Below are 142954 nucleotides of genomic sequence, written 5' to 3'. Positions count from 1 at the left end.
CCAAGGTGCAGGGAGCCCACGGGCCTGGCCCGGGCTGCTGGGCGGCAGAGCTGGGCTCCACCCAAGCAGTGACTCCGGAGTCTGAGTCTGTCTGCACACACGTCCGCCACCCCCACCCCCCGACACCAACGGCAGCACCACAGCGGAGCCACACGAAAGGGCTGTGGTGCCCGGCGTCCACGTCCCCATCAGCCTGTGAGCTCCCTGCAGTCACTCAGAGCAGACTCGGCGTCTTAGCACCACCCACAGGGATCTTCGGCCGTCCCCCCACGCCGCTGCTTCCTTTCCCGTGTTCTCGTGCTCTCCTTGGAGCTTGGCCTTACTGTGCAGCTCTGTGTCTGGCCCTCTGTCTCTGTCTCCCTCTCCATCTCTTTGTCTCCCTCTGCGTGTCTGGGCGTCTCCATCTCTCTGCCTTTCACCTCATCTCTCTCCACCGCCCCTGTTTCTGTCCCTCCGTGCGTATTTCTCCGTGTCCCTCTGTCCCTCTCTATTCCTCCATGCCCGGCACTGTGTCCACCTGTCTGTGTGTCTCTCCAGCACTGTGTCTGTCTGTCCTGCGTCATCTTCCCACTCAGCCTCCATCTCTGGTCTCCACGCACGTTTCTGCGTGTCTCTCTCCACCCCGGCCCCAGCCTGCATCGTCCCACGGAGGGAACAGGCTGCCAGTGCCCTGTACAGAGTCCGTGGACGTCTTTTGAAGCTCCCTGTGGAAATGCAGTGTCCGCGGTCCTCTCGGGTCCCCTTCAATATGCACCACGTCCAGGGCCTTGGTGGAGGACAAGGGGGCCCAGTGAGGCCCCAGGGACACAGGCTGGAGTGTCCCGACCCGAGACTCTGCTGCAGGGCTCAGCCCACCCGCTTCCAGCTTCCCTGCTCCCTCCCCGGCTTCCAGGAGGCCACCTCCACCATCGCCTCTGTGACCCCCCCTCTGTGGAAGCCCCATCCTTCCTTTCAGGCAACGGGGAGTAAGGGGCAAAAGGAGACTTGGAATCAAAGATCATAAAATCCTGCCCTGGAATTTGCTGGAAGCAGAAAAGCCCCCCATAAAAGTCTTCCAGTCCCTCCTATTCGGTTTCACGAGCCAGTCGTCTGGGTAATTGCCATGAGCAACCCGGCATCAAAGCAGCAGCCCCCAGGGCCCCGCCCCACCCTGGAGGGTGGTCAGCAGGGGGACAGCCAGGGCAGAGGGCGAGTTTCCTCTGCCTGTGGATGCCAGGCACTGAGCGACAACGTGCCGTCCACCATTACTATCAGCGGGAGGGTGGCCCTCTCTGCCGGGTCCCCGTGAGTGACCTGGGAAACAGGAGGGCAGAGACTTAGGACCTCTGCTAACTGTGACCCTCCACCACAGACCCCAAGGCCCTCGTCAAGCTCGGTCAGCACACTGGTCTGGGCTGCACCCCTCATTTCCCCCCACCAAATCCCTCCCACTCTGGGTTCCCTCACCAGAATAAAAGTCCGTTCTGCTCAAATGAAGTGGCAGCTCCTGACGGGCTTGAGGGTGCGATGGGCCGGCAGACCCAATTTTGCCCCCAAGACCCAATTTTCACCCTGTCATCCCCTGCATGAGGCAGCCCCTTGCCGCTCACCGTGTGGTCCAGGACCAGCAGCGTCAGCAGACTTGTGGGAATTATGGAAGCCCAGGTCTGGCCCCATTGCTGGGGCCACGTCTGGCATCAGACTGCATTGTAACAGGATCCGTGGTTCGCGTGCCCATCGCAGCTTGGGAAGCACGCCGGCTGTACCATTTCGCTTGCATCTTTGGACCCCAGTCCCTCGACTCAGAGCCTGCCACGGGGACGCTCCATATAAGTGCGTTTTCTCTCTCAGTTATCTTCCCCCACCTCCTCTGCCTCTCGCAACCCCGGCTTCTCTAACAAAGGAATGGCTGGAGGAAGCCCCAAAGTCTCGGAGAGGGCAAGACCAGAGGCCCAGAGGTACGCCTCATCTTCAGCCTGCAGCGCCCGCCCTCAGGCCGGGTTCAGAAACGCGTCCTCACGAAAAATGGGCACCCGGTCCTTTCCACGTGCAAATTATGGGCACCTATTTTTTCCTTAGAACCAATTTTACAGAAAAGGCAAATCTTGGTCTCTCTCCTTTTCTTCGCTGTTCATCCTACAACATGGATGAATGAACCTTGAAAACATTATGTTAAGTGAAAGAAGACAGATCCAGCTCCAGCTGCTATGCTCCTTCCTGCCACATGGAGGGGATGGACACAGGGCTGGCAGATAAAATACAGGATGCAGTTACATCTGAATTTCAATTAAATGACAGATACTTCTTTAGGATAAGGATGTCCCACATACTGCATGGGATATACTAAAAAGGTATTCATTGTTTATCTGGAAATCTGATGTAACTGGGAGTCCTGTATTATTATTTGTTATATCTGGCAACCGTAAATGGACAGGATTGAGTACGTACTTATTTAATAAGAATTTCAAGGTGGCGACAGGAAATTTTAAACCGAGCATGGAGACCTTGTGAGCAGGGGGCCCTGCATGACTGACCGAGTTGCCCGCCCACAAATAGGCTACACTGAGCTGTGACCATTTCCTTCCTGTCATGTGGAGGTAATGTCCTGACCACTCTCACTGTCTGCCAACACAGGACAGGGGATATGGTGCCTTGATGGACGACAGAATTTAGGTGACCCTTAAGAATCCAGGAAAAGAAAGGGGAGCTCAGCAGTTTATCACCTGCTCCGAACCCCCCGAAGTCTAAGAGATTCAAGTCGGCATTTAATTGTACCTGTGTTTTCTCTTATGAGCAGTCTCAAATCCCTCAGGAAAGCAGCTTTAAATCATAATTCCTAAAGGAGCCATGGTCACGGGATTAAGAAGGGGAAATGGAGCTTCCACCGCTTCTGTAATGATTGAGTACTTTTTACAACAAAGCTGGATGTTGGGAACACGGATAACATGTGTTTAGATAACACTAGTATCTAAAGTTTTTTTTTTTTTTTAGAAGATGTTGGGATAGGAGTTTTATTAATTTATTTATGCTGTGTTGGGTCTTCGTTTCTGTGCGAGGGCTTTCTCTAGCTGTGGCAAGCGGGGGCTACTCTTCATCGCGGTACACGGGCCTCTCCCTATCGTGGCCTCTCTTGTTGCGGAGCACAGGCTCCAGACGCGCAGGCTCAGTAGTTGTGGCTCACGGGCCCAGTTGCTCTGCGGCATGTGGGATCCTCCCAGACCAGGGCTCGAACCCGTGTCCCCTGCATTAGCAGGCAGATTCTCAACGACTGCGCCACCAGGGAAGCCCCAGTATCTAAAGTTTTATAAAAAAAAAAAAGGCAAAGAGGTGTGAGCCACATCCTGGCTCTAATAGGTGTCCTGCCGTGCAGCCTGGAGTGACTTGAACCTTCATTTTTACATCCCACCTGGATGACCATCCAACCACAGGAGCAGGCATTTGTGTTTTCCCTAATCAGTTCTAAATGTTAACATTGGTTAACCAACTTTAAAAGCTAACCAACGAATAAAGAACTCATATCCAAAACACGTAAAGAACTTGCACAACTCAACAACCAAAAGACCAACAGCCCAATTTAAAAATGCGCAAAGGACTTGACATTTCTCCAAAGAAGATGTACCAATGGTCAACGGGCACCTGAAAAGGTGCTCAACGTCACTAGTCGTTAGGGAAATGCAAATCCGAACCACAAACTCACACCCACTAGTAAAGCTATAATTTTTAAATATGGAAAATAACAAGTGTTGGTGAGGATGTAGAGAAATTAGACCCTTTGTACATTGCTGGTAGGAATATGAAATGGTGCATCTGCTGTGGAAAAAGCCTTGTGGTTCCTCAAAAAGTTAAACAAAGAATTACCAGGTGATCCAGCAATACCACTGCAGAGTATATACCCCAAAGAATTGAGAACACGTATTCAAACAAATAAATGTACATGCCTGTTCATAGCAGCACCATTCACAATAGCCGAAAGGTAGAAACAGACAAATGTCCACCAACTGATGAATGGATAAAGAAGTGTGGTATATAAACACATATGCAGAATATTACTCAGTCATGAAAAGGAATGACGCGCTGACACAGGCTACAACATGGACGACCCTTGAAAGCCTTCTGTTAAAGGAAAGATGCCAGACACAAAAGGCCACATATTGTAGGATCCCATTTGTGTGAGATAGTCCAGAATAAGTAAATCCGTAGAGACAGAAGGCAGACTGGGGGTTTCCAGGGGCTGGAGGGAGGGGAGAACAGGGCGTAACTGTTTAATGGGTGCGGGGTTTCCTTTGGAGGTGATGAAAAGGTTTTGGCACTAGACAGAGGTGGTTGTTTGCACGACACCACGAATACACAAATACCACCGGATTGTTCCTTTTAAAATGGTTAATTTTACGTTATGTGAATTTCACCTCAATAAAGTTATGGTAACCACTGCTTGGTGAAAATCATGGAAATGTATTTAAAATTTTTATTATGACCCCCAGCCCTGAACTGCCACACCCCAGATTCTGTTGAGCTCCACGCGTCTGCTCAGCAGGGAATTATGCACGTTGCGTATAATTCTTCGGGGACATTTGCCAGCCAGGGACCAGCGCTAAGGAGTATTGGGGTTTTAAAGCTTTCAAATGGTGCTGCTCCTACACCCCAAAGCAGAGAAATGCAACAAGTGTTCGCTTCATCTACCTAGAGTTCCCTGGGTTTCCTTCAATCTTCTTACCATGTGAAAACCATCTGTTCAGAGACGCGTAGAACAAAACACGTTTTCCTATTTAAGGATTCCTTTGGCTCTTTCTCTGGGTCCCCTAGGACTACTCGTTGGTTTTGTTTATTGAATTTGTTAACAGGGTATTTTTTTGGAGCAGTTTACTTTGTTCTTACCATTCTATCTTTGAGTTGATACCCTGGATTTTGGACAATTCTTTTGACTCTGAAAGTTAGTTTCCGAGCGATCATAAAATTATGATGAAATGAGTCCTAAATAAATTGAAGGTGTGAAAACAGTCACGTGGCCTCCCCCGAGCCCATGCCCGTAAGAAGAGAAACAAGGAGCAAGGCCCGGTGAGGCCTGGGACACCTGCCCACACCTGACCCGGGGAGGAGGGTGTTAAGGGGTTTGGGGACAAGCTCCCCGGGGCAATTTCTCAGAGGAAAAATGGGGCACTTTCACAAGAAAAAACAGGGAAATGAACATTGGCACATAAAAAGAGTAGATATCTGACTCCACCAACTGTAAAGGAGGCAAAAGAGGGCTGTAACACCAAGCAAGATGACATTTCTTAATTGAGACATAATTCACACGCCATAACATGTATCATTTTAAAGTGTACAATTCAGCGGTTTTTAGCATGTTGACAAGGCTGTGCAACTCTCACCACTATCCAGTTCCAGAACTTTCATCACCCCCAGAATAATCCCTACACCCACTAGCAGTCACTCCCCATTTTCCCTCCCCCCACCCGAGTCCCAGGTGCAACTTAATGTTTTAAATCGTGGTAAATGTCATTGCGGACTGTGTGAGATTCCCATGGTGCTTTTGAAGGATTGACCCTAGTTTAAGGGACCTGCCATCAACACCGGATAGACACACTCTCCCTTCCTGATGGAAACAGCCCCGACCCAGAGGATTTCTGGGTCAGTGCCAGCCATATGAACCTGGCAGTGTGTGTGTTATAAAGCCAGTCCCTTAGGAGCCAGCGGTTTAGAACAAAAAGCCAAGCCGATCACAGTTCTGTTCAGGTCAGACGTGGTGGTTGACCAGATCCCTGCACAGAGAGGCCAGAAAGAAATCATGCCTTGAGCACCGTGCCGATCTAAGGAGCCAGGAGCCTGGGGCTGAAAGCCAAACGAGAGGCTCCTGGGGGAGTAGAGAGAGAGTGCTAGGTGACCCGGCTCTGAGGTCAGGTCGACCTGGATTCAAATCCCACCGCTTGCCTGTGTACGACCTTCATTTCTCTGGGCCTTAGTTTCCTCCTCTGTAAAGTGGAAATGATCGTACCACCATCCCAAGGGATCAGTGTTGTAGGAGCAGATGAGCTCATGCAGGGGCCTCGCTCTGTCAAGCCCTCAGTTCCTGTTTATCCCCACCTCTGTAGACGGCACTCTTGTGTCCATTTTACAGATGGGAAAACTGAGGCTCAGCCAGGGGAGGAGCTCATCAAAGAGCACCCACCCATGTCACGAGGGCTGTTCAAAGACACCCCAGCTCTCTCCTTCTGAGGGCACTTCCCTGCCTTCTTGGAGTTGGGTGTGGCCATGCGATTTGCCTTGACCACCTTCTTTTTTGCCTCTGGTCTGGCTGCTGGTCATATCTGAGAGGGTGGCTGCTCTGTCTGCCTGGGTCCCTGGGTGACCATGGTGGGCACCATCTCTCCGCCATCCTGCAATGGGCATGTGCTATGGATGAGAAGTACAGTATACCTTTGTCGTTTTAAGCTATTGAGAAGCTGGGACTGTTCGTTACCACAGCATAACCCAACCCACCTTGACTGACAGAGTCACATGAGCGAGAGCTAAGATTCGTACCCTAGTCCGTACCCAGTCCGTATTCATACCCAGGCCTCAGCCCCCAGCTCCCTGCCTTGTTGGAGAGTCTGGGGCTTCCTCAGGCCCACAGCCGGTGCTGCCGAGGCCCGGCATCGGCAAGTGGCTCTGAAAGTCCACTAAGGGCCATGAAGAAAGATTCAGCAGGTGGAATTCTGTGATGGCCCCTCAGCATAATCCTCTGCATCTGGAGCGGGGCCTGTAGACAGTTGTGTTACGGGGCACAGCTGACCTTGAGAAAGGAGCTGGTCCTCAGTGTACCTGACCCAACCAGGTGAGCCCTGGAAGGAGATGAGGCCTTTCCTGAACAACGTGTACAAGAGATTTAACGTGTGGGAGAGTCTCTGTTGCTGGCTTTGAAAGTGGAAGGGGTCACGTCACAAGGAATGGGGCTGACAGCCAGCCAGGACACAGGATGTGCATCCTTCCACCGCAAGGGACAGAGCTTGCTACAACCTCGCATGCTGGGAACAGGCATTAGAGCTTCTGAGGAGAGGACCGGCCAGCCGACACCTCGATTTCAGCCTGGGGGTCCTTGAGCGGGGAACCCGGTCACACTGTGAGCTCCTGTCCCACGGAAAAGAGAGCCAATAGATGGTGCTGTCTCAAGCCACTGTTTGTGGCCATTTGTTATGCAGCACTGAAAGCTGATACAAAAGCGGATCTTTTCACGTATCCACCGGGCTGGGAGGAAGCTCAATGAAGCCCCAGCTTCTCCCACTGTCCTCGGGGTCCCTTCGCCCAGCACGTCCCAAGACCCCTCCACCCTCCCCTGCTTTTCTTCCTGCCACTGTCCTAAATCCCCTGTTACCCCCTTCAATACCTGCTGGACAAATGTGTCATGTGACTTGGGGCTCTCCTCGCAAGGGGTGAAAAAATAAAAAAACTTAAGCTCTCAAATACAGGCTCGCAGTCAGAGCTGGACATACCAGGCCGACTTGGCACAAGGAATGCCAGCTCCTTGCCAACGTAGTTGAAAGAGGGTTTTTAGTCTCGAACAAAGCTCTCCCTTTGAGGATTAACTGCCAACAGGGAGTTCTTTGTTTTGAGTAGAATTTAAGATGATTGCTGAGATAGGAAAGGGGAGAAAGGTGACACCGCCAAGATTGCACCGTGTAAATCCTGGATTATACAAAACATCATTTTTTTTTAACGTGTTGGCAAATATGGACGCATATCACGCCGACACTCTGAAACATCCATTTGATTTGGGGCCCTGTCCCTGGTCTCACGTTTCATGGCAGGTGATCCCTTCAAAGATATGCACGGACATATGTGGGTCCTCGCAGAGAGGAAAGGCCTCTTCTCACCTGTCAGCTTTTTATGTTGTTAGAAAAAAAGGAAAGCCATCCTCAAGATACAGCCCCGGTGTTGTTTCCCAAGGTGGAAAACTTTGCAGATGGGAAGGAGGGATGGGTAACTCTGACACGGGGCTAAAAGTCTTTGTTTAGAAACAATCCCTGGCCTGGTGTTCACGGCCGTTTAATACACGCTGCCCTGCGCCTTCTGCTCTCTGAATGCAGCCTGCTGGGGTGAGGGGCCCTGCCTCGGCACGGCACTCTCACACCTCAAGGCTTGGTCCCCATCTTGCTCTGAATAAACTTCAACGTCCTACTCTGGGGCCAATGTCCTCATGACCTGGCTTTCCTGCTGCATCTCTGACCCATATCCCGGCTCTCTGCTCCACCCAGCCATCCCTGTGCCTGGAACACTGCCAGCACATTCCTGCCCCAGGGCCTTTGCACAGCTGCTCTCTCCACCTGGGCTTTTGTTTTCCCAAATATCCACCTGACTGACTCCGTTTCTTCTAGTTTGTGCTCGAGAATCTCATCTCCCTGGAGAGGCCTCCCTGGCGCCCCCATCTCTCTTCTCTACTCACTGGCTTCAGATCACAGGTTTCAGTTTTAATTCTCTCTCCACCCCCTCCAGAGTGTGAGCTCCACGCTTTGACTCACACCACGCCTGGCCTCCTCGTAGGATTTGGGCCAGCAGAGGGACAATTACAATAGACGGTGGACACAGCCAGAGTCCCTGTCCTCCTGGGGCTCCTGCCCTGGGACACGTCCTGGACACTGGGCTTTGGGAGAGGGTGTGAGTGTCACAGGCAAGCATGGGGAGCTGGCCGTTTTCCCCACCTCCAGCCTGCATGTGTCAAGAGCCCCAGACCCTGCTGACCCTCCTCTGTTAATGATTTGGGGGCCGCTCCATTTGTCAGCTGTGCGTTTTGAAGCTTGCGGGCATGGGCTCCAAGCTGTGGTCACTCCTCCGTGATCTCAGCTCAGGGAAGGGAGTCAGGACACAGATAATCCAAAACAGCTGAAAAGCCCAGCGGCGACGCTGGTAACACTGGCTCGCGCAGGCAACTGTGCCGGGTCCCACCACGGGGCTCTGTCCCAGCCTGGACCACCGCAGGCAGAGCATTGGACACCTGCTCTATCCTCATTTCTAAACGAACTTTTTGTTTTAATGAATCCATCTTTCATTGTATGTAAAGCTTTTCTCCTTTACTTGCAAAATAAGCCTAACTATTATAGTGGGAAGAAAAGATGTTCTCTATTTTTTTTTATGAAATTGCATATCATTTATCTACTAAGTTAGAATTTACGTTTAGTAAATGTGGTTCTGTGAGTTCTGACAAACACCTACAGCCATGTAACCACTCCCACAATTAAGATGCAGAGTTCCACCCCCGCAAAAACTCCCTCTGCTGTGTGTCTTCCTCATTTAATCCTACATCAACCCTGAGGGGCCGCCGGCTGTAAGGACAGGGCAGGGGTTCTGCCCTCTTGCACACGCTGAATCCCACTGCTCAGCACAGGACTGGCATATAGTAGCTGCTCAATACACGTTAGTCGAATGACTCAGTGAATGACTCTGGTGTTATTGTTATGATCAGTTTACAAAAGAGGAAAGGAGGTTTAGAGAGCGTAAAGCACCATGACAAATAAGAGACAGATCCAGGATGCAACCACAGTCTATTGTTATTTACATCTCCAGCCCCAGTCAGTGGCTCTCAGAACCAGAATCCCCTTGGGTGGGACTCCAAGGCCCACCTGGGCCAGACCTCTTGGCACAGCCTCATGCGAATCCAGCCTAATTACTTAGAAACCCTGACTTCCGTCTCCTTTTGCTTCTCAGGTTCATGGGCATTCATGTAAAGAGTGCTTGGGGGTGGGAAGGAGGCCAATTGACCCTCCTCACCACAGGGAAGAGAAAGGAGTCCTGAACTGGCATTCTGCATCCTCAGGTCCAGCCCCGACTCTGGCATAACTTGCTATGTGACCTCATGCAAGTATCTTGGCCTCTCTGGGCCAATGACAAAAAACCCTGCTCACGCTGGGTTAGGGAAGGAAAAGGGAGATGTTTCCCTGGCGAATCGAGGGGCAGGGGGGTCTACTGATTTAGACGTAGCTTGACCCAGGGGCTCTGACTGTGTCACCCAGACTCAAGCCCCCCACCCTTTCCCTGGATGGGTGGCTCGGGTAAGCGGGGTGCCGGGGACCCGCGTCTCTCATCCTCCAGCTTGGGCTCGTTTACCAGCAGAGGCAGGGGCCCAAGAGCCGGAGTGGAAGTGTGCAAGGCCTCTCATGGCCTAGGGCTGGAACCGCATGCAGACCCGTCCAAAGCAAGTCACAGACCAGCCCAGATTCCAGGAGGTGGGACAGACCTCACCTGTTAGCGGGAGGTACCACCCAGTCACAGTGCAAGCAGCGAGGCTGCAGGGAGTGACGGGGAATGTGGCCGCTTAAAAAATCTACCGCAAGGAGGAGGGATGCGAGAACCCGCGCAGGGGTTTCTATTTCTCTCAGCGCCCCTGGGTGCAGGAGAACCTCCAACGTCACCCATGTTCCAGGTCCAGCTGCAGTGAGAGATCCTCCCTCTGGCGAGGTCTCCCCGCCCCTGCCTCTGCTGCATCCCCTCATCTCTCTGCTGGGCAAAGCTGCCTTCGTGCAGCTGAGGAAAGGCCCACAGGGGCCCTGCCGGGCTCGTGCAGTCCCGGCGCCTGAGGCTTCTGGCCGCTGGTGCTAGCGCGCGCTGACTCACCGGTGGCCAGAGCATCCCTGGACTTGGCGCTTACTTTCTCAGCCACCAAGTTGTAAGAGCTTCCGTGGCAACCGCCAGGAGAGCCCTTTTGCCCTTTCACGGAGCTGCTGTCTGGGTTGGCCTGGCCAGCGAGGATCCTTCTGGATGTGCAGTAAATTCTGACCTTTGGTTCAACCCAGCTTAACGAGTGTGTGAGGCTGACAAAGGCCTGGCCGGGTCCCCAGAGCTGCTTTGGGGCGAGGCCTCTGGTCGCTCGCGGGGCCAGCCCTTCCCCGTGATCTCATGCCCCTCCCACTCCCTACAGAGCAGGGGGCGGGGCGCAGCTGTGGGGCGGCAGTTTGGGAAAGAGACTGCAGGTCTTCTGGAAGTGGGAGTGGAAATGCCGAAAGCTGGGGAGCCCATGTGAGGTCAGCCAGCATCTGGGGGTCCTGCGGAGGCCTCGGCGGGGCTAGGCGTCTTGGAGCCGCTCCCGCGGGTGCATACACTGCGGCTGTTCAGGGGGCAGCTCTAGGTCACCTGGCTTCCCCACCTGCCACTCGCCCGCTCTGTGCGCACTGGGGTCATCGGCAGGAAGGGGTTAAGACCACTCACTGCTCGGGTCACTGTGAAGCGGAAGAAGAGGCACGTAGACGCGCTCAGTAAATATTACACCTAATTGTTCTTCGGGCTTCCGCCTTGGGAACCTGGAAGAAGCGCGCGCCCAGCCCCGCGATGAGACAGCTGTGTCCTCGCTCCATCCTGACGCTGAGAGGCTCCGAAGACAAGCCTGGAAAAGAGGACTTAGCCCCTCTACCAACAAGGAGAGCGGCCAAATGAAGGCAGGGCCGTGCCCAGGGCCACCCAGCTAGAGGGGGGGGCTCGGTCTCATGACACAAACAGCACCCACCAACCCACTGCCCACCCGCCCACCGTTCCAGGACATGGGCTGGAACTTCACCCGCGTCCTCTCAGCTCATTGTCACCACCCCGTGCCCCTCTCGTAGATGAGGAGGTGCGGTCCAGCAAGGCACAGCCCCGACCCAGGTTCTAGAAGCCTGTAAGTACGTGACTAAGTGTGGAGCACTTGCTTAGACGAGGCTGCAGATGGGGGCAGGGCTTTGGGGGTCAAGGCCGCTCTGCTCCTGCAAAAGGGCTCTGTCCTCCCCCCACCCACCCCGACCTAGAAAAAGTCTTCAGAAAAGGGCAGCTCCCACTTAGGGGGCCCAAGGCGGCTCCTGAAAACAGCTCTCAGCTGACCCCCATCTCATCTTCCATGCCCGCGTAATGATAGTGATAATAATAACAACAGAAACAACAAAAACAGCTACGATTTGCTGAGACATGACAGTGTGTGCCAGGCATTAAGTATTCTAGCTGCACCAGCCCAGTTTCTCCCCACCTCAGCCTTAGCAATGAGGTACTGCCTTTAACTCCCATTTCACAGAAGGGAACACTGAGGCCGAGAGGATAGGTCGCTGGCTCCAGGTCCTCAGCCAGGAAGTAGCAGAGCCGGACTCAGACCCAAACCGCCCCTGCCGCCCCCCCGCCACCCCAACCCCGGCCAAGGCCCTCACACCCCTCCCACTGCGAGGAGGTGCTGATGAGAACGCTTTCCAAGGTGCAGTGCTGTGGTTCACTTGGCTTCTGTCTCGGAGCTGGAGATGTAGCTGTAGAGAATCACGGGCGGGCTCTAAGGTGGGGTGATGCCATGGCTGGGAGCACAGGTGCTGGAGCCAGGCTGCCTGGGTCCCCATCAGCTGCACTCAGGAGCCGCTCTGATCCTCTGTTTTCTGAGACAGGCAACAGAGATGATGGAGACGTTCTGGGGATTTGACGGGACGATAAATGTAAAGTGCTTAGAATTATGCTTGGCACAAGGTAAATGCTCAACAAATGATCACCACCTGACCTGGTCTGTACTCCTTGCACAGGGGCAGTGTGTGGAAAATCCTGGAGGCAAAACAGAACACAGCATCCTCGGGGAAGGACAAGCAGCTGGGGAGGGGCCGCCAGATTGCGGACATCCTCAGGCTGTGCCACGGACACTATCTCAGGGCAAAGATGAGCCCTCGGGGGGTTTGCGCAGGGCCTCGATGGGAGCACCTGTGCATCTTTAAGAGTCCATCTGGCAAGGCTGGGGGCAGGGAGAGGAGGGGAGGGAGGGGAGACTGCTGGGTCATCCAGGAGAGAAAGGATGGTGGCCGGGACCAGACTGGCGCAGGAGACTTGGAGATGGGTGGCCAAGGTGTATGTTAGATGGGGAGTCAAGAGCCCTCGTTGATGCCACTTTGCTTATTGTTTAATAACCTGCATTTTCACTCTATTAAGGTTGACCTCTCTATATAAATACAGATCTACTTTTGAACTGCATGACGTCACCAGCATTCGGCCGTTCTGATCCACAAAAACAGGAATGCCATATTGTTTGACCAAACACATCACGGGTTTCCAAGGACTGGCTAGTATTCCATTTCGTGACTGTGCTTCTTTTTTAACGTCCCCTCTTGCTGGACGTCTCTGGTTTTTTCAGTTTGGATCTATTCTGAGCCCCACGACACTGAATGGTATTTTTTATACTACATTTGTGTGCCGGTCCTGTTATTTCCAGAGCTTTCTTTGCCATGTGTGCTTCGCTGGGCCTGCTGAAAGCCAAGGAAGAGCGGAGGGGCACAAGTTGATTCTAGCATTTACTGAGCTGCTTGCTCCTGGCAAGGAGAGTTTGGCGTTTCTGACCCCTTCACTCCCAGACAGGAATCCCACCCTGCCTGACCCCGGGGCTCCAGGAAGCTGAATGCTCATCCCTGCCTGGGAAGGGACCGTCCCACATGGGAAGGAGAAAGGCAGGCGCTGGCAGCCCTGAAGGTTAAATTCCAAGTCTCCTGGGTTGACGGCTCCCTCCCAGGCCTCCTCCCTTTGCTGAGTGTAAATTGGGGCTCTCTTCAGGCGGAACCTCCCCGACCTCTGCCCTTAACACTGCCCGCTCCCTGCTTGGCTTCCCTGAACCCCCAGCACTTGCAGGCACGGTGTAGATGTGGTCTGGCCTGGAGGAGGGGCCTGAGGATGCAGCGAGGCACAGCTGTCAGGATGGAGGATGCTGGTGGAAAGGTGGCCCAGCAGCCCGCGGTCCCTGCCTTCGGTCCAGCTGGGCTCCATCACCGCCTGGGGGCGAGAGGTTCCCACACACATACACGTCTTTCACCCTGAGTTATGGGGAACTGGGAGGGCAATTTGGTTGGGAACTAAACAAAAGGGGGCAGACGCAGGGCAGCCCGCAGAGCAGCGGGTGGTCGCTAAGCACCTGCTCTGTGGGAGGCTCCACTTGCTGCCTCAGGGGAAGTCTTTATAATTCCAGCGGCTTCTGAGAGGGGACTCCTGTTAAATGGAGAGCTTTCGATTCTGAGTGCCTTTGGGGCTTCGGGTGAGAGATTATAGGGACCCGAGCTGGGGAGAGCCCTGCAGAACTTAGGGAGAAGAATTTGGAGCTGTGAGTTGGGGGGTGACAGGGCAGGAATGGGGAGGCTGAGAAGGGAGGGGCTGGGAGGAGGAGGAACTGACAGTCAGACTGCAGTGCCTGACATCCTCTGCAGCTGAAGCCCAAAGGTGGGCCAGACCCTGCAATTGCTGGGCGGTACCTGGAGGCGGGCATCCTGGGAATCCCAAATGGCCTTTTATTAGAGACATGTGTATATATTCAAAATGAATGAAATTGACATTCTCATAGAAACTCACGCACACCTCTTAACCATCCTGGACGAGCCCCACCCTGAGTCATAGCCCAGAAGGAGGTGCCGGGCTCCTTTTCCGAGGAAGGCAGGAATTTGCTCTCCATCGGTCCAGGGGCTCCCCGTCCACCCTGGGTGCTCCTGTCGAGGTCAAGCCTGCACTTCTGGAAGCCCCCGCACGCTGCAGTGTTGGAGATGGGGGCAGGTGGGTTGCTGGTCGTCGTCTCTGCAGGTCAGTATCTGCTTACCTCATAGGACCCTGCCCGCCTCAAAATAAGAAACAAGAGGCTACCTCATCCCTAGAGGCCCTCTCAGTGCGGAACTGGAAACATTCCTAAGAAAAGAACTGCTTTTTCCCGAGATTCAGAGATTATTCTGGTGCCTGTCACCTGCCAAGGAATACTGCTTTCCAGCAAAGGTGCCTGTAATTTCAGCCTTTAAAGAATGTCTCCTGATAAGCAGGAGACAAAAACAGTGACCATGACAAAGAGCTAAAATATTTATCCCCAGACCATCCCATACATCTACCCAATAGGAAAACGATTCTCTCGGAACCTGCTTCTGAAATGATTGTCTCTCGTGTATCAGAGCTGTACTAAAAGCTACCTTAAAACAGCAACAGCTTCCACTTTCAAAGGGACGCCAGAGGAGTTCCCTGGTGGCGCAGTGGTTAAGAATCCACCTGCCAACGCAGGGGACACGGGTTCGAGCCCTGGTCCGGGAAGGTCCCACATGCTGCGGAGCAGCTAAGCCCATGCGCCATAACTACTGAGCCTGAGAAAGCCACCGCAATGAGAAGCCCGCGCACCGCTGCGAAGAGTAGCCCCCGCTCGCCGCCACTAGAGAAAGCCCGCGGGCGGCAACAAAGACCCAACGCTGCCATAAATAAATAAAAACTTAAAAAAACAAAGGGATGCCAGAATATGGTCAGGATTCGGGGAGGGTTTTTTTTTTTGTTGTGCTGTGTTGTTTGTTTGTTTGGGGTTCCATGGTGAGGTGTAGCCAAAGAGAGAAAGAAAGATGGGATTCTTAAAGGCTTAACAGGCAGGGCAGGAGAATCACCTGCAAATTCATAATCCCAGGGGTTTTGTGTGTTTCTTATAGGTGCATAGGGTGGGGTGGACTTTAGGGTTTGGCACACCTGGGTACGATACAGTTGTTCTCTACAAATCAGGGATTTGGCAAGAGGACTAAATGGAAAATACTTAGGTCAGTGCCTGACACATAGTATTTGCTCAAGAAATGAATATTTTTTTTTTAATCATCACTGTGATGAGAGTAAGATTTATTGATTTGGAAATGTTTCTGCCCCAGCTGCACCCTGACCTCCCCAAATTAATTCAAAATGATATATTTGCCAGATGTTTTAGAATGAAAAATAGAAGAATGGAGTTAGAGACAGGATCAAAAGGTGGGACAAAAGTGGCTCTAATCTACCTAGAAAAGCCATCAATTTATATAATGAAGAGCCACTGAAGAGGAAGGTGGCGGGGGGGATGTACGAACTTGGCGTGTTTGGAAGCGGGGCGGTGAGAGGCTCCGGAGGAGCTGACTGGGGGGCCGGCAGGTCGGCAGGGGAGAAACGAGAATTTGAGAAATGAGGCTGAGGGCTGTGAACTGGAGCCTCATGGAGGTACTTTCTGAGATGCCGATGAATGTCAATTCCTTTTTAATAACTTCTGGTCCCTGGACTGTGCTTCTTTGTAAGAGACTCTGTTCTGAGACTGGGCCATGGGGGGGCCCAGCTGTTATTAGGGCTACACGGCTGATTCCTTTTAGGGTACAGAGGTCACCCCAGATGATAGGCGTCTGTTTTCTGGGTACTCACGGAAGTGAGAAGAGAACAGTCGTAAGAGCCCAGTATCACAGAGTAAGAAGCTTATTCGGGATTCCAGATAACTCTAGGGTCCTAGTTATACTGGTTCCCACATAGAAATGGGCTTGTTGTGTCCTTACCCTAAGGGGTCACCATCGTGAGTCAGCCACGACTCCTCTTCTGAAGCCTCCTTGTTTGAACTCCCTGAAATGACCTGGTTTTTTGGGCATCACCAACAGCACTGCGTGTCCCTGGAAGGCGTAGCTGTCCTGCCACCGACAGCTCCTGTTGAGATAACTGTCTAGGCCTGTAGTGGATGCCAGGATGTGCCCCTGAGAGCCTCCCTTTAGGGCTGTTGGGGGTATCGGTGGCTGATTATTCTTAGCTGAGTCCCAATCCAGGAACTGCCTTCAGCCTCTGACAGCCGCAGACCCCCAAGGTCAGGCCCCTTCTTGGGTCGCCTGCTTCCAATGACTGGCCGAAGAGAAAGAATGAAAGTCCAGACCCATTGTCCATGTCTATGACCATTCTATAGGGCATCCCAACTCCAGAGCTCCCCGGGGCGTCAGTGGGGCCTCTGTTGTGACCGCATCACAACCGAACCTCTCCCACACAAGTGTCCATCCCCAAAGCTCCCCCAGCGAACTTCCTGCACATGAATGCTGTTTCAGGGTCTGTTCCTCAGCACCCCGATCTGTAACAGTCCCTACTCTGGCTACTGAGAGAGGAGTGGGCTCTAGGGTTGCCAGATTTAGTAAATAAAAATTCAGGATTCCATTTAAATGTGAATTTCAGATCAACAGCGAATAATGTTTTCATATAAATATGTCCCATGTGACATTTGGGACGTTATCTGTTGTTGATCTGAAGTTCAAATCTAACTGGGAGTTCTGCATTTTATCTGGCGACCCTAGCAGGATCATGGAGTATAGGATATGGGGCCAAGGTCCGAATGGGTTGGGGGCCACGGCACATCGTTGGGGACCACAGAGCATCGCACACTCACATCCTACATGCAGATCAGCTTGGGTTTCTCTTGTAAGAAATGTAACAACTCATATGTGACCCTGTTTTTGCTTAAAAGAATAATAAGGGTAGTAACTACCATATATTGAGGGCTAACTTTGTCCTGGACCATGTACTATGCATTTTAAAGCTGTTAACCCATCTCTTAACCTATTTAATTTCCCAAACAACCTTTTGAGGTAAATGTATTTGTTAAGATCAAGTCCAATATAAGTGACAGAAAATCCAAACTATCAGTGGTTTGAAGAAAATTCAGAAGTAAGCGAGGCAAGGCTGGGATTGGTGGACCCCTCACCCCTTCCCTCTTGTTCTACCTTGTGTGACCTCCATTCCTCAGGTCACCAACCCCCATGGTCCAAGATGGCTGCTGGAGATCCAGCCATTACATAAAATTCCAGCCAGCAAAGAGGAAGAATCAACAAAGAAGGGCACATCCCTCCATAAGGACACTTTCTAGAAGTTGCACAAACATATCAGTTTATGCCCCTTTTAGCCTAATTCAGTCATGTGACTTTGGTGTAAGAAAAGATGCAATAGATAGTTTTTATTCCAGCTGGTTACAGGACCAGGTAATAATCAGGGTTTTTCTTGCTAAGGGAGAAGGGGAGAAGCATAGTGAGAAATAATTAGCAGATTTTGCCACGAATAAGTACTATTAATATCCTCATTTTTGGATGAAATTGAGGCTCAGGAAGGTTAAGTAACTTACCCAAGGTCACTCAACTTACAGCCTGCCCCTGAGCCTGTGTCTGTAATAACCACTATCATGTAATTCAACGTAATTAGACTTCATAAATGCCAAATTATGTAAGTAGGATCTGATGATTGTCAAACCCTGTTTTTAAAAAATATAACATTCAGACAATTCATGGACATTCAAATATCAACACTTCATAAAACACTCTAATGATTATAGCAAATACAGAAAAACTTAGGCAAAAAAAAAAAAGTATAAATGACACACACAGAGATATGAAAGAGAAAAGACCAGTTTTCACACAGATCAGCAGTCCTGCCAGGGAAGAGAAGCCCATCCCATGTCCCAGAATTCAGTTTAACTGGTATCATCCAAAAGAAGAAACAAATGTATAAAGCGGTAAAGTGTCTGTGGGGGAGGGGAGGGAATGCTTGAAATCAGCGAGAATACGAGTTTGAGCACGTGGGTGTGAATGAATATGCAGTGGGCTCTGTGGGTTTAAGAAATGCAGCTGAACAACACCCTGCAATGTCTTTGAACTCCTGGAGCCCAGCAAAATGGCCATGGGAATGAGAAAATTCTCCAAGAGAAATATTATTTGTATTCCATGGTTGAAAAGTGAACAGCCCTCCCCCACCCGAAACCAGAGGAAGGGAAATTTGAAACATGAAATTGAGAAGCTGGGCTGCGGAGCTGCGGGGCCTGTCTCCCAGGTAAAGTTGCCTGGGGCCTTCTTCAGGCGGGTCTAGAGGCTGAGCCGCTCTAACTGTTGGGAGAAACTTTCTGCTATTTCACAACTTGGTTGACCTCCTTCCTGCTAGGATTAGTTCCTCTCAAAATCATGGTTTCATAGAAAGCAGAAAATAAAATAGAGCTTCAAGGCCATCTAGGCTTCTGAATTCAGCTGGGTCTCACCTTGGGGGCCGATATGGCTGCCTGGAGCGCCGCTCTGAGCAAGTGTGTGAGCTGAACTGAATTCAGTGAGATGGAGTGCTTTGCTGTGATTGATTGGTCATGTCTGCTGTAGGCACAGAAGGGTACAGGGGAAGTCTGTGTGCCATGTTTTCTGACTCTGAACTTGGGGAAGCCCTTCATCTTACAGAGGAGGTAAATGAGGCTCTCTGAGGGAAAGTAAATTGCTCTGAGCCTTTTGGTAGCTGAGTGGGAATAGGAGGTCAGTTCCCCTGAATTTTAGTCCTGTCTTCCTTTTACCATTAACATCTGAGGCTGGCAACTGGAATTTTCTCCAGAGCAATTCCTAATGGGAATTCTCATTCCACTCAAAGAGGAATCTCTGTCCTTCCAAGGAAATCCATTTCACTTTTCCTTGATGTTCAGGTCTGAGCATGGCACAGTTGGAAGACGGAGACGTTTGATGTTGGTAGTCAGCCTTCCCTCCTGGGCGATAGTGAGAGTAACCCTGTGTGCTGCTGTAACAGATAATCCCTAAACCACAGTGGCTTAGCAAAGGGTGGCAGGCTGAATGAGGGCCCCTCAAAGATCACCATGACCTAATTTCCAGAACATGTGAGTAAAGATACTTTACGTGGCAAAAGGGATCATAGAGATGTGATTAAATTAAAGATCTTGAGATGGGGAGATTACCCTAGATTATCTGGGTGGGTCCGAGGGTCCTTATAAGAGGGAGGCAGCAAGGTCAGAGTCAATAAAGAGATCTGATGATGAAAGACATGAGAGAGATTTGAAGATGCTACCTTCCTGGCTTTGCAAACGGATGAAGGAGCCAAGCAATCCAGGCACCTCTAGAACCTGGCAAGAGAAGGAAAAAGATTCTCCTCTAGAGCCTCTAGGAGGCATGCAGACCAACACACACCGTGCTAGTCAGACTTCTGACCTCCAGAACTGTAGCATAGTAAATTTGTGTTAACTGGGGCCCTTGAGGTTTGGGTAGTTTGTTGCTGCAGCCATCGGAATCTAATACACACAGGGAAGGTTTACTTCTTATTCTTATCTCAGTCTATGAGGGGAGGCTTTCCTCCAAGTCGTGATCAGGACTTTTCCTATCGTGAGGCTCCGTGGCCCCTGGGTCTCCAGCCGGCCAGGCACCAGCCAAGAGACAGGGTGAGGGCAGGTGTCCTATAGGAGGTCAAGGCTTCCCGTTTTCATAGCCTCTTCACTCTGCAGTTCAAGGCTTCCCATCACCTGGCTTTTGCCCACCGTTTGGCCTCATTTCTTGTCATTCTCCTTGCCCACAATCTTACAGCCTTACTGGTCTTCTCAGTCCTCAGATATGCTAAGCGCACCCAGCACCTGAAGGGCATCAAGTGTGTAATCCCCCAGCTTCTCGCAGGAAGGCTCCTTCCCCAACGACCACCCCCCTCAGATAAAACCTGTCCCCCTCCTGTTACTCCTGCCGCCAACGCTCTGTTTACTTGCTGCAAGGCCCTTCCTACTCTGCAAAAGTCCCTTCTTTGCTTATTTGCTTATTCCGTTTGTCCTCTGTCTTATCACCGGAAGAGTCACCACCACGATGCCGAGTTTGTCGCTGCTTCACTCTGAGCCCCCAGCTTGCCAGAGGTCAGCACACAGTAGATGCTCAATCAGTAATAGTCTGTGGATCCAGCGAATCAATGAGCCAGCAGGACAACTTCTACGCTGGACTCAGGATGCCCAAGACTACCGGTGAGCTTGACATCACAGAAGTTCAAGAGTAATGGAAGGAAGGAAGGATCTGCCTGCTGGACGCCATTGGTAACAAGAGCTCATGTAGATAATCTTCTGGGGGGCTCATCGGCACATCCTCTGGAGCTGTAAGCGGAGCCGGCTCCTCTGAGCTGTGCAGAGGGGTGCAAAGAGGCAAGGCGGGAAGACAGAGGGAGGACCAGCATTTTGCACAGGAAGGTTCAAGGTGGGGCACATGCAGGATGTGTTTTCGCAGTGAGATGTCAGCTCCGCCTCCCCCACCCCCACCCCGTGTCAAAGGCCTCTTGATTCCACAGCCAAAAACAAGGCTCCTGCTAGCCCGTGACCCCAGAGGCGTTTATACTTCCCTCAAACACTCTCTTTTGATCGTCCCCCTAGGGTCACAGGTCTTCCAAGGCCTGAAGATAAACTGTTAGTTTTATGGGGTCAGTTTTACTCCCACCAGAAAACAAAACAAATGCATGACATTGTGCTTTGGGAAATCTGCTTGCATTTGTCATAGATGTGCCTCCCTTCGGCCTGGAGCCGAGGCGCCCCGAGAGGATCTGCCGGCCACTTCCTCTCGGAGCAGAGGCTTCCGCTCCCACGCGCATGAGCCGCCTGAGCCGCCCTGCTCGCCGCTGCACTGCTTCTCCTCCAGGAGGAAGCAGGGCGGGATGTGCGCACGCGCACCCTCACCTGCGCGTGCGGGGCAGAGAACGCTGCTTTTTGAACTGACGAGGAACTTTCAGAAATCTGTAAGACACGGCTCTCAAAAAAGCTATTATTGGGCATCTCTTCATCACAGAGAGAAAACTGAGTCAGTCAGATGTTGAACGGCGTGGGACTGCAGCCTTCCTGAGGCCACTCTCTGCAGCCCTGAAATGATTGTTAACTATATTCACTGACCCGGAAAGACATTTGTTTTGTGTCCATAGGAAGGTGGTAGAGGGATTAATGACGACCCTCGCAAATGCTGCCGTGGCCCCGCCCATACGCCCTTGGCTTTCACGCTTCCCGTGCAGGTGACCCCTACAGCTTCTGACACCTCGGGGGGCGACCCTCAGGCAACGACCGAGGGGAGCAGCGGGGCGAGGAGTCGGGCTCCTTCTCTGGAGAACACGAAGGCATGCCTGACGCTGTCTCCTGGGGGACCCCAGCGGGAAGGACCCCCCATGTGCCCACCGCAAGAACCTGCTCACTGCCGTCTACCCAGCTACTCTGGCTTGGGATCGACTCCCAAGTCAGTCACTTGCCAGGCCGGGCCCAGCAGTGGGAGAAAGCAGGGTTTGCGGCTGAAAGCTGAGGGGTCCACCGGCACGGCGGGGAGAGCCCAGAGGGGCAGTGGGACACGTGCCTGTCTGCTGTGGGCACATGTTGGAAGGCAGGACCCTGTGCCCATGAATCTGAATTTCAGAGTTCCATCCCTGCCTCCGGGGCATTCAGAGCTCAGCTGGGGTGGAGCCCCCACCTACCAAGGCCGCAGGGTTCGGCTGCAGTGGGCCCCAGAGTCTGGGGAGCTGAGGGCTTGCACACAGCCCCACCCGGAGAGTCGGACTGGCAGGTGTGCGGTGGGCCCAGAAGTGAGCACATCACACGATCTTCCCAAGCGGTTGAGTGAAGGGTGCAGAGACCACGTCCTGAAAAATGCTGGGCTGCAGAGCAGACAGAGCCACTGGACAGAGGCCAGAGAACGTGAGCTGCGTCCCTCCTCGCAGCGGCCATGGGTCACACCTGTACTCTCCCCTTGGCCACCCTGGACGTGGGAGGGAGAAATGCCATCTGCATTCTTTTGCTACTGCTCCCCAAACAAACTCGCACGAACTGAATGGCTACAGCAGCAATCGCTTGTTGCTGGCAAGCTGCTGCTCTTCCAGCAGGTCGGGGTCAGGCAGGCGCCTCTCCTCCAGCAGGTCTCAAAAGGCTGAAATCCAGGTGTCAGCTGGGCCGGGCTGTGCTCTGTCCTAGAGGCTCCGGGGAAGCATCTGCGTCCAGCCCATCAGGTTGTGGCCTGGATTCAGCTTCTGGTGGCCGTCAGGCTGAGGTCCCCGTTCCCTCGTGGCTGACAGTGGGGGGCAGGTGTCTGCTCCTCGAGGCTGCCCACGTTCCTTCTCTTGCTTTCCCGGTGGCCCTTCCAGCAACGGTGGGTCAAGTTCCTCTCCTGCTTCAAATCTCTGTCTTTCCACCTGCCACGCCTCTGACTCCAGCCAGAGAAAGTTCTCTGCTTTTAAGGGCTCATGGGATTAGAGTGAGCCTACCGGAGAAGCCAGGATAATCCCTCTGTCTTAATGTCCGAAACCTTAATCAGGCCTGCAAAGTGCCGTTTGCCATGGAGCATACCAACTCACAGGTTCTGGGGACTGGATGTTGGCATCAACAATGCTATATGACAAACAAAAGCTGATGCAATTCCTGGTCTCCTTTCTCATCTCAAATGATTCTCTACTCAGAGACTCTGTAATTGCAGACCTGAGACAAAGTCATCAGGAGGCCGGGGAGTCGGGACTGCATGGAACTGAGAGCAAAGGTTTTCCTCCCTGACAAGAGCAAGGTGTGAGGGAGAAGAGCTTGCCTTGCTCTCCCGCTCAGAGTGCCATCCTGTAAGGATACTTGACTCGGAAGCTTGGCAGCCATCTTGCCACCATGAGACAGCACTAAGCACAGGGATAGCAGGCCCAGGCGGAGGCTACTGCTAATGTAAAGGCATCAAACCGATCCTGGAAACTTCTATCTCCAGACGGTTGGTGGGATTACGAAACTATCATTTAAGCTGTGTTGAGATGGGTTCTGTTCTTTGCTGATGAAAACATTTCTAACATATGCACGACGGTTGTGATCATTTGGATTATTGTTCAGCGTCAATCACTCCCCTCTCCTTCACACTATGGGCAGACATCCCTCCCCACCCAGCTGACTGTGGACTTCATCATGTGACTTGCTTTAGCCAGTGAACATTAGTGGATGTGTCACAAGCAACAGCCTTCAACGTACGTGCATATGCTTTGGCTTGGCTCTTATGCCCCAGTGACCCACCAGAAGATTATCCCCAGGATGGGCTGCCGCCCCTTCAGTCTGGGCCCCAGAGCAAACACACGTGGAGCTGAGTGAGTCCGGCCTGAGTCCTGTAACCCAGCGCAGCAGACCCTCAGCTTGAAGCAGACCCCAGCAGATCCCAGCCAAGGTCAGCTGAGCCGCATTCAACCAGCTATGAGCCACTGAGTTTAGGGATGGTGTGTTATTGGGTCAATAGCTGACTGACACAAAGACGAGTGTGTCACACACAGGTCTGCACTCTCCCCTTCCCCAGGACTCCCAAAGTTAGGTAGAGGTGAGCGATAGAACCTTCTGTTACTTTGAGGATCTAAGAGCACAGGAAACCTCTGCCACCCATTTGTAGAAGAGGATCCAGGGGACGGGCCAGCTTCTGGAGTTCTCCTGAGACACGCAAAGGGGCAGGAAAGGGGCAGGAAACATCTGTTGGTGCGCCTGGCAGCCTCACAGAGTTTCCTCAGCTCCGGACCCCACAGCATCCGAAGAAAGCTTGCTGTGGGCCCTCAGGCCGCTCTGCTAGATGTGGCCCAGGGACCCAGGACCCCTGGAGAGGCTTCAATCTCAAGATGCAGAGGGCACAGGTGCAGCTGTTGAGAACTGAGGAAGGGGGCTGGCGCAGCAGGTGCCCAGGGCACTTGGGACAGCCCGGGCCAGATACCGCTCACTCACCTGGGGCTAGACGGGCCCCGTAAGCTATGCTGCAGGGAAAGGAGGACCCCATATCCCTCGAATTAAGTTTCTGCCCCCGGCACAAGGGGCTTGAAAGAGATATTAAGTTAGAGTTACGGTCCTTGCACATCATAGACAGTAGACTCAGACTCACGTCCATTATAGACAGAGAATTTATTTAGTCTCTGGGTGAAGCGGTCAGCTTGCTTCAACTTTATGCATCTCAGTTCCCATTGGGCTAAGCCACGGTTGACAAACTAGGGCTTGTGGGCCAAATCCAACCCACCACCTGCTTTTGTAAATAAAGTTTTATTGGAACAGCCTTACCCATTTGTTTACATATTTTCCAGGGCTGCAAAGGCAGGTTGAGTAGATGCAAGAGGGTCTGGCCTGCAAAGATGAAAATGTTTATTATCTGGCCCTTTGCAGAAAAAGCTTATCAACCCCCACACCAAACTGTCGCTGACTTTCTTACCAGCTCCAAATTCTAAATCCCCATCTACTGAACTCTGCTTCCATTAAAGTAATTCAACAAACGCTTGAGAACAGTGCATTAACAGGAATAAGATTGGCTTTATAAAAGCATTTATTAACAGCATTAACAGGAATAAAATTGGCTTTATAAAAGGAAACCAAACCCTTGAGTGGGCCAGGGAGCTATTTCCCACATACCACAAAATTCTTCAGACTTCCCCCTCCAATTAGCCAACGGGATGTGTCAGGGACCCGCCTGGACCACACGGCTTTGGTACCCACTCCTGTCCAAGAAAAATGACTTTTGCTCTTAGAGTTCGCATCCCCTGCTGCCCAGCACTTCTTACAATCCTCCCTCAGCCCTGGGGTTTGCAGGAGAGGCAGCAATGAGAAGGGAAATCTGCTCCGGCCAGACTCCACCCAGCACCGTGGATGCCAGCAGAAATCCGATGTTTGTGTCTATTAATCACAGGCGGAATCTGCAACTCGAGCCCGTGTACCAGAAATGAATGGAAAAAGTGCAACCTGACCACAAAAGTATTATTTTATAAATAAGGCCCTTCAATAGTGGTTAATTGGATACACATTTCGCAAGATTTGGGGAACATTAAAACTATCATACTCAAATTGACAGGCTAGGTTCGTGTTACAGCAGTGACCATTTTCTAGACCTTGTCAGGCCCCAGGTTGCAAATCCTAGCTCCGAGACTTTATTTCTCCCTGAAAGATGTCACTTCTCCACCTCTACCCTTAAAAAAAAGATCAAGATTAATTTAGTGTATGTTTAACAGCTCCATAAATCACTCAACATACTCGAATCTCATCAAAATTCTGCCAGAAATGATTTTCACTAAAGCAGATGGCCTGATTGGGAAACTCATTTGGTATATGCTTTATTTTCCACCAAATCTCAGAGAGTTCCTACTGTGTGTCAGCCCACACCGAGCGTTGGAGACAACCAAGGGCAGCTGTGTCTAACACCTGGCTCTACAGCCAAGAGAAAGAGAAAATTGCAGGAGCTGGAAGTAGGGGAGGATGTTCAGGAATACGGGAAACCTGTTATGACGAAGATCTTGAGATGCGGTCGTGCCCCTGTTTGTTTTGAGGCCGTTTAAAATTCACAAATTTCTCATGGAGACAGAAGATCAAATCCAAGATAAGCTTCGAGTACCGTCTCCTGCTCTGCTTGTCCTCTGTAGCTGCTGTGGGCACAGTGAAGGGACTCAGCCACGCCTAGAGGGACAGCTAGAAGGTAGGTGACAAGTTGGGAGGCCAGAAACTTCATATGCTTTATTGCTGATTCCTCAAAGTGACCCCAAAAGGCAGGTCCAGTTATTAGACCCAGTCTTCAGATGAGCAAACCAAGCTTCTTGAGTTTCTCAATGTTTCCATCAAAGTGCTCCTGACAGTAGAAGAAAATAGCATGTAGAGTGGGGACTTGGAGGGGCTCCCCAAATCTACCTGCCGCAAAAGCAAAATTTCTTTGACGTTCTGGTTTTTAATGTTGAATTGTTTTTTATATTCTACTCTATAACATTTCTCAGCCTGTTTTCAGACTGTTCCTAACTGTCTATCAGTAATTCCAAAAATCGCCGTCTCCCCCCAAAAAAGACTTCTAATAAAATTCAGTTTCCCAGAGGATGTACCTCATTTCTCTGGGGGCTTTTCCAAATCCTTCACCACTGACTCGTACCTGGAGAGCAAACACGCTCACGCCTGAGAAGTTTGGTCAGAGAGTGAGCAGGGCTTGTAAACTGGTGGCCTTTGGCCCTCTGGTTTTGTTTGGCCTGTGCAGTATTTTTAAGTTTTCACACACACACACACACACACACACACACACACACGCAAATCCAGATTTCCAGGTTCTCTTAAAAAACGGTCTCAAAATAGCCCTTGTGTGTCTCTGAGTAGTGGCAGCCCCTTCAGGCTGGGCATGGGATCTGCACTCTTCCCCAGTCCCCACCACTCCCTAGTGTCTTATACCTGGACAATGTCACTGACTTATACACTCATTTGGACTCTGGGGGCATTGAGTGTGGGTTCTTGTCTTGAAACTATTGGTATTTGGCGTTCAAAGTGCTGAAAAGCCATGGGTCCTCCTTGGGAAGACACAGGGCCACAAGAGAAAGAAAGAAAAATCCATTCACAAAAGAGCCCTGCAGGGCCTTGTCAGCATGGAAGGGGGAAAAAAGCCTCAATGATGCTCAAAGAAGCTGTTTTATTTTCCACTCTACCTCTGATGCTGCTCAGGGTGATGGATTAAAGAAGCTCATTTCCTTTGGTTGGAAAAGCAAAAAAAAAAAACAAAAACAGAACGCAAAAGAAAAAGCCAGTGTTCAATAAAATGTGGATGAATGACGCAATGGTGCCTGGAACCCGGGGAATGGAGCTGTTAATTGCTTCCTTCCCCGGGGCCAGGACGCTGGTTCGCCCTCTCTTGTGGACTGGGATGTGTTTGTCAAAGAAAGTATCGACCTCCCATAACTCTCTGAAATGATACAATACATCACTTGAAAGTAAGCTAGGATCAACACGTTGTTAACCGTTTGATCTCACAAGTCAGAATTAATGATAGGTATTTTGCACAAAGAGAAAAAAATGAATGTTAAAAGCCTATTTACGTTAACGAAAGACATCCCTGCAGCATCAGGGTTGAGTTGCAGGCGATTTCCTGCGGCACAGCTGTTCCACGTTTGTTAGTCTGCGGGTGGGTGGCAGCAACCGGTAATCAGAGCCAGACAGAGGGTGCGGGAGCTGGAATGATGGGGGGACACGAATCTTCAAATGGAAAATCCCAGGGACTCCCTGGAAAAAGGGGGTCCCAGTTTAGAGCTCAGAGCAAACTCCTTCAGGGCTTTGGGGAGAGTCAGGAATCAGTTTCTTCATCCGAAAAATGGACTCCATTCATTAGTTCTGAAGATACTCAAAGAGGTTGGGCCGGGCACAGGGGATACAGTGGGGAACAGACCAGGTCCCTGCCTTTGTGGATCTTACATTCTGGACAAATCTACTTTAACTAATAAGGAAACAAGTAGACTTAGAAATAATAATAATAAAACCTCTAGGGGCTGGAAGGATAAATTGGGTGATTGGGATTGACATATATACACACTACTATATATAAAATAGATAACTAATAAGAACCTACTGTATAGCACAGGGAACTCCACTCAATACTCTGTAATGGCCTATATGGGAATAGAATCTAAAAAAGAGTGGATATATGTACATGTATAACTGATACACTTTGCTGTTCAGACGAAAGGAACACAACACTGTAAATCAACTCTACGCCAATAAAAGTTAATTATTTAGAACAACCCTCTAGGTCATGATGATGCTAATGAAAGAACAAGCAGGCTGAGATGAGCCCTAAAGGGATCAAGATTGATGGGCAGGGAAGGCCGCTCTGAGGAACTGATACTGGAGCTGAGCCCTGAATTATGTGAGGATGGAATGAGCCAGGCAAACACTCAGGGGCAGAATGTTCCAGCAGAGGCCGAAGCCCGTGCAAAGGCCCTGAGGCACGACTAGGCTTGGGGGGTGTTCAAGCTACAGCAAGACGCTGGAAGGTGCTGGAAGCAAGCGAGGGAGCAGAGTGGTGGAAGAAGAGGCTGGAGAAACAAGGACAGCAATGTGGAAGGCTCTGGAGGCCAAGAGCCTGGCTGCTGCTCTGAGTGTGAAGGCTCCATTAGAGGAGTGAGAGTAGTGAGATTTGATTTTCGTTTCGAAAAGCTCTCCGGCTCTGGTTGGAGACGAGACTGTGGGCCCCAGTGGGGGCAGTGGAATCGGGGAGACCAGGTCCAGGCCATTGGAGGGGCACTCCCCATGTCTGCTTTGTACAACAGCATTCCCTGCTTCTGGGGAGTTGGAGGTTAGGATTTAGGGAAGGCTGGGGAAATTTAGAAAAAGCCATAGCTGCGGGGTGGAGGGGGATGCAGAAGAGGCTCTGAGCACACACGGAGCTGCCTTGTTGGACAAGCAAGCCCGCTTCTCATGCTTCGTCCTCTCTCCGACCACGAGGGAGCTTGCTTGGGGACCCTTTAATTTCTCGGATTCATCAAATTTGCTGTCCTCGTCCAGGCAGATGAGAGGTTTTCTGGAGAGGATCAGGGACCGTCAGAGAGGGTTTCAAAGCTGGCTCAGCTCCCCTGTGTGGGGTGAGTCTCTTGTCCACTGGAGAGCTTCTGGGGTGTGAAGCCTGGGAAAGGTGGGTCACGGCAGTCCCAGCGCCGGACAGACACCCCATCAGAGCTCCACGTCCTGGTGGGAGCTAGGAATGGCCGCAAAGCAGAACAGGAAGCAACCGGTCTCATTTCAAATGTGCCAAGTCAATTTTGTTAGCAAATATTGGTTTGAATTAAGTCATATCTTCCATTTAAAATAATATTTTATTATTTTTATTTATTTATTCATTTTTTAAAGACTTTATTGAATTTGTTACAATATCGCTTCTGTTTTATGTTTTGGTTTTTGGGCCAGGAGGCAGGTGGGATCTTAGCTCCCCTACCAGGGATCGAACCCGCACCCCCCTGCATTGGAAGGTGAAGTCTTAACCACTGGACTGCCAGGGAAGTCCCATAAAATAATATTTTTATATTGCAAAGAATTTTCACCTGTACAAGTTTATGTCCAGGTTTCACAAAGGCTGTTCTGAACATCCCTGGTGATGAGAGGGGTTTAGGTAGGACACAGACTTTTAAAATTTTACATATTTGCTTTTAACTGTATTGGCAAAAATATAACAAGTACATCAAATACATGAATTGCTTAAGTCAAGACTAAAGTGGGTACTTAAATGATAAAAATAAAAGAGAGGGTGCAGTTGATTTATATAAAATGCTGAATGATAATTTGGTTATTTTATGGGTACAGGTAAAAATCGTGAAGTGACTGAGTTTGGAGAGCACTTTGCTCACGGATGGCTACAAATGCAGAGAAAGAACTTGACATGTGCTGTTGTCTCCAGGTGACGGGTGACGAAACAGAGGGAGGGCAGCAAGACATGTACATCTCAAGTCGCACATCTGGTGATGAAGAGGCAGGACCCAGATGCTGGATTTTTTAACTCTCGGTTCAACAGTCTGTCACCTCCACTGGGCTAAGATGTCTCTATCGCTAAAATGTGATTTTTGCAAACTTGCCCCAATATAGCGCTTCTCGAGACTTCTCTAGAAGCAGAGAAAACAGGATAAAATGTGATCCTCATCACTTTGTTCTTATTTTTCCTTCTATAGCAGTGGTTCTCAACCAGGGTGACTTGGCCCCCAGGGGACATGTGACAACGTCTGGAGACATTTTGGGTGTCACGGATGGGGGTGGGGGGGTGGGCGAGCAGGGGGTGGAGGCCAACGGTGCTGCTTAGCATCCTGCCGGGCACAGTCAGCCCCGCAGCAAAGAAGGATTCAGCCCCAAACGTCAACAGTGCCCGGGCTGAGGACCCTGCTCCATCCTAGTGATGTCCCACTTCACGTCACGAAATCAAATCTCAGACTGAAGGACTGGAAAACTGTCTCTCTCGTATTCCTAAAGATTCCCCAGAAATTAACACTTTGTTGGCTAAAACATGGGGACTGTTTTCTCATGAAGAGACATCCTATCATAATATCGTTAATAAGAACAAACGTTTATAGAGCCTTCATGTTGTGCCAGACATAGGCCTGACGACTTCGCATGTAATCCTCACCACCATCTGATCAGGTAGGTACAGAAGAGGACTCTGAGGCACAGAGAGGTTAAGCCACTCGCCTGAGGCTTCACAGCCTCTGCCTTGGAGGCAGGGTTTGACCCCAGGCATTCTGGTTCCCGAGCCTGTGCGCTTGACTACAATGTTGTTCAAAACAGTATATAGCCCAAGTTGTCAGAGTATATATTTTCTATGGGACACAGTTTAACGATGTTTATTATTAGATGGGGGAAAATGCCACGCACAAGACTATTATTTTCCCTGAGCTGGTCTTCATGAAGAAGGAGGACGCACCACTGTTCCAGGTTGTCCGCCTTTATTGCGGTTACTTCCCCTGCAGTTGCCCTGTTTGGCCTTAATTTCCTTTTAATCCTCGGGTGCCATGTGAACTGGACTGGAGGGGTTCATGGAGTGGGCTTTTGTTCGGCTTCCCAGCACAGATCGTTGCCTTGTTTGAGCAGGATTTTCAGGCTGGGTGGTGAGAATGGAAGGTTCTAGAACTGTACGAGTCTTACCATTTACTTCCAGCGAGCTAAGTTCAGCTAGTTCTGGTTATGTGGCAGGCACTGTGCAAATGCTTCGGGGGTGCTATTTCATGCCGGTTTCAGCCCTTTGGGGGTAGATATTGTTTGTTTTTGTTTTTTATTGAGGTAAAGTTCATTTAACAAAATTCAGCACTTTAACCATTTTAAAATGTGCAATTCAGTGGCTTTTCATGCATTCACGATCTTGTGCAACCCTCACCACTATCTAATGGCAGACATCTTCATCTCTCCAAAAAGAGACCTCATACCCATTAAGAAGTTATTCCTCGTTTCCCCTCCCCCAGCCCCTGACAACCACTAATCTACTTTCTGCCTCTATGGATTCGCTGGTTTTGGACAATTCCTATAAATGGGATCATACAATACGTGGCCTTTTGTGTCTAACTTCTTTCACTTAGCGTCTTAGCTTCAAGGTTCATCCATGTGGTAGCAGGTGTCAATACTTACCCCATTTTTACAACTGAATAATATTCCATTGTACGGATATACCACATTTTGTTTATCCATTCATCAGTTGATGGGTGCTTGGGTTGTTTTCCCTTTTTGGCTCTTGTGAATAATGCTGCTATGAACACTCATGTACATGCTTTTGTTTGAACACCTGCTTTCAATTCTCTTGGTTATATTATCTAGGAGTGGAATTTCTCGGTCGTATGGTAACACTATATTAGATACAGTTTTTTTTTTAAAATAAATCTACTTATTTGATTTATTACTTTTTGGCTGCATTGGGTCTTCATTGCTGCGCGCGGGCTTTCTCTAGTTGCGGCAAGCGGGGGCTACTCTTTGTTGTGGTGCACAGGCTTCTCCTTGCAGTGGCTTCTCTTGTTGCGGAGCACAGGCTCTAGGCACACGGGCTTCCGTAGTTGTGGCTCGTGGGCTCAGTAGTTGTGGCTCACGGGCTCTAGAGCGCAGGCTCAGTAGTTGTGGCGCACGGGCTTAGCTGCTCCGTAGCATGTGGGATCTTCCTGAACCAGGGCTCGAACCCGTGTCCCCTGCATTGACAGGCAGATTCTTAATCACTGCGCCACCAGGGAAGCCCTGTTAGACACCGTTGTTTTTTTTTTTTAACTTTTTATGACCTACATAGTCAATCTTATTAAAGATATTTATTTATTTTTGGCTGCGTTGGGTCTTCGTTTCTGTGCAAGGGCTTTCTCCAGTTGCGGCGAGCCGGGGCCACTCTTCATCACGGTGCGCGGGCCTCTCACTGTCGCGGCCTCTCTCGTTGCGGAGCACAGGCTCCAGAAGCGCAGGCTCAGTAGTTGTGGCTCACGGGCTTAGTTGCTCCGCGGCATGTGGGATCTTCCCAGACCAGGGCTCGAACCCGTGTCCCCTGCATTGGCAGGCGGATTCTTAACCACTGTGCCACCAGGGAAGCCCTGTTAGACACAGTTTTAAGCTCACTTGACAAATGAGAAATCTGAGTCACGGTGTAAACTTGCCCAAGATCACTCAGTAGTAAGTGTTAGGGTGGGATTTGAATCCAGGCCATGAGGCCATAACCACTGGTGTCCCCTGCCGGCCATAAAGGAGGCTTGGGAGAAATTGCAGACAGATCATATGACACAAACCCTCATTTATTTATGTTAACTTTTATATTCTCTTCATTTAATTTTATTTCATTATAAAAGTAATGTGTGTTCTTTGTGACATGCCAAATGATTTTTAAAAGCAAGTATATTTTAAAAAACCCACACGATTAATGGTTCACATGCTTTAAGCAGCTCTTACTTTCCAGGTTATTTTTAACATCAGTGAGCACAGTGATGGCGTTACACCCCAACAGAGCAGCGCTCAGCTTTAATCAGTTTAACCTTGGGGGGAGGGGCTGAGCCTCGGAAGCCAAGGGCTGTGCCGTCCCAGGGATCGGAGTGATGGGGACTCTGAGGGCCTCAGCTGAGCCATCCTGGGAAGCTTTCATGCCCTCCGCAGCCCCTGAGGTCTGGCCAACAGTGACAGTGACCCTCGGCCAACAGTATCAGATACCGGGTTAGCACATCATCTGACCTACGTCTGATTCTCAGGAAAATCGTTGTTTTCTCTCGGGTTTTTTAGGTAAGGGAACTGAGGCTTGGACAGGTGGGCTGACTTGGTAAGTAGCGAGGAAGAGGCTGGTCTGGGAGCCAGTCCAGCTCTTTGTGACCTTAAAGCCAGAGAGGTTTATTTACTCTCTGCCTTTATATCCGTTACTGCTTTTGATTCACAGGTTCATAGGTTTACGAGTAGATACGTTCATTATCTCCATTTTGTAGAGAGGGAAGCTGAGGCTCAGAGAAAGGTCATGATTCTTTTTTTTTAATTTTACTGAAGGGCATGATTCAACTGAGATCATTTGGCTAAAGGTAGAGCCAGGCTTGAACTCAGATGCCAAGTCTGACGCTCTTTCTATTACAAGAAACCATTTTCTTGCAATTCAGGTATCTATGCAGTGCGTTTAGCTCTCCTTCCCAATGTTAAAAGCTTCTAGGCTTCCACCTTGATTAGCTCGATGGGCTTCGGTATCATACAGACAGGTCTTGGCTTCAAATCCCAGCTCTGGGCAAGTTGCTTAATGAGAAGTCAAATTAAATACATGAAAGGCATATCTATTCCATGGAGAAATAATTTTTAAAAATCCAACTGGTCCAAAGAGCTGATTTCATGCCAGAAACTGGGCAAAGCATTTTCTATGTATTAATTTAACTCTCACAACAATCCTTTGATCTGGGTAGTGTTTTTATTCCCATTTCAATAGAATTCATAGGTGTGGAAACTGAGGCACAGAGAGGTTAAGTGACTTGTCCAAGGTCACCCAGCTCCCATCTGCCAAGGCTGGAATCTGCAATCACACAGCTTGGTCGCAAAGCCTGTGCTCTCACCCACCATGGCTTAAAATCATGCTGTGGAAATACATCCACTAGCATGGAAAACTCCATGAGTTCAGTTTACAAAGTAGGTTACAAATCAGCACAGATGCCCCTATTTATTTGAAGTTCGTATGTAACGCTACAGTTTTTGAGTGCCGACAATATGCTGGGCGCTACTAGAGTATACTGTTTAACTTAATCTTTCAAGCAGCCCTGCTAGGACAGCGCTACCATGAACAGATTTAGATGCATAATTGAAGACTCAGAGGGGTTCTGTCACCGGCTATGGTCACAGAGTCCTGAGAGTAGGAACTGGATTCAAACCCAGACACTCAGCCCCAGAATGCATCCACGTGGAGGCCACCACTGACCGATGGCCACAGAGCTCGGAGCTCCTTCACCATGGCCCGTGGCTGGTGGCTCTGTATTGTCCCTAGAGACTCATGTCCCCGCCCCCCAACCCTGCTCCCACTTTTGCAAAGTGCGTTTCAAAATATTTAGCAACACACAGCAGGAAGACGGTGCTGGCCGCCCCACTGGGCTGATGCTGCCCCTTTAGATGCCGGGCTGGGGGCAGTGAGGGAGGATCTGGGGCAACGGGAGGGATGCCCGGAGGGTTCAAAGCAATGCTCTGTGCCTACCTGTAGCTTTTCACTGCAGCCAAAGTTCTTCTCCCCCGAAAGCAGGCAGGTGCCAGGGTTTCCTGTATCCCCAGGAGCTGCCTGCCTAGATTCCCAAGCCCCTCCAGATGCAAAGCCCCAGGTGGGAAGACAGAATCTGGAAGATGCTGGGATCGTGAACAGCTTCGGAGAAGCAGCAGAGGGGACACGGGGTGGGGGGCGTGGGCCGGCTCAGATGCCCGGCCCTCCTTGTGCAGGCCAGATGCAGGACGGGAAACAGGAACCACATCAAAGTGGCAGGAGCCCCAGCCAGAGTGGGAGGGGGCCAAGGAAGTGTACAGCACGGCGATAAAAACCCAGGCCCTACAGAGCCACCACCGTCTGCGGGCACGGAGCCCAGGCCAGCAACAGGGACAGCAGCGATGTTGGCAGGTCCAGGATGGCACTGAGAACCCAGGCTCGTTGGTCAGCGGGTTCACCACTGCAGCAAAGGGGCCTGAGGGGCCATGCCCTGCAGAGGTTAGGAGCACGGGCTCTGGACCCAGAGGGCCTGGATGCAAATCACAGGTTGACCAGTCTCTAGGATGGTGGTGGTGATTGCACGACTCTGTGAATACATCAATACTAAAAATATTAAATTGTGTACTTTAAGTGGGTGACTTGTACGGATGTTATATTTAAAAGCTGCTTCGTAAATTCCAAAGGGCCGGACAGTGGCTGTTATGATGACGATCACAGCACAGTGCTCACACGCGTGTGCACACACACTCCCACCCACAGGCACACACGGGTCCCGGCTGCCTGTGTGCCCGACCTGCGCTGCTCCCCTGCTGGATTCTCCCTATTTATTCTGCACCTTTGGGAAAACACATCTGCTGCCAGGTCCTCCAGGGAGAGGTCCTGAATAAATACACCAGCCAGGAGGAATCCCTCCTTCCCACCGAGGCTCTGGTGGGTCACGTGATTGGACTCTCTGGCCCCTCCCCAGGGCAGGGATGACTTTCCGACCTTCTCAGGAGGTGAACAGCTTTCCCGCCTTGGTTCAGGCTGCAGATGACAGAGGGCTGAGGACAGTGGCGCCCAGATGGGGGGCTCCCCAGAGCAGTCAACATTCAAATAACGTTGCGGTGACTTAGGTGGGGCCACCTCCTCCTCTCGCTCTCTTTCTCCCTCTCTCTTCCCCAGTTTTTGTGTATGTCCATCTCTGACCTTCTGATTCTCTCCCTATCTCTCCCCGGTTCTCCCTTCATTAGCATGTTGATCACCTCATAGCTGTAAGATGGCAGCTATGCGTCCAGACATCACATCCACGTTCCAGGCAGGAAGGAAAGGCAGAAGGAACGTTAAGCAATGCCTCAAAATAGTTTCCAGGTATTTGTGACAGAGACACAAATCAATAAATATTTGAGTGTTCCTTCGTTTACCAAAGAATCCCAAACCACCACAACGAAAGCGGATTATATATTTTGCTTGCTCAAGTTTCTCCTTGTTTTCCTGCTCTAAATGGAGTGCCCAGCCTGTTCCTGGGCTTCTGTGAAATAGAAGTGGGAGAATAGATAGAGGCAGAGGGATTGGCGATGCAGGAGGGGGAGAGGGAGGGACTAATTCAGCTTGGGAAGTCTTGGCAGTTGTGACAGTCCCGGTCCTTCAGCCCTGTGTTTCCACCAAACCTGCACTTATGCCACCCACAACTAGCATTTTAGTTCATTCATTCATTCTTTTTTTTTTTTTTTTTTTGCGGTACGCGGGCTTCTCACTGTTGTGGCCTCTCCCGTTGCGGAGCACAGGCTCCGGACGCGCAGCGTCCATGGCTCACGGGCCCAGCCGCTCCGCGGCATGTGGGATCTTCCCGGACCGGGGCACGAACCCGCGTCTCCTGCATCGGCAGGCAGACTCTCAACCACTGCGCCACCAGGGAAGACCATTCATTCATTCATTCATTCTCTCACTGCCCCATTGATTCCCTCCCTCATTTCAGCAAGAACTAAGGGACTCCTCAGATGGTGATGTGACTGCCTTGGACTTGTCAACCTCCTTGTGAGACTGTGGGCTCTTGGAGTTTCTTTAAGACTGGGGCGTCCAGGGGACTTCCCTGGTGGTCTGGTGGTTAAGAATCCGTGCTTCCAATGCGGGGGGCACGGGTTCGATCCCTGGTCAGGGAACTAAGATCCCACGTGCCGCACGGCGTGGCCTAAAAAAGAAACCAAAATTGGGAGTGTAGTGTGCTGCCTGTTCGTTAGACAAATGAAAGAATGCAGGGATGTGCCGTGATGCTTTCCAGAGGAGGATCCTGGGTAAGAAAAGCTCAAACAATCAGAACTCTCTGGGCCAGAGGTGATGGAGATAATGAACATTGCTTTCTCCATGACCCCTTGATGTTGGAATCTTGCTGTGATACCCTGGTCTGGTTCTCCTCCACGGTCAGGACCCATGAAGCCTGACTGGACCTCCCCATAGCACCTGTGCTGTTACAGAGCCTGGAGCATCACCTTGAGTGATGGAGGCTGGTGGACATGCTTCCACATTGGCCGGGCTCCGCCCTCCCCCAGGATCTGCTGAGCAAGTCCTTGTTTGTTCCCCATTTGTTAATTCCCACTTTCAGAGCCAGGTGGGTCCCTCGAGAATGGCAAAATAAGCCTTATAATTACAACAACAGCAATAATAACACCAGTCATTGTGCACTTATCATGTTCCATTATCATAACATGCTAAGCACGTGGTATTTATTTTTCTTTCTAATCTTCACACCAGCACTATGCAGTCCATGCTATAATTATACCCATTTTGCAGATAAGGAAACCGAGGCTCAGGGAGGTCAGATAATACAGCCAATACGTGGGTGGCACTGGGACTTAGCCACAGTGGTATCCACCATGAAGACACACACCTTGGTCCGCACTCTCCACCAGCCACCCTCCTGCCTGCCCTCTAGCGTCTGCCTTGTGCTGGGCTCCCCTCCCTCTTTGTGTAAATTAACTTATGCTAATGTGTGGATGACTGCTAAGCTCAACTCATCATAAAAATATTTGCCTTTAATTTTAAATGCTAGTTCATCCAAATGCATGCTTAGTTGGTGGAGTATAGCGTAGCACTGACCAAACAAAAAGGCACCCCCCCATGCCTGTTCCCAGGGGACAGACTGGGGGTGCTGAGGAAGATCCGCCGACTCCCCTTCCAACTACAACCCCTGTTGCTGTAGAGACGGTGAGAACATCACCTCCAGCCCTGCCCTGTGCTGTGAGTAAGCCCTTCCAGGCTCTCCCATGGAGACCGTTCCTCTCCAGCCCTAACGACAAGCCTGCTCTCTGCATTTCCAGGTCTTGTTTGGACTGGAACAATTTAAAATGCTCTCTCATAATTACAGAGGTTGCGCAGGCGGGGGCTGCACCTCTGGGCGGCCACCAGACCTGCACGTCTCCGCTGCAGCCGGCAATTTCAGTAATGATAGTCATGCCTGCCGTTTATCTTTGGGGTTTCCAGAAATACAGGGACTTTTCCAGACACTTGTGAGTGCCTGTAACATGAGTGATTCAGTCCGCGTCATTCTCCGAGGCTGTGAGGACCACCCCGCGGGTGAGCCAGGGCACTTTCAGTGGCTGTTCAGGGAATACCAGACAGATGGGTTCAGACAATCGATGGGGTAAAGGAGGCTCAGAAGCTGCAGATGGAGAAGTTCGTTTTCCCAGGACTCAGGAATTTCCTGAGATGCAGGACTTTCAGTTTTATTTATTGATATTTATTTTTTAAATTTTATTATTGAAGTATAGTTGATTTACAATCTCTGCTGTACAGCAAGGTGACTCAGTAGGACTTTCAGTTTTTAAACCAAGAAATTCCTGGACAAACCAGGATAAGTTGGTTACCCTATTCCTGGTGAACCCAGGGAATTGAACATGTGTGTTTGTCTTTGCTCCATCCAGAGACCATGCTAAAAAGGTTAACAAATGAAGTTTTTTGGTGTTTTTTTTAAAAAAATTTTATTTATTTATTTTTAGCTGCATTGGGTCTCCGTTACTGCACGTGGTCTTTCTCTAGTTGTGGTGAGCAGGGGCTACTCTTTGTTGCGGTGCGCAGGCTTCTCTTGTTGCGGAGCATGGGCTCTAGGCACGCGGGCTTCAGTAGTTGTGCCTCGCGGGCTCTAGAGCGCAGGCTCAGTAGTTGTGGCGTGTGGGCTGCTTAGTTGCTCCGCGGCATGTGGGATCTTCCCGGACCAGGGCTTGAACCTGTGTCCCCTGCATTGGCAGGCGGATTCTTAACCGCTGTGCCACCAGGGAAGCCCACAGATGAAGTTTTAAATAAAGGTATAAACCTAAAGAACAATATGAATAGACGAGAGGATGACAGCAGTTGAAGGACGCCCACAAAATATTTGAAAATGGAAGTCAAATGGATGGGGACGACCCACGTAGGCCAGCAGAAAAGCTGAGCTCTAAGAAGCATGGCCCAGAAAATTAGGCTCCCTAATTCTAGCCCCTCTCTGGAAGGAGATGGGAGATCAACCCTGCAGAGATTAAACCTGAGACTCCAAAACCAGGGATGCCAGCACAGAGAAAGGGGCAACCCTGTTGTGAAAACGGTATACTTAAGTGCGAGTCAGTGTGGGAAATGGCGAGCCTCACGCTCGCTCCTCCCATCACGGGGACCACCTCCACATCAAAGCCAGAGACCGAAACACACAGCAGAAAACAACAGAACGTAAGGAAACAAAGACAATGCAGGGAGAAGAAACATGCCTAAGAAAAAGCCAAAAACCATGGCTAATATTATCACAGAGATAAAAGATGGAATGGGTGAAACAAGAAGAAAGTGCTACCTAAAAATTTTTTTTCAGAGAAGAATGCACTCTTGTAAAGCTGTAAAAAGAGCATCAATAGAATAATTGAGAAAATAAAGGTGAAGAAATACCCCCAAAGCTTGGCATAAAAATATGGAGATGGAAACTAGAAGTAAGAGATAAGAAAATTAGAGGTTCCATCCTGGGACCCAAATTCCAACTATACGTCAATAAAAAGAAATTATCACAGCATTAAAATTTTTCAGAAAACTGGAGATTAAAAAAGACACTTCGGGCTTCCCTGGTGGCGCAGTGGTTGAGAGTCCGCCTGCTGATGCAGGGGACGCGGGTTCGTGCCCCGGTCCGGGAAGATCCCACATGCCGCGGAGCGGCTGGGCCCGTGAGCCACGACTGCTGAGCCTGCGCGTCCGGAGCCTGTGCTCCGCAACGGGAGAGGCCGCAGTGGTGAGAGGCCCGCGCACCGCAAAAAAAAAAAAAAAAAAAAAAAAAAAAAAAGACACTTCAAGTTTTCAAAGAGAAAGAAGGGGAAAATGTCATGTACAAATGAACAGGAATCGGAATAGCCCCGAACTTCTTAACAGTAGCACTGGAAGTATCGCAACTATGAAGTGCACGGCGCCAAGCCTTATTGGCCTTCAAATACCTGGAGGAAAATTATTCTCAAACTAGAATTTTATATTAGGTTAAACAATCAAAGTGTGAGATAGAATGATGATGCTTTCAGACATTAGATGTTTCAAAAAGTTGCCTCCCTTGTATCTCATGCCAGGCAGCTCCTAGAGAACCTGTTCCAATCACACAGCAGTGTAAACCATGAAGGAGGAAAGCGCAGCATCCAGGAACTGGCGACCCATCGCAGAAGGGAGGTGAGGGCAAGTCCCGGGATGGTGTGAGGGGAAGTCCCGGCGCTGCAGCAGGCCTGCGAGCCATTGACTGGGAACCAGGAGGAATAACTGAAAAGTAATGAACAAACAAAAATCACCCAATAGATTACCTGATATGTTCGTGCTGAGAAAAGTTTTAGACTTCTTTTGGAGGGTTGGAGAAAGACACATGATGGATACAAAGAAAACTAAGCAGATTATTTTCTTAAGGTAATTATAAACTCCAGGAAAAACAAAAGGTTGTGTCAGAAAGGAAATGATGTCATACCATATTACACTGGGTAGAGGTAAACAGTATTTGCAAGGCCAGAATTACATAAACACTAAATGTTCATTTTGCCAAACATTTAGATCAATAGATCAAGAGGATGTGGGAAGTCTTTATATGGAAGTGGTGTTAGGTTTTCAATTCTCATTTTCCATATGAGAGGTCAATGGTGAATGTCTAAAATAGGAAATCAAGAAAGAAGAGGGTGAGCATATTATTTAGAAACACAGAGGTTTATATGAGAAGAAATAGCTAAAAGAGTAGAAAGAAAAGGTGTTTCTCCTAGAAGGCACTAATGTCCAGATTTAAGGTGCCCATCAAGTACCCAGGACAATACATTTCAAAATGATGAATATTGATCTGAATCCCCACTGGGAGTTGGAGCCAGTGCTGAAGAGGGGGGTAGAGCACAGCTGCTCTTTATTGTAAACCTTGTATTAGAGTTGAACTTTTTATTTACCCCTGCACAAATAGAAATTAAACTTAATGAGTAACAAAAGGATAGTTTTCTATGGGTAAAAAGAGGAATAAGAGGAATTGACTGGTATATCCATCGGCAAAGCAAGGGGTGACGGTAGGGAGCTCTGCTTTCAAGCACAGCTGGATTTAGCAGCTCAAGTGACGTCACCAAGGGCTAGAGCAGCCAACTCAACCCACTCTGGGACGATCTCAGTTTTAGCACAGGGATGTCCACGCTCCAGGGAAAGCTGTCTGTCCCAGGCACACCAGCATGGTTGGTCACCTTAGCAAGAGCCCAGTTTTTCTGTCTCTCTGCTCTGCCTTCCTCGGGGTCAGCATCTCGCTCAGATTCCCCAAGGTGGCCCCTCGAACATTTGTGTGGTCGTCCCATGCCAGGTGCCCACCACTGTTAAATTCATTGTTTTTTTTTTAAAACCTCTTACTCCAATTTTATTTTGAATCTTCCTATTTTTTTCACGTGTTTAAGTTTTTTGTTAAGCCTCCCACAAAACCTTTTTGGGAAGCAGTGCATCTATAAATCCGAAATAAATAAACACATCACTCTCCTTCCCACAGCTGTCCTGGCGAGAGCAGCGTCCCCGGCAGAGCTGCCAGGCTTCCCGATGGGTCAGGACTGATGAAGCAAGTGAATTCTTTAGCCTGAATGATCAGGTTTGTTCCTCTAGACTGGTCAGTGAGCAGGACATTGCCAAGTCCCCTCTTCCTGCTGTGCCTGGTAAATGACCAAGGAGGTCACTTGTTTTGGTTTTAATTCACCCGCATACAGGTTTGGGCAATAAGCTGTCTCCCTGGATTCTGGTTCAAGTTCACACATGGTGGCCCCCACATTTGTGACATTCAAGGCTTGGGGCAGACGCCAAAAGGAACAAGAAACAACCTTTGGTCTGTGGGAATAGAAGCATCTTGGTCTCCCCTTCCTTGGGCAGGGTGAACGCCTTCACGGGTGGAATAGTGCCGGGAATGCGAGCAGGGTTTGGAGCAGGACAAGCCTGAGTTCAAATCTCCGCCCTTAGCTGTGTGACAGTGGCAAGCCGCTTAGTGTCTCTGGGCCAAAATCCTTTTCTCTTGTCCCCAAAGTGCAGGGGCCGTCACAGCACCTCCCTTACAGCGTGGACTGGAACAGTGGGTGCAATTGCCCAGACCAGCTCCTGGCTCACAGGAGGTTTGCAGTGCACGAAGCCGCAGCTAGCAGAGACCTTTTCTCTTTTCCATCCCTGGTCCTGCCCCTGCCCTTAAATACTTTTGAGTGACTGTGAATCCCCCTCAAAAAATTAATTCAAACTAGCAAATTCAAAATTCAATTGAACGGCTCACGAGCATCTGTAAAGTGAAAACAAACAAACAAACAAAAACACCAGATACATCAAATGTAGGCGGGGATGGGGACTTCCCTGGTGGCGCAGGGGTTAAGAATCCGCCTGCCAATGCAGGGGACATGGGTTCGAGCCCTGGTCTGGGAGGATCCCACATGCCACGGAGCAACTAAGCCAGTGCACCACAACTACTGAGCCTGCGCTCTAGAGCCCACGAGCCACAACTACTGAGCCCTCATGCCACAACTACTGAAGCCCACGCACCTAGAGCCCGTGCTCCACAGCAAGAGAAGCCACCACAATGAGAAGCCTGCGCACCGCAGTGAAGAGTAGTCCCCACTCGCTGCAACTAGAGAAAGCCCGCGCGTAGCAACAAAGACCCAACGCAGCCAAAACCAAAACCAAAACCAAAACGTTGGCGAGGATGTATAGCAAATGGGACTCTCACCTGCTGGTGGTGAGGATGTAGCTTCAATCACCTTGGAAAGCAGTCTGGCAGAATCAGCTAGAACAGACATTTCACAGATCCTGCGACCCAGCTCCGCTAGTCCATTCCTAGGAGGAGACCCAGCAGAGACATGCATGGACATATGCAAGAGTGTTCACAGCCGCATTTTCTTATTAGACAGAAACTACCAAACGCCCATCAACAGTAGAATGAAGAAACAAATTTGCTATGTTCACATAATGGAATATTATACAGCAACGAAAAGGAAACAAACTACAACCAAACACAGCAAGATGGGTAAGTCATGACATTGAGGAAAAGAGGCCAGGTGCAGTGGAACAAGTATTATACTGTTTTGTTTGTATAACTTGCTAAAATAGGCAAAACCAACCTACGGAGTGAGAGTTGCAGGCAGTGGTTACTCTGGGGGGCCGGGGTGATACTAGAAGGGCAACTCTGGGGACCATGATGCTATTTTTTGATTTATTCCAGGTGCAGAAACTGTCACTCTGTGTTCACATTTTGCACATCCTGCACGGATATCATACTTCAGTAGAAAACTGAAAGTAACTACAGTCACATCATCTCGATCGTGTTTCCCTCATCCAAGGGCTGTGGAGACCAGGCTCCCCAACATCCTGTCTCAGCTGAAATGTCGCCTTCTCAGAGGAGCCTCCTCTGAAAACCTGTCCCAAAGCGGCCATTGGCACCACACAGCCTGTGAATTCTCTACTGACCCGTCACTGTCTCTCTCAGGGCTGCTTTCTCTGGCTGGTGGGTTGTCACTTGCCGGTCTGGTGCTGATGGTTGAGTGTGTCGTGCCTGCCTCGCCGCCCAGCCTGTGAGCGCAGGAGAGCAGGGGCCTGTCCGCCTTCCTCCTGCTCTGTGTCGTTTCCGTAACCGCGGCTGGCGCAGAGGCAGAGCTGAAGGAGGCTTTGTGAGTGTCAGATGCTGAACGGACTAGTCAGATATCTGCCCACAGAACAGAGGCGTGGAAACGTGCGTCCTGTTTACATCCAGGGAGGGGGAGAACATTAGATTGATGGGTCATTTGTTACCTTTTCCCGTGAGCTGTTCTTTATTTCCAAATCTCTGATCAGGAATGATCAATGTTAGCCAAAGTAGCATTCTGAGGATGAGCCGTAGGCGGCCAAAGAAAGGCTTAAGGAATGACGCTGAAGTCGAGCACCCCGTAGCTGATGGCGGGGATGGAAGGTCACGGCTGGGCAAGGGCTGCGAAGAAATGCTGCCCAGATGAGTCTGCCCCGCACCCCGCTGCTCACAGGCCCCGCCTGGCTGAGGACACACGGGCAGGAGCAGTGGCAGGTCTGCGTACACACGTGACTGCCGGCGGGTGTCATGAACCAGGCGTGCCAGGCTCTGCCGCCGCCATCACGCCCGTGCACGCAGGCCTCCAGCCTGCTGGACTATTTATACCCCTGGAATGTCACCAGGCCGCCGGGAAGCAAAGACCCTTGTAATGCATCAAGGCCACGGCCGCCGCCCGGTCTCAGCCCTGGGCATCCGAGAAGCCCCACTTGGTGTTATCAGCAGACCCCTCTGAAGATAAGGAGCCTCCGCCTGGCCACTAATGGTGTTATTTTAGGGACCACTCAGAAGGACAGGATGAGATGGGGGCCCGGGTCATCTGTCATCCTTCCCTTCATCAACACTCGAAACAAGAATGGAACAAAGACCAGTGCTTGTTTGGAGGGCTGGAGAGGCCACCGAGCCAGAAAAGTATCCTCCGCAAAGACACCCGGGGAAGGAATTTGCTCAGAGCGACTCTCCGTCCCCCTCAGAGCACCTCTGGGCGACCCACCCACCCCCAGGCCAAGTGGGTTGCCAGGTGGAGGCGCAAAGCCGTTGCTCCCCAACTCCGGGCTGGACAAAAAGGGTGAGATGATTTCTGCTAAGACGTCCTGAAATAGAGAGATCTGGATCTGGATTTGGTTAGGAAGGGTCAGAGCTCAGATATGCAGTTTCTCTATTGGCTTTAGCAGCTGAAACCATTTTTATTCAGCATTTCTATAACGTGATTAAGTTCTATGTGCACCATCAAGGGTCAAGGGCAAGGATGTGGGCCCCTGAGCAAATGGTGGCCACGTCTCCCCGCCCCGCCCCGCCCGCCGGACCTCCACCTTCACCGCCACCATCCCAGACCCCCACCCCAGCACACACGCGCAAACTTTTCTCGGGAATTATTTAGTCTGTCGCTCAGCGGCTTGTTTGTGCCGTTAAATAATGACATGAGTTTGGGAGAACATGGATCTCAGGCCAGAGTCATCATTCCTAAACTCCCCCAGCCCCTTCCTTTTCTAGAGCAGGAAAAGCAGGAAAGACCACAGGGTTTGGGATGAAACTCAGAGGGTCACTTCACCGTTCCAGTAAAGCACACTCCTGGGTACACCTGAGAAAACGTCTCACAGATGATCCCGAGACGCCGCCCAGATGCCAAAGGGGCCAATCAGGTGGCGCCGGCAGACACCCCCGATCTAACCTTGATCTGAAAGGGCGAGGCCCAGGGGGCCAGGGTTAAAGCCCTCTCCAAGGCCCTTCAGCTACGAGGAGCAGAGACCAAGTCTCCTGATTCAGGGCTTGTTAATAGCAATACAGGCATTTATTCATCAAACCGTGTCAAGGAAGCCCTGCTGTGCACCAAGACTTGGGTTGGGCATGGGGACACCACAGCGACCAAAACACAAAATCCCTTGTCCTCTGGAGACCAAGACGGACAACAGCCACATAAATAAGTAAAAACATTCGGTTTGTCAGGTGGCAACGAGCTTTACGGAGGGGAAGTAAGCGAGGAAGAGGACAGGAACGGTGGGGTGGGGGGAGTGGAGTCACCAGCAGGCAGCAGAGGAAGGCTCGAGGACGAGCCTTAGGGAGGGAGCTTAGGGAACAGCCTGCAGCCATCTGGAGGAACTGCATTCCTGGCTGGGGGGCGCAGCAAGTGCAAAGGCCCTGAGGCAGGAGCGCACACCTGGGATGTGGAGACCAGCAACGGGGGTGCTGCAGCTGGAGCAGAGTGTGTGAGGGGAGGGGCGGTAGAGTGGGGGTGACGGAGGCTGACGATGGCCCCCCAAAGATGGCCGTGTCCTAATCCCTGGAACCTGCGAATGTTACCTTACGGAAGGTGACGTACGTTGGTCTGTATCAACCATTTTCATTCACAACACTTCTGACACCAAATGTTGGCGGTGGGGGGGGGTGGTTCTCCCCACACCAACCAGTTCTCTAAATCTCTGGATACCACCTGGGTGTCCTACCATTCAATTCAGTTCTGACACTATCTCCCTGGAGTTAGCACAGACCCTGAGTTTAAGGGTTCAGGCACCAAACACAAATCCCAGGTTGTCACCTGCACTTTTGACCAACTGGCGATAGATCAGGGGTTTCCACACACCCCTCCTCAGGTTTGATAATTTGCTAGAACAGCTTACAGAACTCAAGAAGGCGCTTTACTTACTGTTACCCATTTATTATAAAGGATACAACTCAGGATCAGACACATGAAAGAAAAGGTCAGGGAAAAGTGCAGCGGGAGGAGCCCGTGGACCCCAGGCCTTCCCAACCGCCACCGTCCCTCACCTCCATGCAGCTCTCCAAACCCTCCTTCAGGTCAGGGGTGGGGCTGAAGGTTTCGATCCTCCAATCACAGAGTCTCTTTGCTCAGTCAAGAGTCACCTCATTAGCATAAACTCAGGTAGGGTTGAAAGGAGCTAGTTACGAAAACTAGACCATCCTAAAGCTCCTATTCTTCCCAGCACTCAGGAAATTCCAAGGCGTCTAGAAGCTCTGTGCCAGGAATCAGAGACCAAAGACCAAATATTTATTTCCTATTATGTCCCGCCTGGCAAAAGGGACTTTGCAGATGTGATTGAGGATGTTGAGATGGGGAGATTTTCCCGGGTTGTGTGGGTGAGCCCGAGGTAACCACAGGGTCCCTGGAAGACGGAGGAGGGCTGGACAAAGAGATGTGAAGAGACCTAAAGATGCTACCCTGCGGGCCTTGGAGATGGTGAAGGGGCCAGCCCTCTTTAGGCTTCAGACCTCTAGGACTATACATTTGTGTTGCTTTAAGGCACTAAGTTTGTGGTACACTCAGCCCTCTGTATCCATGGGTTCAACCAACCATGGATCAAAAATAGTCAGAAAAAAATTCCAAAAAGCAAAACTTGAACTTGCTGCGTGTGGAGAGCATGTACACTGTATTAGGTATTTTAAGTAATCTAGAGATGATTTAAAGTGTATGCAGGAGGTGTGTAGGTTACACGCAAACACAGAGAGGGGTCCTGGAAAATGAGACACGACTGTAGTTTGTTACCGCGGTCACTGGTAACGGGAAACTTGGTCGGGGGCGAGGGTCAGATCCTGTAGGTTCTTTTTGGTTCTTTTACTCTGAGCAGGGTGGGAGCCCGTGGGGGGCTTTGAGCAGAGAATTCTTGTTTAACAGCATCACTCTGGCTGCCAAGGTGTGCTCTGCTTACCTCATCTCATTTAATGCTCCCAGCAAGCCTAAGAAGTTATTATTGTTGTGCCCACTTGATAGAAGAGAAAACTGAGGCTTGAGGAGCTATGCGGTGTGCCCAAGGTCAATCAGCTCATGAGAGGCTCCAAGTTCATCGTTTAACGGGGCACACAGGATCCTTTGTTTAGTGGCCCCACTCACTGTAGGAGTTTCCCCTCAACTGTCCCTAAAATAAATGCCCAGCTCTCTACTCTCCCCCGTCACTGTCTCCTGCAGATGCCCTTCCCAAGAGGCAGACAACACCAGAGGGCAGACTCCTGAGCGCCAATCCAGGGGCTGGACATCACTGGGGGTGTTGGGTGTCTCTAGGAGGCCGGATGGGGGTGCTCCAGCCCCATTTCCTTCCCTTCTTCAGCTGTGAGTTCTTAAGTAAGTGGACCCCACCCCTCAAAATCTCCCCATAGCTCCCAGGCTTCTGCTGGCTTGATTTCAGTTTCCGTAATTCGGTGGTTCTCAACTGGGAGCGATCGTGCCTCCCGGGGGACATTTGGCAATATCTGGGGACATTAGTGGTTGTCACAACAGGGGGATGCTACTGGTGGCTAGAGGGTGGCGGTCTAAAATGCACAGGACGGCCCAGCAGCAGAGAATGCCCGGCCCCACACGCCGGTGGTGCCGAGGCTGAGAAGCCCCTCACTTAACCTCTTCCCATCACAGGTCTTCCGCCGGCCTTGGCTTTCTCCCCTGGGGTCTGTCCTCAGCTCCGTGGGCTCAGGGCCTTCTACCTGGGGTTTCTGCACACTTGGACCGCACACCCGGCTAACATCTCTTCAGCTGGTGCGAATCCTTCCCCCAACGCTGGCCATCGTCTGGCCTCTCCCTTGACCATTCATTTGCTCACCTGCTCTCTTTGCCATTGCATGCGCCATCCAAGAGAGGGGGCCCTCATTCCCCCCTCCCCCGTTCACAGCGTATCCTCAGTGCCCAGAACACTGTCCACAGCCCATATATGTCCCAAATGTCCTTGTTGAACAGTGGATGTGGCAGAGGACATATCGGACCCTGGGCCTGACACCAAAGTTCTTGTTCTGTCCACTGGGCACAGGACTGGCTACGGGAGCTTCAGGACCTGGAGCAGCATGGAAACGCAGGGCCTTCTGGGGCACAGAGCCCCGGGTGACTGCCCAGGCCACACGCCCTTGTGGTGGGGAGGGGGGGCGGGTAGCTGGTACCATTTCACAGCACTGGCCGCTGATGCTGGGACAAGACTTGTGGCCACACTGCAGGGCTCACAGCACTAAAGTAGGGCCAGCCCAGGGCCTGCGGTCCATGGAGTGGGGGGCTTGAGACCCTGCCCCACTCGGCCACCTCCTCTGTCACCAGGGGGCCGTGGCTGGGAGAGGGCGGGTGGGAAGGACTGAGTGCCAGGGAAGGCAGCGCTGTCCTCCCGGGCCAGGTGCACTTTCTTGTCCCAACAGCTGTCGCAAATCCATAGACTTTGGAGAGTTCTGTGTTTTTCCTCTTCTATTTTTATTTCCTCAAATCTAAGACCGAGAGAGGCTGGGGCCAGAGTCCTGAAGGGGTCTGAGCCAGGAGGACCCGATCCACAGGCAGAGGGGAAGCATGTCTAGGTCACGGTCAGTATCCCTAGAAGGGGTGGACGGGCTCCAACCTGAGTGCAGGGCTGGGGCCCCAAGAAGAACTGGGTCCTGGGAGAGAGGGTAGGAAGTTGCCCAAGGTCCCACAGCTAACAAAATAAGTTAGTTAGGCTTTGAGCTGGCGCTGATCCCAGGCCCCTCTGCCCAGCATGCACTCCCTCTGTGGCACGAGGATTCACCTCCATCTCAAATAAATACGTGTAAGAAGGCAGCAGAGGTCTTCTCCCAGGGGAAGCGAGCGTGCTCTCAGCTGCCTCCGTGTGTGACCTTGACCGGGTGCCACTTCCCATCCCAAACACCAGGCAGAGGGGTTTGAGTGCTCACCCCACCTCCAGCCTCTGCAGATGGGAGACGGGAAAGGCTCAACTGGGGCAGGGGAGATTAAAATGCCACGTCCTCCTTGAAGCCCTCCCTTATTCCCTTACCCACCCCCCAGCTCTTCCCATCAAGTCCTCTCCTGCTCTTAGCACGTCCTACGACCCCACTGCAAAGTCCCTCTGGGGCCCTCAAAGCCTTTGCCTCGCTGACTTCATTCCTGCCTGACTCACTCTGCCCCGGCCACAAGGGCAGGCTTCCTTGCTGTTCCTCCAACCTGGCAAGCGAGTCCCACCTCAGGGCCTTTGCATGTGCAAATCCTTCAGGCAGAAATGCTCTTCCCCATGGGGACCCCTATCGCTCCCCACTCAGAGTCCTTCCCTGACCATGCTTTCCAAGAGCCTCTCTGCTGACACCACCCACCCTTCCCTGGCTCACTCTTTCTTCCCAGCACTCATCACTAAACGGGTCACCCCTAGCCGGCTTGCCCATCAGGCACAGCAGACACCGTGCTCGGGAACCACGGTACTTTTAGGAGCCCACAAAAATATTTTAATATCTTTTGAAATGAGAAGATAAAAAAATATGATGCAGCCCTGTTAATATTCATCTCTATACCAACGCAATCATGAAGGAAAATCTGTATTATTTTACATGGAGGAAGAAGCCCACGCAGCCATGGTGCGGTACCAGGTACTATATGTTTCCTGTGCCCTCAAACATGTGCTCCCCTGAGCGGATGCTTTGCTCCTGTATCTCCAGTGCCCGCAGCCTGGCACACAGAGGACGCGCAAGGAACTAGTGAATGAGTGAATGAAGGCTTCTGGCCAAAGAGGAAGCCTGTGAAGCCCTCAGAGACACCTTTGCACCTGTGAAGGGCACCGTGGCTCAGCCGTCCTTGTTTATGGTCTGCCCACTCCCCCAGAGCTGACATGGCCCGGCACCCTGTGCTGCACCTGGCTGCAGCATGACTGGGTGAAGGCTCAGAATTGGGGGGAAGCTGGGCTGGGCTCCCAAGCCCATTTCTAGTCGTGGGATGAGACACGGAGCTGCAGTGCTCACACAGCAGCGCGGATGGCGGCCAGGGGCATTCTGAGGACCACAGTGCTCTACGAGGTCCCAAAACTCTGCAGCAGGAAAGTGGGGGCAAGGCCTCAGGAGCGGGACGTGTAGCTTCATGACGGGGGGCCGAACGGTGCTACCCCAAAAGATATGTCCACATCCTCGTCCTTAGTACCTGGGAATGTGACCCTATTTGGAAAAAAGGTCTTTGCAGATGTCATTAAGGATCTCAAGGTGAGGAGATCATCCTGGATCATCTGGGTGAACCCTAAATCCGGTGACAAGTGTCCTTGTAAGAGACATGCAGAGGAAGGACATAGAAAGAAGCCATGTGAAGACTGGCGGAGATTGGAGAGATGCAGCCACAAGTCAAGGCTGCCGGCAGCCACCAAAGGATGGAAGAGACACGGAAGGTTCCTCCCCTGAAGCATCTGTAGGGAGCGCGGCCCCAATGACACCTTGAGTTTGGACTTACAGCCTCCAGAACTGGGAGGATACATTTCTAGTTTTTTAAATCACTAGTTTGTACTTTGTGAGGGCAGCCTCAGGAAATTAATACACTCAGCTTCTCCAAAAGATCTGGACAGAGGGAAGGACCCACATTGAGAATTTTCTAAGCAGATGGCCCCAGTGACCACTGCTGACCCTCCCAGGCTCCCAGCAAGGTCCACACACTACCGTCACCAGGCAGTGAAGCAGAAATCAGAGGTGAGGCAAGCTATATGTACAGCAGGCAGGGCTGGCGGGCCCAGCCAGGGGGGAAGCTAGAAGTGCGGCAACATGCTCACAGAGGAAGGTCCTAGAGCTGCTTGGAAGCAGGAGGGAGACCGAAAGCCTGAGCCTGTGGTCCAGGAACTTGGCACGGATTCAGGGATGGACGTAAGGAATTGGGGAAGGTCATTTGGAGAGGCAGGGCTGGGGGCCGGGAATCCCCACATTTCGTGAGCAGACCCAGGAGACTCTAACTCAGGTGAGCATGGCATCGAGGCCAGGCTTTGGGTCCCAATTCCAGTCCCAGCAATTATTAGCCGGTGACGTTGAGTAAATTCCTTCACTTCTTCAGGCCCTCTCAGCACGGCCAGCAATGATGTCAGGCCAAGTGGTGGGAACCACGGTCCCTGACAGAGGTGCTCCGTAAGTGGATCAGGGAGGAGAGGCACCCACGCAAAATGCTCCAAGGTAACAACGAGCAAGAGAGGTGGAACCAGGCGAGGGCAAGGTGAAGGCCAAAGATGAGGCCGCCTGCGGTGCTACAGCCACAGACACGCCTGCCTACAGGGGGCCGGCTGCGAAGGGGAAAGTGAGCCAGAAATGAACAAAAGGCTTCTCCTCTTCTCCCAAAGTGCGTGGCTCTTCCAGTCCAGGCTTTACTTTCCTACTCTTAATAGAGACGTGGGTACAAATCAATAAATACCTACAATTTTTAAAACAGCAACTGACATTCGCACCTTCATGAGACAGACAACAGGGAGCAGTGGAGACTGTGGCAACAACTGCTCTTTGGCTCCAGCCGGGCGCTGCCACGCAGGAACGGGGCCCAGGGTGGCCAGATCTGCAGACTGCTCAAGGGAAGGCAGAATCTGAGGTTTTTTTTCACCCCAATCTTCTGAGTTTCAAAAATGTGTTGGCAACGAATTCAACCATGCAGGAGGAATAAGATACGTCTGCAGGCTGCATCTGGCCCTCTGGTTTGCAGCTCTGGTCTTCAGCCTGGAAACAGAACAAAAGCTAGATCACGCATCAGGACAGTGACAGGAGGGTTTGGAAATCACAGGGGCTGGAACTTGTTAGGAGCGGCTGCTTCATTTGAGACAACAGGGCAAGAGCAAGCAGCCGGCCAGGGAATGGGCCCAGATTCTAACCACCATCAGGTGACCTCAGCGTGCACTTCAAAGCGGAAAGGGACCCAAGACGCTGCTCCGCGCTGCACGGCTGCATGCTCCTGCATGCACAGCGGGCCCCTGGCTCCCTTCACCAGGCCCGCTGTGGGCCACCTATGGCTCAAGCCGGGAGCCAGCAGCAGCCCCCGAGCCGCCGAAATAATTGCGCTGGACAGTGCTGGCTCCGGGGTCCGTGCTGCTTTAAAGTTTTGGGTGTACACTCCCCCTACCCCCACGACTATTTCTTTTTCTTTCTTGTGCCTCTATTTTATTGGGATGACTAAATCTTTCAACTATGTTAGCAGTAAACACAGCTAATTTACCCCCTGCCTCTTTGAAACAGCTGCTGACAGCTGCACTGTAATTCAATCAAGGATCTTTGTAGTCGAGCCTACCAAATTCACATTTGTTGTTTGGTTCCATCTCTCCTGCCCGGAGCCCCGCACAGCTGCATCAAATATTGACGAGCGTCCCTCTCTCCCCAGGGCCTGAATGATAAACAGCGTGTTAATGGTGGAGGCCAAGGCAAAGAGTTCTCAGCGCTCCAAGAGAACTCCGATATCCAGGCGCTGAGAGAAAAAACAACACAGACATACACAGGCCCGAAACCAGAACCCTTTTTATTTTGTCTATTTATACAGCATTTTCTCTGAGGACTGCTCTATGCAACGGCTGAAGGTACATCGGGCTGACCATTAATAAATAGTCTTAAATAAGAAAATAAACAGGTTGGAGGGAAGCAGTAAGCTCATCGTCCTGAACAAGGGATTGGAGAGGGTCTAAAATGAGCTTCAGACGGACATAAATAATTTCTTTGTTTAGTAACAACTATTTACATGCTTCAGTGTACAAATGATGCGAGCCAGATGTCGGCTGGGGTATACGTGGTGACAAAACTTGCACCAAGAGGGAATCACAGCAAAACCCCCAGATCTGTCAACAGACAAAACAAAATGTAACAAAAACACCGACTCTTCCCCATTGACCAGGCAGAGTGAAGGCTGCAGCCCAAGCTACTGAAGAAGAAAACATAAAAGAAAATGAAAACAGCGTCCCTGTGTTTCCAGGAACCAACTCAATCAACATGGAGAAGCAGTTTCCCACTAGACCAGATCCCAGGGGCCACAGGCCTCACCGGGATAACCCTGTTCTCTGTTCACAGAGAGCCTGGTCGTCTCCAAGGCTGCACTGCAGCTGGAGGCTGGGTGCACGCCATTTAGGGGACCCACCGGCTAAGGCAAGGGGGGCTCACGCCAAGAGCCACGTCAGAAATGGCACCTTCGAGTCAGGACACTCTCACGACAGCTTCTGGAGGCTTCTGTTTGAGATTCACATCTGCACGCCCTGCATCCAGCAGACCTCCCACTGTGTCACCTTTCCCTTACGTCAAGGGGCCGATTCTTGCGCAGAGTCCTCAAAAAGGGGTCTGCGAACGAAAAGAGGTGACCACGGAGGCCCTCATCAGAGCCCAGACTCCACGACGCTGCTATCGATGACCAACGGAGGAGCTGGCTTGGGGGACTGACGGTCCCCCTGCCCGCCCACCCCTGTTGAAGGCTAGCGTGCTTCTGAAAGTAGGGCTATGGTGGCCGGAACTCAGGATCAAGCTGCAAGTTCTGTCCTGAGCTGTCCGCCTCCATCTGCCAACCCTCCCTCACTTCCTACCACGGGAAGCGTTGGAAAACCAATTCCAGGCGTCTGCCGGTGCTTCACGTGCCTGTTTTAATTTCTGCCACCACGCACTCAGCTGAATGATGGAACCTATTTATTCTTCAAGGTCAACTTCAAGCAGAAAATTTCCCTCTCCCCTGCTGGCCAGATCTTGGCTTCTGGGTGAGTTTACGTAAACAGTGGGCCTGGGCAAGCCTCAGAATGAAACCGGAATGGCACGGAGAGAGGGCCTCCCCTCCCTCCGCCGGCCACAGCTTCTGTTTATGAAATCAGAGTAAACCAAGAAATGGGGATAAATTGTTTAGGAAAATATATCTCTACCATCCTAACCATTTTCATTCATTCGTTTTATTGTGACATTTATTACAGGGACTTCCGCGTTAGTCTCCCTCTCGCACAGAGACGAACGTGCCCACCCCTGGCCGCGGCCCCTTCCCCCCGCTGCTGGTGGCCGGGCTGAAGGGTGTCATCATTACCCCTGGGAACGAGTCGGTGCATAGCTGAGACTTCACAGCCAGCGATCGGGGCCCAGCAATTTTTCTTGATATATGTTTTCCCTGTTAGGTTTTGCCTGCAGCAGCTTGTAGGATCTTGTCTGTAGGATGCCAACGAAAAACGGATCAAAAGCCATCTGCCTCTCAGATTCCTTAACGCTCCTACAGCGCTGCAGCTGGAGAGGGGGACGGGAAGGCCTCGCGAAAGGCAGCTGGGCTGCGGGCTCCTCGCCGAGGTGGTGGGAGACGCTGGGCGGCGAGGGGCCCAGGATCTGGAGAAACGTGGCCCCGAAGCGTCTGACTTCCAGGAGGGGCTAGTGGCAACCACAGGCCCGGACAACCATGTTTCTGTATTTCTTCAGGATGACGTTGGAACTGTCATCGAAGTAGAGCACGGAAATGGCATTGAGCTGAGTCGGGGCACAGCAAGGCTTGGGCACCGTTTCCGGGTTGATGAAGTGCACCTGGAACACACACCAAAACGGTGGCAGTGGTGAGACCCGGTGAGTCACTCCTCCCTGGCCTCAGTATTCCTAAAAGGAACAGGTACTGCTTGGACAAAAGTCCCCCGCAGGTGACACTCACCGGTCACTCCCAGTTCTAAGCGCTTGATGGGTAACTAACTCAGTTCTGGGGTTATTCTTGATTCACAGATGAGAGAACCAAAGCATAGAGGGTCACCCAGCACATGGCTAGGAAGACACTTGTGGCCAGGATGTGGGGCTGTCCTGTGCACGGTAGGATGTCTGACAGCATCCCTGGGCTACACCCACTAGAATTCGGAGGCACTCCACCCCACCCCCGCACCGTGACAACTAAAAATGTCTCCAGACATTGTCAAATATCCCCTGAGAGGCAAAACTGCCCCAAGTGGAGAACCACTGGGCTAGACGAGGGTTGGCCTGCAGGCCGATCCCTGCTCCACCGCCTGTTTTTATGAATAAAGTTTTATTGGCACAGGCCACGCCCATTCATCTACACGTCATCTGCGGCTGCTTCTGCTTCTGCATTACACAGCATCTGTGGTGAAGAGGTGCGGCACAGACTTTCCGCTCTCGAGGTTGAAAATATTTACTATCTGGCCCTTTCCAGAAAAAGGTTGCCAACCTCTGGGCCAGACCTGTCCTGTCCAAGAAAACTATCACGCAAACCACATGTGTAATTTAAAACGTTCTAGTAGCTACATTTTAAAAGGTGAAAAAGAAAGAGGTGAAATTAAACAGTATATTTACTCTAATCCCAGATTTCAAAAAATTATCATTTCAACGTATACTTAGCATAAGGAATCATTAATGAGATATTTTACATTTTTTTTATACTAAGTCTTCAAAACCCAGTGTGTATTTTGTAGTTGCAAAACATCTCGATTCAGACTGGCCACGTTTCAAGTACTCACTGAAAAGCCACCACACAGAAGTGGTCACTGCATTGGATGGTGTGAGTCTAGACTATATTAGACTGTTCTGCATCTTAAGCAATAAAAATGAGAGGCAAAGAATTTGGGCAAACCCTTGGGTGCACGTCCACAAGAAAGGAGAAGGTCCAGAGGTAAGAACGAGGAAAGGAGTCAGCCAGTTGCCCAGGTTTATTGTTCCGCCTGGCTCGTGGGCGCCTACGCACCTTAACAGGTGGTGGGGCTCGGGGACAAACTAATTCAAACGTCGGCAGCGGCCATGCAAGCGCCACGGATGACCAAACTGGGCCAGGAGTCAGACCACAGGGGACGGTGAGGACCGGGGCAAACCAAAGGGAGATGGACACAAGCTGCCCAAAGCCAGTGCGATCGGATGTGCCGAGTGCTCAGGCCAGCTGTCAGTCCTGTTTTGTTTTTAGGAGAAACTTCCAGGTTTCCGACACACCACGTGGGCCAACCGGAAACCCTGTGGATGACCCTCCGCCCCCAAGCCCCAGTCTATGACCTCCCACGTAGGTCAGCGTGCTTTTTAAACTGTTTTTTATGTTTAATCTCAAACCTTACAAATCTAAACCTTCCCCCATCTCCTCCATCCTTGAATAATGTGAAAGCAAATCCCAGATGTTAGCTCACTTCCTCTGTATTTCATTAGGACTCTCTAGAAAGCAGGGATTCACCTCCTTTTCAAACATGACCTTCGTTTCAGAATAATCAAAGGATTCATTCTGATCCTAGAGCTTTCTGGTGAATTGCAGATGGAGAGAGTGTCACAGGGCGGCCGGGCTTCTGCTCCATGGGCAGGGCTCAAAGAAGGGTGGAGGTGTGCTCCTGGCGGCCTGGGAGACACCCCCGTCACTCTGGTCCTTGGAGCAGGACAGAACAGGGGGACACTGGCATGGGGGACAAGTTCAGGCCAAGGAACAGGCTGGGGTGACTCTTCACTTCCAGCCTGAAGACCTTCAGTCCTGAATAAGGCTTCAGAGTTTACTGCTGTGGGAGCGGGGGTCCTGGCAAAGCAATGCTTCAAAAAAGAGGCCTTCCCTCAAAGGGCAGAGCCTAATCCAAATAAACGGAACAGGGGAGCGAGAAGTAACACACGGGGCAGGGACAGGGAAGAGGGAGGCAGGTTACTAAGCAAAAGAAGCACAGAGCTCTGCAACAGACAGACCCGTGGTACAGAGAAGACGGGCCTGGGTAGTGAGCTCTCTATCACTAGAAGCATTCAAGCCAGAGAGGATGACCAGTTGTCAGGGAAGGCCCAGATCATGTTCACAGCAAGGAGGAAGATAAACAACGTCTCTGAGCCTCAGGTTCTAAGCTAAAGAACAAAGTCTCTAACTCGTATCACTCTTGTTGTTGGTAAAGTAGTAAAAATAACATCTGTTGAGCGTCCTCTGTGCTGGATACCCTGTTAAGAGCTTTAATTGCATCATCACACTGAATCCTCCAATGACCCCGTGAAAGTTCAAAGAGCCCCATGGCTGCCCCCCATCCCTCTACCCTATTGTCTTATTTGCCACCTTCCTGTCGTTCCCCTCTCTGTTCTCCCTGAAGTTCCCGCATTTGTTCACTTGACTGTTTCCCTGCCTGGAAAATGAGGCTCTGAGTGCAGGGACCACGTCTGTGATGTTCCCTGTATGCTGTTCCCTGCAGCGTCCCCAGCTGTCAGCGCAGGGTCTACATGTAGGAGATGCTCAATAAACACCCTTGAATGGCTGAACCACAGAGTTCAAGGCCAGGAGGCAAAGCCACGAGCTCGGGGAGGGGATGAGCCCTCAAGCCTACCCGACCTGGAGGAAGCCCAGACATTGCAGGGCCTGTGGATGTGGATGCTGACAACCAGGAACAGCGGTCGCCTGACGGAGGTAGGGCCAGGGCGCCCGCCGTTACGCACAGTGGCCTTTACCCACGATACCTTTAGGAGCCCACGAAACTGTTCTAACTGCTTCTAAAATCAGGAGAAATAAATGCACTCTAGGGTTGAAGACATACACGAAGATTATAATACATGTTATTAACTATAATTTCTAGTCTTGTTTTATGGAGGTAGGGCCCACGAAAGCAAAAGTGCCCTGGGCTCCTGAAAGCCATGACGTGGTCTTGGCCAGAGACCTGCTGTGGCCCCCGCTCGGAGGAGCACGAGGCGGGATGTGGTGGCCCTGCTCCCCCAGCTGCCCACACCCCAGCCGGCGCGCGGGCCACTCACCAGTGTCTGCACGATGGCGTGGTTGGTGGCGTTCATGTAGGAGTTCAGAGGGAAGGCGCACTCCCCCTCGCAGTAGTAGGCGGCATAGCCTTCGGGCGCTATGATCCAGTCCTGCGGGAGAGAGCGGAGGACGAGGCGGGGGGCGGGTTCAGAACCACGTGGAAAGTGGGAGCCGCAGGGTCCTGCCCTCTAGGCCGAAACATTCCTCCTGTGGGCCAGACTCCGAAGCTCCCAGAGGTCAAAGGCACGGCCCACCTCCTCCTGTGCAGCTTGGGCTCCTACAGAGGCAGCCTTCCATGGTCCCAACAGACTGCAGAGTGAGGGAAAGACCACCGGGGGCTGGGCTGAGCCCAGAATGAACACTTGCTCTTCATCGGAAGGTGGCACAGAGAGGGGTGATTAGGGTGGCATCAGCCTTACCCCTGCTAGGTGGTAACCCGTGGGCGGTTTGCTTTAAACAAAACCTCCAGGCCTCACTTCACCCACCCAGGAGAGACATGACAGTACAGTACAGTACAGCCGACCCAGCACAGTGCCTGGTACACGTGTGCGACTGTAAAGGATGGACGTGGTCGGGTTAGCACAGAAATGTTGTGCTAGCGACACATATACCCCTCAGGGACTCGAGTTCATTTGGGGCTCTAGGACGCAAGCACGGCCTGGCGCCTCTTAGACCATGGATGCTGTCGTAAGAGTGAGGACAAAATCACAGGAGGACTCCAAGCCGGCTGTGTGCACAAGTGCCCTGGGGGTGTATCTGAGGACATGATGACCTGGGAAGAATCTGGACCCTCCCACTGAACTACAAGCTCGCTGAAGGGAGAACGACAAAACCAGTGGTCCTGAGGACCGTACGATGACAACACCCTTTCCGGGGATATTTGGGCTCCGTGAGGGCAGGCACATTGCTATGCCCAGGGCAGCACCTCTAGTGCCTAGAAAAGGGCCCAGAATGTCATAGATACTCATAAATAGTTGAGATACTCTTTTTCTAGGATTCATCCCCTGCCCTGCTCCAGTCAAATGATTCCAGAGGGGCAGCCACAGTCCTAGGACATGACCCCAGCCCTGAAACAGCTGACTGGTTCAGGAACAAGCACCTGACCCGACCCGGGCCAATCAGCACCTTCTCTGGGAACTGGAATCACAGACGGGGGAGGGACAAGCAGACAGGGCGGAGGGTGGCAGCCCGTCCTCCAGGCAGCTGGATTCCAGCTCACGGACTCGGCCACGTCTGAGGGAAGCAGCCAGTGCAGGATGGAAATGGGGTTCACGTGGAGAACGAGGTTCAGAGTCCACAGTGTTTGGGTTTCTGGGTCTAGCTTGAGTCTCAACCGTGTTTCTGCTCTTGGGTTTCATGGGGCATCCCTAGAGCCTCTAGTTAGGACGCGATACTGGAGTCTCAAGAGATGAGGAACACGGCTCACTGCACATGCGGGACCCAGCCCCACCACCGGGGGAGCCCACACTGGAGGCCTCACACATCCGGGGCCGATCCAGCCACCGCCGCCCTTACCTGCCAGCCCAGGTCCCGGAAGCTGACGTACAGCTCGTGCTTCTTACAGGCCTGCCTCTGGTCGCTGCTGCTGTTTTCTGAGGAGCGGCACCGGGGGGAGGAAAAGGAAATACACACAGATTAGAGTTTCCTCAGTCTAAGACAGCGGTGTGATCCCAAGCAAACTCCGAAAGCTGGAGGGTGACCTTCCTGACACAGAAGCCGTTCAAGCAACTGTAGCCTCAAAACTCATTTCCATCCCCAGCAAACGGCCTCTGTAAGGGAGGCACCAACGCCCCCGTCTCTCTCACGCAGTCTTAGCTCACAGCTCTCTCCGGATCCTTCTGTGGACACTGTTTTCTCTTGTTTGGATGTGGACGTCTGCGTGGATTCCGTGTGGGAGTCCATCTCCGTCCACATCCCACACGCTGGCTGCAACAGCCTGCCCAGAGGGGTTGCTTCCGCTCAACCTCACTTTGTGAGGCCCGCCCACCTCACGATGCTCAGCCCCGAGGAGCGGGCAGCAGGAGACATGGACAGGGCCTGGGACAAAGCCCCATCATCGGGAAGAAATGACCGGGCGAAAAGTCAAGCCCCACTGACCTTCCAGAAAAACAATACTGAGGTTTCTCTGAGGAACGAAAATGATGCACTGGGGTTTTCCAGAAGTATGTAAAGTTTGTAGGAACTTTGGGTTAGGAATTGAGAGCCCTTGTAAACATGGAGAAATCTGTTTAGCTCTCTCTTTGTGTCTATGTCTCTCTCTGTCTCTGTCTCTCTCTGACACACACACACACACACACACACACACACACAGCTGCCACTGCACAACCTCCCCTGAACCCAGAAGCTAGAGGGATTCATTTTTTTTCTTAACCACGACCTGTCTCTCCTCCGCCTAAAACTTCCCAGGGGCTTCCTATCAGCCTTTTTGAATATCCCCAATTGTACATGTATCTTTATATCTAGAGTTCAGAAGAGCAATTTTTTAAAATGTACAAACCAATGAGGAAAGGACACAATTGATGATGACAGAATTGCATGTGTCTTTCTAGGAGGGATCCTGGCTCCTAGGAGACACTCAGGACCAGTGAGAGGATCTCAGTGAGGGGGGCCAGGACTGGGGGGTGGGTGGGAACAGCCACCTTCGGGTATCTCGGGCCCTCATTACCTTGGTGCCTGGTATGTGATTCATTGATTCATACAAATTGTTAATGTCTACAGATTTGCAGGTGCTGTTTTGGGCAGTGGAGCTACAAGTGTGAACAAAACAAAGCCCTGCCACTGAGGGGCTTATCCTCCAGCGAGAGGCAGATAATGACCAAATGAGGAAACACCAATTCCATTCCATCTAGATGAGCGCCGTGGAGGAACTAAGGGAGGAGAGGAGGATGGGAAGGGCGGGCTGAGGGGTCTGTGCCATGGGCGCTAACCAAGGCCTTTCAAGGAGGTGATGTTCTTCGTGTAAGAACGAAAGGAAGTGAGAGGGCGGGCCAGGGAGGAATCCAAGGGAGGAGGTCCCAGGATGAGGACGGAGCAGGACGGAGAGGAGGGTTAGGAAGTCGGCAAGAACCAGGACAGGAGTGGCGGTTGGCAGAGGGACGAGCAGCAGGTACTAGAGCCTTCCAGGAATGAGGAGGCAGCGCTGGGGTCAGCGGCCGGCGGCGTGCAGGGGGGAGGTCTGCTTTGCTGGATTGAGCTCCATGGCTGGGGGTTGGGGAGGTTAGGGAGGATGGAGCAGGAATGGGGAGTCCTGGGCCCCCCTTCCCCACTTTGGGACCTAGCCTGAGGGCCTTGAGATAGAGAAAACCAGCTGCAGGGGTACTAGGGCTGCTGGAGGGCCAGGTGGTCACCGATATACAAAGGTCAAGCTCAAGGGAACCATCAGAGGCGAGCCCAGGAACCTCCTGGACCATTCACTGTGCCATATGGAAGGCACAGACACTGAGTGGAAATCCAGGAAGGCCTCCATTGCTGTGGCCATGCCTGTGGCCCCAGGCGGCCACCCCACAAGCCTTCTTCCCCTCCTTCCTTGTAGGGAGGCAGAAGATAGAGGGGAGGGGGGGGAGTAGCCCTCAGCCCAGTGATGTTGTGTGAAGCAACCTGAACAAGACAAAGGTCTGAGCACGTTAGCCTAGGCCAGGGATGTGGCAAAGAAGCTGTGCGTGGAGGGCCAACACTGCTGGCTGTTTGTTGCCCTGAGTAAAGAAGGATCTGAAGCTTTGTGTGGACTCAGTGAGAAGAATGTGCCAGGATTGATTAGCAATGTCTGCCATGAGCAGAGGAAGGACAAGTAGGGACCTTACTGCCACTTTCCCCAGCCCTGTCTGAAAACAAAGCAATGATACGTGGCTTCATGTTGAAGCCCAAGGCCCAACAGACCAAGGACAAGAGCAGCTCATGAAGCTAGTTGTGGGCATATCAGTACGGGGTGGGCCCTGGCCCTGCCATCAGGGACCTCAGACACCTGGGTCCTTCAGGCCTCCTTGGAACGTGGCTGCTCCAGGAAGAAGTGGTTGGAACTCCTATTTCACTCTGACCTCTTACTAGCAGAAAGACGAGGAAAGGGAAGAAAAGAGATGCTCTAGAAGTAGAATCCTAGTTCTCCTGTTCCTCCTGTCCTGCCCACCCATCCCAGGCCGCAGCAGCAGGCAAGCAGGAGTGGAGAGGCAACTGCTCACCCACCTCCGCAGACCCGGCCAGAGCAGCTGAGAAGTTACAACCGGTGCTGGGACTCAGCTCCCACCCCCAGGGTCATCTGGTGAAAATGGCTAATGACTAGGGAGTTGGGTCCATTCGTGGGTGAGAGGCAAGTGGAAGGGAGGCGAGGGACCCAGTTTCTCGCCCCAAACCACACGGTCTGAAGAGCAGCGGAAGGCCTTTGCGGGGTGGGGCTGGCCTGCAGGACGCGTCTCTCTAGCACACAAGGGCTGCCACAGCAGAGAGGATTCTACTCATGTGGCCCTGCAGCAGGATTCCCAGCTCATCACAGGAGGCAAAGCACTTCAACCGGGCATGTGTGTACAAACACACACTCAGAGATTCTGGTTTACTAAGCCTGCAGTGGGGCCCAGGCTTCGGTATTCTTCTAAAATTAAACTCCCAGGCAGGGTTTAGGTGAACTTCAAACATGGCCAGGAAGTAGAAATCCGAGCAAGGAAGTGGACCCCAGGCAAGGCAGAACGGCTGCCACATGAGATAGTGAGGGCCCCGTCCTGTGGGGTTATGTAAGTGCAGACTTGATGGGGTTCTCACCAGAGGATGCAGTGGGGGAAGCTGAGTGTCCAATTTTAAGATTTTGAGACCAGTCCCTCCCCTTTCACCACCTCGGTTAGACCGTTACACCTGACAGACCTCCGAGCCACGGGAGTCTCCGCGGGGCTGACGTTTGCTAGCCCTTCCTGCCTGATTGATATAGAAAAGCCTCTCATAAATCTTCCTATTCCAACCCTCCCTGAGTGCCCCGTCTGCTCCCCAGCATTCTCAGAGCAGCCAGAATGAGCTTCTTATCAACCCCACCCCGAATCATAGCTGGAAACTCTGCAAAGCCTTCCAAATTTGCTTTGGATGAAGTTCAAACTCAAGATGTGGCTCCCGAGAGGACACTTGACTGTGCTCATTCCCCAGCCCAGCCACATGGCCTGCCCCCCTCCACCCTCCCTCCCAGAGCTGCCCCGAAAACTCCCTCCACCTGCAGGTCCCACTGCCTGCAGCGCTGGCCTCCTGCCCACCGGGCCTGGCCCCTGGGGCACCAGCTCGCCTCGGAGCTCTCAGCTGGCAAGTCTTCTCTGAACCACCCCCTCAAGAGTCCCTCGTCACCACGTTCCAACTCCCGGGCCTGGTGTCAGTGTGGCTGTGAATGATGGCCGCCTCCTGCCCATCCTGAATCATCTCTGCACCACGGCTGGGCTTTCACTGGTGAATCCCAGCCCCCAAGAGCCCAGCGCAGAGGAGGCTCCTAATACAAATGAAGATTCAGTTGGGCTTTAATTTGGGGGATCACAGATTCCCTCGGAGCAGCCTAAAGAATAACGGATGCACCTGCCAGAAAAGAATCTAAAGATCCTTTTCGATTCAAAAGCTCTGCACACAAGCTCGGAAGCCACACTACCCACTAGTACCCACCCAGCAGGATGCCCTGCTCTTGAAAACGTCACCAACCGCAGTAACTGTAATTTTCTTTTTCCTCGAAAAGGAAAATGAACAGAAATTTCAAAATTGTCCAGGTAAGGCAGAAGAAGCCATTGACGATATAAGTGAATCTGAGGGTGGCGGCCACTTTCCCACCTCGCCATCACCCTTCTAAACACCCCCCATGTCTCCCTTCCACGCTTCCTCCGACCAGCCCCAGGCCTCTCCCAGCTCACGATGAACCCAGAGCCGGGACGGCTCCACAGGAAAATCGTACCGGCCGTATTCAACAAGTGTTAAAATTTGCCATGAGTTTCAACTGTTTTTCACTTGAAGAAATAAAACTAAAGATGCAGCACACTCCCCCCTTTTCCTCCTCCCCGCTCCCCGGGCAGCGGCCTCCCTCCCTCTATGTATTTGGAGCTATTGTTTCGGCCGCTTAGAAATTTACATGATTGGCATCTTGTTACACTCATGTTTTGCTACTTGCATTTCGAAATGAATTTATGACACAATTTATACCCGGAAGACGGTGAGCTCTGGGGTGGAAGGGATTCCGTGGGCTGTGCTTCCTGCTGCATTGGTTCCAGAACCATCTGTCAAGCACATGCGTGGATCCTGAGTCCCACCCCAGCTGGGGTCCCACAGGGGGCCCCCTGTGGGCTCCTCGGGGGCGGGGGGGGGCGGGTGTCCACGTGTTAACCCTCCCGCCCCCAGGCGTACCTGCGACGTTGGCCACCCGCAGGGCTTCCTGGTTCTTGGGTGTCTTGGAGCGGTTCTGGCTGCGCTGCTTGCCCCCCGTGGAACGGGTGCTGCGGAGGTGGACCTCGGTGGCCTTGAAGAAGGCCACCATGAAGGGCTGCTTGTTCTGGGGCCCCTGCCGCCCGATCAGGCCTGCCAACTTGGGGTTGATGCTCTGCCCTAGACAGGAAGGAGTCAAATGCACAGAGGAGCGGTTACGGGAGAGGCGGTTAGTGGGAAGGGCTGCACAGACTCCGTTTCAGCCGAGGCTCGCGATCCATCCGCGCGCCCACCACTCGTCCATCGCAAGTGTGGCCTCAGCTCTGACCCTACGCCAGGTTGCTTTAGGAGCTTGGAACACGGTGGGAACCACAGAGAGAAAACTCCCTGGCCCCTGGGTGCGCCCACTGGTGGGGAAGGCGGCCAGGAAACACGCAGGGCAGGGAGCCCGTGGTGATACGTGTGTGGAGACAAACGGAGCAGGGGAGGGGTAGGACGCTGATGTCTGCAGAAGGACTCCAGCTGGTGGAAGTTCCACTCGCATCTCATTGGCCAAATCAGGTCATGCGATCCACCTAAATTCAAAGGGTGGGGTCAGTCCCGCTTGGTGCCCAGGTGGGTGGGAACAGTCACAAGCAGCCCCAGTGACTGCCACCTTCTGCGCGGAGGGACCTCTTGAGCAGAGAGGTGGGTAACAGAGAGGGAGGGAGCCACATGTCAGGGAAGCGGGCAGTGCAAAGGCAAAGGCCCGGAGATGGCGGGGGCGCAGTGAGAAAACTGGCCTCCTCTTGGAGCAGAGACTAAGGGTGAGAGGGCCGGGGGAGTTCAGGGCAAAAGTGGTGGGCACAGCAGGGGGCAGAAGCAACGCAGGGTCCTGGGGGCATCAGCGAGCCCTTTACCTTTATTCCGTTTACTCCCGCAACTTCATGTCCACCCAGAACCTCAGGATGCGACCTTATTTGAAAATAGCATCTTTGTAGATGTAATTAGTTAAGATCATACTGGATTAAGGTGGTTCCTAATCCAATGACTGGTGTCCTTAGAAGGTCACGTGAAGACACGGAGATGCACGCGCGCGCGCGCACACACACACACACACACACACACACACACACACACACACACACGGCAGCCTTGTGAAGACAGAGCCCAAGGAACACCGACGGCCACCAGAAGCTAGAAGAGGCCAGGAAGGACTCCTCCCTGGCGCCTTTGGAAGGAGTGTGGCCCAGGACACCTTGGTTCTGGACTTGCAGCCTCCTGACCGTGACAGAATAAAGCTGTGCTGCTTTGAGTCCGGGACACACACCCTGTCTGCATGAAGTGGAAACCGCGGGGTGTTCGGCTGAGGAGTGGGCAGCTGCAACTGTTTGTAAAAGACCAACCCAGGCCACTGCTGGAGACTGAACTGCAGGGGGCGAGGCTGGAAGTGCGAGTCCGGGCAGGGGCGACGGAATAGCGCAGGAAGACGTGACAGGCACTGGACGGGGGGCAGTGAGGGCAGAGGCGGCCAGAAACCCTCAGACCCTCGATGGTTCATTTTGAAGTTCATCTTTAGAATTTATTTTATTTTCAGTGTCTTGTTTTGGAATAATTACAGATTCACAGGAAATTGTGATAAAAATATACAGGGAGGCCCCATGTACCCTTCAGGAGGTGGGGAAACCAAGGCGGAGGGTAGGGGTGGGGAGAAGACCTGGGAAGTGGAGGACAGAGGACAAAACAGTGTGACTGAGCAGCTCCTCTCTGAAATCCCCACCGGACGCACGAGGAAAACGGGCAGGGGACAGCAGGACATCCCAGCCCAGGCCTGGCTCCTGATCTAGGGGGAGAGACAGCCTTGGAGCCAAGACGTGCTCTGGCCCGGGGCCCGCCTTCCTGGGTTCACACCCCACCTCTGCCACTCAACACACAGATGCTCCTCCCAGCAGAGCTCTGCAAGCCGGAGGTGCTCACTAACCACCAGCTAAGGGCAGCGGTCCAGGCCGGAATGGAGACTGCACCCCGGGGAGAGCGTGTAGCTGGACAAGCAACGTGAGGACCGAGCCCAGATGCCCCGTCTCCACCTGAGAGACCCGGGGAATGCGGCAGAGGCTGTGCACGAGTGCCCGACGGGGAAGGATCTGGAAGAAGCTTGAACAGGAGGAAGGGGGATGCCGGGAGGATGTGGGGCTCTGGATTCTGGGGGAGAAGGCGGATGAAGCAGTCATAGTGTCCTGTGCTCTGCGGGCGGGTCGAGTGTGACGGGGGCCTAGAACAGGCTACCAGCTCCAGCAACGATGAGACCATTGGCCAGTATATACTTAACATCGCATCTGGCGGTGATAAGTATTCCAAAGGAAGGTAAAGCAAGAGGACAAAGAAAGCCCATCTCACTCATGACAAAACAGCTCAGAGAGGCTGAATAACTTGCCCGAGGACACCCAGCTTGGAAGCAGGGAAGCTGAATCTGAACCCAGGTGAGGCTGCTTAACCACAACAAATACGGTGCCTGCAAGTTGGGGGAGAAGGGTCAGAGGTCAGCGAAAGCAGTGCTTCTGAAGGCCCTGGGCCCGTCCACATCTGGAATCGGCTTCACCTGGAGCCTTCCAGACGGGCCAGATGTCCCGAAGCCCGGCCTCCCAAGGACCAGACCAGCATCGGGGGTTCCCTCTGGCTGTTTAACAACAAATGTTTAAAGAGCGAGCTCTTCCACTCACCACTACTTTACCTTAGTCGCTTTTAATGCCGGCTTTCCTGCATTCTTTAGTGGGGTTTCCTCGAGTTCACCCATCTATAATTTGAATGATTCTATAAAAGAAACCATTAAAGCCGAGCCCTTATGAATTGCGTCCCCCCCCCCGGAAGGCTTTTAGGGCAAAATAAAAATGCCTCCCTGAAAACCTGATCCTGTTCCAGATCCAGTAAACCCAAGCCCTGGGGGCAGTCGCTGGGCATCTGAGGGCGGGTGTCTGGCTCGCTCTGGCCACTGTCAGGACAGCCACGTCCAGGGACGCACAGCCTCAGCTGAGAAATGGGCAGACAGAAAGGAAAGAAGAGGGTCTCCAGGGGGTTGAAACCCACATCTGCCGCTGACCAGCCTGTGTGGGCTGAGAGAGGGGAAGTCACGTGCCGGGGCCTCCATTTCCTCATCTGTGAAATAGGGACGATGCCATCTGTCTCACCCATGGCCTCTTTTTTTCCCTACCCAACCCAATTTTTATTTAGGCAGCCGTGCCTTAGAGTGACTCCAGCCTGGCTATAGAGGGCAGGACCTGCGGCCTTATACGCGGCAACCAGCCCTCCAGCTACAGCGACTGGTTCAGGAGTGGGCACGTGACCCAATTTAGTCAATGAATGGAGCACAGGTATCCTAGAAGTTTCCAAGTCCAGAGCAGCCCTCTCTTTCCTTGGACAGGATTGAGGGAGGAGGGATGGAGAGAGTCCCAGAAACAGCTACCATCTGGCAACCGCGAGTAGACCACATTTCCAAATGGGGCTGACCTGCTGGAGGGAAGAGCAGAGAGACAAACAGACACGTGATCTCTGGTGGTATCACCGAGCCACTGGATCACACCATTCCTGAAGCTGAATTCTTGCCCCGGCCAGCCACACGAATAAACCCCTTTGATTGTTCAGTCCAAGTTGCCATTTTAGGGTCATCCTTGCCCCTTTTTCAGAGGCTGGAGAACTAGGGAACAGGGTAGCAAGCCATCTTGGGCCTGGTAGAGAGCAGGCACTCACAGGGCAGCTACGGATCATTCCCCTTCTATCACCAAGTATGAGAAAAGATGAGAGCTTTCAAGGTAAAACTGACTGTCACCACAACAGACGTTCACCTTCAACAAAAAACAGGGATACGGAAAACTACAGTGAAATATCACTTCGCTCCCACTAAAATGGCTAAAATAAAGGCAGACAAAAGACAAGTACTGTTGAGGATGTGGAGAGAGTGGAACCCTCTTACACTGCTGATGGGGTTATAAAAATGCCGCAGATGTTTTGGAAGACGGTTTGGCAATTCCTCAAAGAGTTAAACGGAGAGCTCTCATTCGACCCAGCAGTTCCATCCCTAAGTACGTACCCAAGAGAACTAAAAACATAGGTTCGCAAGTGCTCACAGCAGCATTATTCATAATAGCCAGACGTGGAAACAACCCAAGTGTCCATTAGCTAATGAGTGGATAAAAAAAACACGGTGTATCCAGACAATGGAATATTATTCTCCAGAAAAAGAAATGAAGTACGGATCCACGGTACGACATGTATGAACTCTGAAAACATTATGCTACGTGAAAGAAACCAGTCACCAAACATCCCATGTTGTATGATTTCCAGAACAGGTAAATCCATGGAAACAGAAAGTAGATTAGGGGTTGCCAGGGCCCAGGAGAAGGCAGGGAATGGGGGGAGTGCTAATGGATAGCAAGTCTCTTCTGGGGATGACAGAAATGTTCTGGCATTGTTTAGTGGGATGGCTGCACAACAAGGCGAATGTACTAAGAAGTACTAGACGGTACACTTTAAGATGGTGAATTCCATGAATGTGAACTGTATCTTAACTTTTGAAGTACATAAATTACAAAAAAAAAACAGGAGTAGGAATGACCCATCAACCAAACCCCGGGGGATAGTTTTTGCTAATAAACAGTGTAAGGATGTCCGTCATAGTGCCCGGCACTCGTGGGCTCCTGAGGACCGTTTACGAAATGAACAAACGTCTCCTGTGCCAACAGTGGGGCGAGAGCTCACAGCCCAGCCAGCCCTCTCCACGGCCCCACGGGGCAGACATCGTGATGTCACTTGTCAAAGAGGAACAGGCTCCCGCGATAAAGGCCTTGCGGCAGGTCAGTGGTGGAGCCAGTATTCGAACCCTGTTCTGCTGGAAGCCGAAGTCTGAGCTCTCAGCTTCACACCAGTGTGTCCTGGGCTGCCGCATGTGCTAAAAAGGGGTCAAGGTTCCCCGACACAGGGTGGGAGCTGCATGTGAGCTCGGAGGTTCCCCTCGCCCAGGACCGCATCTCAAAGAGCCACCTGGAGGTGGAGAGGAGACAGCTTTCTCCCAGGCTGGTCTTCACCTCCCTGGTATTCCTTGAAAGGTCAACTATGCGACCACGGTCATTTGGAAGAATGTGGAAAGAAGGACCCTGAACTGAGTTCATCCCCCCGGCTTCCTCTTGGGGTGGGAGGGTTATAAAAACTCTGCCTGGTGTCTGCAACCGGAGCAAACTGCAGAGAAGAGAGTGGGCCCTGCTGTTCACAGCCCATTTGGGGTTCTAGAAGATGCACTGACCTCCCAGCCATCCCCGGGCACCAGGACTGGCTGCAGCATCTGCGGGTCCCAGTGCAAAGTGGAAATGCAGGACCCCTTGACCTAATGTTATTAAAAATCGCAAGACGGAGACAGCAGAGCATCAAACCCAGCATGGGGTCCTAGTACAGGGTCCTGTGCGGGTCACACACCCGTGAAGCCATTCCCGCCATGCACGTATAGACACACGGAAACACGTGTGTGCAATTCCTCATAACTGAGATGTGTGTCCCTGCTGATTCACATAAACCTGGGTTGGGGGCAACGTACTGTGGGCATCTTCCCTCGTCAATGAAACACACGTTGATCTCGTGTCTTGCGGCTGCAAAGGGGCCTCGCGTCTGGAAATCCCTTTGCCTCATCCTCTTCCGTCCCAGGCTTGAACAAACAACTTGTTTATCCATTTAGCAGTTCAGTCAACGATTCATGAAGCCCCCTCTGTGTGCCAGGCACCGTGCCAGGTGCGGGGTGACAGCCCCCAGGAGCTGACCAGAGAGGGAGATGCGCTCAGGGGCAAGGGGGGACCGGTCAGGGGCCGGGTCACGCGGGGCCTCGGTTCATTTTCTAGGTCTGGCAGGGGGACGTGGCCAGAGTTCTGTGACGAGAGGCCCCCTGGGACTGGTGTGTGGCGAACAGATAGGGTGGGGAGAGAGGAAGCCATGTGGAGGTCCAGAAACCAGCCCCATCCCACCACGCCCTCCTCTGGACCCCCGTAACGCTCAGGGCGGCCTCTCGGGGCCCTGCACACATGTCGCCTTCCTCCAAAGGCTCAGCAACTCAGGGCAGGGATGGTCCCCTTCACCCACCGTCCCTGCACAGGTGAGAGCTCTAAGATGGGGCCCAAAGCACGTTCGCCAAGCAGGCGATCGCAAACACAGCCGGCCTCTCCACCGGGCACCGGGCGTTTGGGTTGATGATCCTCTGGGGCGCCGTCGTGGGCACTGTAGGATGTGCAGCAGCGTCCCTGGCTGCTCCCCAAAATGCATCCCCAAAATGTTTCCCGACCTTGCCAAGTGTCCCTGGGAGGCAAAACGTCCCAGGTCGAGAGCCAGGTGTTACATAAACCCTTCCTGAAGTAAGGCAGGCAGCAGAGACGTGCGAAGATATGTTACTGTGGTCAAGGTTTTCGCTGCGCAACCCACAGACAAAGTGGTGCTTTGTTACGACAGGATAATTAAATGAGGGGGTGCGGGCATGAAGTACCAACCAGCCACCTAAACAATTCACTCATCGATTTACCAATATTCCTGGCTCACACGCCCCGGGCCCAGCAAAGCTCTGCGCCCTGGGGGTTACCACGGGGACAAGACAGGTCCAGGCTCTCGTGGGACGGACAGAAGGGAGGGCTGCCAAGTGAGGGGCAGAACATGATACAGTGTGATTCCACGTGGGAGAAAAGAAATTTGAAGCATATACCAACAGATGTGGATATGTATATACAGAAAGTTTATTTCTGTTTTAATACTCCCACAAAGGGCAGAGAAAGGTTACACTGGGGGAGAAGACGTGTGGGTTAGCTGAGAGAGGAATTCCTTTTCATTTTATGCTGTTACAATATAAAGGCTTCACTTAGCACTTGCAAGTATTTGTTTGGATTATTTGTATTTAAACCTCCAGAGCAAGCCACACTGAATAGGGAGCCAGGCCAAACGTATCAGGCAGAGGGGCTGAGGTGGGTGAATTCATTCATCTAGGCAGGAAGAAAAGATACGCGTAATATCTGAACAGCGGTCTGTATTTTTGAAAAAGATTTATATTCTAGACAAGGATTAATAGGTTAAAAAAACCCTGAAGGTTTGCCCAAGGATGGGATTATCCGATTTTGCAAATAAAAATACTGGATGCCCAGTTAAGTTTGAATTTCAGATAAATGAATAACGTTTGCAATACGTGGGACAAACTTATGTTAAGCAATTATTTGTTGTTTAATCTGACATTCAAATTTAAGCGTGCATCTGTATTTTATCTGCCAAGAGGTGCTCCTTAAGTCAGGATAGAAAGCCTTTCCTGGCCTGTGATGGTAACTGACCCTGCTACACTGTAGCAACCATGATGGGGTCTCCGGCCCACCCAACAAGCAGGTAACGACTCTGCTGATTTCTTCATCCTTAGGATTCATGGCTTTGCCTCTAGCAGAGTGAGTGCTTTGCTTCTGTTCCTGTTTTCTGGCTTTTCTTAAATCTTAGTTTTCAAATTAACATCTAGTAAAATTGACTTTTATTTGGTGTCCAGATCTGTCCGTTTTAATGCGTGCGTAGGTTCATGTTAGCACCACTTCTCTCAGGATACAGAGCAGCTCCTGCGTCCCAAAGAACTCGCTCGTGCTGCTTTACCTCAGTGCATCCAACCAGGGGTGAGCCCGCCTCCCCCTCCACCCCAGGGGACACTGGCAACGTCTGGAGACATTTTTGGTTTTCGCAACTTGGGGCAGGGGTGCTACTGGCATCAAGCGGGTGGAGGCCAGAGATGCTGCTAAACATCGTACAGTGCACAGGACGCACCCCGTCCCAACACACACACAGAGCACACCCACAGTGCCGAGAGGGAGAAACCCTGCTTTCTCGGTCACCCCCTCCCCGACTCCCAGACTCTCAACGACTGACCTGTTCTAATCCCTACAGCTTCGCATTTTCTAGACATTTCATATACATGGACGCACAGTCTTTGTCGTCGGCTTATTTCAACCCGCGTGTCTTTGGGATTCACTCGCGGTGCTGCATGTTTCACGGTCCACAGTGTGGATGCACGACGTTTGGTGGCCCAGTCACCTGCCGAAGGATACCCGGCTGCTTCCAGTGTGCGTAAGCATGAACATCATGACGGACGTTCCCGTACAGGTTTCTGTGTGGACCTACCCTTTCATTTCCGTGACGTGAAGCAGAGGTGAAATCCTTGGTGTGGCCTATTCCCCACAGTCTTCGCACACTCGAGGTGTCCGTCGGTGCTGGAATCAACCCGCCTGCCATCTGGAGAGACCAGGGAGGCTGCAGAGCTGAGCCGGGAAGGTCCGACCCCAGGAGCGCGCCCGCCACCGTGCCCAGCCCCGTCCTGCCTGGCTCTCCTCCACCGAAGCAGGCTGCAAAGGAGACCCTTCCCAGCCTCCTGTGCCGCTCCTTCTAGGATGGGTGCTGCAGGCTCCTCCTAAAGAGGCAGAGAACAGCCTTCATCCGGCCCCTGCTCCCCTCCTCCAGGCTTGGGCACGTGGAGACAGCCACCTGCCAGCGGCGCTAAGGTGAGTCTCCAGACACGCAAGACGGGGGCCGGGGGAGAAGCCCTGCCTGCTGTTCACACTCCAACCAGGCGTTGATAACAACAGCCCGTGGGCCAAATCCAGCCCACCGCCTGCTTTTGCAAATAAAGTTTTATTGGACATTTCTCTTTCTCTCCAGAGAAAGAGAAATATGCGTAATCAAAAAAGAAAAAGAAGAAGAAGATACAAATGAACTTATTTACAAAACAGAAACAGACTCACAGACTTAGAGAATGAACTTACAGTTATGGGGTGGGGCGGGGGAGGGATAGTTAGGGAGTTTGGGATTGACATGTACACACTGCTATATTGAAAACAGATAACCAACAAGGACCTACTGCGTAACACGGAGAACTCTGCTCAATATTATGTAACAACCTAAATGGGAAAAGAATTTGAAAAAGAATAGATACATGTTATATATATGACTGAATTACTCTGCTGTACACCTGACACCAACACAACATTGTTAATCAACTATACTCCAATATAAGATAAAAAGTTAAAAAAGAAGCTTTACTGCAACAGAGCTTTGAACACCCGTGCACATACGTACTGTCCGCTTTAACGCACGTATGTACTGCCGCTGTAACGGTCGAGATGAGGAACCTGGCCAGAGAGTGTCTGACCCGCGAAGCTAAAGCCTTTACTATGTGGCACTTTAGGGAAGGCGTTTGCTGACCTCTGCTCTAACCAGCCCCAGATCCACTGAATTCTAGACTTGTAAAGAAAGCCATAAAGTGTCCCGATGAGATAAGATGCCTTTACTATCTGTTATTTGCCAATGAACGTATTCCTTGCAGAGAGGGTTCTGCCCGTTGTTGGTTCACAGCGAAGATTACTGAGTGTGTGCTCTGTACCAGGCACTGTGCGGAGCCCACCCCCTGCACCGCTCTCGGGCAGGACTACTGGCCCCACATTTACAGACGGGGAAAGCTGGCTCGAGGCTACGAACTTGACCCCCAAACCTTTGCCGAGGGAAGGTGGATGGAAATGCAGAAAGGAGAGATTGCCCAGGCATGGATGTGGGCAGCCTACGGGGGCCTCCAGGGGTAGGAAGGCTCCACCGAGGCTCTGAGGGGAGGCCCTTCCCAGAGGCGAACCAGGTGGGCAGGGGTGTGGATACGGGACTCTGGGAAGTTGAGCTGAGGACAGGGTCGAGCCAGTGCATCGGGCCACCACTGGCAGGCCTGGGTGGCCCGGGCAGAAAGAGCATGCCCAGTCCAGAAGAGCCCAGGAGCAGCCAGGGAGCACAAATGGGGCCTCTTAGGGAAGGAGGGGATGTAACTCGCCCAAGAGAGGGTGGCATCTTGGTTTTCTTGTGGTCTCTCTGTTTTCCAGGGCTAGAGCCATCGGATGCCCCTAGGAGGCCCACGGCATAAGAATGCTCCTCCTTAATTGTGCAAAACGCATTAATTCCAGCCACTTCTCCTGATGGACCGAGGCCTGAGTGACAAGTGAGAACGCAGTTAATACTTGTGACATCTGCCTGGCCCAGTTACCCAAGGCCACCGCAGCCGCTACTGCCCACCGGCCCTGGAAGGTCCCATCCCAGCCTCTGGGTCACCAGGGCCTCTTCTCTGCTCTCTTGCTTCGGCTTCTGGACGAACAGGATGTGAAGCAACCGCAAGGGCAAAGGCACCTGGGAGCCAGCTGTGCCGTGGGCGGGATCGCTCGCCAACCTCGGCTTTATGGAGCTTAGTCTCCGCAGCCTCCGCGGGCGAAGGCTCGCCCCCGGTCCCGTCCTCAGCTGCCGCGGCCGGCATCACGCTTGCACGGCATACGCCCTCAATCCTTTAAATGCCTCACAATCCCATCTGATCCCATCTGGGATGATCAAGAACAGTGATATGTGCTCTCGCGGGCCCCGGAGAGAAGCCCGAGGCCCTCTTTGCATGCAGACGTCCAGGATGTGCCTGTATCTGCCCTTCTGGAGGGAGAAGAAGGGGCCCTCCTGGTCTTGGAGCTCCGGGGGTGTCGAGCAGCGGCTGGAGGCCCCCAGCAAGGGAGTGTGAGGGGGGAAGCGAGGCCCCCAGGTCGTCTTCCTGGGTCAGAGAGCCAGGGCTGATCGACACCGCGGGCCTCCTGAGCCGTCAAGTGATTTCTTCTGTGGACAAGGGAGAGGAGGGGGACCCTATCAACGAGGACAAGATGTTGGAGTCCTCGCCTTGGGAACAAAGGACTAGGTGCTTCTGTATCTGCAAAGACAATGGAGTCTCCAGCCCAAAGCAGTCTTCACCTCCCCGCCACTTTGGGACGGACAGCGGCACTAGGAACACAGTGTGCAGGAAGCCCTCCGGAGCCATCCTCGGAACCTCAGAACTTGTCTTCACGGCCTCATCCCTGACCTTCAGCATATGGTCCCTTCACGGTCTGCCTCTTCCTATGAGAATGTGAGCACAAGCCTTGTCCTATCCAAGCCGTAGCCCCGGTGCCTGCAACAGTCCCAGGTCCATCATAGCTCCACACAAATGTTTGTTGAGTGAATAAATGTGCTTTCAACATGGGCAAAAGGCTCTGGACGGTAGGAAGCCGGTTCTGACCACCAGGTGCGGGGGCTGGGAGGGTTCAGCATTGCTCTGCAGGCTGGGATCCGTCAGGCACCACGGCCAGACCCACAGCACTTTTAGGGACCTGGGAAAACGTTATAGTGTCTCTTAAAATCAGAAGAAAAAACATGAACTTTTTAGTGTTGGAGAAAATGTTTTCATTTTTAATCCAGCCAGGATTATATTCATCGTTATATCAAGATGGTCATAAACCAAGTTTTAACATTTTTGAATGCAGGGAGGACCCCCTGGCCACTTCTGTGACGCTGGCTCCTCCAGTTAGCCCTGTGGGAAGCCCACTGTCTTCCGGGTCCTTTTTCAAACTCTCTTCGCAGGAAAGGGGATGTGGAGAGAAGAGCCAGGCAGAAACCAGGATGCTATAGGGTCCCAGGCTCTCTGTCTGGATGGCCCAGCCGTGCACCCAGCAGGGGCCTGTTAATTACACACTGCCCCTCAAGGTGTGGCCACTGGTGACCACATTCCTCGAAGGCTTTCCAGCAACGAGCAAGTCTGGAGTCAGAGTTGCTTGGCCTTCTGGGCCTCTGTCTCCTCATCTGTAAGATGCTGGCCATAACAAACGTGCTACCTGGGCAGGGTCATTGTGAGAATTAAACACATCGATAACAGCAATAATAATATCTAACACTCACGAGCGTGGACAGGGTGCCGGCCCAGGGCTCAGCACTTTTACATGAATTCACTCTTTTCTTCCTCCCAGCCATAATTATGCCCGAGGAACAGATGAAGGGACAAGGCATCAGGAGGCTGGACCAGCCGTCCCAGATCACACGAGGCCGCCCCGCGGAGCGTCAGGCTATCGGGCGCTGGAGTCGGTGCAGGAGCCGCCAGACTGCCCCCACTCTGGTCCCGGACCGGAACTGAGCACGGGGCCTGGCCGGCAGCGAGGGCGCAGCTCTCACCAGCGCCGCCTACACAGCCCCCTTGCCAGCTGGCGAGCCCTCCACACTGGTGTCAGGTCCCCTCTGTTCAGAGTGCCTCTTCTCCCCTCTCTCACTGCCCTGGGGGTCCAGGGGGGCGCAGCCTGTGTGGCCTGGGAGGTGGAGGGGCTGCCTCTCCTCTTGTCCTCTGTACAAGGAAAGACAGCAGACGCCAGCCCTCCTTCCCGCGGCGTCCTGTCCTCGGAGATGAGACGAGGCTCCCTACTGGGCTCCTGACGAGCCGCAGGTGCCCGGGGAGTTTATGGGCTTCTCCCCACACAGGCTCGCCGGCTGGCGGAGGCCTCAGCTGCACCGCTCCGCTCCGCTCCGAGGGGCGACCAACAGGAGGGCCGCAGCTGGAGGAAGAGGGGACAGACACGCGCTTCCTGGGTGGTCTCAGGCAGCGTGTGGAGATCCGGTGAGCCGGGGCTCACCTCACGCCGCACCAAACATCAGGAGAGAGGGTCTGTGACGTCTGTGCCTCACTAAGCAAGCTGGTCCGAATTACTGTCGTCAACACGCCCATTGTATGGGTGGGGAAACTGAGGCCCCGGATTCTGGCAGGTGCCCAGTGGCTGCAAGATGCTGCACCCCGACTCAGTGCCCCATCTCCTCCCCTCCCAGACGGGGCACTGGGAGCTGGGCGCGGGTGCCACGCCCTGAAACCCCGTCTTCTCCAGGTGCTGTAGGAGTTTATGTTAATGCTAGTAGGTGGTCCCAGGGCAGGGGCCAGGCTGTCCCTACAGGCAACACAGGGCTGGCACACAGTATGTGGGCACCAGCCGGCCCATCAAATGCACCCCAGAGTCCACGGACTCCCCAGCAGGCCTTGCTGGTCTTTCACCTGTGTAGGCATCCAACGTGAAAAGGTTCTGACCCAGGTTTAGAGCTGAATGGAGTTGGCCAGCCCAGGCACCACCTTATAAACAGGGTACCCCAAAACATGGGGCGGAGTGTTATCACTGGGCCAGACCCCAAGTTAGAAGGAGCCTGTGAGAAAAGGCAGATTCTTGGGCCCATCCCTGGGGAATCGCCATCAGTGGGTCTGGGGGTGGAGCCCGGGAATCTGTATGCTCAACGTGCCACCCAGGGGGACTGTGATGGACAACACGTGGGAGAAACACCATGGAGGGAAACGAGTTCCCAGCCAGGAGCCTGTGGTCTCAGAAATGCTGGGCTCACTTGCTTCGTATCTCATCCCCCCAAAGATGCAAAAACTCATACCCTCAGTTGGCCATTGAATACCTTCCTCCTCCCTGACGGTCTGGGTGGGTGATCCTTCCCTGACCCGGGCAACCAGCTTAAACTTGCTGCGTCGGCGTGCACAGCACCTGGACAGGCCGGGTCTCAGGGCGGCGGCATCCATGCCCAGCCCCCAGGGCCCCACTTAGGAGGGGAGGAGATGGGGCCTCAAGTCTGGGGCATGGTGTCTGAGCCTTACCCTGGCTCTAGGCAGCATCCTGCGGCCACTAGGCTACGCTCCCCCTGGCTGGAGAGGGGTCCCCAGGCCTCAGCACTCTCAGGGGCCCCAGTTTCGTCACCTGCCCTTCGGGGATGTTAATGATCGCATCTGCCCCGCTGGTGACGGTGAGGATCACATGAGACTATGGCAGAGAGCACTTACTTTGTGCTTAGCAGCTGCTACACGCTAAGCAATTAAGCTCTTCACTTGCATGAGCTCATCTAATCCTTTGCAACCACCCTGGGAGGTGGAAACTATTATTAACCCCATTTTCCAGATGAGGGACATTAAGTGACTCACCCTGCGTCATGTGGCTAGAAACAGCAGAGCTGGGACTTGAACCTGGGGAGTCTGGCCAGCTCCTGAGCCCAAGCCCACGTAACCATCAGGCTGTGCCACGTCAATAAACACTGAGCCTCAGCCACGGGTTGGGGGGGAGCAGACGCTAGAGGCAAAAGGGGGACAAAGGCCCTGACTGTGGGGGAGAAAGGGGATGGCAGGCCTGGGCTGAGTGTCGCTTAAGAGAAAAACCAAACCTGTGCCACGCTGAGCCAGAAAGGCAGGCAGGATAAAGGAGCACGTGACCCATTGGATCAAGTTGGCAGGTCAAGCCAATACCCACAAGTTCAGGGAAATGGTCACTCTGAAGAGGTCAATCAAGTCTCCCTTAGCCTCATTTGTGCCTCATCTCCACTGTGTTCCACAGGGGCTTTTAAGGACAAGCAAGAGTTGAATGATTCTATTGCCAAATAAGTTTGGAATTCTTCTATGCTGTATACCCTATCAGGAGATTCACAATGGACATCAGCAAAATAAAGGCTCTGATAAGTCCTGCAGTGAAACCCGTTTAGTTTATCCAACCTAGCATTTCTTGCACTTAACTGATCATGACTCTTCACGGAACACAGTTTGAGAAACTCTAGTATACAGCAGGGGCTGCAAACTCCTTCTGTAAATGGTATTTCTAAAAATAATATTTTCAGCTTTGTGGGCCATAGCGTCTGTTACAACTACTCAACTCTGCTGCTGCAGCACAAAAGCAGGACCAGGTGATACGTAAACCAGTAAGTGTGACTGTGTACTAATACAACTTTATTTATGGACACCAAAATGTGAATTTCCTATAATTCTATGTGTCACAAAATATTCTTCTTTTTAAAATTTTTCTTAGCCATTTAAAAATTTGAAAACTATCCTTAGCTCACAGGCACCCAAAAACAGTCTGGAGGCTGAATTTGGTCCACCGTGCATAGTTTGCCAACCCAGTATAGAGCAATGGGAAACTCCAGCATCTTCTAGGACCTCACTATAAAGTGTCAGGGGCATGAAAAGGGGAAGGTTTGGGGGGCTGGGGAGCCTGGGGGAGACCATCAGTAGAAAGAAGACCAGACTGGAAAGAAGACAAGTGTGGTCCTAAACTCTGTGGCCCCCTCCCACACAGCATGTGACCTTAGGCGGATAATTCTGGGGAAAAAATTATAAAATTTATTTACATTTTCCAAATCCACTTGGCCAAACCCAGCATTAACCACAGTAAAAAGAAGAACTAAAAGCTGGAACAATATCTGCAGCTCAAATCACAAAGGGCAAAATGTCCCTAAAATATAAAGTAGGAAAAGACCGACACCCTATGCGAGGAATGGGCAGAGGAGACAGAGGTTCCCAGGGAGGAAACTGCAAACAGCGTATTCGAGACAGGGCTCAGCCTCGCACAGAGGAGAGAAAAGCAAAGCAAAACTACAAGATCCCACGCATCATCTATCGGATTAGCAAAGACAGGTACATTTGAGAGGCTGTCCCAACAAAGAAGGGGACACGGGTGCCCTCGTGCATTGCCAGTGGGGGCGCAAATGGAAAGACCTCTTCAGAGGGTAAATAAATTGGCAATACCGATCAAAACTACAAACAGGGACTTCCCTGGGGGTCCAGTGGGTAAGACTCCGCGCTCCCAATCAGGGGGCCCGGGTTCGATCCCTGGTTGGGGAATTAGATCCCACACGCGTGCCATAACGAAGAGCCTGTGTCCCGCAACTAAAAGATCCTGTGTGCTGCCTAAACAAATAAATAAAATATTAAAAAAAAAAAAAAACTACAGACATGCCACTTTCAGGAATTGTTCCTAGACCTACACCTACTCAAGTGTCCAAGGACACGTGCGCTGAGGTTCTCCACTGCAGCCCTGTTTATAGGAGCGGAAGATGGAAAAACCCTAGACGTCCATCCCGGGTGGACTGGATGAGTTACTCTTGGTGGTAGTGAAACAACAAAAACAACGACAACAACTCCTCCTCTCATTTAGGGCATGTGTATTATGAGCCGGGTCCTGTTCTCAGCCCTCACTACTCAAAGCACTGTCCAGGGACCAGCAGCCTCTGCATCACTTGGGGGCTGTTTGGACCACAGCCTCCCATCCGTCCCAGACCTGCTGAAACAGAATCTGCATTTTCACAAGAGTCCCAGGGAATTCCTTTGTACCTTAGGGCATTATTTTTAAAACTCTTCCTGTATTAACTCACTCATTCTCAGAACAACCCAATAACCCAGGCTCTCTTATTACCCAAGGGCTGGAGGCGAGGAGTGCAGGCTCTGGGACGTTAGCGAAGTTGTCCAAAAAGTCACACAGCGGGTGAGCGGCAGAGCTGCATCCACTCCACATGTATACAAAAACACAACAGCCTCTAAATACTAAGGAAGTTCTTTAACGGTGGAAAAAAACCCAACCTCCGAGATACGTTGTCCGGTGAAAAAAGCAAAGTGAAGAACACTGTATATACTATGATAGTATTTGTGGGAGGAAAAAAAAAAGGACAGCAGAATCTATACGTAATTGCTTAGATACCCAGAAGGCATCTCCGATCAGAAAGACACCCAATAACATGGAGATAGCTGCCGCTGGGAGGTGGAACTCAGCAGCTGGAGGAAGGAGGTCAGAGGGAAACTACTCACTGTTGCACATGGCTGTAACTTTTGAATTTTGAACCAGGCACATGTATTACCTATCCTAAAATAATTCTTCTGTAAACTGGTGAAAGGAAGAAGTTACCCACACCCTAAAGGCATCCCCACTTAATAAGAAATATGCTTTGGGGAAGGAGAAATCGGCACAGCCGGGCCCACCCTAGTCCCGCACGTGCTCTCCTGTCTGCCCTTCTCAGAAAAGATGGGCGTGGGGTGAGGGTGAGGGGCTGGGGGAGGGCGGGCGGACAGCGCATTCTCCAAGTATCTGGGACTCGGCACCACGTTCAATCTCTTGGAAGACGGTAATGCCTCGTATCAGTGTGGTGGTCCTTAACTGGGGCAACTGTGCCCGCATGGGACACCTGGCAATGTCTGGAGACGTTTTTTGGGTGTCACAAGTGGAAGAGGCTATCTATCTATCTAGTGGGTAGAGGCCAGGGATACTGTTAAACATCCAGCAATGCCCAGGACACCCCAGAATGTCCTGTGTCCTGAGTTTGGGGAGCCTGCATCAGCACGTTCTACGTTCGGGCATCCCCGGAGGTTCAGCTGAAGTGCAGCTTCTGACGCCGCGGGCCTGGGACGGGCCAGAGAGTCTGCATTTCAAATAGGGGGAGGCCACCCATGCTGCTGTGAGCAACGAGGCCTCACCCAACCCAGCTCTGGCCAACTGTGTAATCATCTTATGCAAAAGACGTAGGGACTGCTTTCACTGTGGATCAAAAAGCTGGACAGTAAGTACTGATGGGGGAGGGGGCAGGGGAAGCCTGGTCCTGATGGAGACGAGCATGTGCACTGCCGAGATCCTCCTCGAGTCCACGGCTGCGGGCCGCACCCGCACGAGCTGCGGTGCTGGCGTGGACTTACCATCCAGAGTCTCCACCGAGAGCTGCAGGCCCAGGTTGTGCCGTGGGTTGACCACCCAGTGGTTGCTGGTGGCCGTGATGTCGAACACCAGCCAGCCCTCCTCCGAGGCCCAGAGGGTGCGGCTGTCGAGCAGAAACAGGTCTGACTCCCTGCAAGAGAGGAGAGAGACACAGGCTCCGGGTCAGCAGGTCATGGTTCGGTCTCCCCCCGCCCGCCGTCAGCCAGCCAGCCACTGATGGACAGGAGGACCTTGTGAGGCAGGGGAGCTGGCAGGAGGTCTGCCAGTCCCCCCAAAGTGGGTTCATCAGACCAAGATCCAGCCATGGAGACCCCCAGGTAGCAGCCGTGGTGGGGAGACAGAGTGCAGAAGAGGTGTAAAGAGATACGTGCAGGAGACAGACGCACCGCTATGAGACCGATGCGCCCTTCAGATTCATTAGGGGGGATGCCAATGAGACAGAGCACAGGAAGGCAGCAATTACACAGCCTCCATGATGCCACAAGTTTCAGGAAACAGAAGTCCCCTTTCGTTGGCTTATTCACCACTTGCCAGGCGCTGTCCCCAGTGTGGTACGCACATTCTCATTCAGTTCTCACAACCCTAAGCTGCGGGAGTACTATCATCTCCGATGAATCCATGGTAAAACCATGACATGCCCAAGGTCATTTAGCCGGGAAGTTGCTAGCCTGGGGGTTGGAGCCCAGGCAGCTGAGCACCAGTGCAAACACGCCTCATTTCCACACTGTGCCACTTCTTCATGAGCCCACCACGTGTTAGGAGGTGGACCCCCATGCAGACTGACATCATTAATAGAGGGAGTCCTTTAATTCTCTCTTCCTCAGATTTGTAGTAGCAAAATGGGTAAAACCACAATTGACCTTGTAGTGGATGGAGGATGAATGGATGGAAATGGATGGATGGATGGAGAGATGGATGGATGGAGAGATGGATGGATGGAAGATTGATGGACGGATAGAAGATTGATGGATGGATAGAAGATTGAGGGATGGATAGATGGAAGATGGATGGATGGATGGATGGATGGATGGATGGACAGAAGGATGGATGGATAGATTTTTACATTCCTAGGTAGTAGAATTCTAGTATGTAAGATATCTTAATGTCTCTTTTGCACTTTTAATTATAAGGATTCAAAGTTTAAATATTCTGAGTCCTTCGATAGCCAGTTAGGATATCTGAGCTCCTACACTCTACCAGGCTGTGGGTACAATGATGAACAGCACCCAACCAGCTCCTGCCCCAGGGTACTGACAGTCTCTGTCGTACCTGGAGGGATCTAATTTTCCTGGGAATTAAGGTGAATTTTCTCTGCTCACACCTTATCAGATGTATCAACTACTGATTGAGCACTTACCACCTGCCAAGCCCCGGGTTGCACTGCCTGCCCAGATCATGTCACTGAGTTCCTACAATAACTCTCTGAGGTGGGTAATATTAACTGTACCCCTGTGCGGGTCTCAGAACCGAGGCTCAGAAAGGCAAAGATGTTAGCGCAGGGTTACGCTGCTAGCACACAGCTGAGGCAGGACTGGAAGCCCACCGGGCCCCCTGGGAGGCTTGCAACCATACAAGAAGAGAAGGTCTTCTGGACGCTGCCTTTGCTCAAGTGTAGCTGTCATCATTTCAGAGCCTTTGGCGAATTAAACCCATCGTATATAACTCACTAAGCCCTCGGCCGAAGCGAGCGGCAGATACCCGCTCCTTGAGATGAGGCACGATCTCCCTATTGACCCCATCCCCCGCTCTCTCTCCTAAAAACTAGGGCTGACCACCTCTTCATCTTTCCTGTGTGGTCTGCAGACCTCCAAGTTGGTGAGGTCTCTGTTGCATCATAACACATTAGACATTTACCAAGCATATTAAAATGTATGAGACTCAGAGAAGGCATGCATGCAGAAAACAAACTGGCAATGTTACCCAGTGTCTCAAGTGTACTTTCACTCGGAACCCAGTGGCAATGCACCGGGCGATTAACAGGTCACTCAGAGAAGTCTACACAGGTTGGAGAAGCAGGCTCAGAAGCAGACAGGAGCCAAGACAGGTGTGAGGGTGCAGGGCTGTCTCATCAAGGCACAGCTCTGGGGAGTGAGGGAATGAATTTGAGCTGTATTTCCCTCTTTGACTGTCTCCATCCAAACGTCTGAGGGCAGAGGATCTAGTTGGCCTCGTCAAGTCCCTGCCCCGCCCTTGGCCACGGGAGGGCTGAGCACTCCACGGTGATGGACAACATCACCGGGACCACAAGATGGAAACAGGGGTTATCCCCACCTCACGCCCCCCAAAATCCCACTTTTTAAGTGATACTCAGTAATCGCCGGAACCCAATTCAGAAAATGCTGAATTATATTATGCCACGCATGTGAACGAGATGCGACTTCTGATCGTACGGCCGGCAGAACGGAGCCACACTACAAGACAGGGCGTGGTCTCTTGACCAGCCAAACCGCAGTCCCTTGTGACTGCAGGACACTTGCTGCCTCTGTAATACAGAGACATCAGAGGGGCAAGGACGTCTTTTTAGAGCCACCGAATATTTTGAGGACACTCACTTTCATGGCCAAACTGAATTAAAATAACGAGACAATCTTTCATGACCCGTTTACTTCTACTTCTTCCCAGTGCCTTTTCAGAGGTAGTTTCAGAACTGTCTTGGGGGCACGTCCACACAGATTTTAAACTTCCAAACAAGAATTTCCACTGTCTTCATCTCCAATCTGCCTTGATGGCTTTCCTGGCTGTGGAGATTACCAAGACTGTGAACGCACGCGTTCGCTGCTCTAGATAATTAACAGATGAGAGAGGAAGCACCACTCCGAAACCAAACAACTCCCTCCCTCGCTCAGGCACCCAGGGCCCCGGTCGGAAGCCTCTACAGCACAGCACAAGTCACAGACCTGGGTGGCAACTTCGCTGGAAAATTATTTGCCAGAAGATGTGACCAGATATCTGGATAGGCCCTGACTGACAGTCAAACAATGAATAGCAACTTAGGGAATGGAATTGGGCCTTTGAACAGTGAGCGCCTTGCCAAACGGTACTACACGTTCTCTTGTTACAGCCAGGACACCGCGGGCCAGATGTTACAGGCGCGCGCTGACTCATCACGAATCAACATGTGTGCGTGTGCGGACTCCCTCTCCTGAGTCCTAGCTTGCAGTGCGTTCCGGGCTTGCTGGGAAGAGCCAAACCTTCGTGGAAGGCATCGGGACAGGAAAGCCCTGTCGAGGCGGGAGGAGTGAGATGCTAACACAGACTCTGCTTTGAGACAGAAAGCCCAGCCCCAGGTTGGCCGCGTGAACGGGACAAGGGAGCAATTACCCAGCAGCTGTGTCCGGACTGACAGCTGGGAAAGTGGGAATGCCTCGCTGCCACCTCCAGCATCTTATTCGAACACAATGGTTCTTACAACTGGGAGGAACCAACAAGCCCTTTGGGATGTTTTTATTTACCATGAACATACTGGCCTCCCTGACGAGCCCAGGTGACAGCAGAGGCAGAACGGCTCAGGGTGGGAGCCCCGGGGAACCTAAATGCACTCCTTCCCCTTTCCCACTGCTAAGAATCTAGGTACTTTCCACGCACCAGCTCCCTGATCTCCAACAGTCAGGTTATTGTTCCCATTTTATAGATGAGGGAAGTGAGGTTCAGAGAGGGGAAGCCCACTGCCCACATCGATAAACCTTCTAAGTGACAGAACCAGGATACAGCGCCGGAAGCGTGACCTGAGGACTTGGTACTTAAGCCCCATCACCTCCTTAACTCACCCTCTGGCCAGGAGGGTGTCCAATGCTGCACGATGCATGTTATTGTCACAACACTGTGTGGAGTAGAGAAAATACCAGAGGGGGGATGACGTCCAGGTAGCAGGGAATAGAGAAGGCAAGTAGGGCAAGCTAGCTCATTCCAGAGCCTCACTTTCCTCCTCTGTAACATGGAGAGAACGCCCTCTTTTTCAGCAGCTGGGGAAGCCGACTGAAGACTAGCCTAGTGACAAACTCCCAGGGCTCCTGGAGCAACGCTATAATTACTACAAGTCATGTAAGTGCCGGTGTACACTCCCTGTTGGACGGTAGGAAATTCTGGGAGGGGAACTTTATCTATCTTGGGCCCAGTCATTACATGACTGCCCAAGATCCGTGCAACAACAGACCACACATCCATTCAAACAACGTTCGCCTTGGACGCCTGCACTCATCAGACAAGGATCTCCGGGTGCTCGCAGTCGGGAGATTTTCTGCAAATACGGCCGTCAACAATTCCTCCCCTCCCTCCCCACATGCAGCTCTCTCATAAATCGAGGAGGTCTGCTCCACCTCTGACGTCTGCACTGACCACCCGACTTGTCGTGGACTCAGTGGCAGGGAGGCCCTGGCATGTCCAGGAGGAAGACGGAAGAGGCTTAGCAGATCTGCTTCTGCTGCCCACTGCACTGGCAACCCTGACTCTTCTGCGGGAGAGATGACATGGAAGGGGAAGGGTTAGAGGCTGCGGAGGAGGGGGGTCTCTGAGGGGAGAGAGAGAAAAGCCAAGCCAGCCCTCAGCAGACATGCCGGCCAGGGTGTTCCAGCCCCAGCCAAGCTCTCAGCTTCCTCAGGGACTACAGCAGACGCTACCAAGAGTAGAAAAACTGCCCAGCTGAGCCCTGCCCAAATTCCTGAGCAATTAAATGATTGTTGTTTAAGCCACTGCGTTGTAGGTGGTTTGTTCACCACGGAGATAGAACCCAAACAACAGTCACACTGTTCAGAACAGAAAAACTGAAAATGAACCATCTACTGAGAGGGACGGGTAAAAACAGAGGGTGTATCCAAGCGCCACACAGCTGTGTCAAAGGACCATATAAATCCATACTTCTTGACAAGAGGGAAACACGGTATTAAGTAAAAAGGTGTCATAAAACAGTATGCAAATTTCTGGAAAAATACAATATGCTAAGATTGGTTAAAAAAAAAAAGGAAATAGAAAATTTGAGTCACCCAACATGCACTAACAAATTGAAATAAAAGGCCTTTCCCCACACCCAGATGGTTTTATACCGTATATTTGCCATATTATCAAGAGATAATTCCTTCTGGACTTCCTGGTGGCACAGTGGTTAAGAATCCGCCTGCCAGTGCAGGGGACACAGGTTCGAGACCCGGTCCGGGAAGATCCCACATGCCGCGGAACAACTAAGCCCGTGTGCCACAACTACTGAGCTTGCGCTCTAGAGCCCTCGAGCCACAACTACTGAGCCCGTGTGCCACAACTACTGAAGCCCACGCGCCTAGAGCCCGTGCTCCACAACAAGAGAAGCCACCGCAGTGAGAAGCCCGTGCACCACATCAAAGGGTAGCCCTCGCTCGCCGCAACTAGAGAAAGCTGGCGTGCAGCAATGAAGACCCAACACAGCCAAAAATAAAATATATACATAAATAAATAAATTTTTTAAAAAAGAGAGAATTCCTTCTTATACAAATTGGTCGAGAAAATGGAAGAGGGAAAAGTAAGAACCAGTATTGTAAAGCTAGAATGTTATTGATTCCAAAGATGGATAAGGCCAGTTTCAACAGACATTTCTTTAAAGATATACAAATGGCCAGTGAACATATGAACAGAGGGTCAACATGATGAGCCATTAGGGAAATGCAAATCAGAACTACAGTAAGTTAGTACTTCACAGCCAGCAGGATAGCTAAAACCAGAAACACAGACAATAGCAAGTATTGGCCAGGATGTGGAGGGACTGGAACCTTCAGACACTGCTGGTGGGAACATGAAACGGTGCAGTGAATTTGGAAAACAGAACGGCAGTTTTTTTTGTTGTTGTTTTTTTGTGGTACGCGGGCCTCTCACTGTTGTGGCCTCTCCCGTTGCGGAGCACAGGCTCCGGACGCGCAGGCTCAGCGGCCATGGCTCACGGGCCCAGCCGCTCCGCGGCACGTGGGATCTTCCCGGACCGGGGCACGAACCCGTGTCCCCTGCCTCGGCAGGCGGACTCTCAACCACTGCGCCACCAGGGAAGCCCAGAAGAGCAGTTTTTTAAGAGGTAAAACATAGAGTTACCAAATGACCCAATAATTTTACTACCCAAGAGAAATGAAAATCCTATACATGAATGTTCATAGCAGCATTACTCATAAGAGCCAAAAAAAAAAATGGAAACAACTCATATATCCATCACGTGATGAACAGATAAACAAAACATGGTAAGCCCATACCATGGAATACTATTTGGCAGTAAAAAGGAGTGAAGCACTGACACATGCTACGACATGGGTGAACTTTGAAATCATTATGTTAAGTAAAAGAAGTCAGACACAAAGGACCACATATCGTAGGATTCCATTTAAATGAAATGTCCAGAACAGGCAAATCCACGGAGACTGAAGAGATTAGTAGCTGCCAGTAGCCGAGGATGGGGAAAAATGAGGGGAGGCTGGCTGCCAATGCGCATGGAGTTTCCTCTGGGGTGGTGAATATCATCTAAGATTAAATAGGGTAACCTTAAATAGCACAGCTCTGAATATACTAAAAACCAATGAATAACACACTTTGCAAGATTGAAGTGGATGGGATGTGAAATAGATCCCAATAAAGTTATATTTTAAAGAGTGAATAAGCCCAAAATGTAGGGCACGGTGTCACGATGCTAACAATTTCTTTAAGGTCAACACACCTATGCGTGGAAAGCCTAGATGCACGTACTCCGGAGTTGCAGCAACAACCCCCCCCGAGGCTGTTTCTCGCCTCTACACACACACATCAATGTTGTCGCAAGTCAGCGAGCACAATCTATTTCTGAAAGAAGTGAGATAGTACGAGGTCCACATTGTTTCCATGTTTTCCTGGGGACAGTCCTGCCCGTTCCTCCAGGCTCACACAGGCAGCCGGGGGAGACCCAGAAGGCAGACTTCACCCCTCCTGAAACCCAGCCTCCCCCAAAGCCCTGCTCTCCGCGAGGCGTGAACCGCCAGTGACCCCAACTCCGTGGCAGAAGGGGCGTTAATATTTAACCACCGGCCTGGGGACACAGTGCTGCTGGGGCATGCGGGCTCCTCTTCCCAGGGACACCATGAGAGCGGCCGAAATCTAACCCATGGGGGAAGCAGGAGGAAGCCCACACCATCACCTGACCTAGTTTCCAGAATCTCAGCCCACCTTCCCCTGGAAAGTCCAACCACAACGGAAAAGTGGGTATTTTAAAATCTCCAACGTGGGAAGGCGGAAAGTCCTTTTTTTTTTTTTTTTTTTTGCCCTCTGGCTCCTTAGAGACTATTTAGAGACCGTGATCTCAAGGGCCTTCGCCCACGAGCCTCTCGGGAGTAGTAAGAGCCCCACGCAAGATGCCACCGGCTCCGACCAGGGCCTCAGAGACATTGTTAATGCTTTGCATACACTCAGCTCCCAGGGAAGCAGCCCCGGGACTGAGACTGGAAGCCTGGGGATTCCTCTGACCCCTGGGGTTTTCCAGGTAGGAGCAGGACCCATGGGAAACAAATTCCAACGGGGTCACCCAGTGCCCATTGCCTGGTCACCTGGGACTGTCTCTGTCCAGTCTCAGCATCCAGTTTCACTCTCCTTCCCCCTGACCCTATAGCGCTGTAGGAAGGACACCGCCTTCCACCTGCCAGTGGGGCCCAGCAGTGCAGGGTCCTCACAGCCAAAAAGGACCTTGGAAATCCACTCCGGATGCTTTAATTTTCAGCCCGGAAGACCAGAGTCTGGTGTACAGGCCGCTGGTGGCTGCACGGGAATTAGAACCCAGTCCTGGGCCTCAGTCTAGGCCAGTGTGATGGAGGCCGAGACCCAGCTTGACTCCCTCCAGGATCCCTCGGACACAGTCCATCACCGACAGGGTGCAGACGCAGGTTGGGGTTCGGAAGGGCCACATTCGGAGTCACCCAAGGTCTCTCCAGGAGGCCTCACTGGTGGCAGGGGGCATCAGCACCCCAGCTCCATATCCTGGGCACCCACTGTGCGCCAAGCTCTTGAGTGACGTTCTCTCACCTAATCATTCCTCTTCCAACCAGGTAGACATAATTACAGCCCCTACTTCATAGATGACACAACTGAGCTGCAGGGGAGTTAAGACAGCATCCTCAGCTAGTGACCGGCCGGCCCCCGACCGGAAGTGACATGAAGCACATGGGCCCGTTCTTCACATCCATGCCCCCAGCCAAGAATCCCTCCCTGAGGTTAGAGGAGGTGGAGAGGATCCAAGAGAGAATGCGGCTGGCCCCGTGCCAAGGTTCCCCCCAACGCCATTAGAAAAAGGGAAAAGAACTTGTGGTGTGCGGAATGATACCCCCCTCAAAGACATCCACATCTAATCCCCAGAACCCGCGGATTACATGGCAAAAGGGATTACATCAAGGATTTTTGAGATGGGAGATGACCCTGGATTATCCAGGTGGGCCCCGTGTAATTACAAGGGTCCTCATAAGTGAAAGAAGGTGACGGGAGGGTCAGAGAAGGAGATGTCGGACAGAGCAGAGGGCCGAGTGATGTGACTGCTGGCGGGAGCCACCAGCCGAGGGATTCAGGTGCCTCTAGAAGCTGGAAAAGTCAGGGAAACAGGGCTTCCCTGGTGGCGCAGTGGTTGAGAGTCCGCCTGCCGATGCAGGGGACATGGGCTCGTGCCCCGATCCGGGAAGATCCCACACGCCGCGGAGCGGCTGGGCCCGTGAGCCATGGCCGCTGAGCCTGCGCGTCCGGAGTCTGTGCTCCGCAACGGGAGAGGCCACAGCAGTGAGAGGCCTGCGTACCGCAAAAAAAAAAAAAAGTCAGGGAAACAGATTCTCCGTAGAGCCTGCAGAAGGAAGGTAGCCCTGGGGACATCTTCTTAGCCCAGCGAGACCCATTTCAGACTTCTGACCTCCAGAACTAAAAGATAACAAATTTGTGTTAAGCTACTAAGTTCGCGGTAACTTGTTACAGCAGCCAGAAGAACTTAAGAATTTCCCTCCTGAAACACACTCTGAACACCTCCTATGTCTCAGGAGTTCTGCTGGGAACCAGAGGTACAAAGGCAGCCACAGAAGGAGCTCTGGGTGCATGGGCCATGAATGCATCCCATAGTGAGGGCAAGTAAACACTGACTAAGTGGAGTGGAGGAGGGGAAGTGCCCTCTGCGTGACCAAGACAGAGCAAAGCACTGGATTGGGGGCGGGGGGGGGGGCGAGGCTGTCCAGGGAAGTGTCTCCTGAGGGAGGCCAGAGGGGTGAGCAAGGCCGATGCAGCCAACAGGGCAGGAAGGGCATTGCAGCAGAGGGAACAGAATTCGCAAAGCCTCATGAGAGAGGCTACCGTGGAGGGGGTGCAGGTACTTGGTGAGCACAGAGGCGTGCGGCGGCACGGAACTGCAGGGCGTCCTGGCCACGGGAAGGTTCAGATGCTGGGAGAACTGAGAGGCTGGCAAGAGTTTCAACCAGGGAGTGGAAATAACTGGCTTTGGGCAAACTCTCCCTCACCCCTGCTCTGACCCTCACCCTGTGGCTCTTTGGGAAACTGCATGGCTGGACATTTTATTTTAAAACCCTGCATGTTGCAAACCGCTTCTGGGCCTCAAGAACATTCCTCAGAAGGCAGCGAGTGATGGAGAAGCCAGAGCTTTCCCAGGCTAACATGATGTCACGGAGCGGGGCAGTCATGGCGCTGCTAAGGCTGAGTCAGGCTGGGAAGCCAGCAGCCCGCTGTGCACCTGGAGACAGCCCAGCCTGCAAACACCAGCCCTGCAGGGAAGCTGGGAAGGAGATCAAAGGAGCCGGCAGAGGAAGTGGGGCGTGGCTGTCATGAGGCTCCCGGGTCAGGGAGGACCCAGCCCAGGTCCCCGCACCCCACCTGGGGCTTCAGGGAATGCCCCACCTTCTTCCAAGTCACCCAGACAGTCCCTGGTGTCCCCGGGGCGGGAAGGTGAAGTCAGAGAGGTCCAAGGCTTTTTTTAAACACTTTTTTTTTTTTTAAGGCTGCGCCTGTCCAGGAAGACTAAAATTAAGTCATTTCGGGAGAAAGGTGGAAAAATACACAAAGAAGCACAATATTCTCCTCCCGCAGCCAGAGCCCGAGTCACCAGCCCACAGCGTCCCTGCCCCAGGACCATCTGTCTGCCTGTCTGTCTGTCTGTCTCTCCCTCCTCTCTTCCCTTCCCCATCCTCCACCTGGGCATTCACAGAAGGGTCAAGAACACCCCTGTCCAGGGTCCAAGAGGCCTGTGTCACAGGAGTCAGGGAGCAAATCAGCAGCCGTTAAGGCCTGGGGCTCAATCTGTCCGTCTGCAAGAGGAAGGATTTGGAGTTTACCAAGGTCTCAAAAACTGCTTCCCGGGCTTCCCTGGTGGCGCAGTGGTTAAGAATCTGCCTGCCAATGCAGGCGACACAGGTTCGAGCCCTGGTCCGGGGAGATGCCACATGCCGCGGAGTAACGAAGCCCGTGCCCCACAACTACTGAGCCTGCAGTCTAGAACCCACGCGCCAAAACTACTGAGCCCGCACAGCACAACTACAGAAGCCCGCGTGTCTAGAGCCCGTGCTCCACGACAAGAGAAGCCACCTCAATGAGAAGCCCGCTCATCACAACGAAGAGTAGCCCCCGCTCGCCACAACTAGAGAAAGCCCATGTGCAGCAACAAAGACCCAACACAGGGAAAAATAAATAAATAAATTAATTTTTAAAAAAACTTGCCTCCCATGAATAAGATGTCCAAGGGAGTAAAATGACACGGCTGAAAATCACAAAGGCTCTGTATTCAAGTAAGGTCAGGAAGCGTCACGTGATCACTGCTTCTTAAGAGATTTCATAATGCACGTTGGCTCGTTAAAGGTTCTGAGAAATCCTGCTGCAAAGAAATGTCTCCTCCAGCCACGGAGTGTGCTTGCAGAGGCTCTCAAACTCGTGTGTGAAAGCAGGTCACGGGGGCAGGAGGGGAAAGGGATCAAGTCTGCAATTAAAAATGGGATGCAGCTCCCAGCAGGAGGCAACAGTCAGGAGGTCTAAGTGGAGCCCAGGAGCCTCTTTGTGATGAAGTCGCCAGGGTGGCCCTTGGGTCACACTTTGGGGGGTCAGGGATGTATGCATGACGACACAAGGCTTTGGGTCCTAGGAAAGCCGAAATCAAATCCCTGTGGAGTGACCCAGGGCAAGCCAACCTCTGTCCTTCAGGTTCTTTTGTTTGTAATGTGGGGGTAACGATGAGGACTGTTCTAAGAATGCATCAGCTGGGATGGGACAGTCGAGATGCCGGCACAGAGCTGAAGACTCAAGGCTGAAGGCTCCAGGGTGCAGCAGATTCACTCACAACCACACCGTTCTGACTCTCATTCGAGATGCAATGATCATAGAACAGGTCTGGCGTGGAGACGGCCCACCGAACCCTACGATACCTGAGAGGCAGGCAGGTGCTGTTGTCCCCTTGCACAGGTGGGAGACTGAGGCTCAGGGAAGCTTCCAAACGCTCCCGGGGTGGAGGGAGAGCAGCCACCTGGAGGAACCTCAGAGCCTTCCTTCCACCCTCCTCCTCCCTCACTCCGTCTGTCCCCAGCAGCCGGCTAGGCTGTCAGAACCCCGATTCTGAACAGCTAACTGCCCTGCCCTAAACCCTTTATTAGGTCTTAGGATAAAAAAGCCAAAATTCACTAATGTGTTCCATGATAAGGGAGATGATGTAACTGCCGGTCCAAACTGGGAGACTCTGGGGAGAGGAAGGAGGCCATTATTAATTCCAGGTGGGCACATGGGGGCATTTAGTCACCCTCCCTATAGGCTCTGGGTGGTCTGGCCCCCCTCCCTCCCCGACACCTCCTCTCACTCCACTGTCCTTCCACCTGCCCCCCAGGGCCAGCCACTCCAGCCTCCTTTCAGGCTGCCATCTATACCAGACTCTGGCCCACTCCAGGCCTTGGTACATGCTGTTCCCACTGCCTGGAAGACTGTTCTCTGTCCTTTCGCCTCTGTCGTCCCTGGGCACCCTGCGGCTCCTCAGGGAAGCTTCCACTGACACCCTGATGGGTACGTCCTCATTATACATCCTCGCAGCCTCTCCTTTCCAGCACTCAGGCTAGAGTTTAAATGTGTTCATGTGGTTCTTTGGGTTTTCCTCTTTCCCCAACACATTTTAAGCTCCTTATTGGCCAGAACCAGTCCTACTTTGCTCACCTCCGTCGGAGCCCCAGCACCTAGCAAACAACATAGCACATAGTAGGTCTCAAATAGAAGACCTCTGAATGAATGTGCTGGTATCTTTGGAGTTTCTATCAGTCAAGGAGGTTTTCTGATGTCACTCTCTGTAGCTTGTGTTATTAAAAAGGAAGAGTGAATGTTTTTTCTAATGACTCAGGTGCTTCCAGAGATGCATTTGCCTCCAGTGCCCTGGGCCTCCGCCCACCATCCACCCTGTACCCACCGGGAGCCCCCTCCCAGGTCACGGGCACTAGGCTGCCTGGTCACACACACTGGTCCGTCCCCAGGCACCTCCACGTTCCCCACCTTCCACAGGTCCTGGCTAGGTAATCACAGGGTGGCCAAACCTCCCCCAGCCAACCCCCAGCTGGAGGCTGCCCGGCTGCCTGGGCTTCACCTCCTCCATTTCTATGCCCTCAGCACACTGTCAAGGTCAGCTCCTTGGTCTGCACCTGTCAGGAGAAACCAACAGGACGCAGACAGGCAGGGGGCTGCGGCTGGGAAGAAAGTCAATCTCAAATTTACTTTGGGACCCAACTGTTGCTCCTCCTTACTTAAGATCCCAAGGTTTGGGCCCCAGAATTTTCCAGAACCCTGGAGACCTGGCATTCTGTTCACCCTGGGTGGGCTCCATACAGAAACCAAACGATGAGAAGTGAGCCGCGCTGGGGATTTCAGTGCTCCGAGGTGAAACATAAAGGTCCCTGGGGTCGCCCCAGAACAACCAGGCCGTGTGGGGAGCACCACGGAGCTCTGAGATGGGAAATCCCACGTGGCCGGGCAGCTGCCGGCATCTGGCATCGTGGAGGTGGGCGGGCGAGACGCCCAGGACGGGAGACTCATTTTTCAAGACTCTCCCCGGTTGCCCCATTTCCTCCGGCCTCCAGCTCCGGACGGAAATAGCACAAGGTAAGTGCATCCTCTTTCACGCACACTCAAGGAATAAACACACCAACGCAAACCCAGTTTTTGTGCTGTGTCATCGTTCCTACTTTTTTTTTTTAAAAACAACCACAGGCTGTTTTAAGATTCCAAACCCAGGCGAAGAAAAGTTAAGTGAACCAGGCAGACAAGGGAGAGAGGAAATGAACTCAGCAGTGGAGTCTGCAGACAGAAGCAAGTGTCCTGAGCACCACAGTCAAGGTTTTCGAGAACAAAGGCCAGACCCGAAGCTCGATGCAGAGGAGGGAGGGGGTGTCTGAGACCAGTGGCTCCTTAAACCAAAGAGTGGCGGCAGGAAGAGGCGAGGCTGAGGACACACCTGCTGTGCCAGGTGCCACAGGTGCCTTGCGCTGCTGGACCCCCGACAGCCTACCAGGTGCACACTCTCTCGTCCTCTGTCATGTTCTGGGGCCCCCCGGGAGCAGATCCTGAGTCAAGGGCTTGAATGCAAGTGGTTCGTCTGAGAAGTGACCCCAGGAACCACCTGAAGCGGGGCGGGAAGTGAGGCAGGGATGGAAAGGGGCCAAAACACGGAGCTGTGGGCCTCTGGGGCTCACACCCGCTGGGCCCCCGGGGCGCTGCGTGAACACAGCTCAGCGTGGGGCTTCCTGGGTGCGAGGAGGCTGGGCTATCTATCCACCTGCGATGGAAGGTGAGGGGCTTTGACTCTGCAGTGAGCTGCACACACTCCTGGGGCAGAGAAAGCCCTGGGCAGGAGAGGCCGGTGCTGCGCGGAAGTATCTCGCGTGCGGTGCCCGTCAGCCATTGCAGTGAGGAAGGACGGAGGCCCTGTCCCAGGTCACAGCTGGCGAGGCCAACACGGCAGGAGTTGCCCACCCTTGGAGGCCAGACATGGGCTGCAGGAGAAATTGCAGGGACCCCCTCTCCCACAATGGCTGGTAGGGGTGGGACCTGGGAGAGAAGACCCAGCGCTGAAGGGGAAGCCAGTGGGCGGTCCCTCTTCCAGCCCAGGAATCAAGACTGTGGGCCTCACAGATTCTTCTCCTGGGAACTCAGGGTCACTGGGATGCACCCCGATCCGCTGCACATGTAATGCCTGACAAAGCAGGGCTCTGCTGGAAAGCGCTGTCCAAGGAGAACCCCATTTCCTTCCCTTTGACGATGACCGACTCCCTTGCAGGCTGCTCGTTCTAACTCTCAGTCCCGCTCGAAAACCTGGCTCACAGACCAGCACTCCTACACTTCCCCAGCCTACAGGCCCAACCCTGGAGCCAAAGGTTGAGCTCAAATCCCTAACCTCACATCAAGGGGAAATAGGAAGTCTGCTTTTGGACCCAAGTGTCATCTTTAAAGAGTCCCTAACTAGGTTCTGAGGAAGAACCAAAAAAATTAAAAATCCTAACTCCGAAAAGGCTCTCATAATCTAGTTTCCATGCAAGAAGGGAAACCACAGGCTTTGTGCCAGGCACCAGAAAGGGGTGGTGTGCACTGGTCGAAAGCCCCAGAGGCCACAGGGCGCTCCAGGCTGAGGACCTAGCGAGCCTGACCACCTGCGTCCAGGTTCAGAGGGTGTGGGATTCGAGTTGGAGTTTGAAAGAGGTAAGGTTGAGACAGACGAAGCAACAGTGGGAGAGGATTATGTACAAACGCTCCGTCAAAAGCTGGCTGAGGGGCTTCCCTGGTGGCACAGTGGTTAAGAATCCGCCTGCCAATGCAGGGCACACAGGTTCGAGCCCTGGTCGGGGAAGATCCCACATGCTGCGGAGCAACTAAGCCCGTGCGCCACAACTACTGAAGCCTGAGAGCCACAACTACTGAAGCCCACGCGCCTAGAACCCGTGCTCTGCAACAAGAGAAGCCGCTGCAATGAGAAGCCCGCGCACCGCAACGAAGAGTAGCCCCCGCTTGCTGTCAACTAGAGAAAACCTGCGCGCAGCAACGAAGACCCAACGCAGCCAAAAATAAATAAATAAATTTATTTATTAAAAAAAAAAAAAAAAAGCTGGTTGACTGTCAAGGTCATCAGAAACAAGCAGAGCCTAAGAAACCCACAGGCAAGATGTGCCCAAGGAGACGTGATGACTAAATGTCATATGATGTCCTGGATGGGGTCCTGGAGCAGAAGAAAGACACTGGGTAAAAACCAAGAAAATCTGGGTCAATTATTGACTTCAGTTCATAACAATAATGCATCAGCATGGGTTCCTTAACTATAGCAAATGCACCAAACTAATGTAAGAGGTTAACAGGGGAGCCCGGGTACAGCGCGTATGGGAGCTCTGTGTGCCACCTAGTCAATGTTTCTGTGAATCTAAACCCATTCTGAAAAGTATGATCTAGTAATAAAAAGTAAATTATGTTTTTCTAAACTCTGGTTTCCAGGGGGGTGGAAGGATTAAACTAGAGTGAGGACTGAAGAGACAGGGAAGGGAGACCAGCTGGGGGAAAGCAGAGGCCAGAAAACAAGGTATCTCTGGAGAAAAGGGGGGCGTGCGAGAGCCAAGCTGGCTGGACCACAGGTCATGTGTGTGTGTGTGTGTGTGTGTGTATCTGTGTGTGTTGCGTGCCTGTATCTCTGTGTGTGTATATGTCTGTATGTGTATCTGTGTGTCTGTGTGTGTGTATACAGGCGGCAGCTGGAGGTGAGGCTGGAGCTGGACTGTGGAAGGTGTGCATCCCTGCAGTAAAGCACTGGACTTCCAAGGTACAGATGAGAAGCATTCGTATGTGTATAGACAGCAACAGATATCTATACCCAGGTCGCTTGCAGGGCCAGCCTCATGGGCATGTGACCTGGGCAATCACCCAGGAGCCCACACATACGAGGGCTCCATGCTTGGTTTAATGCTCTGCAGTCACTGCCTTGAAATCCTTAATGCATTTTTTTTTTTTTGCCCGCGCTGTATCGCATGTGGGATCTTACCCTGACCAGGGATCGAACCCGGTGCCCTCTGCAGTGGGAGGGCAGAGTCTTAACCACTGGACCACCAGGGAAGTCCCCTTTAATGCATTTTTAACAAGTAGTCTCATGTTTCCGTTTTGCACTGGGTCTCACAAAGTATGTGACCAGTCCTGGGAGCTTCTTTTTAACAATTAATAATAATAATTCCATACTGTATGATTCTAACTGTACGACATTCTGCAAAAAGCAAATTTATGGAGACGGTAAGAAGATCGGTGGTTGCCAGGAGCTGAGGGGAGGGGAAGGATGAACAGGCAGAGCACAGAGGATTTTTAGGGCAGTGAAAGTACTCTACATAAAGATACTGTGATGATGGATACATGTCATACACATTTGTCCAAAGCCATAAAATGTACACCAAGAGTCAATCCTGATGTAAACTAGGGACCCTGGGTGATAATGATGTATCGATGGAGGTTCCTCAGTTGTAACAAATGTACCATCTCGTGTGGGATGTGGATAATGGGGGGGCTGTGCACGTGTGGGGATGGGGGCTATAGGGCAAGTCTCTGTACCTTTCCTGCAATTTTGCTGTGAACCTGAAACTGCTCTAAAAAAAATCTTTTTTTAAAAAGAATACTAACAAAGACTTCCGGTCCCTACACCAGATTGGCTGCGGTTAAACACACGAATCTGTATTTTTCTCTTTAAACGTGGTCCCAGGGGGTCCTGACAACAGCTCAGCTTGGGCCCTCCCATCCCAGACCATGGGGCCGATGGATGGACCCGTGTGAGCAGGTACGTGGCTGGAGCTTAGTGGGCCTTTAGGGGGAGGATAGCAGTGAGCACGATGAATGGGAGGCAGGAAGGAGACAGGGTGGGGAGGGACTCCCCACTCAAGCCTGGGTCAGGGCCAGCAGCACCCCCTCCGGCTTATCCACAAGCGCAGCATCTCAGATGCTTCTGCCTGGGCTCCCCGGCTCCCGGGGGCTTTCCCTCCCAGGTGCCAGCACCCCTTCACCTGTGAACATCCAGGGTGGAAGTGCCCCTCCCCCTCCCCAGGGGTCCTGCAGGGGACATGTGACAACGTCTGGAGACGTTTTGGGTTGTCGCACCCTGGCAGTGCCATCTCACGAGCAGAGGCCAGGGAGGACGCTAAACACCCTATAGTGCACAGGGCAGCCCCAAGTGTCCGTGATGCCAGGTTGAGAAACCTGCCTGAGACAGCACTGGCGGATGAGGAGGTAGCAGCACGCCAGCTCCCTGACCCGTGAGTGCAGGGAGGGGTACGACTCACCCCTCCAGAAGTCCCCACAGGACGAGGGAGCCAAAGTCACCTTCCGCGGGGCTCTGCCCGGCACCACCCCCTTGCCTGGCTGCCTGTCTTTCCAGGCCCACTTCCCCATGCACCTGCTTTTTCTGGAAACGTTTTCTAATCGTGCACCTTCACACAGTCTTCAGCTCAGGGTCTGACTTCAGGGAAGCCTGACCTGAGACGGGTGGCCAGCAGGCTTCACTCGACGGCAGCTTCACTCAACTAGCAGCAGCTGCCTCAGCTAGCGGAGCTGTACTGAGGATTCAGGCCAAGGCCCGGGTAGGCAGGAAGGAGCTCTGTGATCTATTAGCGATGCCTGCCCTGGGTCCCTGAGGGGGTGTGGTGGCATGCTTGCTGGACTGCAGGCCAGGTGTCAGCTTTCCTTCCTCCATTTTTGGAGTGACAAAAGGCAAAGCCTTGGACATTGTGGAGAAAAGAAGAAAATGGTGCTGCTGGGGGCTGGTGGTAGGAAGACAAAGGAAGGACCAGTGTCTGGAAGAACCTTGAGCATTTACCCAGATGCTTACCTCCAGCCTGAACTTGAAATAACCAAGGGCTTCCTTAACCATGGTTGACTCCTTTCAAAATGTCCCTCTCCCGGTGAGCCTGCATTTCCCATCCTTACTGAGTTCACATCTGAGCAGGCACTTTTCTTCCCAGCTACAGATGACCCACTGCTCATGACCAAACTGAAAAATATTAATTCTCTCTGTCTCCTGCCAAAAAGGCTAAAGCAATTACGGGCCCTGATATGAAACACAGATGTTAATACATTTGGAAAAATAGACTCCTATGGACGAGCAGAGGTCCAAGTATGAAGTGCTTTTGGAATTAAAGCGCTGGGATCAAGTTATACAGCCAGCCCCCAGTACTGAAGCCCATTCTTCCAAAATTCATTCCAGTGTAGGGAATCCGGGGCCATGGCACACACGCTGACATGTCCCCTACTTGCAGACGAGAACCAATCCACCCTTGGGTACCCACTGGCACAAGCTCAAAATAATATAATTATAATCATCACAGGGAAACTTCCCTGGGATTGAAAAGTATTATAATTATGGGCAATTTTCACTTTTTGGAAATTGGGCTCAGATGCTGAGGAAAGGTTGCGAACGAGGTGTTCTCGGGTTTCAGCTCTGGAGGAGAGAACACGTTGGAAGGCTTGCTGGGACTGACGGGCCCAAGGTGGGAGGTGTGGGAAGTGTGAGAGGAGGGCCGGCGCTCCCCCGGCCAGCAGGGACCTGTTTCACACGGTCTCGTACCAGCCCCCGTGCTTGGTACTGAAACTCCTCTGTGCAAGACGCAGCCACAGTCTGTCAAGTCAGGAAGCCCACGGCTAGAAGGGCAGATCCTTCATGTACACGTGTTTTGCTGAGCACCTACTATATGCCAGCTTCCAGGTACTAAGGATACAACAGTGAGCAAAACACACTGGACGCCTGCCCTCATGGAGAGATCGTCTCTGGCCCTGCTGCTGGGCCACCATCACGGTCACCACGGCTCCCACTCAGATCTTTGTGGAAAAGCCCGATGAGGCTCATGCCGGGCCACGACCCATCCAAGTTCACGCAGCTTCCAAGTGGTGGAGTGGGAGGCAAATCCAATTGCTTCCAAAGCCCCTGGTCTTTACCAGCTGTCCACACAGCATCACTGGGGCAAGCGGGGCAGGTCTTCCATCTTCTCGGCCTCAGTTTCCTTGTGCAGAAAATACGTTTCCCTCCCATCACCCAATTCCTAGGATTGCCATGAAGGGAAAAGGAAATGTGTATCCATCAGCCAAGGAGGAAAACCAGATGTGACTGGGGACAGATGCAAACTTCCTTTCCTTAACCCTAACCTGCTACTGTGCCTCAGTTTCCTTGCCTGTAAAATGGGGTGGGTGATGGTACCTCCCTCAGGGGGTTGTGGTGGGAAGGACAGAGTGCTCTGAACAATCAGCTTTGTCATCGTCACCGTCAGCAAAGGCAGCCAACTCTTCTCTCAGTTCAGAGAACTGTTATCCACCTGGGAGCGTGTATATTACATCGTGAATTCGAAGGCATCTGCCTCATGGACAAGAGGTAAAGGAGCGGCCCTTTCCACAAGGCGGGTCTGCAAGGGGACTGACTGACGGGACATTTGGTCTCCTTGACCTTCACGGTCATTAAGCATTAAATCCATATGGAATGATGGGAACAGGGCAGGCACAGAAGAAGGTCCTCCTAAAGGCTCCCCAGCGCCATCGTCTGTAACCTCCTCTCCCAAAGAGGCATCTAGGCTGCCATCCGCTCACCTTGGGGAATCCCACACTGGCACTCACCAGCATCAACCACATCTCACGCACTCCCGGGAGGGGGCGCAGGGCAGGAGTCTCCACCCACGCTGAACGGATGACGTGACTCCTGCAAGGTCCCGCAGATCCTCAAAGGAACAGGAAAGGACAGGATCAAGTCCACTCTGGGGACTTTAAAAAAACCCAGTGTCAAGGCGATACTGGGACCCGTCACATCAGAATTCTGGGGGTGGGGCCCCGAAATTTTACCTAGTGCCTGGTTTTGAATTGCAGGGAGGGTGGGACCTTGGGAGGGTCATTTGACCTCTCTGTGCCCCAATGACCACATCCACAGAACGGGAGGATATAGACGTCTCAAGGTCGTCGTGAGGACTTAGCGTGCGTGCAACCTGCAAGCACTTGACGCACAGAGTTTGTCGCCACCGACTCCCTGACCACCGCTCGTATCTTCCCTGCGAAGCCAGTTAGGGGATGAATTACGGAAGGAAACAAAAGGCACCGAGATTTTAAAAAGCAACAAGGCCCACGATGGCCTTAGCCCGCAGGACAGGAAACCGACGGACATGTGGACATTTGGTCCCGGGCTGCTGAGCAGGGCAGCCCAACTGCGATTTGACTGGCGTGACGTGGGCTGGACACAGCAGATTGCCATCTGCTCAGAGGGGGGGGGGGGGGCGCCGGATGCAGGCTTTTTCCAGAGTGAGCCTGTTGGACACCTGAGTGGATCCCAAGGGGCCCTGGCTCCTGCTGGAGCCGCTCTGTGCTGGGATCTGGAGGGGGCCTGGGGGAAGGCAGCCAGAAGTGCCTGGGTGCCCTGGACCAAGCTGCTCTCCCTGGACCTTCCAGGACGTTCCGGCTGTGCCTGGGCAGTCAGTGCTCCCTCCTTGCCCTCTGCGGAGCTCACGCCCTGTGGCGGAGGGTCGTGATGCAAGGTGAAAGCCAGGAGAGTGGAACCGGGCATGCAGGCCTTCAGCAGGAAGGCTCCAGGAGATTCCGGAAGCCTTCAGAACCACAGTCCGCAGGAACTCCACCCTCAGCCTGCCCCTTCCCTGTGCCACTGACACTGTTAATCAGGGCCTGGACCACACTTGGGCCTCAGTCCAATGGGAGAGAAACAGCGTTCTTGGAGAGACCAAGGCAAGAGGAACTTGGGGGCCTGGGCTAGAAGAAATCTCTCCCCTTCCCTCTCCTGGGCGCATAGGACAGCCCACAGGGGAGGGAGAAGAGAGAGCTCAGCCACCTGTTCTCAGACCTGGCTACACAGAGAAGCACCTGGGAGCTCAGAAAATACTGAGGCCCAGCCACACCCCAGGCCCTGATGTAGCCAGAGTCGGAAAAGCCCCCCCAGCAGGTGGTTCTAATGCACGGCCAGGGGTGAGGACCGCAGCTGGGGTCACAGTCGCCCTGTTTGAGCCTGTTTTCTCCACGGAAGGAAATCCGGACAAGCAAGAAGCCCCAGGGTGCTGCCGTGGCCAGGAACACGAGCCCTGGAGTCCAAGAGACCTGAGGCTAAGTCCCGCCTCTGCCCCATTTGAGCTGTGGGATCTCAGGTCAGTTACTTCCCCTCTGAGCCGGTCTCTACACCTGTAAAATGGGGATATCAAGCCTTCGCAGAATCATTTCCAAGGTCCTCAAGGAAGGTAAAGTGCCCTGCGGTGCGACCACGCCCCTTGGTCCAGACATGCTCATGGTGACTGAAGTCAGATAGAAAGCAGTCTCGTGGGCTTCCCTGGTTGTGTGGTGGTTAGGAATCCGTCTGCCAACGCAGGGGACATGGGTTCGAGCCCTGGTCCGGGAAGATCCCACGTGCCGCGGAGCAACTAAGCCCGTGCGCCACAACTACTGAGCCTGCGCTCTGGGGCCCACTAGCCACAACTACTGAAGCCCGTGTGCCTAGAACCCGTGCTCTGCAACTAGAGAAGCCGCCGCAATGAGGAGCCCGCGCACCGCAACAAGGAATGGCCCCCACTCGCCACAGCTAGAGAAAGCCCGCGCGCAGCAACGAAGACCCGACGCAGCCAAAAATAAATAAATAAAATAATTAAAAAAAAAAAAAAGCAGTCTCGTTACCAAGTTCTTCACCTTTATCTGATGCGACAAAGACTTGGGAAGGGTCCGATGACCCGCCGCCCTGAGGCCACCCTGGGGCATGGGGACCACAATGTCCCCACAGTGGGAGGCCCTGTCCACCCGGCGCCTTCTCGCCCGCCTCTGTGCATCGCATCCCCTGGGAGCTTGTCAGAAACACAGAAGCTCAGGCTGCACCCCAGCCACCTGACTTGGAACCTGCGTTTTCATCTGATGCCGGAGGAGCCGTGTCACTGAGCTGAGCTTTTAAAGGGCGAGGATGGCCCTGGGCTGGGGTCAGGGAAGTTCTGGACGAAGCTTCCTTCTCGAGGGAAGGCAGGAGCTGCAGCAGGCGTGCGAATTCCTGGAGGGTGGGGACACCGGCTGAGGAGACCCGTGGCACCTCCTCTGTGCAGGGAGCTGGGAGCCCTGGGGCGGGGCTGCTGGCGGGGCTGCAGGTTACAAGGTCCCCACGTGGGCAGCACGGGCACAGCGCTGGCCTCCACCCTCCTCAATGCCCGCGGCTGCCTTGGGGTGAAGGGAACTGGCGAGCAGCCCCTCGGCCCCCCTCCCCCTCTGGCCCGTCACGGGGACGGTTCCCTCTTCCTCGAGTGATTCAGGCTACGGCTGATCCAATCTTGGCCCCAGAGACCACTCTGAGGTCACCTCCTGGCAGCCAAGGTCCCTGAGACAGGCCGAGGGACAGTTTTTATCCAGCTGTCAACTTCATCTCGACCTTGGCAGTGACTGACTCCCTGCAAGCGGGTTCTGCTGGCCCGCGGGCCCCAGGGTGTCTCACTGACCAGCTGGACCCCCTACCGGTGGGGCCGCACTGCAGGGAGAAAGCGTGGACCTGCGAGGAGAGGGCCGGGGCGGGGTGAGGCTGGAAAACACCCAGCCTGAGTTCCACGAATGAAGCCCGTTAGCTCGCAGGACGCCCACCTCAAACAGCCTCATCTTGAGCTGGAACCAGAGTTAGAGCCAAGGGGGACAGAAGTGGGACCAGCTCCTGGAAGCTGAGCCCCGACTGGCCAGCCCCTGACCCAGGGTTCCTAAAAGGAGGGCAAGACTCCAAGCCCTTCGCCGCCCCCCACCCTCCCCAGCAAGGCCACTGGAGCCAAGGCCACCATCCCCAGACCTGCCTCTCGGCCCCCGCTCACCCCACAGCCGGCCAAGGGCGGCCTCTCCAGCTGCAAGTGGAGCCCAAAGGCCGTGCAAGGCCTCCAGCTCGGCTCATTATCGGAATTTAATCTGGATTCCAAGAGATCAAGAGGAGTCTGTAGAAAGTGGCTGCCACAGGGGGAGCGATGCTGAGGCCGACCCAAAGCCAGCTAAGCCCCGGCACGCCCAGGGCTTTCCTGGAGCTCAGGCAGAGGCTCGCCAGATGTCCCAGCTCCGAGCTCTGCGCAGCTGGGCGGTTGGTGTCAGGGAGGCCACGGCTCCCTTAGCAGAGGGAGCAGGGGGCCACACAGCAGGGCGGCGGGGGCCGGATCAGAACTCCTCTCGGGCTCAGATGAGCCAAAGGCCTTCTGCTTGAAGAGGATGTGTGGTCCAGGCTGTGGAAACGCAAACAAGCGCTCCACCTCCAAGCAAGCTTAGGCCTGCATCCCCATCAGAAACGGCGAAATTAAGGGATTTAGCATAGAGGGCAAAGGCAGTACCACCACCCAGACCTGGAGCCCTTCATCTTCCTAAGCAGGTCTCTGCGTTCCCCGTGATGGTGGTGGTGATGGTGAGGATGGTGGTGATGGTGGCAGCGATGGTGATGACTCTAATAGCGGGGAAGCCTTTATTGAGAGCTTACTATGTTCTAAGTAGGTATGGTAACTCCCTTTATCCTCACCACAGCCCTGGGAGGTAGATTCAGTTATTATCCCCATTGTATAGAGGAGGAAACCGAGGCTCTGAGGGGTTACTACTTCCCAAGGTCACACTGGTACATAATGTCGGGATGCGAATCTATACTCTTCAAAGCTGGGTTATCCCACCTGGGGAACAACATAATAGGATCATTTTGCTCTGGAGTCAAAAACAGAACCTACCCAGAAGAAAAATCAGTAATTTTTTGGAAAAAATGTTCACCTTTTAACTCTTGGAGAATGAGGGCCTTGCTTCCTTCTTTCAAGTATAGATAGGGGGCTTCCCCGGTGGCGCAGTGGTTAAGAATCCTCCTGCCAAAGCAGGGGACACGGGTTCGGGCCCTGGTCCGGGAAGATCCCACATGCCGCGGAGCAACTAAGCCCGTGTGCCACAACTACCGAGCCTGTGTTCTAGAACCCACGAGACACAACTACCGAAGCCCGTGCGCCTAGAGCCTGTGCTCCGCAAGAGAAGCCACCGCAATGAGAAGCCCGCGCACCGCAACAAAGAGTAGCCCCCGCTCGCCGCAACTAGAGAAAGCCCTTGCGCAGCAACGAAGACCCGGCGCGGCCAAAAATAAATAAATAAAAAATAAATAAATTCCAGAAAAAAAAGTATAGATAGGAAGTTTAGAAATCTAAAGCAAGCAGCCCCTTCCGGCCCTCCTGCGGCCTCTCGGTCCACTCTCTGCTCTGCTTTATACTTTGCACCTGCCGTGTCCTCCTGCGTCTCCTCCTCTGTTTGAATGTGACCTCCTCAAGGGCTCGGACTGGGGTCTGGTCACGTCCACCATCGCCCAGCACAGCAGGTACTCAAACATTTGCTGAGGGGGGACTCGGTCTCCCAGCAAAGCCCAAAGCCCCCCGAGGCAGGAATTCCCAACGCTGGCCTGAGCGTCCCCAGAGGTGGCCTGTGGCCAAGCTGCTCTTCGGGGCAACCTGCCACGCCGGCCACAGAGCCACTGACAGCTGTCCTGTCCCGCCTGTCCCTCTTCCAACCACAGTGACTCAGGCCTTCTCCCCTCCCAGGGCCTCTGGATCCACCCCATGGAGCTAAGGCAGGGCTGAGGAGGCAGCCACTTCAAACTGTTATGGGACCAGTGCCCACGAAGTCAGCAGGTTGACACAGACAGAAGGCTGAGGGGCTGCCAGCAGGTACTAGGGAAGCCAAAGGCTTGTGTTTCTTCTAAGTGAGGACCCAGTGGCTCACACCCACCCCCGCATCATCACCTCCCTCTGTCCTTCTAACAAACATGCTTGTCTGCACCTTAGGACGGTGGCCCTTGCGGTTCCCCGGAGATACTCTCCCCGCACCCCATTTCAGTTCCTTCTAGTCCTTCAAATATCCCCAGCTCAACAGGCCGTCAAGGACCACCAGTCACCTTGTCTGGCCAGTGGGCCTATTTATTTGCTTATTTGCTGACTGCCCGTCTTCACCCCGTTATGGATGGAATTGTATCTCCTAAGAAGATGCGCTCAAGTCCTACCACTGGTGTCTCTGAATGTGACCTTATTTGGAATTAGGGTCTTTATGAACATGATCAGTTAAGTAATGAAAAGTCATGCTGGAGCAGGACGGCCCCTAAGCCAAGATGACTGGTCTCCTTATCAGAAGAGGAGAGAGGCACACAGAGAGGATGCCAGAGCCATGTGACAACGGAGGTGGAGATGGGAGCGGCGCCGCCGAGCGCCAGGAACGCCATCGACGGCAGCACCAGAAGCTGGAAGAGGCAGGAAGGATCCTCCCCTGCAAATTTCAGAAGGAGCACAGCCCGCTGACACCCTGATTTCAGACTTCCGGCCCCCAGCACTGTGAGAGAGCACATTTCTATCGTTTCAAGCCACCCAGTGTGTGGTGCTTCGTGAGGGCAGGAAACCGGTACACCCCTCACACAGAGTTGAGACGAGGTCCCTGCCCCCGTGAGCCGGGCTGGTTTATTCCAGCGGTTTAGCAGCAGTGGTTGAATAAGCAAATGGCTGGGCTCCCACGGGTCTCTCCAAATGCAGTGGCCTCTGCGCAGCCCACCCGCCCCGCGAGGGAGGCACGTGCACGCCAGGCCCGTCTCGCCCGTTGCTGGGTCTCCGCTGCTCTTCCCGGCGCGTGGAGTGGACCGGGCGCACACGGCAGGCGTGGGGCCGAGGGGTGGGGTGCCCCTCGCGTCAAGGGCGGGGCCTGAGGATGCTCCAGACACGAAGAAAGCTCCCACGCACGTGAGGGAGGGGCCCACGCCAGCAGCATCCCAGCTGACCCCAGAGACCGCCGGCCAGGGAGGACGAATGCCTTCCTGCGTGGAGAACTTGGGGGAAGAGCTGCACAGGCGACACCAGCCAACCCTTCCGGTCCCGCTCAGCCAAAGGCCATCGGGGCAGCTACGTTCCTGAGGTTAAACCTCTGGGTGGAGGTTTCTGAGGCAGCTTTGGGGAGCCTGCCAGGAGAGCCTGGGGTGTGAGCAGGGCTTGGCTTTTGCACAAGTGGACCGATCGAGTGCTACTGACAGATAGCCTCTGGGTACCTGCCTCGCCCCAGTTGGTCAGCCTTCAGGAGAAAACAGCCAAACATGTGCTCTCGTTCAAGAGTCCCGGGGGATCCGTCAGAGTACAGAGCAAACATATGTTACCCTGGGGGACTGAACTCAATGCTTCTTATTGAAATTGGGTCTGGGGGCCAGGGTCCAGCCCACCAGGGTGAAGTGGGGCACCTGAGTGCCTTTAGTAAGATTCGGAGGTGACTGCCAAGGCTGTCTGCTGCCCGCACCCCCTTCCGAGCCACACCCACATTCCAGAAAGGTGCCATCCCCTCAGGGAGGGTCTGCCATCCTCTCTAGCAGGGGAGCAGTACAGGGCAGTGCATTCAAGCAGGGGGTCTAAAATGCAAACTTAATCCACACTGAGATGCCACGTGTCACCCATCAGACAGACTAAGATCAAAACAGTGCAATAAGAGCCCATGCTGGGGAGCACATGGGGCCACAGGCCCCCTCCATGTGGCTGGCAGAAGTATAAACTGACACAGCCTCCAAAGGGAGCAGTTCAGCAAAATCTATCAGAGGCACCAAGGTATGCGCCCCCGACCCCACAATTCTACTTCTAGAACTATATCCGACTGATAGACAAGCACGTGTGTTATACGCCCCACCCACACCGTCTATAATTCGGAAAAGTTGAGAATCCACCTTGCGCCCGCAGGAAACTGGCTGAATACCTTAGAGCACAACCCACACGACTGGAGACGCGTGGTGATGAAAAGAACGAGGATGCCCCCTGGGAAGGGACGTGGAAGGATGGTCAAGGTTTACTGTCAAGACTGTCAAGGTTTAGTGATAGAAGTAGGTGCAGGAGAGACTCTATGACGAGATATCACTTGTGAAAAGATATAAATGCACACGTATCTGCTGATTTGAGACAACGCGAGAAACTGGGCGCAGAGGCAGTTAACGAAGGCGAAACACTGGAAACACTCAAGACAAGCTTGGTTTTCTTAGTATTTAAGATGACCTTCCAAATGACAGTGCCTGCCAAGCCAGGTGCTGAGAGTCGCTATGTCCCCAAACGTGCTACGAGGTCCCCTTTCCTGCTGAAGACGCTAGGACAGCCCAGCAGAAGGGGGCGTCCACACCACCTTTCTTCCGTCATGAGGAGTGGCAGGTGGTGCCGGTGGGAGTAAAAGTCCAAGAGCCCGCGATGCCCAAAAACCCAGCCACCAGGCAGCACCACCTCGGGACTGCAGGAGATATGGGAGCATACGTATATGTATAACTGAGTCACTTTGTTATACAGCAGAAACTAACACACCATCGTAAAGCAATTATACCCCAATAAAGATGTTAAAAAAAAAAAAAAGAAGAAGTTCCAGCCCATTCTCTCAGCCTTCTCACCTCTCAGAGGACTTTGAAACGAAACGGAAGGGTCTCAAGAAATGAAAGTCCTTCAACCCAAGCTTTTCGTTCCTGACCTCAAGATTCCTGGAAGGCTCAGAGTTCTCTGACCGTTTATTTTTGATTTGGGGATTTTTATCCCCTAGCATTTTATTACAAATGGCCACTTTCATTGGTGGCCTGACATCACATGGGAGAGAAGCAGACCGTCAAAAACGCTTCTTCCTCTTCCTCGTTCCCCCTAAACACAGGCTGACCCAGACTACCCATAATTCCCCACGGGGGCCACCCAATCCCTGGCTCACCTGGCTGTCCCCTATTCCTAACTCGATCTGCTGACGCTGATAGTTTTAAGAGGTGGAGACATACACCATACACCATCTCTAAAAAAAGATACTCCATCCAGGGCACGTGGCTGGTGATCCACGGGGGGAGCGGTCATGACCAGTCTGGTCGCATCCTCTGGCCACCAGCTCCTCTGCAGCTGAAGCAGCTCAGGACCTCTCCCAGGCACCAGTACAGCACCCACCTGCCCAAGTGTTCCTGCAGCACCTGGTAAACGCTGATCCGGAACGTCTCGTTACTGAAGTGTTCCCGGATGTGGTCCTTGTAGATCCGGAATTCGGCTGCAGTCACCGCTTCCCCTTCTGGGATCTTGGAAAGATCAAACCGGAACTCCCGGTGGTGGTAGCGTGGGTGGAAGAACTCTTTGTCGTGTTCCACTGCAAAGGGGAGAAAACACACATCGGCACCAAAAGCTCATTAGTGACTGGGTTTCACTCTCCCAGCTCAGAGTCCAAGCATCTTGCCTAAGCTCGATGGAGACTTGCCCAGAGCCGGTGACCCCTGGTGATGACTGCCTGTTCCAGGCTGACCTGCAGCAGAGTACAGGTCACAGGCTCAGACCCCGTGGTCACCTTGGACAATAAGAACAATGAACTCTGCACCAACTTGCTGGGGAGAGTGGGGTACTGACCAAGTCATCCCAGAGGCCCTGGACAGGCCTGGGCTCCGGGGACTCAGGCCTGGGCTCAAATCCAGACTCAGCCACTACCAAGCTGGGTGGGCTTGGACAAGTGGGCCAGGTTAGCTATCCAGACCTCAGTTTCCTCATCTGAAAAATGGGAATAATAATCCCCCTTCATGGGTTGCTGTGAGAGTTAAGTGATCTAATTCATATAAATAGCTTAACCACTGGAAGGGCTGGATAGCTGTGAGCTACAGTGTAAACGTCAACCTTACTATGCCTATCATGGGTTACCTAGGCCAGTGGTGCTCAGCCCTGGCTGCGTGTGACAATCACCATGGGAACTTTGAGAACACATTGATGCCCTAGCCCAGTGGGGGCTGGTAAACGTTTAATAACCGGCTCTCTAGGACCCGATCTGCGGTGTTTGCCAATTTTCATCTTGGAGGATTTCAAGCTACCGAAGTGAAGTCACTGAGAACAGTGGTGGGCAGACTGGCACCAAGTGGGCTCCAGCACCCCTGCCCCTCTCGGAACCAAATGAATCACTATCTTTGGGGAAGGGGCCCAGAAACCTGTACTTTTTAAAGCACCCCAGATGTCTCTAACAGCAGCCAGGGTTTACACAGCCTTAGACAAAAAGAAGAAAAAGAGGTGAATGGCAGCATCTTGGCGGGGAGGGTGGGGGGTTTGGAAGAGGACTTCAGGACAAAACAAGGTCAAGGGACCAAGCCCTTCTCCCTTATACTGGCAGTGACACTAGACTAAGCCATTATGTCCACTTCATAGACGGCGAACACCAAGATGGATGTAAGTGCAAGAGCGATGCTTCGGGGAGTGGGCCCCTGGTTCCCAAGGATCGTGCATCCTTTGGACTGACATGGAGCAGCAACGAAGGTGAGCATCGTCGGTGTTGCAAAGATGCAGGATGGCCAAGCCCAGGTGGGCCTGCAGCATCTGCAGGTACCCTTCATCTCCTGGGAGATACAGCCCAATCTCCACTTCCTGTCTCGGGGGTGGGGAACCAGAGAGACAGGGAGGGAGAGTGCAACCAGCTTGGCCAGAAGGAAGGAGAAACATGACCAGCGAGCTTCAGCTTTCTCAGCGTGAAAGCCCTCAGGCTGGGGGGTTAGGGCTGCCACAGGTACAAGCAGGACGAGAACGCGTGAATGCCTTTGAGGAAGGAGGTTCACAGCACTGGCAGCCCAAAGGCCCTTTAAAAACCAAAAATCTGTTTTAAACCTTAATAATATGACTGGCCCAGGGCATTTCCACTTTGATTTATGGAGAAGATGAGGATGCAGGGTCTACTGCGGCAGCCTCTGCAAAGTGCCCCCCACGGGGGATCGAGGGAGCCTCGGGAGGGGACCCCAGGGGAAGGGGGCCTCTGTCACTAGGGAAATGCCCCGGGCCAGTCTTGGTCACCCTTCTAGCTCATTCAGCCCTCACGTCACCCTAGGAGGTGAGCACAATGCCGCGTCGGTAGGGGTAGGGGTGCACCTGAGACCCAAGAGGCGTGGTGCGGCCTCCCAGGGTCGGGGAGCTGAGACTGAAACCGAGGTCCCACCCAACCCGAGGCCTTAACCACACATCTCAGTGGCAGTGCTGACAGCTCAGCAAGGGGAGTTCCTTGGCGTGTCTGTTAGAATGTTTTCACTGCATTACAACATACGTGTTGTACGTGCACAACCATAGGGGTGCGGTTCAGTGAACTGTCACAGTGAACCCACCATGGGACCTTCTCCCAGATCAAGAAACAGAACATTACCAGTGCCCCCTTCCTCTCCCCGCAACTTCTCAAACCAGAGGTTGGTTTTGCTTGTTTCTGAACAGTATAAACAGGGAATAATACAGTATCTATTCTTCTGTGCCAGGCTTCTTTCACTCAACAGCGTTTGTGCGATTCACCCACGTTGCTGTGGACGTTCATTCCTCCTCGTTGCTGTAGAGTATTCCACAGCTCGATTACAGCCCTGTTCACGGATCCATCCTACAGGACACGGGCGTTTGGGTAGTTTCCAGTTTGGGGTTCTGAGAGCAGTGCTGCTGTGCACATCCGGGCACCCGTATTTCCGGGGGGCAGGCACACCCGGAAGTGGAGCTGTGCGTGTTCGCTATCGCGCCCGAGCACTTTTATGTACAGGGGGTGGGGGTGATGAAAGAAGACAAGTCTGTCCTGCCAAAGACGTGGGCACAGTCTGGGGATGACTCCTGTTCTCCTCAGGTACTTTTCTGCAGGGGACTCTGGGTGGGGGGCTGAGGGGAGGCAACAACTCCTGGAGAGAATCCCTGCGCCCCAGTGAGCGGCCGGAGGGTGCCCCCCTGCCCCCCGAGCTCGCTCGCAGTGAACTCAGCTGCGTCGCCCCCCAGCCCCAGCACCCCACCCAAGCCAAGGTCACCAGAGACCACCCACAACCAAATGGAAAGGACACCCTGCGGTCACCATTTTTCTGGACCTCCAGGTAGCAGCGGCCAACATGTGGCTCTTCCAGCCTCGGCAGACCTTGCCCTCCTGCAGTCCCCTTCACTGTGAACACTTGGCTGTCTCCCGCCCACCCCGCCCCATCCTTCTGGCCACTCCTTGAAACATCCCCTTAGATACTTCCATTTACAGGAGTTGACATGCAGCTAAGGAACACCAGGAGTGGCCCCCCATGCTGACAGACTGCACAGATACAGTCTCTATTTCCAACCGTCTTCCCTTCGCCCGCAGTGGAGCCAAACCCCCAAAGGCCAGAAAGAACCCCTGAGGTGTGCGGTGCTTCAGTATTCAGCGAGCAAGCCAGCTTCGTGCCGTTGTGCACAGGAGCCTCGGGCACGGTGCCTGGGACTCAGCGAGATCCCGACAGACCCCGGTGCCCCTGCTCCCAGCGCGGGGACAGACCATGCCTCACCACAGCTCCTGCTGGCAAACACAGCCATCAACCCGAGCAGAGAATGGGACAGTGGACCCACAGTTTACAAATGCAGATGGCTGAGGAACCCAGAAGTGCAGAAAGGCACGTGCTCCGTGACGGTTCTCGCGTTGAGCACTCTTGGCCGTCACGTGGTGGATCCAGGCGAGGCAGGATTGAGCCCCATTCGACAGATGAGGAAACTGAAGCTCAGGGAGGAAAGGTAACTTGCCCGAGGCCACACGTTCGGTGAGTGCCTGAGCTCCGAAAGCCCACTCTTGACCTTTACACTCCCTGGAGCCGGGTGGCCTGAGTTCAGATCTCAGCTGTGCACTGCCTGTGGCCTTGGCCCAGTTACTTAACCTCTGTGCCTATCCCCTTCCTCCAGGGATATTACACTGGTCCTCTCTCACAGGGAAGGTCACAGGAGGCGGCACTTACAACAGTGCCTGGCGAACGGGAAGTAATTTGTATGGGTCATTTTTACAGGGCCTCTCAAACAATGAGCTGTAAGAGTGACAATCAGTACAGAAAAAATAATATGTGCGTGTGGGTATTTACATAGTTCAGCTATGATAACTTTATTTGAAAAAATTACAATAGATCAAACAGAAAAGAAATGTTTGGATAAGCATGACATTAACACAGGTACAGTCACTAAAGTCACAGGCAATGAAGAAAGAAAACACTGATATATAATCACAAATATAGTTTGCTGCAGCAGGTGTATATGTAACTTTTTTTAAGGTGTAAGATAAAACGTATCTTAACTGCTAAGACAATTAAGATATCAGGGTTATAAGGTTTCTTTTTTAAAAAAAGATAAATGGATAAAGTGTCCAACTAAATTTCTTGCAAACATTTACAGGCTCTTTGGCATGGCTTCCTAAGTGAAATTTTTACATTAATCATTTTAAGACAATGAGAGGGATGAACCATGTCATTATTCTGTTCTTCCTGAAACCTACATAATCTTGTGATTTATCAAAGAAAAAACAGTCATTTTTTAAAAGAAGAGCAGCGACTAATTCAAAGTTCAAAGCAAATCCCAAATCTCCTCTTCCCAAGGTTTCCATTTTATATGGAAACCGCTCCACCGTGTGGAGTCTACACCATTTCAGTCTCAGGGATCAAGATGGCTTAACAGGGCTTCCCTGGTGGCTCAGTGGTTGAGAATCCGCCTGCCAATGCAGGGGACACGGGTTCAATCCCTGGTCCGGGAAGATCCCACATGTCATGGAGCAACTAAGCCCGTGTGCCACAACTACTGAGCTTGCGCTCTAGAGCCCGTGAGCCACAACTACTGAGCCTGTGTGCCACAACTACTGAAGCCCGTGTGCCTAGAGCCTGTGCTCTGCAACAAGAGAAGCCTCTGCAATGAGAAGCCCGCGCACCGCAACGAAGAGTAGCCCCCTCTCGCCACAACTAGAGAAAGCCCGCGCGCAGCAACGAGGACCCAATGCAGCCAAAAATAAACAAATAAACACATTAATTAAAAAAAAAAAAAAGATGGCTTAACAGTCACCACTAAAGCAGATGGAAACATGCATGCATTTTAGGGAGAAAACTGTCTTCACACTTTGTTGTTAAATTACTGTAGTTGATTACCCAAGACTCGAGTTTTAAAATAAATGTCTAGAGTTGATATCTCCCTGAGCCCATTAAGAAAAGCAACCCAAGGAAACCCAGAACCCAGGAAACCAGCTTTTTCTCCCACTGCCCTTTATAGTCTAGAATACCACTGACTGAGTGAACTCACAGGAATGAACAAAGGACTTTCATCTTCAAAAGATTAAAAAAGTCCAAACCCCTGAGAACCAAAAGCTAAGTCCAAAGAAAATAGATTCCAGAAAAACCATCCTGACAGCAACCAGCTTCACGACTGTCCCCAAAGCCGATTCTGGTGTCCTTCTTTCACAAAAGCCTGAAATGATAACCCCAAAGCTGGCCCCGGGAGGGCAAATTTTGGGCTGGAGGGTGCCAATAAAGGGTAGAGGCAGGTGGAGCAGGAGGCGGTATCCCCTCTCATGACCCTCTGACATGTCAGGCAAGACCTCTGCCCCACATACAGGTCAAGCCTGATCCCCAAGCATCACCCAAGCGCGTTTGCCTCCTCTCAGCACCTAGGGTTTCTCCTCCCATTTACAGTCACACGATACGTCCAAGTGTGCCCCTCACTAAGTTAGGGTCCTCTGCACAAGCGGATTACGATAACCAAAGGCAGCTTGCCATGCAGACTTGCAGAGGGCAGCAGGCATTTAAAGGGTACCTAAGTGGGGCTTCCCTGGTGGCACAGTGGTTAAGAATCCACCTGCCAGTGCAGGGGACACGGGTTCAAGCCCTGGTCCGGGAAGACCCCACATGCCATGGAGCAACTAAGCCCGTGAGCCACAACTACTGAGCCCACGTGCTGCAACTACTGAAGCCCGCACACCTGAGCCTGTGCTCCGCAGCAATGAGAAGCCCGCGCACCGCAACGAAGAGCAGCCCCCGCTCTCCACAACTAGAGAAAGCCTATGAGCGGCAACGAAGATCCAACGCAGCCAAAAATAAATAAAATTTAAAAATAAATAAATAAAGGGTACCTAGGTGGAGGTTTCCAGAGCCACACTTTATAGAACTGTATTTAACACCCTAAAAATTAGGGGTATGCCCCCCGATATACACATACTGATGCGCATACGTAATAATACACAAAGATAAATGAATACAATAAACTCTTATACACATGGGAAAAGAGCTATAGAAGATGCAATATTTCTCCTGCTCCCTAAGGGTTCATTTCGTGCTGAGACACAGCTCACTGTGATGTCACCCGCGGGTGCCACGTTCACGCCATCTCCTTCTCTTGGAGAGCTTCATCGTGGCTCTTGCAATCGAGCCAAAGGGTCCCAAGGGAGCCACCGCCTTGTCCCCTGACCTACTTCCCCAGAGCTGAGGGATGGGAGGGAACGAGCCCCAAGCTGGGCCAGACACAAGATTTCTTTATTTTTACTGGCACCTGGTGGGAAGGAGCCCTGTTTGTTTTCTCTGCCTTAAACCCCAAGGATGTAATGTGGCACTCTGGGCAGCCACACACCATCACCGCACAGAGAAAGCTGGCCGGTGAGAAGACTCCAGGCAAGGAGGACAGAGCTCAGAATTAAGGGGGAAGCCTTCCAGGCTTGATCCCCTGGCCTGGTGGTCCCCATCCTCCCTGAAGTTTGAGGTTTCAGTTCTTCTAATTTGTGAGTCACGTGGAGACCCTTCAGACAAGTCCCGTGTAAGCTACTTAGAGTCAGGTTGCTGTCCTTTGCAACCAAGGCAGTTCTGAGCAAAACAATCGAGCCCAATTAGATACACACCCAGAAATGGATAGGCAGGAAACACACCCAGGTAATAGTGGGGATGCCCAGGTGACCATTTGCCGTGAAAGCTGCTTTCTTCAGACGTGGATAATTTCCAAGTACAAGATGACCCCCTGACGGAGCTCTGGGAACAGGGGCAATGACGTCTCGGTCGTGAGCCTCCAGTGCCCCGCACAGCCTGATGGTTAGTAGGGCTCCATTAGTCTATTGGATTCAATATATTACTTCATGTAATCCTCTTCTAGTCTTTAAATCAACTATTTTATTGATAACATACATGCAGTAAAGCACACAGATCCTACGTGTTCTTGAAGTTTGGTGAAATTTCTCAATGCAAACGCACCCAGAGCAGGACACGGCACATTCGTTACTAGCACCAAAGACACCCCCCCGGGCCCCTCCGGGCCCCTCCCAAACACCAGCCCCTTGCTCATCCCCAAAGGTGACCACCATCCGAACACCCAACACCGCAGACTCACCCTGCCTGCCTGGGGCTTCCCCTTCTGCCTCTGCTTCCTTCACTTAACTGTGTCCGCGCGCACCCTCTGTGGCTATGCGGAGCGGTTATTCACTCATTTCCACTGCTGTACTGGACCCCACTGTATGAATAGGCCACTGCTGATTTTTCTATGGGCATTTGGGGAGTTTCCAGTTTGGGACTATTACAAATCGGGCTACAGTGAACATCCTTCCTGTCGGTGAACACAATTCTATTGGGTAAACACCTCGAAGCAGGAGTGGGAATGGACAGAAGCCAAAGACTGGTCAAGGGCAAGCATTTTGAAGAGAGGGAGATGGAGAAGGGCTACCCAGTGCTGGCTAGGAACGCCTCGTGGGCAATAATGCCAGTGGTGGATATAAGCGCAGGAGGAAGAGCTCCACAGGTGAAGTAGGAGAGAAGGAAACACGTGTAGATGCAGAAAGCTAAACTTGAGGTGACCTGTGAGAAATCCAAGTGGGAAATTTGACTGGACAATTGAACGTCCAGTTGGGGGCTGCTGAATTGCACTTATGCATCTAGTTTTGTGGGAAAAATGCACATCCCATGAGAAAGATGAGCACCGCCTCGGACCACTACTGGGGGGCTGTGCGGGAGATGGAAGACACGGCCACCGCAAGACCTCGGTCCAGGGGAAGGAACAGGACCAGAGACAGGCAGGATAAGATGACCAGGTGGTAGCCAGCATCAGGTAACAGGGATACGGAGGCCACGCACGGGGTTTGATCGTCGGCAGCTTAGAGACCCCAGGACGTGGTAATGGTGGAGACGGCCACGCAGAGAAGGCAAAGAAGCAAAGAGATGGCCAGTTGCAGAGGACAGACATTTGCCTCGTGGAGGGGGGACTGTCAGCCCGTACAAAGCTGCCTTCATTCCCTCCTTGAGCCGGTCTCCCGGCCAGGGCTAGGAAGACCTGATAAATAGTAGTAAGCAAGTTAATGGCCCAGCTGTTCCTTCCAAAATTTCATGGTTTTTAGAAAAAGCTTAGTTAACTTTCCAGACTATGCGGTCCTCTGACTGTCCCCAAAAGATGCTGCCAAACTATGAGAGAGGACTTAAATATCTTATAAGCAAAGTGACACTTTCCAAGTAAAAACTGCAAGTCCAGCATTGGAAGTCTGCTCTTTACTCAGCGTCCGGTTTCCCTGACCTCAGACTGGACCACGAGCTCCAGTTATGGGCTGGGGGCAGACCCCTGGACGCCTTTCACGAGGTTCTGAGAACCAACCAAAGTCCAAAATATAACCAGAAACTAGAGCTGAGTTTTCAAAGACCCCTGACTTCTTAGGATCCTGTGGCCCGGCATCCCCCCACCCCGATTTCACTCTGAAACTTTCACCCCAGGCTCCTTCCTGTCCTACGGGGATACAATTCATCCAGAAGGTTCTGGCCCACGCCAGAATTCACTGGAGCTGATGTTACCAAGGCTGCTGTCACTCGGCGATTTATGGCTCTGCAGCTTCAAGGATGTGAAATTTGATGATGGTTCTTCATTCATTCCAAGATTTACACGGCAAGATTAAGGAGCTTGAAAAAGCCGCCAGAGGCATGCCATAAATTGGGAGTCCTAGAGAACTGAAGAGACATACCAATGACCCTAACAGGAAAATGTTCTCTTAATAACATGAGCGTTGATACACTGTGCTGCTCTTACAGAAGAAGGGAAACGGTCCTAAACATAGAGAAGAGGAAAACTGCATCAAAGTCTAACATGATAAACACTGCCAAGAAAATATTTCGGTGTCTCCTCACCCCCACTGTATTCATTCTACAAGTATCTCTTGACTGCCTGCTCTGGGGGAAAGAGCCCTCTGTTGACCTGCTAGAGGTGAGAGGTGGATAAAAGCTCACTTGGATTGCAGCTCTGTCACCTACCCAACCCGTGAGCTAGGTAACAGCCACCGTTTTAAAAGTTTTATTTTTAATTGTGGTAAAAATACACACAACATAAAATCTGCCATCTTAACCATTTTAAAGTGTACAGTTCAGTTGCGTTAAGTCCATTCACATGGCTGCGTGAGCAATACGCAGAACTCTTACTCTTGCAGAACTGAAACTCTGGCCCCATTACACGCCTCCCCATTCTGCACCCACCCCATCCCCTGGCATCCGCCAGTCTACTTTCGGTCTCTAGGACTTTGACAGCCCTCTGTACCTCATACAGTGGAACCACACTTTTGTGACTGGCTTATTTCACTGTGCCCAATGTCTTCCAGGTTCATCTATGTTGTAGCATGCTTCAGAATTTGTTTCATTTTCAAGGCTGAATAATATTCCGTTGTGTGGATACCCTACGTTTTGTTTATCCAGTCATCTGTCAGGGAACACCTGGCTTGCTTCCACCTTTTGGCTCTTGTGAATAATGCAGCTACAGATATGGGTGTGCAAATCTCTCTTTGAAACTCTGCTTTCCATCCTTTTGGATATATGCCCAGAAATGGTATTCCTGGATCATACGGTACTTCTACTTTTAATTTTTTGAGGACTTATCATACTGTTTTCCATAGAGGCTGTGCCATTTTACATTCCCACCAACAGCACACAGAAGTTCCAATTGGTCCGCATTCTCTCACCCCAACGCTTGTTATTTTCTGACGATTTGTTTTGTTTTGATAGCAGCCATCCTAACGACATGAGGAGGACAGGTACCATCATCAAAGCCCTCCCACTGGCCTGGATACCCCATCACATGTGTCACACACACATCGTTTCCTCGAATCCTTATAAAACCCCCCCACTCAGAAGTAAGCACGTGCATCGTGTCCATTCTACAGATGAGTACACTGAGGCTCAGAGAGGTAAAGTCACTTGCCCACGGCCACACAGCTGGTCTGAATGCTTCACCACTTAGCCGCACTCTCTCCCTCATGCCGGGAGCCACCGCCAACCTCTTAGCCATGGAGACGATTAAATAAAGACATCCCTGAAGCACACACCAAGCTCTCAGCACACACGACGCGGTCACAACATTAATCTCCTTAAACGCTAAACTCAGAGAGCGAGGACTCCGCATTCCTCTCAGGTCCCTCTGGTTTGTAAATACTGCTCCTGCTGGTGCTAGAGTCGCCCCAAGGGAGGCCGACCGCTTGAAGGTGGTGTAGCCTTAACCCATCTTCCCATCCTCCCTCCCCAGCCCCCCAAATCAGGGGGCGGGGCCCCGCCCGGCAGAGGGCACACAAGCGGCATTGTCTCCCCTGAACTGCCGCTTCAACTCTCGAACTTTCCACCAAATGCTTTGGCTGCCAGCGAGACCACCTGGAGCCCCAGCGCCGGGCGCTCCGAGAGGGTCTTCCGAGACACTGCCTCCTTGTTAGACGCAGGGGGCCGCGTCCCGAGCCGCGGGTGCGGAGGCGAGCCCGCTGGCGGCCAGGCGCTTTGTCATAAGCGTGGCAGCCGCGCAGATGTGGAGGGGGTGGAGCGGAGAATTGCTGCCCCGCGAGATTAAACACCCCGGCGTCAACATGTGTGCGCTGTTGCCTGAACAATGTTATCATTGTGAATTGAATGGACCAAAGCGTTTAGGGGATGGGGCGGGGAGACGGAGAAAAGATGGGTTTAATTATCTCTAGGGCCAAAGCCAGTTGTTTGCCTAAAAAGCCCCAGACGCTGGTAGAGCTGAAAAGAAAAACAGGCTGTGAGCTTACATCAACCTTTCCGCCATAAATCGAGGCAGTCATCCTTCATCCAGGGGTACCCGTCTCCCCAGAGCGGGGGAGCCCAGCCCTTAGGGACCTCTGGGTCCCCACCCCATCCTTAGCTAATTGAAAATGAGGGGACAGAATGGAAACTAGTTACTATTTCAGCTAAACTAGTGATTCTTAGCCGGGGCAATTTTGTTCTTCCCTCCCCTCCCCAGGGGCTCTTGGGCAATGCCTGCATTCCTTTTTGTTTGTCACAGCTTAGGGAGCGTGTGCTACTGGAGTCTGGTGGGTAATGGCCAGGACACTGCTAAGCATCCTACAGTGCACAGGACAGCCCCCGACTACAGGCGGTGGTCCAGCCTCAACTGTCAGCCACGCCGAGTTGAGAATCCGGGAGCTAACAGACACACAAGCCTCATGAGACCCAGGCAGTTCGGGTCCCACCTGGGCTCTCAATCGGCTGCGTGGGACCTGAGCTCCGTGGGCCTCAGTTCTTCCCTCAGTAACAAGAGAATGGATTTCATTGGCCTGAAGTCCCCTTTCACTTCTGTTAGGTTGTACCATAAAAAGTTGTGAAATTTCCACCAATTTTGACCTATATGTAGTTCGACCTAAACTCGAATTCTACATCTGCACGGTCCAGTATGGCAGCCACTAACTGCACGTGTCTACAGAGCACCTGAAGTGTGGCCGGTGTGGCAGTGTTTCCATTGATTTCAGTGTCATCGGTTTACATGTGCCCGGGGCGCCTGTACTGGACGGCAGATACAGAACACTTCCATCACCGGGGAACGTGCTATTGGACAGCGCTGCTCTGCAGCATCGGCGCGCTGGTTTCTGATAGCAGCGTGACGACATAAAGAGCTTCTCACAAACCAGGGTCCAAATACGTGTTCTCAGAGAGACGGGGAGGTTCTTCCTCAGAAACAGGTTCCCAGTGTGAGAAATTCCATGGAAGTAGGGAGAACTTAGTCCCGGAGCTGTGGGAGACGCCTGCGTCGGATGCTGGTGGCCCCTGGGCTCTCGGTTCCGTCTGTAAAATAGGAATGACGACCCCTGCCCCGGTCACAGGGCCACCTGGGAGTTTGTCACTTGCTGAGTGACATCAGGCTGGGTAATCACCAGACCCAGCAAGTTCAGGGGCTCTGCTTCAGGTGCACCCGGCCCCGAGACCCCTTCCCCTCGGCTGGCTGAGCTGGGCCGTTCACTCCCTCCCAGCCGCCCCTCCCCGTCCATGTCCTTCCTAGGGCTTAAGGAATTGATTGGTTGGCCCGTTGACCTGTTTATTAACCATCTTCTTTTCTAGGTTTTAACTCCCAGAGTAAGACCTGAGAGAAGCCAGGTACAGAACGTAAGAGGCTTGAACGTGGAGCCAGGCTGCGGGGGGAGTCCCGGCCCTGCCACCCACGGGGCGCTGGGGCAAGTTACTCTTCATCTGTCAAATGCGAGGACGATGAGACTAACACTGACTTCACTGGGTCGGTGTAGGATTAAAACAGACCAGGGATCCTCAGGCTTCGGCGTGTTCCAGAACCACCGGGGAGCCTGTCAAAACACAGACCACTGGACCGGCTCCCAGTATTTGTAACGTGGGAGATCTGGGGTGTGGCCCAAGAACTTGCACTTCTAACAGGTTGTCAGGAGACGCCGATGCCGCCGGTCCAGGGACCCCACTTTGAGAACCGCCAGAATAGAGCCCGTCCGTGGAGTCCCTGGCGTGCAGAAGAGTCTTGAACGAGGTCAGCTCTGACTGTTTTGTGGTTCTCCACTGTCCCACCCACCATACTCACTTGCGTGGCACTGGGCAGGTTCTCAAGTATCTCAGTGAACAGTCTTTGGAAACTTTCCCCCCGGGTTCCCTTGGGAGGGCAGAAAAGCCCCTCTCGGTCTCACTCAGCTCTAGAAGCAGCAGAGAATGGGGATTGAGATGGGGCCCTCTGGCCTGGGTTCAGACTCGGACTCTGCCAATCACCAGCAGTGACTCAGGACAAGTTAACCCATCTCTGGGAGGCTTAGCTTCCCCTTCAATAAAATGGGGACATGAAGAGGTCCCCAGTTATATGGGGCCGTCATGAGAATTCAAGAAGACAGAGGCCAGCGATCATGGGACATGACAAGGACAAGCGCCAGACCAGAGGAGGCCCCGGGAGCGGCCGGGGGTGGGAGGGGCAGTGCGGCAGCCCACGGGCCCCTCCCCAGGACAGGAGGGTGCCTGCTTAGACCTTCCCCCAAAGCAGCCAGAGACTCCTGGGTCAGCTGGGCAGGCACAGCTGGTTTAAGGTATTTTAGAAGCAAATCAAATCAAATGAGAATTTATAATCCTTCCTGAGGTCTGGGTTCCATCAACCTAAACTCATTAGGCCAGAGCAGTGCAGGTGCAGCTAAGGAAGAGACTGTTCTGCGTTTCCTTCATGCTGGACTCCCATCTCCCTTTCACAATAAGAGTCTCCTCTAAACCCCATACATGGAGCAAAACACTCATCACAGAGGCATCAGCGTCCACTTCTGCAAGTAGGACTGTAAAGAGATGCTCAGAAGCCGCCCCGGGGGCTTGCAGGGGGGAGTTTGGTGGAAACCAGCAAACTTCAAGACCCTCATTCGTTTCACGCTCCCATTGCAACAAACTGAACTTGACTTCCCAAGCTGAACTATCAAAACACCCTTAAAACTGCATTTTTGTCCCTTGAACCTATTTCTGGTAAGTGAAGGAGAATCCGAGGTCAAACCAAACAATGGTTCTGAAATTACAGTTTGGATTCTCTGTTGAATGTAACCGGCAGAGCGGCAAACAGATTTCCAAAGTGAGTCTCCTCTGGTTTACTTGAAACAGGTCTAAATGGAGTCATCTTTCCAAATAATTGGAAATGATCGGTAGTGATTTAAGGGAACACTTGTACAATTAAATGGATAAAGTTTTAAAACAGGCAACACTAGTCTATGGCGTTAGAAGACAGGATGGCAGTCGCCCTTGGGTGAGGCTGTGAGGGGGCTTCTGGCAGCTGGTCACGTTCTGTTTCTTGTTCTGGGCACCGGTACTTGGGTGTGTTCACTTTGTGGAAATTCCTAACTGTTCTAGATTCGTGCACTGTTCTGTACACAAGTTAAACTTCAATAAACAGTTTTATCAACAATACGTATTGGCTGGCTTTATCCATCTCCAGTTGTACTCAAGAAGTATCTGTCACCATAGCCCCCCTATAGTAAGAGCAATTTCATACCAGCTGTTTTGGGAAAAGATACTAACACCTTTATCAATTTTAAGACGTCTTGGTTTCAGAAGCATCGATAATCAAAGAAATGGGATATTATGCCTAAAGCACCTAATTGGGAAACGTGTATGTGGCATCCTACTGCCCTGACCTATGACCCTCCCGTTAGCAAGGCTGTTTATTCACCTGCTCCAAACCCATCCTTCAAGCCTGAGGAGCAGCTCGGGATCAAGTTTAAGAGGGAGGGCTCAGTAACTGGACCTCCAAATTCAAATACACTTTCTGGGCCAGCTACTTACTCCTCTGTGCTCAGTTTTCCCATCTCTAAAATAAGGGATAGTAATAGCTCCCACCTGTAACAGCTGTTATGAGAATTAAATTAGTAATATAGGTAAAGAGGATAAAGGGTACTTAGCACATAGTAAGCCCTTCACAAATGTTAGCTACAAAGATTATTATCATTTTTATGGCTAACTTAGCGATAATTAGATCGTATACACACCCCCAACTCCCCAACCCAGCCACAGGGGGCCAAAGGCTGACTCTCAGAAACCTTATTTATGAAGCATGATCCACCTTCTAGACCCAACCGATTCATGAGTGAACATGTAATTCAAGCTAAGAGTCCCTCCCGAGGAATTTTATTTGGGTGCAGTAGCTCAACCAAGTCATCAAGAACTCAAGTTTCTTCCATCTTTTTGCTCTGCCATCGCCTGCACATTGATGTTCAGTCCTTACGCTTGTTGCCTAATGGTCACAAGATGGCCGCCACAGCTCCAGACATCACATTTTCACAGAACCACATTCAAGGTAAGAAAAGGGAGAAAAGGATAGACTGTTCTGTTTGTTCATCTGTCACTCATCAGGAAGCAAAATATTTTTCAGAACCATCTCCCATCCCTTTCTACTCCCAGCAGATTTCCTCTGGTGCTTCACGGGTTAGAACACCATCCCATGTCCATTCCACCCTGCTAGGGAAGCTGGTAAGGCGAGTATGTGGCTAGCCAGAGAGCTGTGACTACAAGTTGCTGTGGGTGGCCATCTTTCTCCCAATAGGCAGGGTAGCAGAGGAATCCAGTGGGACAGAGAGGTCAGAGGGAAGCTATTCAGTGAGGGACATGGAGAGAATAACCCCTGGACTCTCTACGGACATCCTAGTCGCTGTTATGTCCTTTCCCAGGTCTTGGGGATACATCGATTTCCTATTTATTCTCCTTAAACTAGTTTGAATATATTTTCTTGCCTGCAACCCAAAAATTCTGTTACATATAATTTTGTTCACACCAAACACGCACTGCACAGAAATAACACCTGAAAACACCTTCTACCTCCTTTTCCACTGATCATCTCTTCCAACCAGTGGGCCTAGGGATATACCCAGACCCTCTCACATCGGTCTCTCTTGGAAACAAGCAGTAGTAACCCATGTGCCCAGAACCCACTTACTGGAAAAAGTTCTTACAGGCTTTCAGGGTAAAAACAAGGTTCTACCAGGATAGCAGGGCTTCCATCCAAGTAGCTCTCCACCCTCGGCTTACCAACAAAGACACAGATTCTTAACATGCCTTGAGTATCTTGATCTGTTCATCCTCTACCCAGAGGGAAACAGGAGCCACCTGTCCCACAAGCAGAGCTCAGACCTGGCCTCTGTTTTCTTCCATGGGACAATGATTCTGACCTTTTCAGATCATTTTCAAGAAGTTTTGCCACTTGTCTAAGGAGATGGTGATAAAATATAGTTTTCAGCAGGCAACTGGCTGTTGGCCAGAATCCCACGCAGTCTTCAAAGTCAGGGCAAGAGGTATACCTACTCACAGGTTCGAGTTTAAAGAGGAACTGAAGTCCCTCCATGGGCTGCAGAGGGTCTGGTTGAATTAATGCCAACATGCAACCCAACTTCTGCATATATTCACTGTGGCACGCTATTATTTGGAGACTTTGGAAACTAGCTCAGGGTCCCCATTTATCTGGGCATAGTGAAGAGTTGAGTCAAATCACATGTACAAATAACTTCTGTAAATCCACCTATACACCACACAGGCAACAACGACAAAGAGGGAGAGAGAAACAACTTAGATTATTTGAATGTGGCTACATAACGAACACTTCCAATGCACTTTCCGTCCCCAAGCTTTCCCTGCTACTGTGTGGGCCAGAAGCCAGTTTCATTCCTTTCCATCCTTCCTTGTAGCAAGATCTGGCCTTGTGAACCGGTTTGGGCCAGGGGACTTACAGAGAAGACTTCTAGGGAATGTCTAGGAAGCCAGGAGACAGATAAGCAAGGAGAGCTCTTTGGACCCTTTCCCTTTCTCTTGCCTTGAACGTGAGATTATATGAAGATGTGATGTCTGGGGCTGTAGCAGCCATCCTGTAACCGTGAGGTAACAGACATAAGACATTAGAGGACGGTGAAGGCAAGGGGGAAAGCTCATGGATACCTGGATGATATTACTGAGCTGCTACCCCAAACTTGGAATCACTTCGCAGAAGACTTGCTATTATGGGAGATACTGACATGTTTTTAATGCTGAAGCCACTGTTAGGCAGGTATACTGTGACTTAGAACAAGTCCTAAATGAGACATCATTCCTCTCCACAGAAACAAGGAGCAGGCTTTGGGACTTATATATCTTACAGCACTTCCTGTTCATGAGAGTGGTGCTAGTGTTTAAAAATAAGTATTTTCGGGGACTTCCCTGGCGGTCCAGTGGTTAAGAATCTGCCTTCCACTACAGAGGACGCGGGTTCGATCCCTGGTCGCGGAACTAAGAGCCCGCATGCCGCGGGGCAACTAAGTCCGCGAGCCCCAACGAGAGAGAAGCCCGCGAGCCCCAACGAAAGATCCCGGGTGCTGCAACTAAGACTCGATGCAGCCAATAAATAAATAAATAATATATATACATTTTTTTAAAAAAGGTATTTTGGTATAATATGGCACTAAACTTAAGCCAACTGTTTCATCTCATGGGCCACGGAAGAAGTGGCAAACTACCCCAATGCTGGAAGAAAAACCAGCAGCAGGGACTTACACAGAGTGTGTCCATCTCCAACATGGCAGCTTCCTAAGGGATTCCAAGGGTCAATTTCTGTCTGACCCACTGGCCCCACAAAGGGGCAGATGCAGCATCACACTGCTCTTAAAATGTCCAGGCCTCGTCAAAATCTAGAATGGGATTTGAATAAATAATATAAATACGATTTTTCAAACGTGAAGCTACTTAGGAAAATGCTGGGTCTTAAGTGTGAGGACCCAAGCTGGACCTGGAGAGGAACTTACAGGCGTCCCCAGCGAGGACAAGTCAGGACGTCGGGCCGCACCCATGTTCACAGAAGGACCTCAAAGAGATTCTGCAGCCAGACTGGGCTCCAAAGGCAGGACCGGGCAGCCCCTGTTTACTGAGAGATGGCTGCCATCACCCCATTTAATCCCAGCTGCCCTGGGCCCTAAGCCACACCATATGAGAGGGGAACTGCTATGAACTAAATTGGGTCCCCCAGATTCATGTGTTGAACCCTAGCCTCCAACAGGATGGTATTAGGAGGTGCGGTCTTTGGGAGGTGGTCAGGTATAGATGAGGTCATGAAGCGATGGGATTAGCACCCGTATAAGAAGAGGAAGAGACTTGACCCCTCTCCCCATCATGTGAGGACACAGCGAGAGGGCAGCCGTCTGCAAGCCAGAGAGAACAGAACCCAGCCACGCACGCACCCTGATCTCGGACTTCCAGCCTCCAAAACTACAAGAAATAAACGTCTGATGTTTCAGCTACCCAGGAAATGGTGTTTTGTTATGGGAGCCCAAGCTGACCAAGACAGAAGCTGGGTCCCAGAGCACTTGAATGCCTCCGGTCACCTGCATGAGGTCACACACCAGTGACCCGGGACTCAAAGCCAGACAGACCTGCTGTCCGTCCCCAAAGCTGGGCAAATGACTTGTCACCCCTGCGTCCCAGTTTCCTCACACATAAGAATAAATGTGGAAATCGTGCTATTTGAAGAATGACCGGCATGGGTGGGTCCTCACTTCAGGTGGAGGTCAGTTGCCCATATCAAAAAATGTCAGGGGCTTCCCTGGTGGCGCAGTAGTTGAGAGTCCGCCTGCCGATACAGGGGACGCGGATTCGTGCCCTGGTCCGGGAAGATCCCACGTGCCGCGGAGCGGCTGGGCCCATGAACCATGGCCGCTGGGCCTGTGCGTCCCGAGCCTGTGCTCCGCAACGGGAGAGGCCACAACAGTGAGAGGCCCGCGTACCGCAAAAAAACAAAAACAAAACAAAACAAAATGTCGGGCACAGGAAATGCTACTAAGTCTGACATAAACAGAGTTCAGGGGAAAAAAAAAAAAGAGAGAAAAGGGTACAATTTTACTGTGAAATTTTTGTTATTCATTTTTTTAAGAGTAGGCCCGCCCATAGACAAGTGTCTAAATCTGAGGGGCTGTCTGTGCCCTAAGCTGGCGGACGCGCGGAGGGTTAGTCCTGATGATCTGGTGTTTTCCTTAAACCTCTGCACGGATAAACACAGATTATAATCAGCAAGAGGTAACTTTCTCGTATAACAGGACTCATAATAACAAAACCAGCTTCCTGCTTTGCCTCGTGCCCAGTCAACAGAGGCCAGCTTCCAGCTTCATCACGGGGCATCCCGGCTAAGGGAGGACCACCCCGACCCAAATCCCACAGCACTCAGTTGGTGGGACACGTGCCCACGCCATTCCCATCCCCAGAAGGGGCCGGGCGGTGCATCCCACTGCCCTACACGCCAGGGGGAGCTGCACGGAGGACCTGCACGGGCAGGCCACGCCCACAGTGGTCCGAGTTTTGGCCAGTGACAGCGTTGCTGCCGGCCGCTAACGTTACGTATGGGGCACCAGCTGCCACGTGGGCACCATGCTCAGCTCTCCTCCCGCCACCGCGGAGGGGACGGATCCTCACAGCAGCCCAGGTGGCAGGCACAAACACGAACCCAGAGGAGGAAATGGGGACCCAGAGTTTCATAACCTGCCCAAGGTCACAGAGCTAACAAGTAGCAGAGGTGGGATTTAGACTCAGGTCCGACCCCAGAGCCAGTCTTAACTATCACCTGAGACGTTTTAGGACAATTTTTTTAAAAAGAGAACATGGGACGGGGCTGCTGGGATGAAGCGAATTTAGGAAAAGCTGTGCAGTCTACCTGCTCGCTTTGGTGGGAACTTGTGACGCACGACCCACATGAAGGATGCCAGGAAGTCTTCAGAGGAGCAATCTGTTTAACTAAGAGTTTGTTCAAACTCAGAGGAGGACCTCCCACATCCGGGAAGAGAGAGGGTTGTCTATGTGTCACTGGACGTCTGCAGAGGACAGAGGGGTCAGATAAAACTCAGACTTTTTTTTACTATTTACCCTTCCCCAGGTAGAGGGTATGGGCAGTCTAAAGCAGGAGTCAGCAAACTTCCATAGCAGGCCAGATAATAAATATTCTAGGCTTTGGAGACCGCACCGTCTCTGTTGCAACCACTCAGCTCTGTGGATGGAGCATGAAAGCAGCCACAGACAAGACGCAAACAAAACGAGTTCCGATAAAGCTTTATAGACACTGGGGTCTGGATTTCATCTCATTTTCACATCATGGAATATTCTCCTTTTATCACCCTTTTTGAAAAATGTAAAAGCCATTCTGGCTCACAGTCTGCACAAAAATCAGCGGGTCTCCCTGCTTTATTTATCGTGGCTCTGGGCTGCAGTGAGAAATGGAAAATGCAGCTTCCTGGCTCACGCCCCTCCCCCCAGCAGGTTACCTGCTGGAGGGGAACAAGGTAAGAGAGAGGTTTGCCCTATTTCCTCCTGAGAAGCTGGCGGAGGGGAATAAAGAGAGACCAGTTCTAAGTGTGTGTTTAATAAGTTTTTAGTATCATCGGGCAAAAGGTGCTGTAAAAATATTCTGGTTCCCGGGAGACAATGCCTGCTCTTGAGAGATCTGACCTCCTTTTCGTCTCCAGGCTGTTTCAAATCCAGGCAGAGCTGGGTCCCCAGGAGAGGGCTCACGTTTTGCTTGCACTCTGTCTTCCTTTCAACCGGAAAACGATCCATCCATCCGAAAATGCCGCTTTCCCCGCTCACGGCCATGGGCCAATGGGTTTGAAGCAAAGGCTCCCAAGTCAATTTCCCAGTTGGAGGAGAGTTACCCCAAACCAGTGGTTCTCCGCCAGGGGCTCCTCTGCCCCTCAGGGCACATCTGGCTACGTCTGGAGACACTGTGGTTGTCAAACTGGAGGCCACTCCTGGCCGCTCATGCGTGGAGCTCAGCGATGCTCCTCAACATTCTACAGCGCCCAGGATGCCCCCCAGCAGAGAAGAGTCGGGCTGAAAATGTCAACAGCGCTGCGGGTGGGAAACCCTGCTCTACACCTACGTGAAAGGGCCACTTCCAAGTTCCTAGGGTGTTTGAGGCACATGAGATTTCTGGATCTCCTCTCCCATCCCCCCGCACCCTCACCCCCCCCCCCCAGTATATTAAGACAATTAGGAGCTCCAGGTTTGAGCAGGTATAGGGCAAGTGGCTTCATTTACTGTCTCCTCCTAAAGGAAATGACCAACGGGTGCCTCCACCCCATAAACGTTTACTAGCCCTGGAAGGTTCTGAGGCCCCACTGCCATTTCTAAGGGCTTCTCCCTCAACAAATGTTAGGTCAAGTGAGTCAGAAAATGGAACCTGGGAAGAGGGTGGGGGGACATTTCACAAAGTTCAGGACCAAGAGGAAAACTGAAAGACCTAAAACGACCCCCTCCCCTCTCTTTCTTGCTTATAAACGGAGGACTGCCTTACACGGGGCACCTCGTGACCCGAGGCAGGGAGAGTTTTGAAGGTCTCGGGACACTGCCACGTGGGGTTTTCATTTGCCGGCTGAGGCCCCGACATGTTAATGGGTCTGTGGACTGATGAGTTATTGGCCTTTGGGGCATGATACCCTGAATACACTCTAAGACGGGTTCCCTGGGGCCACACCACCAAGAGCCACCTCAGGGCTGAGCTTCTGGCCAAGACTCTCTTGTCTCCAGTAGGAGAGATTTCTGATTCACTGGTGCTTGGAAAAGTGTAATCACAAAGAAGAATGCAGAGGAAAATGTAACTAATATCCAGGTACCCACAAAACTAAGAATTTGCAGGAGTTAATATCACGGTTGCTTCCTGGTTTTCCCATAAACTTTTTATTTTAGAATAACTTTATAGAAAAGTTGCAAAGACAGTATAAAGTTCCCGTGGACCCTCACCCAGATTCCCCCAAGGTTCACATCTTCCATAACCGTGGGACACTTGTCAAAAATAAGAATTTGATATCGATGGGTTACTATTAACCAGACTCCTGATTTTTTTTCAGATTGCACCAGTTTTTCCACTATTGCCCTTGTTCTGTTCCAAGATCCAGTCCAGGATACCACACTGCACTTCCGAATGGTTTCTTATTATTAAAATAAAGGAAACTTGACCAGAACAGTTGGAATTTATTTAAAATTTCTCCCCAATCCCATCCCTTGCCTCCCTCCCCAAAGGCGGTTGGTGTGAGTCCTACCGCCATGTTTCCATAGTGTTTCCACACATATATGAGCCCACAAACGATACACAGTATTATCTGATGCTCTTGTGTGTGTCTGTTTTGACACAACGACAAACGCTTACACCCTAAACATCCTCCTACAACTGGCTTTCTCCCTCTTGACATTCTGAGTCTAAGTGGATACATAAAAAAGAAATTCTTGCATTCCCTTCTGGTTTCTTACACATTTATAAATAAATTTATTACAAATTTATTTCCCCAATCCCCTGCTCATGGACATTTAGGCTGGTGGTGACGATGCTATTACAAACAATATGCAATATTTATTCCAGTACATATGGTAAAAACCACCTCCATGATCTTTTCAATACAGTGTCTTGAGGTATCGCTATTAAAATACCAGTCCCTAGCTGCCTCTGGAATTTTCCCATCAAGTAGGTGTGGGGTGCATGCAGGAGCCCCAGTACATGGGCACTCGGGGCCCTTTGCCCCGTCGATAATTCTTAAGCCATAGAGACAGAGCAGAGGGGAGTTTCCACAAGCAGGATGGATAACTTATCTTTATCTTCCTCTTCTGAGCACAGAACCACAAAGTCAAGGTCAAGGGCTTGGAGGCTGTTCTGGTGGTCTCATCACCACTGCCCTTGTGCCCCGTCTCCCCCATTCATGCACCTCCACGGGGCCGGGAGGAAGAGTGAATGGGTTTACATTCAGCAAGAGCTGGTTTCAAATGCCAACCCCACCGTTTCCTAGCTCTGCAAGTTCGGGGCCCTTCCGTCTCTTCCTCCTTAAAATGGGAATGCTACGACTTGCTTTGCAGAACCTGAGAGAATTAAATAAGGAGCCTGATAAGGGAGGCTGTTATAAATCCATTAGTGCTACAGAAAGATCACAACCCTCCCACGTTATCACTGTGATTTACTTCAGCGATGCATTTAGATAATGAAGGAGTCTCTGAACTCAGTTTCTAGGTTCAGCCTTGCAAGATCAAGATCCTGCCTGGACGAGGACGTGCCTCTGAAGCCCAGGGAGAAAAAGCAAGACCTCATGACAAGACAGTCACCTGCACAGCCCGGACAGACCCCGGCTAGGGCAAGGGCCTCTTGAGCTGGGGCCAGAGTCAGGCTCCTTAATTCTCTGGGTAGTGAACCCGAGTGCCGCCGAAGCGTGCTTTTGCTGAAAGACAAGTCCTAAAGAGGCGAGTCATTTTACAAGTAGGAATGGAGAGAAGTGGTTATTCTTGTTGAACCACGTGAATACCTCAGTGATCAGGAAGATTCTAGAAACACTGGTCTTCAAAATGGGGTGCAAGCACTTGGGGGGGCAAGAGGGATCCACTGGGACGTGGGGCGGGAAAGATTATAATCGCAACTAAGTAAATTTCAAGGACTGACGGGCGTCAGGGAGGATGGGGACTTCCTGGCTGGGCTTCAACAAGCATCTCTGCATAACTGATGGATGAGACTGGAAAACACAGACCTTGTTTTCAGTAACGCAGCCAGCAATTCACCTGTTCTGTTTCCATCGTTTTACCCCGTGAGAGAGCCTTCGCCTGCGACAGTGTGGTCGTCATCAGTGCCACTTCCCAGGCGCTTTCTGGTGCTCCCCTTTCCAAGCTTGGGGTGGGGCTGTCATCTCCTGTCTCCTTGGGTCAGGTCTGACCGTGTGACAGGCTGTGACCAATGAAATGCAGGCAGAAGCGCCCGTGTAGCTTCCTGCTGGAAAGATGAAAAGCCCGTGCACAAGCCACACTGTCTTTCCCTTTGGGACCATAACTGGTGACTTTCAAGAGGGTGGCAGCTCCATCGGCCTGGAGATCTGAACACCCTCCCGCCCGGCCAGTGTGCAGAGCCCCCTGCCAACCCACGATGCAGCCATAACAAAAGAACAACAAAGCTCTGTGGTTTCAAGCTACCGAGATTGTGGGGCTCTTTGTGAACTCTTGATGCTGACTAGACGAAGGATCAAAATAATCAAAATTTAGGACCAGACCTTTAGCTCGCTGACCCCAAACTGTTGAACCATGAGCTGTGAAAGATCAAATTCCATCACATTGAAAATCTTAGGGACAGCAAAATTACATTTGTCTTGCTAATGAATTAAACTTGTAATCTTTGCATTAATTACTAATGATGCATGAGTTAAAATGTGTATTAATGAACATCAGAATTTTGTATTTTTTTATCTTTAGTGCCTCCTACTTAAACTTCTATTTTAGTCTTTGTTTCATAAAGTGCACACCATCCTAAAACAGGAGTAGTTATACGATCTATTTCTGTTTAGGGTGTGTACTCAAAGACTTCCTAGCGGGGATGCAAGTTCAAAACACACTTGAAGACGCTGCCATGTAACATCCTCACCCCTTGAACGCACGCAAGCTGCCAATGTCCGAGTACCTTCTGTGCCATGAGAATTCTGCAAGGCAGTGCTAGAGCGGGACGGGGAGAACGTCTGAGAAAATAGTCAAGAAAAAGTCCTTTATCAAAGGCCAAAACACAAGCCATCGAAACCACAGAAAAACCCTCCTGCCTTTGAGTGCACTGTTAAATTGCTGGGCAGACGAGCCCCGGGGCCATGCTAGGTGGCTGGTCATGCTAACTGCTTGGATTCTTTTTTTTTCTTCAAACTACATGAAGGCAAGAGAGAGGCTGGCATTACAAGACGGTACAGGCCTAACTCCAATGTTTAAAAACATGCAAGTCCGCAATTTTGGAAACAGTGCAAGTTTTTATTCACAGCCAAATTTAATTAAGCCAGACAACAAAAGAGTGAAACTTGAAAGCTACTCTGGGGAGATAAAGATGTGAAAGAATAACACGTGACCTCAAAGATGTGGGAACCTTAATACTCGCTAAGTCAGAGTTTTCTAACGGTACAGAAAGAGCTGAAGAGAATTTATGGGAAACCTTGTGTGAGAAAGCCCACCCCGAGACTCGAGACTCGGGCCCCGGAGGCCTTCACCATCCTCTGGTCTCCAGAGGCTTCTAAAGGCACTGAATCCACTTGGGACTTTGTTATCCCAACCGCAGCTGGGAGAGCGGGGGGCGGGCAGTCTTGCACCTGCTCCCATAAAAAGTGGGGAAGTTGTGCTGGTCTGTTAATGAATGCTTTGGGCTTGTCACTCCCTTGAATCAAGGAAAAGACAATTTGTACTTTGACCACCTTCCAGGAAGGGGTGGGAAGAAATATGTCAGTAATGCGAGTTTTTGAAATTAGAAGTTTTTATTTTGGAATAATTTTCGATTCAGAGAGAAGTTGCAAGGATAGTAGAGAGTTCCTGTGCACCCCTCATACGAGTTTTAGGTTCCCTAGTAGGAAAGTTTTTAAATAGCCATAGATGCTTAAAATCAAGAGAAAGTCAGCATTAGACTCTACTTATCCTCAAATGAGTTTGGTGTGCTCAAATGTCACTGATCTCTGAAGAGGAGGAAAATGCATGTGTCGTTGGGGAGCGGGGGATACACATATATACAAAGATATACATCTTTGGGGTCATTTTCTTCATATCTCTAAAACAACATGGGTGGCTTAATCTTGGTACTTTAAGATCAAGTACTTAAAAAGGGAAATTTGGACTATTATACCGAAGTGAATAGTGATCTGGCCACCAAAATACAAACAAGGTTTACCATTTATTGTGCACCTACTTGGTGCCCGACTCTACCCAAGAGAGATATGATTTTGTCTTCATGAGAGTCTGTGGAGGAGCGGATTCTTAACCAGATTTCTAAGACGAAGAAACAAACTCAGAGACGTTAAGTAACTTGCTCAAGGTCACACAGCTAATAGGCAACCATAGTGGAAACAGACACATGGGTTGAAGCTGTGTCTAAAGAGAATCAGTGTGGATGCCATTCTGTTCTCTCTTGCCAAGTCACACCCTCTGCTGTCACCGAGAACTTCCGTTACACGGCAGTGAAGCCCCCCAACCCCCCACTCCATATATCACCCAGAATTAGCTGCAAAGTGTCAGGAAACTTGGCCAGGCAGCCCCAAGCATCAGCGAGGGCTGGAAGCCTTCACCGTGAAGCCCTTTATAGAAAGCCGCAGTTGGCAGCCCCTGCTCCTGCATGGGAACAAATTAACATTGGCATTCCAAACACAGGAAAGGAAGGAAATTGGAAACACAGTTTATACTTGGCCAGCTCTTTGAAATACTGTACCATGCTACCGACATCAATTAATGAAAAGCAGGGTTGTGCTGAGAGGCCCTGGTTTGCAAATGCATTAACACACGTTAAACATGTTTGTACAGGAACCGGATTATAAGCACCCTGGCTCCAAAACAATAAAGCAATTTACCCTAAAACTGGTGCTCTTGGAGTTGTCATTAATTCAATCCACTCCACGCGGATCAGCAAAGGCTTTTCTCGGCTCCCAGCAATGCCTCCCGACACAAATGTTGAAAGGACGGCATCGCACATGCTACTCTGAGTTTCACATAAGTAAGTGTCAAGCCTCATGCACTGCTAATATGCCCCCAAATCATAAACACTCCGCTTTGGAGAGCGGGGGAAGCACACAGCGGCAGCCCTGGTATTCATCGGCACTGCCATTTCACATCGGGTTAGAGCAATTTTTCCCCGCAGAAGGTTAACTGGGAAATATCTGTTCCATATTAAGAAATACCAAGTCACATTTTTTGTCAAATATTATTTGTCAAATGCCATTTGCTGCAAAACCCAGATTTCAAGTGCAGCTGAACACACAGCTAATACCGAACGGTTCACATAATAGCTGTGGTTGTACATGGGATCATTTGCAGTGAAAGCACCCCCCTTCCTCTATAAACTGTTTCAGGAATTGGAAAGAAAAGCATCTGAAGCTCTGGAATAAATAAAGTACTGTGCCTTGAGCTGCCCAGTACAAAGGACCCAGCATGCTGGGAGAACAGACGCAAAACAACCAGAAAGGCAACTGCCGCTTCGCTTCACAATTTTGTAAGAATGCTTAAAAGATTTTACATCATGGGGTTGAATCGCAACGTATCTGGCTTGCAAAGACAGAGTCGCTAGTTTCTTGAAAGACCAGCCTCTTCACGCACTGCACCCACCGGTACAGGCACCTGCGACCACATCCTGGGTCCTGGGTCCAGGCGACAAACATCACTGATGTGGCCGCCCTGCCCCCTCGCCCAGGTGACATCACCCCACGACTCCACATTGATCCGGGATCCATCAAGTTGGAGCACTTTGGGTGTGCAAAGCTAAATGTGTTATCATTTTTACCACAAATTAAGAGTTTCTATGTAAATATTGGTATTTCCTCACCCCACGAAGGCGAGAGGGGGCAAAATGGCACCGGCGCATTTGACTTAAACTAATTAAAAGCAGAGGGTCATGCAATTCAACGTACTGATTTTACCAGTGGGACTTAAATCTTTTATAATAAGTGTACACAGCTGCAGCGCTCTCCCACCGCCACGTTTTACAGGCTAATCCATGCATTCCTTCTGACAATAACGTGACAGGTCCCACACATCCCTGCCTGTGCCCTAAGCCCGGTGACACTGCCAGAGTGCATTAAAGCAGAGGCCGGCCACAAAGTAGCCGTGCCGACAGCCCCCAGCTAGGTCTGAAGAGTGATCGCCAAAGAATGAACGTGGCCAGCCACTTGGTGCAAAGGGCTCTCCAGTCAAAATAGTCAGCTGGTGAAATGGATGGGCAGGCTGGGGAAGGGTGGAGACTGGGGGAGTGTTAGGACACTCTGATTCTTGCAATGGGCCAAATATGACCTTACCCAATAGGGGAAAAAAAAGATATTAAAGCGATAGGGGTGATCAATCAACTTAGATGAGGCTCTCCCTGGAATGAAGTCATCATCCTCTCCGAGCTCAGTGGACACGTGATATTCGCTCACATCGCAGGCACGCTGCTGGTCAAGGGTTCGCGGGCCAGCTGTGTTTATCCCGGCAGAGGCTTGACAGGCTACGACGCTACGGAAGGCCCCGACCCGAAGCTCGCAGGAGCTGCATCTCAGAAGCTGTTTCCTCTCTCTGTGCGTTCAGAGAAGCCCCCCCTTCGCTTCCCTAGGCCTCCTCCCTTACCCCTTCAAGGGCCGCCCCACAACCAAGTGACAACTCTGGAATAAACACCAAAACTGTTGGCCACGCGAGCTGGCATCCAGGCTTCGGCCTTAACCTGCTCTGATTCCAGAAGGGAAATACAAAGACCCCCCCAAAGTTCAAACCTGGGTCACATATATCCTTGGGGGGAGGGGGGAGAAGATCTTTGATTTATATAAGCAGGAAAATGAGGTTTAAAAGAAGTGATGTTGAAAGGGTTACTAAAAACACAGCTGTTGGTGCACTCCTATAGCGAAGACACTGCAGAAAGAGAGAAAGAAAGAAAGAAGGAGGGAAGGCTGTGTGACATCTATATTAACCTCTGGCTGCTCACCAGTGAGGGCCGGCACTCCAGTGCTGGAATGTGGGGCAGCCCCTTCCAAATTTTAACACAAGCCAGGTTACAGCTGCGAGCGCCTGCAGCCTGTGCTCCCTCGGCAAGCACTCCCTGAAGGAAATTTTTAAACTGTAACAGAATCTTTTTCTAATACTCTACAGTGGTAGGGCCTGTTCTGAAGGGGCAAAAGGAGAGATCTTAATGCCAAACACTTGTCAACAAAAAGGATCGCCAGATGGTATAAAATAAAAGTAAAACTGAACGGCCTTCTCCCCACTCCTCGGCTACATTAACAAAAGCCACTTTTAGACACTGAGCCCAATAAGGATAGGTTTCTAACTTCCCCTCTTTTTAATTTAGCTTCAAAGATTAAACAAATTTGGTTCCTTCAGAACCTGGACCAGAGATAAATGTGGATCGCACACCCCCAGTGCCAGGGGCTTCTTTAGAAGATACCAAAAGGAGCTGCTGGACTTCTCCAAAGAAAGAAGCGGGGGGGAGGGCAACTATCTTCTTCGGGATTCAGTCTGCAGAACTCACATTGCCTGGGGACAGTTTAAGAGAGGGTAGCCTGTTTTGAATTCCAAACTTAAGTCTGCACAGAGGAGTTGGGGGCTTGTTAATCCAAACCAGTTTACAAATCTCGCCATTGAACTTAAGAGGCCCAGCCTGGGAAGATGTAAGTCTCCCTCCGGCAGCTCAGCTAGCATTACAGGGGCTTTATTGTACAGGCTGGTCTTTGTCACAAGGTGCGGTCTGAGGTCCTCATTCTCAGCACCTGGTTTTGTCATAAATTCTCCTCTAGTTCCCTCTCTAGTTTAGATCCCACTCAGCCTGGCAAAAAGCTTGAATTCTGAGGAGAACGACTTAGAGGAACAAAAACCAGTTTGGCTGCAGACGGAAGAATAAACGCACCAGCTCTGCAAAAGCCTTCAGACTTCAGGCCGAAGTCCCCCAGAGCACTGCAGGACAGCAGCGGTATGCAATGAGGGAGGAGGGGGTGGTGGAAGGAGGAGGGGGCTTTGAGGGGAGGAGAGGGTGGTGGAGAAAGTCAGTCTCCCTTCAAGGTCTCCCCCAGGTCCCCTGCAAGGTAACAAGTAATAGCTGCATATGAACAAACGACGTTTTTCTCACTCTTAGTAAAAGTGTGAGACTAAACGCATCTTTAGAAAACTTTGTATGTTACAGGTCAGTATGATCTGCAATCCAAGGAAAAATCGTGTGCTTTTTCTCAGCTTCCAAGCAGGTCTCCTACACGCCCCCTCCAACCCCACTGCTACCCCCCGGCCCCTCCTGCGGCAAAATCCCAGAACCCCACAAAATGGAAGGGACAGGCGGTTTATTCCCATGCTGCTGCCGAGCAGAAATTAAAGGGCAACCTTAGAAACATCTACAGGAAGAGTCTTGCCCAACTGCGGTCCAGGTCTTCACCCAACTAATTACCGAGAAAGTTTTAGGGACTGAGAAAGAAAGCAAACAAGGTCAGTGCTCTCTGTTAAAAGCCACTCTGCCATCTAATTTGGAGTGATGCTCCAGAAAGCAAGACCTGAGAAAGTCAGGACTGTCCCACAAAGCCCAAAGCCAGCCTGACTGATTAAGAGGCTCAGACAAGCCGGTCTTTGTCTTTTCAAGATGAAAGAAATAGGACTAACGGGTTGAAAGGTGTGTGTACAGCCAGAGGAGGAAAACCACCCAGCTGTGGTCTTCCCAAACAAGTCCCAGCTTGCTCCCCCCTACCAAGGGGCAGCAAACAGCCCTGCCCCAAGTTTCCCAGAGGTGCCCAGTTGGCAACCTGGTCCTTTTCGGGCATGGGAGGAGCCCGTGTCTGGCCACGCGGTTGGTCCATAAGCAGCGGGGTGCTTTCTGCACTGCGTTTGCAGAGCCCTCCACAGAAGCCAGGGCTTACAAATACCTTTTTAATGACCTCAGCCAGGCTCTGAAGGCCGCCACTGGGACCTGCTGGCATTCACTGGGAGTCACAGGTATCCGACAGAACAGAAGATACCATAAATCCCCAGCCAGAGAAAGGGCCTGGTTAACCCCTGGCTTCAGGATGGAGACACAGCTCTGCTTTAATTAATTTATTTATATGTACGTATTTGGGATTTTTCTTTAGCTTCTAGTATAGGTCACAAATACACATGGAAAAAAAAATCATACACAAAACTGCAGACAATGAAAAATCAGGCCCCAGCTCCCAAATCCCTAAGGCCCCAGCCCCAGTTCTGCCCTGCCCCCATAAAATCTATTTCCAATCCATGGCGTCTTCCTCCAGTGGGAAAGCATGATATACAAGCACGTATGTAACCTCACCGATCTGCACCTTGCTTTTTTCCACCCCATACATCTTGGAGATTGTTCTAAATCAGGACATATGGAGCTGTCTCATTCTAACAGGCTGCCTAGTATAATTTAAACTTTCTTGAAGTCATTTTGGCATCTAAACCTCCCACCCCTTGCTCGCTGAAACTCGTTTCACTATTTGATTTTGGGCTATTATTAAGGACAGACAATGGCGTCCCGGGAACTCCAGGGACCTTATCTGGCGCGGGAAGCATTAAGGTTGATCCGCGCTTCCCGGCGCCCTCCATCCACGCCCCAGGTGCCCCGCGGGGGGCTTCAGGATCATTATTTCCCTGTTGACACAGCGCCGGGGGGCGTGAGTTTGCTGTCTTGACTTCGTTCGCATTTTCGCAGCAAGTGACACTTGTAGAATGAAAGCGGCTCGGGAAACAGCGCTATCGGGGCGTGTTATCTCAGAAACCAAATATTTGATCATGAGCTCTATAGCGCGCAGTCGGGGGTTAGTCTGAGCAAGTCCGGTGAATGTGCACAGATGGAGCGAGGGCACCACCCCCGCCGCAGCGCCAGCCTCCGATCCCCGGGGCCGTCGCGGCTCCAGTCGGAAGCCGGATCCCCTAGCCTCCCCCGGCGGCGTCTGCTGGGAGATCCCTCGCCACCCAATAGCCAGAAGCCGTGGTTTGCGCGCCACACGTGATAAACGCTGAAAATGGATTCTGCCAGTCCGGGACCTATCATTAAATATTTAAAATAGAAAGGTCGCAATGGCAACGTTTTTTCCCCCAGCTCCAGCCAGGAGAGCTGAGCGCGAGAGGGGCGCCCAGCGGTCAGGAAAGGGGCCCCGAGGCGCTCGGGGCGCGCAGCACGCTACGGCGGGCGCACCGCGAGGGGACAGGTAGGGCTTGCCAGGGCGGGGAAGGGAGCGCAACGCCCGCGATGCCAGGGCCAGGCAGGGCAGAGAGGGGCTCAGAAAGGGCGGGAAGTCAGCTTCGCGGAGCAGGGCCCTTTAAATCCAGGTAGCGCGGGCCCAGCAGTACAGGCACAGCTCACATGACCGAGCCCCGCGCTTTGAACTGAGCCGCGGCCCGCCCGGCGCCTCCCGCCCCAGAGGTGCAGTCGCCGACTAAACCCAGAGCAGGCTTCAGACCGGTCCTTACTTCCCCCGCACTCCCACAGGCCAGATGAGCCCGGCTCGCCCTACCTGGGGCGCGCGCAGCTTGGGGTCCACTAAGGCAGGGGGGTGGGAGACCCTCGGCCAGGCACTGCCGTTTTGAAAACTACCGGGAGTGGAAAGATGGGCGGGCTGGATGCAAGACGCGGCGCCCTCGCTGTCCCAAAGCGACTCCTGGCCGAGACGCGCACCCCTCCCTCCCGCCTTCACTCACCGAGGTTGACGAAGCTCATGACCATGTCGGCGTCGGTGAGAAAGTGGCTGTCTTGCAGGCTGGCCAGAGGGGGGCCTTGGGTACTGAAGACGGCCTTGTAGGGGTAGGAGAAGCCCTGGCCGTCGGGCCCGCCGCCCTCCTCCACCGCCATGGCATTGTACAGGTCCAGCATGAACATGGGCGCCGAGTTGTGCTTGCCCTGGAGGTGAGGACGCGGGCGATGGGGCAAGCCCAAGATGGACAGGATCTCGCGCTGCATCTCCCGCCGCTCCTGGCTGCGGAGGCGCCGGTGGATGAAGCTTGAGTGCACCTCGTTGTCCAGGCTGAAGTCGGCCAGGGCGGAGCGCAGTAGGAACAGGGGCGCCCAGAGCGCCACGAAGCTGTGGGGCGCCGCGACGCGCAGCGAGCGCACGTGCATCGCGCCGGCTCTACGCGCGACCCGGGCTCCGGGCACCCGGCACCGGGGCCCGAGCCGCCCCAGGTGACGGAGCGGGGCAGGCGGCCGTCCACGCCGCTCGGTCACTTGCTGTAGACGGGCCCCTCTGCGCCCGCGCCGGACATGGCCCCTCCCCGGCCGGCTGCGCTCTGCCCGGACCCCCGCCCCCGGCTCGGCGCTGGCCCCGGGGCCCCTCGCCCCGCACTCGCCCGGGCGCACCGTGGGGCTCGGAAACCGGCTTGAGCGAGCGAGAGCGCGAGCAAAGAGGCGGGCGCGGGTGGGAGGAGCAGCCAGCAAACCTAGGAGCCGGGAGAGCGAGCGCCGGGGTGGCAGCGAGGCGGCGGGCGAGCGGGCGCTCCTTCCTCCGGCTCTTCTCGCGCTCTTGCTCTTGGGCGGCGGGGACCCACCCTCTTCCGAACTCCGGCGCCCAGAAGAGGGGCCCCAGGTCGCTCTCCCAGCCCTGCGCGCCCTTGATCGCACGAGAGGCCGCCTCGGGAGCCCCAGAGTGGTGCGCGCTGGGGCCTGGGAGGGGGAGGGGGAGGAGGAGGACGGGCTTCCGAGGGCCCCTCCCGCGTCGGCGGCCTCCCACCTGCCCTCGGCCCCGCCCTCCCCCCAGCGGCGCCCAATGGGTTCATTCATTCCTTCTAGTGCGCTCTGCAAATATTTACCCAGTGCCCACAGGGTGCCCAGCGCCGGGCCGGGCGCCGCGGGGATGCGGAGAGAGGAATCCGAGCCGGCCCTGCTTTCTCCGCACTCGTAGTCCGGACAGGGAAGGAGGCCTGAGCGGCACCCATGGGATTTGCGCTGCGGTAGAGCAAGCTGGGGGAGCGTGGAGGAAGCGCGGCGATACGAGAAGGCTTCCTGGCGGAGGTGGCACCCGAGCCCCTCTCGCCTTTTGCCCCCCCTTCCCCGCCTTACTCCAGACACGCGGATCCCTCCCCGAACTTGCTGCCAGCTTGTTCTTGCACTTGCCAGCCCTTCTGCCTGGAACTCTCTCCCCTCCCAGTCTCCCTCCCCACCCCTGCCATCTGGCCAAGCCTCCACCTCCAGGTGCCACTCAGGTGCCACTTCCTCCCAGACCGTCGGAGATAAGGTCCCTTCCCCTCGTCACCCCCGCGCGCACCTGTTCTATTTTCCTTAACTCCTCCTCCCACCGTCTGGCATTACTGAGTTATTCGTACCTTCTTTATTGTCTTGCCTTCCCACTAGAAACAGAGCTCCCTGGGGGCCGAGGTGGGACTCTCTCAGATGTCCTCGAGCCCAGGGCCTGGTAGCCACTGTGGCTGCACAGTCGTTATTTGTTGGATGACTGAAATTGTGTGAGCTGGAGAATTCCTCCCCACCTCCCTCCTTGGGGGCCCAACCACTCCTCAGCCTGAGACCAGATATCCCGGCCCAGCACTGCCTCTTTTTTTAAAAAATACTCATTTATTTATTAATCTATCTATTTATTTTGGTTGCGCCGGGTCTTAGTTGCAGCATGCAGGATCTTTAGCTGTGGCGTGCAGACTTCTTAGTTGCGGCATGCGAACTCTTAGTTGCAGCATGTGGACTCTCAGTTGCGGTATGCACGCGGATGTGGAATCTAG

General features: G+C 52.3%; 1 protein-coding gene across 3 annotated transcripts; it reads right to left on the bottom strand.

The window, feature by feature from the left end:
- Positions 1-51374: 51374 nt before the first annotated feature.
- Positions 51375-141889, bottom strand: BMP7 (bone morphogenetic protein 7). Of its 3 annotated transcripts, none has more exons than XM_060122498.1 (7): positions 140930-141889; positions 109281-109473; positions 81381-81529; positions 64049-64246; positions 59216-59292; positions 57700-57810; positions 51375-51744 (listed from the first exon to the last, which is right to left on the bottom strand). In XM_060122498.1, the coding sequence occupies exons 1-7, from the start codon at positions 141345-141347 to the stop codon at positions 51628-51630; spliced, it is 1263 nt and encodes a 420-aa protein (XP_059978481.1). In that variant the 5' UTR covers positions 141348-141889; the 3' UTR covers positions 51375-51627. The 3 variants fall into 3 exon arrangements, with proteins under 3 accessions (XP_059978481.1, XP_059978480.1, XP_059978482.1); XM_060122497.1 differs by lacking the exon at positions 51375-51744 and adding an exon at positions 53916-54543; XM_060122499.1 differs by lacking the exons at positions 51375-51744; positions 57700-57810; positions 59216-59292 and adding an exon at positions 62885-63152.
- Between the last annotated feature and the right edge of the window lie 1065 nt (positions 141890-142954).

The sequence above is a fragment of the Lagenorhynchus albirostris genome, chromosome 15 (assembly GCF_949774975.1).
Source record: "Lagenorhynchus albirostris chromosome 15, mLagAlb1.1, whole genome shotgun sequence".
In the NCBI taxonomy this organism is placed as follows: Eukaryota; Metazoa; Chordata; class Mammalia; order Artiodactyla; family Delphinidae; genus Lagenorhynchus; species Lagenorhynchus albirostris.
This window is presented reverse-complemented; position numbering and strand designations above follow the sequence as displayed.

Coding starts and splice junctions, on each gene's coding strand:
- BMP7 (XM_060122497.1), bottom strand. CDS start 141,347: ATGCACGTGCGCTCGCTGCGCGTCGCGGCGCCCCACAGCTTCGTGGCG. Junction 64,247..81,380: donor CTCGGTGGAGACTCTGGATG/GTAAGTCCACGC, acceptor CTTCCTGTCTAG/GGCAGAGCATCAACCCCAAG. Junction 54,544..57,699: donor ACGCCATCGTGCAGACACTG/GTGAGTGGCCCG, acceptor TGTGTGTTCCAG/GTGCACTTCATCAACCCGGA.